Here is a 144,179-nt window from a genome sequence, read left to right as displayed (position 1 = left end):
CAAGGAAAAGTGATCCTTCAACGCAATATCCAATCAACCGCACCTATATTGTTCATAATAAGATTTAGAATGTAATTCAAACTGTTTATGCAAAACGCAAGTTAAAAATTTCTAACAATTGAAAAAATCGAGTGTTATACTAAGGAATTAATGTAATTTTAAGTTCTTAAAATGATTTTTGTATGATTGTTTCAATTGACTTGAAATTGTCTTTCTAGCACTGTCTAAGAAGTCAAAAGAAATAATTACTATTTTTTTATTTTTATAAAAGATTGTGTATTATGACTTTCACAAGAACTTGAATTGTATTGTAAGTCACAATTTTCTTTTATGATGTCTTTAGACAATATCTTTAGAACACTTACGAGATAAAATTCTTTTTTTTTTTTTTTTTTTTGTTCAGTAGCTTATGAGGATTGGATAGACCATGCTGACATACAATAACCTACGACAGGTCATACAATACTTTTATTCCCTTCTAAAATAGAGGAAGCTTAGGCTTTTTTTAAAGCTTATTTAGATAAAAAGATCAGGCTGCAAACCATAAAAAAAATCTCTTAAGTCTATCAACTTAAGTAAATATGAATGATATTATTTATTCCTAATATTATTAAGTTATATTTTGTACTTTGAATTAAATTATAATTGTTTTAACCTTTTCAATATTTAAATTTATTAGTATACATTAATTTATTAGTATGCTTTGGGTTTGAGTTTCTATTTTTATATAAAAGGTGCAATAAAGTGGTAATAAGGTAATTATTTACATTTGTAACGAGATTCAAGGTGGGTAGCTATATCTCTGTTACTTGTCTTGTACATGTGTTTTGAAACGAGAAAAACTCAAACTCATATCCATGCTCAATCAAAGTGGAAAAAATCCGTCAAATTAGGATTGATTCATGTGATAAATGTGGGTACGAGTTTTGCTGTCATGTACTTACTACACATTTAGCACAAAACTTTTAATAAAATCTCTAAACATAGGGTTAATTAAATAAATTATCCTTATAAATATTCAAAATTTTATTTTTAATCTCTACAAAATAAAATCATACTTTTTAATCCTTTTGACATTTTTTTTTTTTTTGGTTTTTATGGATAAAAAGTGTTGACGGAATTTTTTTACAACGACTAAAAATACTGATAAAACTTTTTACAAGATTAAAAAAAATGCGATTTTACTAAAAATGAAATTTCGAATATATAACTATTTTTTTTTCTTCAAAAAAAAAACTATTTTTTGTTTAATTAACCCAAGATAATATGGCAAATTCTATGGTACACCCAATAAATTTGGGTGTATCGGTACACTAAGTCCTAAAATTAATAATAAATGAGTTGTTTTTTTGAAGAAAAATAATTATTTTCTATCATTGACAACTAAGATAATTAAATTTTATATACCAAAAGCTTCGACGAAATAAAATTTAATTTTTAAGAATTTTTATTACTCAACAATGAATATTGATTATTTTTTATTATAAAATATAAATTTTGTAATATGATCCTTATAAATAATGAAATGATGGTTTTTCTTATGAAATGATGTTTTCTAAAATATAAATATTGACAAATACTTTTTTATTTTATTAAAGTGATCTTTAATTCATATATTTTGTGAAACAAGAGTACCAGTACACTCAAAATTGTGAGTGTATTATGGAATATGGAAGTTCCCGGATAATATAGCTTGTTGATTCCCACACCTTTCTCTTCCCACTCTTTTTTGCGCGTCTCTCTCGAACACGGAAGTGTTATGAGCTTCTCTGTAACTCCCGAGTGTTATTCTCTCTCTATCTCAACTCGTTCCTCTCTCTTCCCACTCTATGCCTGAAGAAGATAAATCAATTGAAGCAGATCTAGAACTAGGTTTTTCAGAAGAAACACGCGATCCAGCAATAATTTCTTCGTTGATTTTTTAGTGCGAGCAATAATTTGTTCATTATGCTGCAACGTTGTTCAATTGAAAGGTATTTTTCATTGATTCTGGAATAAATTGTTTTATCTATGTTTCTTTCATGTTTTGATTTCATCAATCTCAATTTGTTGTTGTATAGTTCATGCTATGTTTTTAATTGTTGCTGGATGTATGCTCTATGATTCATGTTTTGACTCTTCGTGCTTAACACTTAACTGCTAGTGATAGTTAACCTATGATATGAAGCATGCACTCGGACACACACAGACGCTGATACGACACGTCAGACACATAATTTGAGAAAATTAGACAATTCAATGTAATCACATGTGTCCTGTCATCGTTTGATTTGATACGCTATGTAGCACGGACACTTCTCATAGAAGGCGTGTATGCTTTTCGACATGTGTCCGACACTGACATTAATTACATTCAATTTTGCCATTTTCTTAATTACTACTAGCGTCGTTGTGTTGGTATTAGTGTTGTGTCCAGTGTCAGTGCTTTATAGCTGACATGACACACCTTCGATCATTAGTGTCGTTGTGTTGTGTAGCAAGTGTTAGAAGGATGCATAAACTCATTGCTTCAGGTTTTGGGTTAAAATGTGGTTTCCAACTCATCTGTATGGTTGCTCTGGGCCCAATATAGATAATCCCCCGAACTCCCTTTGTGACCCAACATTGTGCTAAAGAGGAGTTGACTCTATTATTGAATCATGTTATTATTTCAATTTATAATTGCTGCATATAGTTTCAAGAGCAAATGCTATTTGACAAGAGAAACTAGTCTCTAGTCTTTTGAATTTGATAACTTGTATGGAATCACACTTTTTGTGAATGCTAAATAAGAAGAAATTTCGTAATTTTGGTTATTCGAACACTTTGAAAAATGAGAGCCTTAATAGGAGGTTTGGTTGAGTGGTGTTTGGTGTGTTTCAAGTGGAATTCGATTTTGGAATGAAGTTTCTGATTCAGGGATTTTGATCCCTAATATGCCTTAGCATAGAAAAACATTGCCCTTGTTTTTATTTCTTAGTGGGGGAGAGTCTGTGAATGGCATGAAAGCTCCTGCAGTGCTTCTAAAAATGGTTTTGAATTTTGGTTTTATTTTCAAAGGCAATGATCATAGGCATTGTCTTCTATTAAGGTAGACAAGAATGTTATGGAAAACTTCAAAGGTGGATTGTACGTTTATCTCTATTTGTGGTTTCTTGTGTGGAACTTTAGAACACATCAGCTATATTTCAATTTCTTAACTATGATGATAAATTGGTTGATGGTTTATGAGGAAGGAGAGGTGAAAGAAGCTAAAAAGTTGTGACTTATGATGATGAATGGTTTTGTTATCTGATGGTTCTGTTGTATGCTTCATGTTTAGAATGGTTCTGTCATATACTTTGTGCTGTTACTGAGTTCAGAATTCACATGGTTCTACTATTTACAGAACTATATGTCCTCAAACTGCTTTCAGAATATATATATATATATATATATATATATATATATATATATATATATATATATTCAATTTGTCAATAGTATCTTATTCTTCCTCGTGCATTTTGTTTCTTTTTGAGCTGGCTGATGCTTGATTTTGCATATGTGCATTCAGTTTCTTATTATGTTTGATTTTGTATCTTCCATATTTTACTAATTCCTTAGCTGGTGATGCTTACCCTGACCACTCATTGTATTGCTTTCAGCCCTTTTTTCATTTTCTTGCCTTAGAAGGTTATACTTACTTGGCAAAAAGAAATGGGTGGTAGTGTAGATCCTTCAATACTTTCAAGAAAACGTAAAAGAAATGAAGAGGTGGCAGAGCTCGAGGAAACAATCTTCATTGTTTTTAGTGTTGTTACTGTGCTATTGGGTGCAATAGCTTGGTATCACAACAAATGTATTGATTTAGAGGAACCAAGCTCCGCAACAAAGAAAAAAGTACTATGTACTCGTGCTAAGAAGAGAGACGAAGAGAGGACAATCAATTCTATTATGAGAGATGTGGCTGAGTCATTGAAAGACCTTCTACAAGTTACTAAAAAGAGGATGGAAGGAAATTCTCAAGAAATGGTGCAAGAAGTGTTGAATGAAATGAAGATGATTATTGATATTGATGATACTATACGTTATAAAGCAATCAATTGGTTGATTGAAAATCCAAACAGATTGGCGATTCTCAAAGCTCTTCCGTTGATTAAGAAGAAGGATTTCCTCTTGGCTTCCATGTCTTGAGACCAAGGTAGTTTTAGTTGAATTTTTGTTCATAATTCTCTATCACTTTTGATTTCAACTTAGTAAGTCTTAGGTAATCCCAATGTTCTAACTTCTCACCCTCTTGGAGGAGCAGCGACTTGAAACATTGTATATTTTACTAATTTTCTAATACTGTTCAATTGATGGTGCTCTTTTTTTATTTGATTTGCATGTATGCATACTTTATTTTGAACATATTATGTCTTATCCCAAAATGTTGGTCTGGATCAAATTCTGCACTTGACAATTGAATGATGACAAGTTAAGTTTAACTATGCAACTTTATTTGAGGATACGATGTTTGTTGTGGGAATTATTACACTTGGTGTGTGTGTTTTCCGTAGATTACCTTTGTTGGAGATAAATTACGTAAACAACAACTACAACAAAGCCTTTTCTCACTAAGTGCAGTAGGCTACAAGTTTCAAACGACTTCATAGCTTCGAAGATTAGATAATCCTATTCGATGCATTACACTAAATGTGGGCACCTCGACGTTTACTAGTGCAACATTTATGATGCAATGGTTATATCTTTTGTGACGTTTTTTTAGGGGGGTCTATTTATTAAGACTATTGCGAGGAACAGTAGAAATTATTTTGATGGATGGTTATAGTACTATTTTTTTCTCCACAAAATCACACGGGAACGGGATATTTGCTTTGTTGTTGACAGCATGATGGTTCTTCAAACAATATAGATAAAAAGATTATTTATCTTTCCTAAATATATTATATATGACTTAAGATGTTTAAAAGGATGGTATACCAGATTCAAGTGATGAACATGTGTTAAGACCTTCAACTCACAAAGAAATTCTGACGATGCTTGCACATCCATCTTCTTAATTGCTGTTTTCTGCATACAATAAGTTGCATGAGAGGAAATCAATGAAAAACGTGAAGGAAAAAAAAAAAAAGGTTTTACTTTCTTTCCAAGTTATGACAAAGAATAAAAGTTATTTGAAAATATTTTATAGAACTTGTTCAAAACTAAAATCAAAGTACACTCTATTAAACAAATTCATGTAGTTTCGTACCTCGCCTCTAAGTTCTGCATAATAGACAGCTCCAAATCCACCTTGACCAATTTTATTATCCAAGCTGAAATTATTTGTCGCCTTTGCTAGTTCTTGATATGAAAACTCTGTTGACTTTGCCACCATAATGCCTGTAAATACAGTAGCATGCACACTGGATCCTGAAGTTTCATACTCTGCACTACCTGAGACAAAAGTCAGAAAATATAAGCTATTACTATTATCAGAGGAAATATGGTTAAACTTTTTCATATAAGTAGTAAGTTGTTTCTATAAGCTATCATGGGAAGATTATTGAAATAAATAAACAACTTCTATTATGAGATATGCTATTTTCTTAAACTCTCTCAAATATTGATTCATGTGTGTTTGTATTATAAGAACATAGAATATGAATGCAAAATCTACTATTACCATCTTGAGTTGAAAGTGCTTCAGCCAGTTTAGTTTTCTCTTCTTCCTTCTTTTTGAAGTATCTGACATATATATAGATAACTAATAATAGAAGTCCAAATATTCCTGCTATTATTATACCCACAGTTGCACCCTTAGCAAGACCTGTTCGTATAGAACAAACTTTAAATTCAGGCATTGACCTTTTTTACATTCTCATATTGTTTGTGAACAAAGAACAACCATCAAGCTAAAAACATAATCATCATAATATACCTACCTGATCTGCAAGAGGGAAAAAAGGAAAATGAAAGTTAGAAAACTAGAATCAAACATGAAGCAATACATGCTTCTATAAAGCATTCAAAATGAAAAGCGAGATAATCAAAATTACCCACCTAGGATACAAGGGAACATAATCTCCATTTTGATCTGCAAAATTAAAAATAAATACCAAATTCATTAAAAATTATAGCATATATACTTTGAAGAAGAATAAAAGAGTAACTTAGCAATTTACTACTTATACAAAGTACTTTGATCACAACATCAAAAGGTGGTGAAACAAAAGGAGAGAGTATACATACCTCTTCCTGGAATGAACACTATCCCACTTCCATTGCTGAAATTGACACCAGAATTGTAACTCTGTATCAACCCTTCATCAAGATTAGATTGGTTTGCAATCTTCTGAAGAGTATCATCAGTTCTGAGTGGATAGGTAATAAACAAGCCATAATCTTTTGAAATCTGGCTGTTCCCACAAGAACAATTGACAGTTACATTAACCTTAGCCTTAGCAGGTATATGATCTTGATCATAACTATTGAACTTTTTCAAAAGCTCAACTGTAGTCAAACTTGCATAATAAGAATTGGCAATCAAATCATAAGTATCTCCTTCTTTTGCTGAGTATTCAAATACATGTCCCAGAAAATCACCTCCAATACATTCACATGGGAATGGAATGTTGACTCTAGAAAAGGCAAAAAGATTGCCATTTTTGGATACTTTGCCTTTATTGTAGCTTATTATAACATCAGACAAACTAGACACTGACACAATCTTTGATTGCATAAAGCTTGTTATGTTTTGGTACGTAAATGGAAGCATGACATGGTAGGAAGCTAAGGCTACATCACACCCCTTCACACACTTGGACTCTACTTTGGAAAAAACACATTCCAGAAACATAAAGAACAATAGTAAACCATTTTTTAGTTTCATTGAGTCAATAAGAGACAGAAAATCAAAATGGCTTCTGAAGTAAAGCAAGAAGGAGAAAAAGAAATTAACTCAAATAACCTTAAACTTGATTTCTAGACTCTATATATATTTGATTCACGTATACTCGTGACTTTGATATTATCCTTGATTGTATTATACACGTTATTGCTAATGATAGCACAAAAGTTTATTTTTCTAGAAAAAATTGTATATTTATTTTGATGTTAGAAATTGCTTAATACACCTTGCAACGCCAATCCTGTCGGCAGCTGTGAAACCATTTCGCATTGTGCCACTCCATAACTACAACAAACACCATAATTTCCATTTTAAATTATAATCCAAGTCAATGCATATGTGCTTCGTTGACTTCCCTATCATAAAAATCAATATCTAATCTACTTTGACAATACCGGTTAAAATTTCTGTTTAATTTGATATTCATTTTGATTCTTATATACAAACATGCAGGGTGGATCTGAGATTGAATTTTTAGTGGGGCTAATTTTTTTTTTTTTTTTGGGACATCCAGGTTTGTTCAACTCCTCCAAGCCACTAGACGAACGTTTAATACGTTGTCTTATATTGAAATATAAGATATATATTAGAAAATATAGGCTGTGCTGGTGTGGCAACAGCCTCACACAGATCCGTCCCTGCTAACATGCATGATTAGAGAATGATAATTTTGTTTTTTCTTTTTCCTCTGGCACTGTCCAAAACTGATATTACATCTGGTCCGCCCTAAATCGACGGTAAATATTATTTGGTCTAAATTTTGACTAAATACATTTGACTTTATGTTATGTGAAAAAATAACATTTGACTTTTTGTTTATGTTTAAAGGGAGAGAATATAAATTAGCGATCAATTTATATCGATAAATTATTACGCAAATTTTACATTGTTCAGTAACATTTTTTTAGATATATATTTAGAGAAATGCTATAAAGAATATTGTTAGAACATTGATTAAGAGGATAAAAATAAAACTATTGCATTGAAAAATGATGAATTTACCTTTTTAAAAGTTAAAAATATTATTGATTCTAATACAAACCTACTATTTTGGTTTTCTTACCAAATGCCCTAAGAATATTCTTTAACGTAACTCATATATTTATCAAAGTTGACCGTTGAATTGAAAGTTTATATCAATTGATGCATTATTGGGGTGGGGTCAAGATTAATATAGTATATTAACAGTGTTTAAAATGTTATTTTGATGCAGTTCAATAATTTATCAAATTATTTTAAATTTAATTAAAAATAAAAGAGACAAATTCTATGATTTCTTTCCAAATTTTGAGGGATGAGGTAGAAACCTGTGTTGAAGCCACCATACTTTGAGTAGCACTATCTAAGTCTGTCTGAGAGCACTAAGGTAGAGAGAAAGAAGAAGAAGCATGTGAACAAAGTACCTATGCTCAAAAGGGTACCTTTAAAGCTGTCTTGGCAGATACATAATAGTTGGTTCAATTACAAAAGAATAACTGGAAATATCAATACTTTTGTTCAAATTTTCACAGAGAGTGTAGTCTTGTAGCAGTTGTTTGGCCAAAAATGCTCATTATATGACTAGGTTTTATGTACAATGATGGTCTTTGACACCTCTTTCCTTATGACATTTCCTTCTTGGGATAGATCCGATTTTTCTTTTCGTAGATTTTACATTTTGTGACTTTGTTGTATTGGTTCAAGTCTCTTGTCTTTTATATTTTACTCCATCCGTTCCTTTTTAACTGTCACTTTTAGAGAAAAATTTGTTCCTAATTAACTGTCACTTTTAAAGTTCAATGCAACATTAAATGATGTTTTACCAATATTACCCTTAGATATTTATTGCAGAGAGAAAAACATATGAATTGAAATATTAAATTAACAAGGTCATTATAGTAAAAGTAAGAACAATTGTATCAAAAGTAGTAACATTTATTAATTGTCTTGGTTTGTGTAAAATGTTAAAAAGTGACAATTAAAAAGAAAATGAGGTAGTAGTGTTTTGATAAAAAAAAGTATATAATTTTTAATTCAATAGTGAAATTTTAAAATTATGTATCGATTAGCGAGTAACATTGATAATGTTATATTGATATAATAAAACGGTGTTATCCGCTTTGAAAAAGCCTAGTATCATAATAATTCAATTCACGTCTCAAAATAGTGTGTTTGAAAACACATAACTCTTCAAGTTCTAACTTCAAGTTCAACCAATCGTGGACCGTAATTTTATAGATGTGAGTTTCAGCATGCACATTGCACAAGTTGTGTTACGTGGCTCTTTCTTCTCATTAAAAAAAGTTAATACATATTATAGGGCATACTATGATTGAAACTTGAACACATAAGTCTTTGAAAATGATTGATTTTACTTTTTTTAGTTATTGTTTTCTAACTTGTGTTATTGATTTTTTTTTTTACCTAATATCTTTTATGGAGGTTTTCTCACCCTTTCAAATTACACTCTTTTTAATCTACAAAACTTCAAATTAAGACATTGCTTAAAAATTGAGTCCAATTCTGTTCAAACCGGTTAAATTCAATTTCTTGTTGTTAACAATAGAAATGTTTTAACAATCTAGCTTTCATCTATTAATATGTGGATATATATATATATATATATATATATATATATATATATATATATCGGATTACAGGGGTATAGTAAAGTAGGAGGGTATGCATGAGGTTCTCAACAAAGAGTGTCTTTTGCAGTAACGTAGTTATTAATAAAATTTTCCGCTAAAAAAAATAAAAGACTTAAAGTCCTATAATAGTCTACGGTTAATGTTTGGCAGTGTTTCGAATAAGATTATTTTTTATCCACAAAATTTATAGAATACTAACAAAAAAATAAATTAAGTTGACAATAATCTTGCTTGTTACCAATCCAATTTATTAGTAGGAACAAAAATCCGATAAAAAGTCACCATGACAAATCAAGCGTCAGATACATGAAATATTCAAAAAAAGGCAATTAGAAATATAGATAAAATCTTCAAAGAAGAAATTACAAAGAACTATCTAGGCTGGCTTATAAATATGAATGTAGGTGTAGTGTGTTTACGGACGATGGCGAGGCCTTGGTGTCCATAAAGAATATAAATGATGTTACTTCATTACCAGCTCCAATTGTAGCCGCTCGAAGGCAATTAGATTAAGAAATATATATTATGTGTTATCGTCTAATTTTAATGTGGGGAGCCTAAGAACACCTCGATTGAAGGAAACATCTTTAAGGTTCTTTGTTTTGCTTTTCATGAAGCTGATTCCAGCTTCATGGAGCTCTATTGCAGATCAAATGATATGATCTTCGTCTCCTACCTCTAAACAAAACCAATTTCTTTTTGGTAATTTGGGAATGCGTGTTGGGTAGCTTGGTCCATGTTGAATTAGGCTTTTCCTATACACGTCCAATATATGCATGCATTTCCCCAAACTTTGAATTAAAGGTGTGCTAGGGTTTAACAACTTTATGATTTTCTCGTCTAACAACTCATGATGATCTTCCTGTAATGTTTTCGCATAAAGTTCAGCTTTGGAATAATCAATCAACATTATTTATCTATAATTTTGAGAGAAAAAAAAGGCATTATTTATCAATAGCTATAAACATCAATAAGCAGGAAATATTACCTCCTCAACGCCAGTTTTAACTTGAATCAATGTATAAAGTACCGTTAGTGGTATTTGATTCTCAAGCATAAGCATGTCACGCTTAATATATGGCATTAAATGTAGTTTCCCATGTTTGCCAAACACAAAATCATTCTCATCATAATCAAAAGAAATTTCAGAGAATCAATATTGATTCTAAAATCTCCAAAATAAAACAACCATCAAGAATCATCATTTGAAGGAACTTTGGTGTATCATTTATCCAAATTGGATCAAGTGGTTTATACGAGTCTCTTAACTCTTTGGCCACTTGATCCATACATTGAAATAAGAACTCAATGGGTTTTTGGCATCTCTTTAAGAAACGAACAAGGGCTCTATGCTTGTGCTCTTCCATATAAACTGTAAATTCTCCTCTCCATAATGTTAAGGACCAAATGAAATTGCTTGTGGTTTGTAGGCCTTCTTTTTCAGCTCCGTGAGTTGTGAGGGTACTTTGTAAATTGAAGGCTTCTCCCATTGTTCCTTCTCATCAGCTATTGTAGGACCATTGTTCTTGATCTCTTCATTGATTTGATCAAGCCGCTTCATTTCTAACTCCATGTATGCCTACCCTGTAGGGCCACTCTTCATGTCTAAACATATATACTACTCCCTCCGTCCCTGAATAAGTGACCTAGTTGACTCTGATACACGTATTTAATCGGAATCTTCTTTTCATCTTACTTTACCCCAAAACGAAAAATTAAATCGGAATAATCTTCTTTTACTAGAAAATTAAATAACTTAATGCAAAAAAAAAAAAGTATAGCACCTTATATACACATCATTCATTTAAGACGAGTATCTTTATATTGAGTTATTTAAGATGTGTCCGGACACATGTTATACTTTGTCCTATTCCAATGTTACCTTGGTCCAAAAATGAGCTACATAAATAATTGATTATTTCATGCTAATGCAAACTATTGATTTTTAATATCTCCAATCTAACTTTTTTTTTTTGTCAGGTAGCCTAGTGGCTATAAATTCATTTTAAAGTGAATAAGTGGGGTGTCCAGGGTTCGAACCCCGACCCCTGCATATAATAATACATTGTCCCTGCCAACTGAGCTATGCTCACGGGGACATCTCCAATCTAACATTTTATATGCTAAATATTTGTCTTTGTATATTATTAGAAAAATATGCTCAAAATATGTTATATGTGGATAGTACATTAAGATTAACTTTTATTTAAATAATATTTATACAACTAATTTTGAACAACTTTTAGAACAATTCTCTCTATCTCTCATGTTCACATTAAGTTCTCACTATATATATAATTTTTGTTTCCAAGGAAGAGAAAAAATATTGTCTAAAAAATTGTTATACAAATATCATCCCACTTTACTATATTATTCAACTCCTTTAGAGTTCCTTCCATACTTCCTTATGGTGCCCTCCTATTTATTTAATTTTTCTTTTTATGGGAAATACTAACATGTATACTTGTTAAGAAGTATAAAGAAGAAATTTGGTCTTGGAATGATATATTAAACATATATAAACTTTAAAAATTAACCGTTTCTACATCAAATTTATAAAGTATTTTTTTCATTTTCAAATTTTAACAAATGTTCTTATGACACTTTTAAAAAAAAAAAAAAAAGTTTTAATGACACTTGTTAGCAAGATTCTTTTTATATACTCTCTCCGTTTCTTTTTATGTGTCTTTTTTGAAGATTTTTTCTGTTTCTATTTAACTGTCACTTTCAAAATTCAATACAACATTAAATGTTGTTTCACCAATATTATCCTTAGTTATTTATTGCGGAGAGAGAAATATATGAAATGAGATATTAAATGAATAAGATCATTATAGTAAAAATACAACTTATTACATCAAAAGTAGTAATAATCATCGACTACCTTAGTTTATGTAAAATGTCAAAATATGACAATTAAAAAGGAAAAACAAACAAATGTTGGGATAAGCCTGGTGATACAGGCCATTTAATTAATCATGTACTCCTACATAGGGTTTGGAGAAATGTACACACTAAAGCAATGTGGAATCAAACATGCACGCTAGTAAGATGATTTTAAATCAAAATGCGGAAAGCAAAGGAACAACTTTAATTTTTTTTAAAAAAAAAATAAAATAGGAACAGCTTTAACTTAATGTAGTAAGTGATAATTGAAGTGGAGTTATCGATTAGCTAAGTAATGCTTAAAAGATAGTGCCCGATATATCTTTATCACGTGTTATTTGGTGCTGCAACTTTCTATTTCTATAGTCAAAGAGGGACAATAAAAGATGTTTAAACTTTTTCATATAAATTGTTTCTATAAGCTGTCACGGGAAGCTTATTGACATAAACAAACAAGAACATGTCACATTATCTGAATCTTATGATCGATTCATATTTAATTGTTTCAAATAATACATAACACCACGGCGATTAACAAACTTGCATTTTTGTTTTATTTGCCAATAAAAATATATATTTTGGATTGAGAACTAGAGAATCGTTTTTTCAAAACAAAATTTTAGAGCATCTCTAAGGAAGATGTTTTGCCTAATAAGATGTAGAGTTTATTAGCTACTCTTATTAGAGAAGAAATAAGAAGTATTGCTATTGATATGCAAGATCTCTCTCTCTCTCATAAATATGGTTTCATTGCATTGTTTATTCAATTTCTTTCATCATATTTCAAATAAAAAATTAATGGATAAATTCAATGTTAAAAATGGAATGATTTTTTAAGAGTTGTTTCGTTGAAGCGAATGAGTGCTTATCTATCTATCTATATATATACATGTATTCTAACCTACATTTTGCATATGTGTCACCTTACCAATGACTTCCTTTCTAACTAATCTCTTATACTTATGCCATGTGGATCTCTTTTGTTCTTGATTCTTTACTAGCCATTCCGTACAATCTATCTTTCATTTCCCATCATTTGCAAAAACACTCCATTTACTTCACTTCATGCAAGTTACACAATGAATGCATTATAATCCATTTTATTAATAATGGAGGGTTACATTTTAAAATTATTCATATTCTTAATCAATCCACTTACACACACAAGTTTACTATAAAACTCCTCATTTTTTTCTAAGCTTATATATATATATATATATATATATATATATATATATATATATATATATATATATATATATTATATATATATATATATATATATATATATGTTGCTTATGTTATCCTTTTCATTTCTTCTTCCATTTCATTTTTTGATAGTTTTGATTTTCTCTTCAAGCTTTGTGTGTGTGTGTGTGTTTCTATTTCTATAATTTTTCGTATTCTCTAATGGATATTTTTTCTTTGATTTCAAATACACAGGTTTTGAGAAAAGGGAGAGTTTTGTTGAAAGGACACTTCATATATGAAATGGTGATTGTATTTTTTTTATTGAAATTAAAGTATTTTTTCATTATTATAATTTTTATTTAACATTGTTATGAGATCAAGAGTTCACTAAAGATGTGGAAGAAAACATATAAAAAATGAATATTTTTTATTCATTTTTATTCCAAGCCAACATGTGGTTGTTGCTATAACTATTAGAGATTTTTCATTCTTAGCTAATTGTCATAAGATGGAGGAGGATTTGGATGGATCTTACAAGAAACTCAAAACTCTCAACACCAAAAATCAGAAAGGGTCGAAAAAGATAAAGTAAGAATTTTTATCCATAAGTGTTAGTTTAATTTGATCAAGTATCTGTGTCTTTGTAATAAGAGAAAATACTCTTATTATATTTTTAATTGAATAGTTTCCTATAAGATCAAGTATCTTATATAACTAATTGTAGAAGCACACATCTATTCAAGGCCTAGGTAACTAATTGTAGAAGCACACATCTATTCAAAATTCTAATGGTATGTTCTTGATCTTCGTGAAATTGGAGATTCAAAATCATGTTTTGATGATGTACATGGAAATTTAACCTTTGACCATGGAATTGGCTGACCTTCATACTTTCCATCAATTGAGTTTCCTATAATTAAGAGTAAATTTGAGTGCATCTTATAAAATTGTCTAACTATACTCACGTTCTTTTGGGGAAGTTTTATTATTAATTTATTTCAAGGATAAGTAAATGACTTTATTGCCATTTAGTTGTTTTCTTTTAATTAATGTTTAATAAATTTATTAGCAATATTTTTGGATTTAATTTAATCAAGTTTATATGGATTTTATATATTTGAAAGTATGAGGTTAATGTTGAATGTATAAGTTTTTATATCAATTATATATTTGTCTTCAATATTTATATTGTAAAGTAAGACGATATGATACCTCAAAGATATTCCCATAAATTATAAAAATTATGCATATGCGTCACCTCTAAAAAAATCATTCTCCCATATACTATAATAATTTCGCACCCTTTCTTATTCTGTCTAATCAATCTAATCTAATAATTATAAAAATGCAAGTAATTTTAAGTTACAAAACTTATCATCCTTTCTTAATATATTTGTAGTTATTATTTATCCTCCATTAAAAAAGGCCTAGAGAGTAGAAAATGTGAGAAAGAGTTAATAAAAAAAAAACAGAGAATGAGAAATGAATTAAAAGAAATGTTTGGAATGATTTTTTTGGAGTGCAGTGTTGGATTAGAGGAGGATGTGAGGTAATCATGTAGCGTATAATTGATGAGTTGTAAACAAATAATTTCGATGTCTATTTTAATATATTATAAGTTATGGGAAAAGAATATGTGAAGATTAGGAATCATATTAAATAAATTATTATTTTTTACTTGAACCATTTGAATACAATATAAATCAAGAAAAAAATTATAAGTTGTCATATTTTTCTCCAATCTAATTGTTAAACTTAAATTAAACACTATGAAACTTTACATATCTAAAAAAATATTGTGACATTTTATCGTAAACACATTGAGACAAGGAATCACTGTATTAGAGATCAAGTAAATAAAGGGAGACTGAAACTGCTACATTGCCCTACTGCTATATATGAAGCAGACATTCCAACAAAATTTGTGAAGCATGACAAGTTTGAGGAGCTGAGGAACAAGATGGGTGTCGCATCTTTGGAGTATATATCTATCTATCTATATTTTCTTCTCTTTGTAAATTAAATTTGACTAACTCTAATGCTAGGATTGTGCCTATGTGACACCTCTAAAAAAGGTTTAATTTCTATTCTCTAATTATTCTATCTAATAAACTAATCTAATATGTAATTTCTCACATTTTTTTTCTTCACAATAATGCTAACTCATGTTGAGGCAAAATACCTAATTAATTTTAAAGATAATAAACTTTAATGATTAAGGATTAAATGGACTTTGATTAATTCCTTGGTATTTAACATGTGCTCTTGAGTGTTTTCACTAAGACAGGAACAAAGTTTGAATCATACCAAGATGCATAAAATCAAAGGACATTGAATCCATGAACTAATTCTGAAGTTCAGAAAGTTAGTTCAGAATGTTGATCAGAGAGTTGATCAGAACGTTCTGATGAGAGTTCAGAAGCAACCCAGTTCAGAAGGTTGTTCAGAAGCTACCCAGATTCATCAAGAACGTGAAGAGCATGCAAGTACACTTGACATGAATAAAAGGTCCAGAAAAGTACATCTGCATGGATCTATCAACAAATAAAGGCATGGACAAGGATCTATGTCAAAAGGATCTTTAATGTTCATCCAAGACTATGAACATTAAAGTACTAGGAATATTCCAAAGAGAATATTGTCCTAGATGATGCATTCACTGCACTTCAGTTGTATCTTAATATTAGGTTTGATTACATTAAAAGTTAAGTCTTATAAATCAACCTAAAGTAAGAACAAATGGAACATTCTGAGATCAGAATGTTCACTTCTGCACATGCTTCCAGCCATGAACAGTGTAGTTGGTGGAAAGATGGAAAAACTAGCAAAAGGAGATCTTGCATCAGAGATAACGTGTACTCTGAGATGAATCAAGCAAATCTCCTTGAAGCATGGGCCTGAAGATTGCAGATCCACTATCCTCTCTCTCTTGCACCAAATCCAAGACAGATTTGATTCAACTTTATCTTACTTTTTCAAGCAACTTTTGATGCATATGGAGAAGTAACTTTTGAAGGATATAACTTGAACAAATCTCATGTCACGTATGGAATGGACCCAGACACTCATCTGACATTCATCCTTGATGAACCCAGATGAAGAACATCATGAATATCAAACATTCTGATGAAGAACACAACAACATTCTGATGTTCATCCTGGGAACTCAACAACATTATGATGTTCAGAATGTTCACCCAGATTTTCAAGTAAAAGCTTGTGGGGCCCAGGACACGTGGCATAACACCATTGGTCACCTTACAACGGCTATATGAGCCCAAAAACTCTATAAATAGAGATCAAAGGCTCAGCATTACTAGCACCATTGCAAAGCATACAAGAAAACAACAAAGATTGTTTGAAGCTCTTGCAAAACTGAAATTGATCAATCTCTAAGGCTTTCGTTTACTTAGTGCAAATCAATACTCTTTGTTATCTGAAAGATAAGTTCTTCCTTCTCCTTTGTTTGATTCACAAACATTCAACCTCCATACAAATTGTAACAAAGTCTCATCTAGCTTTAGGGGTACTAAAGTGTTAGTTTGAGCAAAGGTTGTAAAAGTCTAAGTGGTTAACTTATCAATAAGGTGCAAGCCTGCTGAGGCTTAGAGAATACAGAATTATAACTGTTCAGGTGAACAAAGTTTGTAAGGTGCATGATTTGAGAGTTTATCTCAAGCATCATAGTGGAAACTCTCACAAGATTGTGAGGAGTGGACTAACCCACATTGGGGGAACCACTATAAATTCTTCGTGTGTTTATTCTCTCTTCCCTGTACTCTTTACTTATTGCATACACAACACACACAAACACATTTACTTTATTAAACTGTTTTTGCACTCAGACATCAAAACGTTCTGAAGTCTGCCTTTAACTTAACCATTCCAAGTTTTAACTTGAGAATCAGTTTTTAAGTTACAGGTTTAATTTTTAAAGGGTCAAAATTCAAACCCCCCCCCCTCGTGACTATTTTATCTACTTCAACTCAATCATACAATGCATTAGAATACAATGGGTTATGATCTCACTCTAGACAAAAAATAACAAAGATGTTACGTTAATGAACAGAAACATCATTGTTTTTCTATAGCCATGTTTTAAGAATCTAATAGTAACGATTTATGCACCTAACAAATTATTCAAACAAATAATTTCTTATACCATAATCATTGGATGTATCTCTTAACATTCCTTCAATTATAACCTACAAAATGAAAAAATTTAAAGTGTATTTTTTTTTATAATTCCCACTCACCGTTTATAACCACAACTTACACCACATTCATTTTCACTCAATCTTGGGATGTTTCTACCATGCCTTCTATTGATATCAATTTCACAACAAATACTTTACACTTTTGTTGAAAATTGGTTGGTTATAATTTTAATTAGGGGCTATTGTCTTATCCTTCTGTGTATAAATTTCGGTGGTATTGTTTTGGTTTTGGATCATCATTATCACTTTCTTCAATCAACTCTTGGATGATACTCTTCAATTTTGTACCATTATATATTGAAAGAGCACATTATTTTCTTAACAAGATTGTTGCTGTGTTTTATTTTTAGAGAGAGCACTGTTATACCCTGATTTTGGACCTAAAAATACTCGTTCAAATTTCTTTTCTACTACTGATAATTGTCAATTTAATGTTGTTTTACTCTGAACCTTTACTTTGTTTCATCTGCACCTTTTACTGTCTCTGTCTCAAAGTATTTTTAATTGTGATTTTGTCTGTGATCTTCTTGCATAAAACCATCCAAAGTGTCCTTTCTTGTGTTACAAGTCATTTGAAAACTCTCTGAATCATTGCATTGCTTTTCTTGCATGTTGTTTCAAAAATCATACAAAAAGGGTATTTTGGTCATTTCCTGCAGTGGAACCCATTTTAGTCCCTGTGTTTGTCTCTGAGTCTTTTCAACTTGTTTTACAAATCACTGTTGAATCTTTGTTTAAAAACCATTTCAAAATTGCGTCTGAGTCTATCTGAGTCAGTTTAGTCCCTAGGGACATTTTGGTCTTTTCCCATCAAAATTTCGACAGAGAGGTATTTTAAAATACCTCATTTTTGTAATTGGTTCATTTTAGTCCTTTTGTTGATTTTATTTTAGGTTTCACTTTACTTTTTTTTTCCAACTTACCAATTTTAATTCTATTTTATTTTTAATTGCATTCTGGTCCCTCAAACAAGTTTCCAGAATTGCACTTTAGTCCAAAACTTTTTAAAATTGCATTTTAGTCCATTATTATTAATTGCAGTTTAGTCCTCAATTTTACTTTTTTTGCAGAAAGGTCCCTAGGTCACAACAAGTCCAAGGCTGAGCCATACAAGTCTAGGTGTCACCATTTCATTGGATCTCAAGTACAAGTGGCAGCTTATAAATAGTGCACAGTGTCAGAGAAATCCACACAGACCCATTCAATCAGTGCCAACTCACAAACACGTGAGAAGATTCTCTCTCTTGGCAGTTAGGATCAAAACAGAAAATCCACCAAGAACAATTCACAAACCCTAACTTTCCAGAACCAGAAATTGCATCAATTCTCAGAGATTCATGGATGAATCTTCATCATTGAATTGAAGTTTCTGCAATTCAAGGCGCGAATTCCTCACCGGAGGTGAGAAACTCCAGCACCGATCACAGAAGAAGAAAAGGAAAAAAGTTTCAAACCGGAGAAGAAGATGAAGAAAGTGAACCGGTGAAGACACCGATTTATTTTCGGTTCCCAAGCAAAATCAACAAAGACAGAGTCAAGAATCAAGTTTTTCCGAAGAATCTCGTGAAATCTCCGATTAAAAACTCAGGTAAAACTCAAACTTCATATTTCTTTCTCAAGAATAGCAACAAAGACGAAACAATGTAGATCTGTAGGAGTTTGAAACGGTTTCATTCAAAAACTTGAAACAAAACCTAAATAATTTTCAAAGCCGTATGAAAATTCTAGATCTACGTTGTTTCAAGCTTTGTTTGTGAAAATCAGTGTCAGATTCGTGTTTAGAGTTTAAAGGCGAGTAAGAAAATGTAAAATTTTTGAAGTTCTAGTGAGGTTAGAGGTTGACCGGAAACTGGAGATCTCACCGGAGAAGATGAAGATTCCGGCGGACCTATGAAGGTTTCGGCCAGATCTTCATCTTCCCCGGCCATTCATCCATGAATCCGACGGAGAATTAGAGAGAGATGAGAGAAGAGAGAAGTTAGAGAGAGAAAGAACATTAGCAAATGAAATAAACCGGTGCTCCCCTCGTTATATAGGCCAGTGAACCGGACCGGTTCAAGACCGGTCCAATTCCCTTCATTCCTGGCCGTTTGATCTAGGGTTTGATCCCTTGGATCAATCCTGTGGTTCCTGTGCATACGGATCTCTTAGGCTTGGGCTTGGGCTTTTTCCTTTTGGATTTGCTATGTTTTTGCTATTTTCTTGCTATTCACACCATGTTTTCTTGCTATGTGGACCTCCTGCTTGCTTTATTTTCTTTTATATAAAATTCCTAAAAATTTTCTATGTGTTTCTTGATACATTTTTGATATTTTTGGTGATATTTTTGCATGTTAAGAAATTGATAAAATGTGCGTGTTAGTTCTTGATTTTTTTTTGCTCTTTTTTAAGTTGATTCTTGGGAATTTTTGCCACATTTTTTGTTCATAATATTTTGATATATGATATGAATGATTGATATGCAATTTTGTGATGAATATGCCTCTGATCATGTGTTTGTTTTACTGTTTTAGATGTGATTTTTTTTTTTTTTTTAGTTTAGTTTCTTGTGTTTCAAGTAATGTGTTTCCTTTTTATATTTTGGTTATTGTCGTCATTTTGCCGTTTTATCTCATGTTCAATTGCTTACTTTTCTTCTTATCATTTTATGCCTTATACTACTAACCATTTTATTTCATTTTTCATCCATTTCTTGAGCATTTTACCATTTCATCTCCATCTCTCATAGTTTAACCACTTTACCTTTTCAATTTCTATGTCAAATGGACATGTAATAGTTCTAGGTAGTTTAATTTCCTTTTAATTTCTTGCAAGACCATAGCATGTAAACTAGGGCAAAGTGTAAAGGACAATGGACTCTCTATAATGATGTACACCGACACGCACACACGTTGTATGTTTACCGCTTAGATGTATGTTTAGGAAGCGTAATACTTAGAAAATATTCATTTTTCAAAGCCAATTAATTCCATCACTCAAGTCTTTCCTAATAAACCTTGGAGTCAAAACTCCATTGTATTTCCCTTTATTTTCTTAATCAAATCCAAATGAATCTTAATTTCTACTTAGACATTTTTCCGTTAATAATTGAACCAACAATTCACTATCTTTTCCTCTCATGCCTTTACGGCCTCTTTCTCTTCTTCAAAACCATTTGCAAAAACTAAAATCAATTGAAACACACCAAAAATACTTTTGGAAGAGAACTACATGGAATTTTGATCCCTTAAAATGGTATGTAGGCAAGAGGTCAAAACTTCTCCAAGTCCAATAAAATAAAATCTCAAACATTTCCTGTAACACCCCGTTTTTCCCAATATTCAAAAATTCTTAAAAACATAACATTTATCAGAGTAAACATCAAAACAACGGGATATCACATATAACGTAACCCATCAGTTAAATAATGATTTAACCAATATCTTAAACATTGCAGCGGAAAATCATAAACATAATTCATAAAACGTTTTGGCACGTAGGCCCCATCAAATAGTTCGTATCATAATCCATAGCATTATAAAAATAACATATTAGTCACGTAAGAGAATGAAGCATATTATAGCATATAACCCCATCCCGTTACGTATCAGAGCGACCTAGACGACACAGTGAAGGCAAGGCCAACTCACGAAGCAAACTGCACACTAAGCACGATCACCTGCAAGTTACCCATACGAAGGGCAATATTTTCAAGCAGAAGGGGTGAGATTTCATAATCAAATAACATTAATCAATGTAATTGCGAATCATAAATTAACATCATAATCATTCCTTAAATAACATTGCATAAATGCTAAACAGTTATAACATAATCATATATCCAATTATCATGAACAACATAACATATTCGATAATCACTTATCACATAATCACGTAATCAATCATTATCAACAAGGCATCTTAATCATGACAATGCGACAATGCTCTTAGACTCCTTATATGCATGTGGTACCAATCGTCATCATAAGTATTAATATACTTTAATCGTGCGGAGGACAAAGCTCCTATAAAACGTGCGGAGGACAAAGCTCCTAATATTCGTGGTGAGGACTAAGCTCAATGAGATGCTATGCATGGACACTTATGAACAAAACATCGTAATCAACATATCAACATGCATCCAATAATTTGGAGCTAACTTCATCATATACTTATGCACTTAGTTAAATAACGGAAGCAGCATAAACAGGTCACATAAACGAGATGATATTATTATATCAATAGCACATAAATTGCATCATTATCAAACTTTCATATCTTGCATGAATATATAATACATTAGTTCATGTCCAATTAATATCAACATAACTTAAACAACTATACAGACTGCATTAAACGTCATCATTAGGCCTCAATACCAATTAGGGGTTCGCTCTTGATCAACACGTGCGACACAGATCGCACAAACACTCAAGCAACTACATTCTGGTTGTACTCGCGAGGCGAGAGTTCTTACTCGCCATGGCGAGTACCACTCATCTCCCAAACTAGTGTTGTTCTAGGTTCAATCTGATCCTACATTCAATCCTAATCAATACTAGGTATGTTCAGGCACTCAAAGGCACTCAAGGTCCAACTAAAAAGGTCGAAACACAAAACATGACATGCACTCTGCCTAAGCTCGCGAGGCGAGGAGGGGTTGCTCGCAATGGCGAGCTGCATCACACAACTCGCGAGGCGAAGGGCATTGCTCGCCATGGCGAGTTGCACCAAACAACTCGCGAGGCGAAGGGAAAGGGCTCGCGTGGCGAGCGATGAAGATCATCACTCGCGAGGCGAGGATCATCCCTCGCCGTGGCGAGCGATGAACAGAAGCACGACAGACTAGGGTTTTTCTCAAAAATCCAACACACAACATGGTTCAAAGCCTAATTTTGATTCCATAATCCATCCTAAACATGTTCTAAGGTTAAAGGACGGTTTCTACATCAATCTAAACAAGTTTTACCGTTTGATCATCAATTTTTAGGGTTTTGACCTAATTTCCAAACTTTTCTAAATCAATCCTAACTTTGTCATTTAATCATCAGAATTACAACAATCAACGCTATTGAATTATTAGTCTCACCCTTACCTTGTTTGAAGAAAATCGCAGCACTCTTGGTCTCTTGCTCCTCTCTAAGCTTTTCTCCCTTTTTCCAAAAGTTTTCACGTAACAAAGTTTTTCTAAAAATATTAGGTCTTCCCTATTTATATCTCGTTCTAATAACTTATCTTATCTCACTTTCTCCCCCAAAACTATCTAAAATATCAAAACAGCCCTCAACTAAATATTTTATATTATTTTCAAATCTTTATTTTATTTAACAATAAAATAATTCTCATATCCTTATCAAATCTTCCAAAACTCATAACTTAACACGTCATCGATCAAATCATCATAAATCATCAAGACATACCAAAATCATGCATATATTATATAAATATAATATAATCGCCTAAACTCGATTAAATAAACGATTAAACGAAAGTGGGCGTTACAACTCTCCCTCACTTAAGAGATTTTCGTCCTCGAAAATTTACCTCAAGCAAACAACTCTGGATGAGACTCCAGCATCTTACTTTCAAGCTCCCACGTCAAGCTTTCACCAGTCGCTCCCGTCCAAACGACTCTCACAAGAGGTATCTCCTTGCCTCTCAACGTGTTCACTTTACGATCATCAATCCTCACCGGTAAAGTCTCTACCGTAAGGTTGTCTCTAACTTGCACATCGTCACTTTGGATTACATGAGATGGATCCGGAACTTACTTTCGAAGTTGAGACACATGGAAAACGTTGTGCAAATTCGAAAGATGCGGCGGTAAACCCACTCGGTAAGCCACCGTTCCAACTCTTTCCAATATCTGATACGGACCAATAAACTTCGGGGTCAACTTTTTTGACTTCAAGGCACGTCCTACACCAGTCATAGGAGTGACTCTCAAAAACACGTGGTCTCCTTCTTGGAACTCAAGATCTTTCCTACACTTATCATGATAACTCTTTTGTCGATTCTGCGACGCTTTCATTTTCTCTTGGATCATCTGAACTTTCTCAGTAGTCTGCTGAACAATCTCTGGTCCTAAGACCACTCTTTCACCTGACTCAAACCAGCACAACGGAGTTCTGCATCTCCGACCATATAAAGCCTCGAAAGGTGCCATTCCAATACTAGAATGATAACTATTATTGTATGTGAACTCGATCAACGGAAGATGACTATCCCAAGTTCCTCCTTGCTCAAGAACACAAATTCTCAACAAATCCTCTAGTGACTGAATTGTCCTCTCCGACTGACCATCTGTCTGCGGATGATACGCCGAACTCAACCTCAACTTCGAACCCAAAGCCTCTTGCAAACTTTTCCAAAATCTAGAAGTAAATCTTGGATCTCTATCTGACACAATGCTCGAAGGAACACCATGCAACTTCACAATCTCCTTGATATAAATCTCTGCCAACTGGGCAACAGGGAAACTAATATTAATCGGTAGAAAATGAGCCGACTTCGTCAATCTATCAACAATAACCCAAATTGCGTCGTTCCCTCTAGGAGTGTTTGGCAAACTCGTCACAAAATCCATGGATATACTATCCCATTTCCATTCTGGCACGTCTAAAGGTACCATCATTCCAGCAGGTTTCTGATGCTCAACTTTCTACTTCTGACAGACTAAACAGGAATACACAAACTGTGCCACATCTCGTTTCAAACTAGACCACCAGAAAATCTTCTTCAAATCATGATACATCTTCGTGGCTCCCGGATGAATACTCAAGCTACTTCTATGACTCTCTTCAAGAATCATCTTCCTAATCTCTTCAATGTCTGGGATACAAATTCTTCCTCGGAATCTCAACACAGCTTGATTGTCGATTTTAAAATCACTGTCTTCAGTCTGATCTTTAGCAACCAACAAGTCCACAAACTTTACATCAACTTTTTGTGCTTTCTTGATACTTTTCAGAAATTCACTATCAATCTTCAGCATACCCAGTTTCACACTCTAAGATGACCATTCACAAACCAAACTCATATCTCTAAACTGTTCAAGCAATTCGAATTCTCTGACCATCATAGCGGACATATGCAATGTCTTCCTACTCAAGGCATCTGCAACAACATTAGCTTTACCTGGGTGATAATTCAAACCAAAGTCGTAATCCTTCAACAATTCTAGCCATCTGCGCTGCCTCATATTCAGTTCCTTCTGATCGAACAAATACTTCAAACTCTTGTGATCACTGAACACCTCAAATCTCGAACCATACAAGTAATGTCTCCATATCTTCAATACAAAGACTACGGCCGCTAACTCGAGATCATGCGTAGGATAATTCTTCTCATGAATTCTCAACTGTCTTGAAGCATAAGCTACCACTTTACCTTTTTGCATAAGTACACCTCCTAAACCCAACTTGGACGCATCACAATACACCACAAAAGGTTCATCTGACTTCGGCAAAATCAACACTGAAGCAGTCGTCAATCGCTTCTTCAATTCACTGAAACTTTTCTCACAATGGACGTCCCACACAAAAGTTTTACCTTTACAAGTCAACTGCGTAAGCGGAAGAGCTAACTTAGAAAACCCTTCAATAAACCTTCTATAGTAACCAGCTAAACCCAAGAAACTTCTAATCTCTGTAACGGACTTAGGAGTCTCCCATTGCGATACCGCTTCAACTTTAGACGGATCCACTGCAATACCATCACCAGAAATAACATGGCCTAGAAAACTCACTTCTTTCAACCAGAATTCACACTTAGACAATTTAGCATAAAGTTTCTTCTCTTTCAACACTTGCAAAACAATCTTCAGATGCTCAGCATGTTCTTCTTCAGTCTTGGAGTAAATCAAAATATCGTCGATAAACACAACCACAAACCGATCCAAAAATGCATGGAAGATGCGATTCATATACTCCATAAACACTCCAGGTGCATTGGTAACACCAAAAGGCATAACTTTATATTCATAATGACCATAACGCGTTCTGAAAGCTGTCTTCTGCATATCTTCATCCTTTACTTTAATCTGGTGATAACCTGACCTCAAATCAATCTTGCTAAAAACACGTGCACCCACTAACTGATCCATCAAATCATCAATTCTCGGAAGTGGATACCTATTCTTGATAGTTACTTTATTCAACTGTCGATAATCAATACATAACCGCATACTACCATCTTTCTTCTTTACTAACAAAACCGGTGCTCCCCAAGGTGAAACACTTGGTCTAACAAACTTCTTCTCAAGCAAGTCCTCCAACTGTTTCTTCAACTCAGATAACTCAGAAGCAGACATACGATAAGGTGCCATCGAGACCGGCTTCGTTCCAGGGACAAGATCAATAGAAAACTCAACTTCTCTCTCTGGAGGCACATCAGGAATCTCATCTGGAAAAACTTCAGGAAAATCACACACCACCGGTAACCTATCAATCACTGCTTGATTCTCAAAAGATAAAGTAGCCATTAACGAAAACATCAAGATACCGTCGCGTTCCAGTTGCTTCAGCTGCTTAGTAGATAAAAACTCTACACCACTTTCCTCTTCGACGGAAGAGAAATGTACTGACTTGCTAAAACAATTAATAAGAACGTGGTTGTACTCTAACCAGTTCATACCCAGAATCACATCCATACCGCTCAAAGGTAGACAAACTAAATCCATTTCGAAATCACGACCAAACAAAGACAAAGGACATTTCAAACATACGAGAGAAGTAGTCACCGAACCCTTAGCTGGAGTTTCGACAACCATCTCTCCATTCATATCAGAAAAATCAAGACCCAAAGCAGAAACACAATCGAAAGCAATAAAACAATGTGTAGCACCAGTATCAATAATAGCAACTAAAGGAGTATTATTAATATAGCAAGTACCTCTGATCAAACGATCCTCGTTCTCTGTCTGAGTACCAGTCAAAGCAAAGACTCTACCAGTAGTCGGCGCCCTCTTAGGCTGAGTACACTGTGAACTAATGTGACCCTCTCCATTGCAGTTAAAACACACAATGTCCGTACGCTTGCATTCAGCTACAATGTGAACTTTCTTGCCACACCGGACACACTTCTTGATTTCTTCAGGGCAGACGTTGCTTTTGTGGCCTTTCCCACCACAATTGAAACACACAATCTCTGTAGCATCCTTCTTCTTAGGCCGCCTATCATCGACCATCCTCTGTTTCCCTTTATCAGCGGGAGCACTGTACGGCTTAGGACGACTCTGCTGTCCCTTGCCCTTCCTCTCATTCACTACCTTGTAGTGAGCCTTCGTATCCTCTTCATAGATTCTGCAGCTATTAACCAAATCCTGAAAAACTCTCAGTTGTTGGTATCCAATCGCCCTCTTGATGTCGGGCCTCAAACCGTTCTCGAACTTGATGCATCTCGAGAACTCAGCATTCTCAGCAGTGTAGTGCGGGTAGAACTTTGACAGCTCCACAAACTTGGCAGCATACTCTGTCACAGACATGTTTCCTTGCTTCAACTCAAGGAACTCGATCTCCTTCTTCCCGCGAACATCTTCCGGAAAGTATCTTCTCAGGAACTCTCTCCTGAAAACAGCCCAAGTCACAACAGCTCCCTCCTGCCCAAGGGTAGGCAGAAGAGCAACTCACCAGTCATCAGCTTCCTCGGCTAACTGATGAGTACCAAACCGCACCTTCTGATCCTCAGTGCACTGCATAACCCGGAAAATCCTCTCAATCTCCTTAAGCCACGTCTGGGCTCCATCAGGGTCATAACGTCCTTTGAAAGTCGGAGGGTTCTTCTTCATGAACGTCTCCAACATCCTAGCTTCAGCGTTCGCACCAGCATTTGCGTTAGGTTGTTGTCCCACAATTTGGGCAACAACTTGTAGAGCAGCAGCTAACGCAGCATCGTTTCTTCCAGCCATTCTGAGATTCTACAAAAGTAGCAACAACAACATAAGATAGTAATATAAATATTACTAAGACTCGACACGACTCTCTAATTGACCGGACGGACCGACCTGCTCTGATACCAATTGTAACACACCGTTTTTCCCAATATTCAAAAATTCTTAAAAACATAACATTTATCAGAGTAAACATCAAAACAACGGGATATCACATATAACGTAACCCATCAGTTAAATAATGATTTAACCAATATCTTAAACATTGCAGCGGAAAATCATAAACATAATTCATAAAACGTTTTGGCACGTAGGCCCCATCAAATAGTTCGTATCATAATCCATAGCATTATAAAAATAACATATTAGTCACGTAAGAGAATGAAGCATATTATAGCATATAACCCCATCCCGTTACGTATCAGAGCGACCTAGACGACACAGTGAAGGCAAGGCCAACTCACGAAGCAAACTACACACTAAGCACGATCACCTGCAAGTTACCCATACGAAGGGCAACATTTTCAAGCAGAAGGGGTGAGATTTCATAATCAAATAACATTAATCAATGTAATTGCGAATCATAAATTAACATCATAATCATTCCTTAAATAACATTGCATAAATGCTAAACAGTTATAACATAATCATATATCCAATTATCATGAACAACATAACATATTCGATAATCACTTATCACATAATCACGTAATCAATCATTATCAACAAGGCATCTTAATCATGACAATGCGACAATGCTCTTAGACTCCTTATATGCATGTGGTACCAATCGTCATCATAAGTATTAATATACTTTAATCGTGCGGAGGACAAAGCTCCTATAAAACGTGCGGAGGACAAAGCTCCTAATATTCGTGGTGAGGACTAAGCTCAATGAGATGCTATGCATGGACACTTATGAACAAAACATCGTAATCAACATATCAACATGCATCCAATAATTTGGAGCTAACTTCATCATATACTTATGCACTTAGTTAAATAACGGAAGCAGCATAAACAGGTCACATAAACGAGATGATATTATTATATCAATAGCACATAAATTGCATCATTATCAAACTTTCATATCTTGCATGAATATATAATACATTAGTTCATGTCCAATTAATATCAACATAACTTAAACAACTATACAGACTGCATTAAACGTCATCATTAGGCCTCAATACCAATTAGGGGTTCGCTCTTGATCAACACGTGCGACACAGATCGCACAAACACTCAAGCAACTACATTCTGGTTGTACTCGCGAGGCGAGAGTTCTTACTCGCCATGGCGAGTACCACTCATCTCCCAAACTAGTGTTGTTCTAGGTTCAATCTGATCCTACATTCAATCCTAATCAATACTAGGTATGTTCAGGCACTCAAAGGCACTCAAGGTCCAACTAAAAAGGTCAAAACACAAAACATGACATGCACTCTGCCTAAGCTCGCGAGGCGAGGAGGGGTTGCTCGCAATGGCGAGCTGCATCACACAACTCGCGAGGCGAAGGGCATTGCTCGCCATGGCGAGTTGCACCAAACAACTCACGAGGCGAAGGGAAAGGGCTCGCGTGGCGAGCGATGAAGATCATCACTCGCCGTGGCGAGCGATGAACAGAAGCACGGCAGACTAGGGTTTTTCTCAAAAATCCAACACACAACATGGTTCAAAGCCTAATTTTGATTCCATAATCCATCCTAAACATGTTCTAAGGTTAAAGGACGGTTTCTACATCAATCTAAACAAGTTTTACCGTTTGATCATCAATTTTTAGGGTTTTGACCTAATTTCCAAACTTTTCTAAATCAATCCTAACTTTGTCATTTAATCATCAGAATTACAACAATCAACGCTATTGAATTATTAGTCTCAGCCTTACCTTGTTTGAAGAAAATCGCCGCACTCTTGGTCTCTTGCTCCTTTCTATGCTTTTCTCCCTTTTTCCAAAAGTTTTCACGTACCAAAGTTTTTCTAAAAATATTAGGTCTTCCCTATTTATATCTCGTTCTAATAACTTATCTTATCTCACTTTCTCCCCCAAAACTATCTAAAATTTCAAAACAGCCCTCAACTAAATATTTTATATTATTTTCAAATCTTTATTTTATTTAACAATAAAATAATTCTCATATCCTTATCAAATCTTCCAAAACTCATAACTTAACACGTCATCGATCAAATCATCATAAATCATCAAGACATACCAAAATCATGCATATATTATATAAATATAATATAATCGCCTAAACTCGATTAAATAAACGATTAAACGAAAGTGGGCGTTACATTTCCTCCCTCTATTCTTAACCTAAATAAACTCTCTTTTTCATTAAATAAGCATAAAAGTAAAGCGTAGACATAAAGCTAGGAAAGCGGTTCCTATAGAATACTATAGTCGTTACGGGTGCCTAATACCTTCCCGTAACGAAAACGACCCCGGAACTTAGAATTTCTAAGGGTTTTTTCTCAATTTTACCCTTCCCAAGAAAAAATAGAGAATATCAAAGATTGAAAGGTTCAAGCCTAATTAATGACTTGATACCCCAAAATCGAGATAACAAGCACATTATTTTTTTTTTAACAAGATTGATGTTGTTTTTCTTTTAATTTTATTTTCAGGTTCTATGCATAACAATACGAGAGAACATTTTAGAGTTTTGTTATAACAAAGTCATATAAAGAAATTTAAGCAATTGGTTTGATTGGCAACAATATGGTACATTTAAAATATTAGAAACAATATTATATTTCAAGGTGGAATGGATAATGTGGAAAAATTGGTGGATCCAATTAAAAATATTGCTTGGGTATGATTATTCGACAAATTACAAACAATATTTTGATCAAACCCGTGCAACGCACGGGTTATGAAGCTAGTTAGACATTAAAATTAAGTGAATATGTGTGATGTATATGATCATTTAAGCTACTTAATAAAAACATCGATGAAAATGCGGGCTTTGTTGTATGTGAAGGGTCATTTAAGCTTCTTCTTAATAAGAACATCATTGAAGATCCGAGCTTTTGTTGATTGTCAGCATAAACATCAACATACTATAAAATCCATTTTTAATGAAAAATGTTGTTCCCACTTCGGCCTTTGTTATGAAACACCATTAAATTACACATTTATCCCCATCGGCAGTTAATTGTTGCCGAACCTATGCCTAAAAAAATGCGACTTCAAAAGTTTTTTTTTTGTTTGTACAATGCGACTTCGAAAGTTAATTGCCACCGTTCGAGTTTTTTTTTTTTTTTTAGCAATTTCAAAAGTGGAAACAACAATCATCGTTTTTAATTCTATGTGAATGCATATGTGCTTCGTTGACTCCCCTATCATAAAAATCTAATCTACTTTGACAATACCAATTTCTGTTTAATTTGAAGTTAATTTTAAATTTTATATAAAATGCATAATTAGAGACAAATGATAATTTTGTTTTTTTCTTACCATAAATTTTAATTGGTCCACATTTAGACTAAATACATTTAATTTTTCATTTATAATTAAAATAAAGATAATATGAAGAAAATATCAAATTACACTGATATAATATATGAAGCAAGATCACACCATTGTCATTATTCACAAAAAGAAGCAAAATCATATATAAAGTAAAAGAAATTAAGTCACAATTCTAAATTAAAAAAAGCTTGACATAAATAAAAGAAACATGAAATGAAGTCCTAATAGTAGTGTTTACCAATGTTTTGCATAAGATTATCTTCTGCGGAGGAAATCGATTTAAATCTATAATGAAAAAAATGACGGTAATCATGCATGGTTACTTGTTTGCCAAACCAATTTATTAGAGGGAATAACCATTATATAGAAAGACAAAGTCACAATGATAAATCAAGCGTCAAATACATGAAATATTCAAAATAAAAGCAAATTAGAAATATAGATCAAATTAGTAAAGAAGAATAGGGAGGCCCCCGAATGAATAAATGGCAAAACATGTGGACTGAATTGGGCTTTGAGTTTCGGCTTAGAGTCATTTGTTGCTAGCAGGACAAGGAGTTCCGGCTTAGAAAAATGTTGTTCACACTTCACTCAATGCTAGGAAACACGAGTAATTTATCAATATAATTTATTTTAACGGGCGGCAGATAACTGTTGATGGATATTTATGTCTTTTCTGATGTGTTTCAGCTTTGTTTGAAGTGTATAGAACAATTTTCTTCGGCTTAGTCCTTTTGATAAAATTGACCAACTGTGTATATAGTTTGAATAATAGTAAGAGCAAAAAGGAAGAAAGCAGCAACAAGAGACACCATAGCCCAAGGGTTCCTAAAATAAGTTTGAATGAGACTTGCACGCCAACTTTTCCACGGCTTCTTACAGTAAGAAATCATACTCTTTGTCACCTCTTCAAGTTCTCCTTCACGATCCATTGGGATTTCTTTTGCCAAGGAGTTGAACAATTTGGCAACAGCTTTGTCACTCTCAAGATAGTTGATTATGATCCCACTTCGGATGAGAATTGCAACGTCTACAGCACTGTCAATGATAGTGTCTATAAAGCATACAAAAGATATTACCTCTTTACGGGTTCCATCGACGTGGAGAAGCTCGAAGGCAATGAGGTTAAGGAACATGCATTCTGTGTGGTCGTCAACCACCAATTTTGGGAGCCTAAGAACACCTCGATTGAAGGAAACATCTTTGAGGCTCCTTGTTTTGCTTTTCTTGAAGCTGATTCCAGCCTCTTTCAGCTCCATTGCAGATCGATTAAGATGATCTTCATCTTCTTTACTTACTTTTAAACTTGTTTCGCTTGTCTTGAAGTTGATTCCAGTCTTTTTAACAACCATTGCAGATTGTGGAAGAGCATGTTCATGATCTTCAATTACTAATTCTATAATATCATCTTTATCTTCTTCACTTACTTCTAAACTTGTTTCGCTTGACTTGAAGTTGATTCTAGTCTCTTTGAGCTTCATTGCAGATTGATTAAGATGATCTTCATCTTCTTCACTTACTTCTAAACTAATTGTTTCGCTTGACTTGAAGTTGATTCCAGTATATTTGAGCTCCATTGCAGATCGATTAAGATGATCTTCATCTTCCTCACTTACTTCTAAACTAATTGTTTCACTTGTCTCGAAGTTGATTCCAGTATATTTGAGCTCCATTGCTGATCGATTAAGATGATCTTCTTCACTTGCTTCTAGACATGAATTAAGGGTGTCTGTGTAGCTTGGTTCTTGTATTACATTTTTTCTGTACACGTCCAATACATGCAAGCATTTCCCCACGTTTCGATTTGAAAATCCTCTTAACGTCGCTATGATTATCTTATTTAACAACTCATGATGATCTTTCTGTAATGTTTCATATAAATTTCAATTTTATAATCATAATCAATCAGCATCTATCTATATAAATAAACATCAATACTCCTTCTATGTATGTGTGTGTATATATGGGATTTGCTACAACACACCCACTAGTTTTTATGTGGGAGTGTTTTAGCAAGTTATAACTAAAAAAGTTAACAAATACACCTTAAGGTGTATGTTGCTATAACACACCTTCTAAAAAAACAAGTGGGTGTGTTCTAGCAAATCCTATAGGCATTTGCTAAAATACACTCACTTATTTTTTAGGAGTATTTTAGCAAGTGAATAACTAAAAAGTGGTTAATAGACTTCAAGATGTAGCTTTGGTAAAACACTCCCATATAAAAACTAGTGGGTGTGTTATAACAAACCAATATATATATATATATAAACAAAAGTTAGTCAAAGAATATTGATTTATATCAAATACATCAATTTTCTTTACTAAATTTTGTTTATATCTTGTTAGGGAAGGAGTAAATAGGTAATAGAATGGTATTACAATGGTGGGTTAATACCGTTTTTGGTTCTCGTAACATTAGCGAATTTTGGTTTTAGTTCTATAAAAACAAATTAGATTATGTCTCCGTAATTTCAGATTATGTTATTTTTGGTCTCTCATTTAATCACGTCAGCAGAATCTGCATACGTAGCTGATTGTGTAATTTTTTTCTTTTATTATTAACTTTATTTCCATGTGGCGTTTATTTTGATTTACATTTATTTAAACAATTGAAAACATATTTTAGAATTAAAATGAAATAACTTCAAATTAAAACTAAAATGAATTAAAATCAAAACTCAATCTTCATCTTTCTCATTTCCTTCAAGTCTCCCATTCCCCATCTCTACGTCACGCCCCCAATCTTCATCTTTCTCATTTCCTTCAACTCTTTAAAGCTTCTTCATCAAGTTTTTTACCGTAACAAGATCTTACTTCTATATAGATTTCTCCTATTATAAATTCATTATCCTATCAATACCTTTCTAAACAACATCATATTCTTTATCTTTATCAATCATTGTAGCCAACCCGTAACAGAAAGAAGAAGAAAAAAACCCAGATCGTTGAGAGGCGGACGCGAAAAAGGGGGGAGATGAAGAGCTAAAATCTGGGGTTTTAGGGACGAAAATTGTTTCGGATGTGAGATTTGAAGATGGAAGATGATGAAGCATTTGTTTTTTGTGTTGTTGTTGAATTTTATTCATGTTGTTGAATTTTTGTGTTTGGGCCGAAAGTTGTTGTTGTTGATTTTTGGGTTTGAAAATTGTTTTTTTAACATAAAAACTTCATAAAAACACAAGTAAAATAATTAAATACTCCTGGTAGTTAACTGTCGTTGAGGAACCCCGACGGCAGTTAACTACCGCTGCCTATTCTATGTTTACAATCATCCAGTGCTGCTACCTACCACCCCACTTTCATAAGTGTTATTCAATTCTTGGTGGTCAAAATGAAATTGAGCATCTCTTATGCTACGTCTCGTAATTCTATGGCTAGCTTTCTCGCAATTTCTATTATAAAATTTTATTATAAAGTTTAATCAATTCTTTTTCATTACCATCACCGTTAGTTCTCTCAAAAAAAAAAAATTACCATCACCGTTAGTAAAACATAGGCCTTTTATTGTTGTAGATCTAGATGATGAGAGATAGATTCATGCATGTTCTACTTTGGCATATCCACTTCTTAAATTGGATCCAAAATTTTTCTCGTAGCCAACGCATGGTGTGTGCAACAAAGATGCAGAGGTGTTAAAAAACATAGGCAAAACGTTGGATGTTGTTGGAGTTGAGGCGAGTTCATTTTTGTCACCATTGATAGAAGTAATGGAAGGTGAGAAGCAGAGAAGAAAAACAAGAGATAAATAACTGAAAATATCAATTGAAGAGAGACACGCAAGATAAAAGTAATGGGTGTGTATGCCTCAAACTTTGTAAAATTTTGATGAAATGAGCGGTAGTTAACTACCGTTTGGGCCAGCGGTAGTTAACTATTGTCGGGGTCATTTACTTGTGTCAATAGGAAGAAATCAATGTCAGAAAAGCAATTTTCTTTGGATTTTTGAGTTTATGGGTTGAGGGATGAAGACGGTTCTATGTGTAACAACCCGTTTTTAGCTAAAATTATTTTATTTATTTATGTGTGTCGATATGTGCTTATTTGTTTTTGTGTTTATTTGATTTGGGATTAGTGGATTTTTTAGCCTATAAGTGTATTATTTTAGTCAATTTTAGACAAAGGAGTATTTTGGTCATTTGGTGAGTAAGGGTAAATTAATATTTTTTTGGAAATATTATTTTTAGTATTTTCGTGAGAATAGTTATTTTTAGTAAGTTACTAGTAACTTGGGGTGATTATTTTGATATGGTAATTATTTGGTGTCTTAGCGGATTAATGAGATTGTGAGTAATTATTAATCAAACATGTTCCTAATCACTTGATATATGATTATATATGTTTGTATGTTGTTGGGGTTTGAATTGTTGTTGTTGTTGTTTGTGAAGTTTGAATGAAAATGAGAAAATATGAGTTTTTGGTGAAAAATGAATTTGATGATGATTTTGAGATGAAATAAAGTTATGATTCCATGTTTGTAAGTGTTTTGATTGCCTTTTGATATATATTAACTAATAAGTTTCGGGGACGAATTTGGATCAAAGGGGATCAAAATCGGAGTTTTGGGTGTAAAATTTGATGGGTTCCATAGAGGAAACCCAAAATCTGGGTGCACATATCTAAGCAACTCACTAGTCGAGCTGTAGCTTGCCATGGCGAGTTGCCCCGGACAGAACCCATGATTTTGGGCATCTAGGGCAGCTGGGGGTCGATCCAGAGTTTCCTAAATGCTTTTTTTATGTGCTTGATTGCTGTTTTCACTTAGAAACCTACTGGAACATCAAATGAATTGGATTAAATTTGATTTTGTGAATCGAATTGAAACTTAGCTGAAAAAATGTTCAAGAACATGAAATTTTCCGAAACTTGTTTTTCTCGAGGGAAATGGTAGGGTTAGGGTTTATTTTCTGTAACTATGATTTTAAAATGATTAAACATGGTGTATATGAGTTTAAACTTGGCCTTACTTTGAAAAATGGTTTTCTTGATTTATGTATTATCAATAACAGTGGTAACAATCTCAAATAAAAAACTCGGCCCTTTAAAACTTCAGCAAAGTCACTTCACTCCATATCAAAAACATTAACAATAGAAGATTAAAATGAGCAATTGATTCAATGGTTTATTAATTTTTGGATTTGGAATAGAAGGGGAACTTAAGGATTAATGAAAATTGGGTCTTTTTGCTTTAGATTGACAAAATGAACATGATGTTGAAATTAAACAACAAGGGTAGTTCAATCTATATCAAAATAACAGATTTTTCATCTTAAACAAAAACATAAGTTTTGGTCTGCAACAACAAATTAGAAAAATTAAAGAATTAAATGAGTAAGCTAAATAATAGATGGCTTAACATGAACAAAGAGAACACAACAATGGAGCTGCAAACTCCGGAGCCGTGGCTATGTATGATTGCACCGCAGCGGGGGAAAATGGGTCACGCAAAAAAATTTCATGTGGTGAAACTAAAGGGACCAATAGAAAGCTCTCGTTGAGGGGATGAAGAAAACGATCTTACTTTGTTTGATCAGTGAAAATGGGGCTCAAATTTGCACCAAAAATGGTGGTTCGGTTATAAGAAGGAAGAAGGAACGGAGCCGTGTGATGAGCACATAACGAACTATTCTTTCGCCTTTTACTAAAGAAGGAAAAAGGAAGAATGGCAAGCTTTATGAGTTTTGGACTTGTGTTCTTTGGACTTTGGAGAGATAACAAGTGATAAAAGAAAATGTTGTAATGTGTGTATTTGTATGATCCACCAAATCAATGGATACAAAAAATGAAGGAAAGATAACCGCGTGTTGTTTGTATTTGTTTCAATAAAAAAAATAAGCAATAAAAGAGTGAAAAAGTAAACAAATGGTTTGCACTCTCTGCCACTCCCATGTGCTCTTGTCTCTATTTAAATTTCAATTTTCCCGCTTATAAATTGCCAAGGATTGTTTCTTTTTGCCAGGGTTAAACCCCTGTTTTACGTGAACTGTGTCTCACTTTTTCTGAAGTCGTTTTCCCAGGGTCATCCCCTGGCTTTGCTCCTCGAAAATTTGTCAGGGGTTTCAAGGCCCTGTCAAAATCCTTGGCAAATGGACAAATTTCTTGTAGTGTGTCGAGTCTTACTTGAAGTCCATGCATTCATAGTCATGTTGAGTCTTATGACGAATGTAACTGGACGTGTACTTTTATATTGCGTTAGTGAAATACGTAAGTGGAGGTGTACTCTTACGTGGGTGTGGATTCAATGCTGTAAAATTATCTCCGGAATCCAATTGGTACCACGTGTATCTAAAAGAGTCTAGAACATTGCATGCACTTGATAATTGGTGAGTTGTGTCATACTTGACTATGTGAATTGGTGATTATGTGCATCGGCGAAACTTGACGAATATGTGAATTGTATGCATTGCTTGAATTATGCTTGTAAGCTTGATGATTATCGTTGATGTGGTAATTCATTGCATATGATTTAATTAAGTGTTATTGATCTTTTGAAAATGAATTTGTCATTTTACTTTCATTTGATTATACTTTATTTTTGGAATATTATCTAACCATCAATGGTCGTTTGCTGGAGCGTCTTCCTATTTGTATGAATGGGTAGACGGCTTGCACGATTAGTTGCTTTGCTTTTGCTTGTGAGTATGCTTGTGGACTAGCTTTGGACCTACCTCGTCTCTTTTTTGTGGAGTCTTAGTTTAGGGAGCTGATTAAGATGCCAGTCGTTTATCATTTATGTTTCATGATTTGATGAGATTATTACTCAGTATGTTGAGATTTGAGATTTATATTTAGTGATGTATTATGATACATGTGACATGGCTATTTTGGAGAATTTATGTATTGATGAGATATTATGATATTATTCTGATGTGATGTTTGAAAAATTATTTATGCGTGTTTTAGATTAATCGAATATGTTTCATCTAAATTCCTTGAATGAATGTATTATTTGCGAGATTTATCACTTTAAGGGTTTAGGATGTTACACTATATTTTGAAGATTTCCTAAGTTTTGGGTTGAAGAGAAAAAGGGATGGACATGGAGATGAGGAATTAGAAAAGTTGAGTGAAAATTGAGAAAGATGAAGATCTGATAGTGGTATGAATGGAGATGAAGGAGAAAAATGAAAAATTTATTTTATTTTAATCAATTTTAATTTTTAATAATCTTTTCTTTTATTTAAATCATTATTAATCATAAAAAGTCACATGGAAACCAATTAATTACATAAACAAAAAAAAATTACACTGTCAGTGCGTCACAGGGATAGAATTACTGACGTGGTTAAATGATGGAGCAAAAGGGAAGGAATATGAGCTTACAGGGATAGAATCTAATTTTTTTTTTTTACAAAAACAAAAATCAAATTTCGCTAATATTACAGAGACCAAAAACGATATTAACCCTACAATGGATGAATACTACTCTCTTTTAGTATAATTAATAAGGACCATGTTAATGAGAGTCCTAAGTATACTATTTAAGAAACTTAAGTATACTATTTAAGAACCTAACGAAGTATATATTCAAAGCATTGAAAATTTAAGTATTTGACTTTCTAAATAAATAATTTCTTACTCTCTCTGTCCCTTAAATATAAGGTTTTGTTTGGCTCGGAGGTTTTGATGGGGAGGGAATATTTTAAATTTGTTGTGTTTGGTTCATTTTTTAGAAGGGGGGAGAGGAAGGGGAGCAAAATCCCTCATAAGCTCATTTATTGCTCCTCCTCAAATTGGAGTTTTTTGGAAGAGAGGGGAGGGAAAGATAAATGAGTTAATGCAATTTTAATTACATTGACATAATTATCCTTATATTTATTTATAAATGACAAAATCTTCCTTGTTAAAAATTGAAGTGTTTTCAATATATTGCTTATTACCCTTTTTCTTAACGTGCCTATATCGTCATTTTTTTTTAAGTATAACCACATATTCTTCTCTTCTAATATTATTTTACGATAATTCTTTTTTTTTTGTACTTCTCTTTTTTTTATTTAATATTTTTTAATTGTATTGTATATTAAAACATTATCAACAAATTTTGTTCTGGATTTTTTATAAATATATTTTATAAATCAGTTCTAACAATAATTTTTCATTAATATTTTTACATTTTCCTAGATTATTTTATAAATATATTTTTGTAAATCAGTGCTCTATTTATTTATGAATACACAATATCTTGTCAGAAGTTTGTATGATTATTTATGGAGTTTTCGGTCACTGAGTTTTCATGTTTAATTTTTTATGAAGTGAATAATTTAAAAATCGTGATACTATTTTAATATTAGAGGGATAGAAAAGTAATGTAGTTTTAAAATCTCTCCCCTCCCCTTGTGAACCAAACCTATATTTGATTGAAATCCCTCCCCTCCCCTTCCCTCCCACCATTTGAACCAAACATATATTTAATTGAAATATCTCCCCTTCCTTTCCCTCCTCTCCATTAAAACCCCTCACATCCCCTCCCCTTTTTGAACTAATTGGTACTCTTACGTGGGTGTGGATTCAATACGGTAAAATTATCTCCGGAATCCAATTGGTACCACATGTATTTAGAAGAGCCTAGAACATTGCATGCACTTGATAATTGGTGAGTTGTGTCATACTTGACTATGTGAATTGGTGATTATGTGCATCGGCGAAACTTGACGAATATGTGAAAAGGTGAATTGTATGCATTGCCTGAATTATGCTTGTAAACTTGATGATTATCGTTGATGTGGTAATTCATTGTATATGATTTAATTAAGTGTTATTGATCTTTTGAAAATGAATTTCTCATTTTACTTTCATTTGATTATACTTTATTTTTGGAATATTATCTAACCATCAATGGTCGTTTGGTGGAGCGTCTGCCTATTTGTATGAATGGGTAGACGGCTTGCACGATTAGTTGCTTTGCTTTTGCTAAATATATGTTTGGGGAGGGGATGTGAGGGGTTTTAAAAAAGGGGAGGGGAATGTGAGGGGTTTTAATGGAGAGGAGGGAAAGGAATGGGAGATATTTCAATTAAATATATGTTTGGTTCAAATGGTGGGAGGGAAGGGGAGGGGAGAGATTTTAAAACTAAATTACTTTTCTATCCCTCTAATATTAAAATAGTATCACGATTTTTAAATTATTCACTTCATAAAAAATTAAACATGAAAACTCAGTGACAGAAAACTCCATAAAAAATTATGGAAAAAAATTATTTTGAAAAACGTTGTTTAGACTTTTTTTTATTCCATAGTTTTTATATTGAAAAGAAATCTGAACTTTTTTAATTTAAAATATATTTTCTGTTTTTTTTTTTTATTTTGAAAATTAAGTTCCAGATTTTTTTGAACTTTTTATTTTGAATTTTTTTTTAAAATTTTCAAAAATTAATTTTCAGATTTTTTTAATTATATTTTATTTTTTGGTTTTTTTTTTCATTGAATATGATGTGTTAAATGAATTATACATGCGGCCAATGAAAAATAAAAAGAAATATCCACATCAGCGCCACGTAAGAGATTCTGCTGAGTCATAGGAGTTAGGGGGCAATCCTGAAGAATCTTTATTTTACAAGGACGGAATCAAAAAAAAAAATTACAGGGGGCAAAACCAAAAGTACCCTATATTATAGGGGGTAAAGCTCTATTAACCCCTTTTTTTTATTTGAATTTTTCACCTCAAAATAAACATTTTATGAGAAGTTTTTTCTAATTACACCCAGTTTAATCCTGCTTGCACCCCAAAATGACAAAATTACCCTTCCATAAAATTTAATTTTCAAAAAGCATCTTCATTTTTTCTTGGTTACACCCTAAAATCCCTCTTCAGTTTAAGTAGGTCATGTAAACTTAGTTTCAGTAGGTCATGTAAACTGAGTTTAAGTGTACATACGTAAACTCAGTTTAAGTAGGTCATGTAAACCGAGTTTAAGTGTACATCTAAAAGTTCAACCTTGTTCAATGATTCGACGTAATCTCAGTTTAAGTATGTATATGTAAACTTAGTTTAAGTAGGTCATGTAAACTGAGTTTATGTATACATACTTAAACTCACTTTAAGGAGGTTATGTAAACTAAGTTTAAGTAGATTATGTAAACTAAGTTTACATGAACCTACTTAAACTGAATTTAAGTTAACCTCAACAATGTAAAACTGAAACTGTCGTACATTGCAGTTGAACAAGAAGAAGAAAATTGAAATCGGCGTTATTGAAAAAGAAGAAAAAATTCACTTATTTATATGCAATCGAGTATGAATGAAAGATGTTTTGATTCACTCTTTAATCTTCCATAGAAATTAATTAAACATCAGGATTGTTTGATCATTGGTGGGTGAAAGAGAGTGGAATTTTAGAGTGACAATGAATGAAATCAAGATTATAAGAAAATTTATATAAAATGACAATTTTAGTATTATCAAAAACTTTTTAAAAAAATTGGGTGTAACCAGAAATATATAGGGTGTGAATAGAAAAACTCTTTTTTCAGTAGCACAATAATTATAATTATTGATGCTTATATTTTAAAAGAAATATGTAATAATTATATTATCTTTCTTATACTTTTTAAATGACAAAATAGATTAAATATGAAAAAATGTTATCCAATAAATATCTAAAACATGTGTTGAAAATTTACATAATTATAAGTCAATATTAATATGTATATTTGAGTTCATAGAGTCTACTGGCTAGTAATGAAAATTGACTAGACCGAACTAAAAGTAGTCATAAATATTACCTCCTCATCACCGTCAATTTGAAGCTGGATCAATTTATGAAGAACCATCATAGGTATTTGATTCTCAAGCATAAGCATGTCACGCTTAATATATGACGCCAAATAAAATTTCCCTTTTTCACCAAAGACGGGATCATTCTCATCATAGTCAGTAGGAGTATTAGAATCAACGTTAACTCTCAAAAATTCCAAAATGAAACAACCATCGAGAATCATCATTTGAATGAATTTTGATGTGTCATTTATCCAAATTGAATCATGCGACTTATACGAGTCTCTCAACTCTTGAGCCACTTTATCCAATTTTTGGAATATCGATTTAAAGGACTCTCCACACCTCTTTAGGAAATGAAGAAGAGCTCGATGCTTGTGCTCTTCCATAGGCTTTAAATGCTCCTTCCCATAATGGTAAGGTCCAAATGAAATTGCTCGGGGCACGTAGGCTTTTTCGTTCAACTCCGTGAGTTGTGAGGGTACTTTGTAAATTGAATGTTTCTTCCATTGTTCTCTCTCATTGGCAATTGAAGGAACGTTGTTCTCGATCTCCTCATTGATTTCATCAAGCCAATTCATTTCTAACTGTATGTATACCTAAGATGTAAGCTCTATTTAACTTTCTTCAGGTTTTAACATATATACTAACTTTGTGGGCATGTAAACATTCAAGATGTTATTTTGTTTGTAGGTGGCTTTATTTATGACATGTTGATAGTACTTCCTCCATCCCAAAATATATCATTTAGTTGAGTGTTCCATACATGCTGATGCACATTTTTTATCATAAATATTTTTAAATATGTACTAGCTAAAATTATAAAAATTTAATATTTTAAAAATATTCATCGAGACATATCCAACGATATCCTATATAATAGATTTCTTTTAGATTACCCTATTTTGTTTAGAGGGTATTTACCCTCTCATGATATCAGCCAATCAAAATGTAATATACATTGACAACATTAAATGTCATAAATGAGTCAATTTTTTCAAAAAAAAAAAACAATCAATTATAATCATAAGGTAACTTTTAATTTTTATTTAATTATAGACATGATTACATTAGAGGTCATTTATCTTATTTATTTGTAACACTTTGGTCCTTTATCTTTATTTTTTTTTTCCGTTTAGGTCTTTTATCTCTTATAAAAGCACATATACATCCTTTTTCTCATATTTTTTTTTTTAAAAAAAAAACATAATTTTATTTTTTAAAATATATTTTTATTAAAAATGAAAAAAAAATCCAGAAATATGATGAAGATGTTCATCATCTTCATCTTCTTCCTTTGAATCTTCATCATCTTCATTGAATCAGAACAAATTCTACACAAATATCATGAATTAATGTTATATTCACCCCAAATCTTCTTTTAAACACAAAAATCAAAACCCCATAGAGAAGAGATTTAGTTTCATCGCAAAATAAAAAATAAAAAATTTGTCACACCGTATATTATTATTATTATTATTATTATTATTATTATTATTATTATTATTATTATTATTATTATTTTCTAACTCTATTCAAACCCGGCATAAAAATAACCCCAAAATTGAGAGCAATTTTGTTGTTTACAGATCAATCTTAACTTTCGTAAAGCCTAACTCTTCTGCTAGTGACTAAGCCTCCACCATCCTCCTTGCAACATTTGTGAAATTAGGATTTTGATTTTTGTGTTTAAAAGAAGATTTGAGATGAATATAACATTAATTCACGAGATTTGGAGATATATTTTATTAGAATTTTTTATTTATTTAAAGAATATGATGAAGATTCAAAGGAAGAAGATGAAGATGATGAACATCTACATGATATTTCTGGATTTTTTTTCATTTATAATAAAAAATGAGAAAAAAGATGTATATGTGCTTCTAAGAGAGATAAAGGAACTAAACGGGAAAAAATAAAGATAAAGGACCAAAGTGTTACAAATAAATAAGATAAAGGCTAAAATATGGTTTTGGTCCCTGCAAATATGTCTCGTTTTGATTTTAGTCCCTGCAAAAAAAATTTGTTGTTTTTGGTCCCTGCAAATATGTCTCATTTTGGTTTTGGTCCCTGACTCCACTTTTGTGATAATTTGCACACGTGGCACATGATGACTGAACCATTTATTAGAGAAATAGTCCCTGCAAAATCTTTTTATTTTGTAAAAGGTCCCTGCAAAATATTTTGGCAGGGACTATTTCCAAAAAAAATAATATTTTGCAGGGACCAAAAACAACAATTTTTTTTTACAGGGACTAAAACCAAAACGAGGCATATTTGCAGAGACCAAAACCATATTTTAGCCTAAGATAAATGATCCATAATGTAAACTTGCCTTAATTATATTTACGTGTTCAATCTTAATTAATTTACACTACAAGACTGACTTAGAACAATTAAAATTTCGCATCAAATTTCTTTCATCTGAATGTCCTTAAATTTATCAGTTATATTCATAAAATTTCTTCTTCCCATTTTGATTGTTCAATTTTGTCGTTCCCAACTGCCGCATTTTTTAATTTTCGTGAGAATCGTCGTCGTTCGTTTGATTCCAAATATCGTGAGAATTATCGTTATTTCCAATACCACGTAAGGTATGGTAACTTGATTTTTCTTTTTAATTTGATTTTTCTTGGTTGTGAGGTAGTTAATTATAACAATTGAGTAAGTCATCTGCTGTACTTTGAGGGCTGCTAGCAGGTATTGCCGCTGTGATGTTGTGGGTGTCTGCTAGCATTTTTTTTGGTTGCTGAAATGGTTATGTGATGATGCTTTTGTTCTTTTATTTGGACTTAAAGGCTTTGGCTGATAGTGGGGCGTGTTATCAGATTTTATTGGCTGCTTAAATAAAAAAAAGTCACGATACCTGACGCAGTTCTAGAAACAACGACAATTCTCACTATAATTGGAAACTGCGGCAGTTTGGAACGACAAAATTGAACAATCAAAATGGGAAGAAGAATAAAAAAGAAACAAGAATTGATCAATAGGAAAGAATAAAGCAGAAGAAATTTGAATGAAGGAAATGTTTTTGTTCTCAGGTTCGGGGTTCTGGAATGGAAGAAATTTTATGAATGTAAGTGATGAATTTAAGGACATCCAGATGAAAGAAATTTGATATAAAATTTTATTTGTTATAAGTCTTGTGGTGTAAATTAATTAAGATTGAACACCTTAATATAAAAAATAATCATTTGTTGTTTCAAAAAAAAATTAAATAAAAATTAAATGTATTAAAAGTTACCTTATGATTAAGATTAGCTCTCCTTCAAAAAAAAAGATTAAGATTAACCCTTTTTAGTTTTAGAAAAAATCTACTCATTTATTTGACATTTAATGTTCCTTATGTATATTACATTTTGATTGGTTGATATCATAATAGGGTAATTACCCTCTAAACAAGAGAGGGTAACGTAGGCCTCACCTATGTAATATCATATGTCTTTATATAATACTCCCTCGATTCCTTTTTAAGTGTCGTTTTAGAAAATTTCCACAAAAATAGCAAAGTGTATTTTTGCACATTTTCTTCCTACTATACCCTCAATTTAATCCACTAATATATCTATATTTTTTGCTCACACTTTATCATTCTAATAAATTTAATATGTTATATTTTTCTCATAACAAACATATGTTCTTTTTTTTTAAGATCATAACAAACATTTGTTACTTACTATCTTTTTCCCCAACAAATTCTTTTTTTTTTTGCACACTCTCTTTAATTAATTTAGTCAATATAAAAATTATTCCAACTTCACATTAATCAAAAGTTAAGAAAACAATTTAACTTTTCTCCAACTCTTTTAATCAAAATTAAGGCTTCAACTATGAGTTCAACCAATGCTAGATCCACACTGGATGAAGATAACTTAGTAGAGCAGACAGAAAATAGCAACAATGGTACCGGTACAAATATTCATCTTATTAACTTAGTAGAGAAGACAAAAAAGAGCAACTATGGTACTGGTACAAATATTCATCATATTTACAGAGTTTTAACTCTTCATAAAATCATGATTACATGTAAAAAAAAATTGTTTAAATCTGAAGATAACAGGAAACAAATTTTGTTTTTAAAAAAAAATGTTTAAAAAAACAAATTTTAGTTTTCCAAATATATATCATTAATTAGTTTTATTTAATTAATTAAAAAAGATAAGAGTAACCAAACAAAGAAAAAGATACCAGTAATTGACAAAGGGTATAATTGATCAATCGTATCCTTAAAATATCAAAACGACAGTTAAATAGGAACAAAAAATTCACTCTAAAACAACACTTAAAAAGGAATGGAGAGAGTAATAGAAACATATGATAAAAAAAATTATGTAAATAGTACACACATTCAAATAATATCACTTATATTTGATTCGAAACATTTTGGGAGAAGAACATATTATTTTTTGTTTGGTGGTTGGCACTATTTATGTTGGTTGTCTATAATGTGTCAATGCTTTGAAGGTAATAGTCATCTTGATTCATTTGTAATAAGTTGCTACAGTAGTTTTTAAATGTATTGAAATTTAAAAATAGTTTTTGATTGTATGTTTCGTTAGTCAAAATAATATTTGATGTTAAATAATTCTATTTCTTCAACATTTATAATAGTTTTTTGTTACAAGAACCGGTATGATAAAAAGTAAATACTTATAAAGATTAATATGATAATAAATAAGTATATTGAATGTCTATTTTGATTAACGGAGTACACAGTTAAGAATTACTTTAAAATTTTGATACATTTGGAGACTATTATGACTACTCATTTCATACATGAAAATGACTATATATTATCCCATTTTAGAAGAAGTACGGATTATATTTTGCTTGGCAGTTGGCACAATTTATGTTGGTTCGTACATTGTACTAATAATTTAATTTTCTTTTGGACTTTTGTGCCATGGCTACGCGAAGACTTGTGAATTGTCCCCTTTATATAATAATAAAAAGACCACCATGCTTCCCTCGTGTTGTGTACTTGTGTTCGAGTGAATCAGAAATTAAAAAAAAAAAAAAAACCACGAATTAAAAATTGGGACAATGTAAAATTTTGCTAAGCATGTTTAATAATAAATACTAGTACAAGTAACAATCAAAAGTTTTTCAAACTTTTTGTTTTAGCATCTAAAAATTGTCCTTCTTTTTTATTCCATAAAATTTTTGTATCATCTCTTTGGTCCATGCTTTTAAGTATATTTATATATCATTTAAAATTTTGAATGAATATTTGCAAGAATATATTTTTTTTTTAACAAATCAAAATGGAATATATTGCTCAAAGGAAAAGTGATTCACCCCGTACAAGGTGTGCTAAAAGTGACGAATCACTCAAAGTCTGTTACAAAAACTAGATGAGTGACACAGAAACATGTCACACCAATTAAAAAGAAAAAAGAAAAAATGTTAACACCTAGCCAACACCTATACAAAGTAGTGGGTGCCTCCACCAATCATGAAGAGCAAACGCCAATGGAACACCGCTTGACGAAAGCCATAAAAAAGAGTTCAACTTCACCTTTTCAACAATATTGTACGGATCAATAACCACATTTTTTAAGATACAATTATTTCTCTCTTTCCATATTGCCCATACACAAGCAAGCCAAATAACCTTAAGATAAGAATAAGAAATTCGTGGCAAATCCGCCAGATGAATAAACTGATAGTAGTGATCCGCTAACGATTCTGGAAGAACATAAGAAAACCCAATCCAATGACATAATAAATACCAAACTTTCACAAACAATTCACATCCTAAAAGAAGATGTTCCGACGTCTCAATGGAACCACACCCGCCAACACACAAAGTATCGTTTACTTGGAGCACATGTCGACGCGCCAAACTCGACCTTGTCGGAATTCGATCTTTCAATAGATGCCACACAAATAGAGAGACTTTTGAAGGGACCACTTTGTGCCACACGTCGGTGTTTGAAACAGCACCCACCTGATACGTTAAAGATGTTAAAAATCGGTAAGTCCCACTCACCGAGTAACCATGAATAGGATTAAGCACCCAACGCCAACGGTCCTGTAAATTATCCTGCAAAATAACGTTATTCAATAAATTCACGCACTCCCTCACACTATCCTCCTCCCAAGCCAACAACCGGCGTCTCCATCTCCACCCACCTCCGCCTTCTTCCCATCCCATTCTCGCCATATCACTCACTGAACAATCTTTATGCACCGACAACTCATAAAGGCGACTGAACCGTATATGTAAAGAAACTCCATCCTTCCAATTATCAGTCCAAAAGAAAGTATTACACATGTTACCTACCACCCGCCTACAATTATCATTTGCAAGAATATTTCTAATATTATAAGAATCTCTAACAAATAAGCCAAAAACATAAAAATTCGTATTTAATTAATCTCTTGTTAAAGAATTAAAATTTTGTAAGAAAGAATTTTATAATGTACTACTAAACACGACGGAGGAAAAAGAATTTAAAATTTTGAATGATACACACGAGTTGCCTTAAAAGTAGGAACTAAAAGCGCTGATACAAAACTTTAGGAGATCCAAAGTCGGAGAATTTCTTAGGGAAATTAAAACGAAAAGTTGAAATATTTATATGGACTAAAAACACATTTAATCCAAAATATATCCACAACTATTATGATTGACGTAGTAAAAAAAATGGATACAATAAGTGACAATGTGAAAGAAGAATAAGAAATTACATGTCTCTCAAATTACAATGAGTAACAGTGCATGCGGTTTTTAATTAGTCAAAAAAAAAAATGTAGGATATAGGGTTGGGAATCTGGACATCCTACAAAAAAATCGACCTTGTAAAAATGGGGTGAAGATCCTCTCCATTTGGCAAAATAAATGGAGTTTTGCAAGTTGGAGAGAGATAGACACAAAAAATAGATGGTGGGTCATACCACTAAGTGGGTCCCACCATCATTAATTATATTTTAGTTTTTTCAAGATTTTATGTGTCTTTATCTCTCCAAATTGAAGAAATGGAAAAACACGTAAATGGAGAGGATCCTAACCCGTAAAAATGGGTGATCGGCTGTTTAAAATAATTTGGTTAATTTTTGTTTGCAAATATCCATATATTTAGAGATAATTTTGAATTTGGATATCGTTTTCTACATGTAACCATATATTAGCGCCTTGTTATAGTTGTTTCCTTCCTTGGCTATCTGCTTAGCAACGAGAGATTAGTATATCTTTGGTAAAATTACTCTTTTGATCCTTTAATTATATCTCTATTGCTCAAATATGTTTCTTCCTTCATTATTAAGCCTCAAATATCTAATCGGTGGTACATCAAAGACTTTATTAATATTTTTTAATTTAACTGTTTTTTTGTTACAACTGTTTGATCTTATTGTAAAAATAAAGTCATTTTAATTGTTTCTTCTATTTCTTCATCTTCTTCCCTCTCTTGTTCTTCATCTTCATCATCATCTTCATCAAAGAAACGTAGAAAATCACTAAAAAAAAAAACCCTCCTCTTCTGTTGTCTTCTATCTCATGCAACAAAACCTATGAACCTTCACTCTTTTCAATAGAGATATGTGAATAATGCATATTAAAATTGTGAAATGTATTTTGAAACGGATGAAGTATAAATGAATTTATATAATATAAATTTAGGATCCATTTCATAGACTTTTATGGAAATGAATTACTATTCTTTTGGTGTTGCCACATGTCCATTTCTTTTTTACAAATGCTCTCACCATATTGATCCTCACAAAATGCTCTCAGCACAATCATCCTCACATATTTGTATTTAATGTTCATGTATAAAAGGAAGTTTTACAATATCAAATTCTATTACTTGAATTTATATTAGAAATCAAACATTTCGAATTCAAAAAGTACAAATTTGAATCAAATATTTTTTTTTAATAATCAAATAGTTTAAATTAAAATTCTTTCAAAAAAGATAGTTTGAATTAAAATATTTGAATTTAAAGATTAAAATAAAACAATTGATTGAATTATTCAAATTTATTTTTTTATTAATAATAACTCATAATAGTGTTTATTCAAAAAAAAAAAAAAAAGCAATGCTACCATCAGTCACTTTGACACTCTCGGTTGGGCGCTCACTTGCTGATACGGCCACGTCACCCTGTTTTTAAAGGCATTTACTTGTTAACCGAGACCTTAAGTTTACTTTTTTATTTTTATTTTTTATTTTTTTTATGTGCAAAAAATCAAAGGCTTTTTGTTAAGCTATTCGCCTGCAACCCAGAAGCTAGGATTTGAACCAACATCACATTCACAGCAACCTTCAATCTCCCAAATTTTCCAACCTTACATCTTCACTTGAGAACCAACCTTCAACTTTTGGCACCTTAATCACACATCAACAAAAATACAAACCTTTCCCCAAATTTCCCACAAAGGGCCAAGGCAAGTTATTCCAATAAACTATCAATCCCAAAAATTCATATGCTCGTGTCAATAATATGCATCCAGTAAATTCAAAGCAAAGTAAAAAACTGTCAACACTCCAAATAGCAAAAAAGAAGAAAAAATAGAAACTCAAGTATTCCCTTTCCTTTAATTTTTTGTAATGGCTGTATTCTCTTTCCTTGTCTTACCCAGAATTGCAAAACACACCCACGACCTTATGAACAGTCACAAAACAACCTTACAAATATTTTTTTGACAAGATCAACCTTACAAATATGTAACAACACAATCGACTTCCTCTAATTCTTCAATCTATAGCAACAATAGAGAGCTTGCAATAAGAGAAGTTGATATGAAATTCAATGGGTTCAGTTCAGCACACAAAGAATATTTGTTATTTGAAAATAAAAAACCGCATGAGAATGTTATGGATCTTCTTTGGTTCCTCCTTCTGCTGCACTATTGAAGATTGAAGATGTTGTATTAAGGTGTTTTTGGATCTGGGAACAGCACAATTTTGTCGAGAAAAATAATAATAAAAAAATAAATAAAGGCTGATAAATTAGACTTGTTTAACCGGTTGCCGGTTTAAGAAATTAAAAATGAAATGACGTGTCCTGTATAAAAGGGAGAGTGACAGTACGCAAGTGAATGAGCGACTGCCCCTAGCATTGCTAAAAAAAAAAACACCAAAAAATGTTAGACATTTCTTACTTTTTATTTTTGTAATAATATATTAATGAGATTAGACAAATTATTAATTTTTTTTAACAAAATAGTGTTTCAATTAAATTTCTTATTAAGTGTGTTGTTCTATTTCAAAAAAAAAAATTGAATTTTTTTTTTTTTTTGGAATTAATTGAGATTGAATGATATATTGGCAAAACGGATCCCGAAAGCGTGTTCTTTACCATCCGAACCAAAAAAAAAAAGCAACCTTAGACCTATTGATTTTTTTCCGGCTACAGACCTATATATAATTCAATCAAAACAAAAAAAAATTATTATATTTTGCTTAATAGCTAGGACATGAGCTTGAATTTGATTGATCGAGTTAAATGTGGTTGTTTTACATAATTGTCCTCAAAAAATTTATTATAAATTATTTCTTTTAACGTTTTTTGTTTTTGAGTATATTATTTCTTTTAAGGTTAAAAAAATTGAAATATATATATATATATATATATATATATATTTGAGGGTTTCTCTCAAATATATATATGGAGGAAAACTTTTTCAAAGTCTACTCTTGACATGGTGCACTATGAACTAAACTCAACATTGTCATGCATTTGAATTTTTTATTTCTTGAAATGTTATAATCTTATTTTTTTATTATTTTTCATAATAATATAATATGGTACATATTTTAGACCGTAACCGAAATTATGTAATTTATGTCATGACGTATGCATTAAATATTGGAGGTGCACGTTAAGAAATATTTTATTAATGATGATGAACCAATGTTTAATGGCCAGATAAAACTGATTACATCCTTTTTGGGATCAATGTAATCAGGAAATTATGAGCCAATATTTGGTCAACCTATAAGAATAATGAGCCAAAATTAATTTATTAAATGATTATTTTAATTGCCAAATAAAAATGATACTCAAATGATCTTATGTTTTTTATTGTATTTTCAAGAATATTGAAAACAATTATGGTTATTTTACCAAATTATCCTATGAAATATGTCTATAAATTATACATATGGGTTAACAAAATTTCACATCACAACTCCAATTATTATTCTTAGTATTTCGATTAGCTTGTCTATTGTTTCTTCTTTGTAGCCCTTTACAATTATTATTAATATTTCGATTAGTTTTTCTATTGTTTCTTCTTTGTAGTTCTTTACAACCAAATTGAACCAAAATACGATTTTGTTTTCAATATATCCTCAAATTGAAATATTTCGCACCGGTTTCCGATCCAATAAAGGTGGACGACTAATCCGGCTCGTGCGTAGAGGCATGCGCATTGGCCAAGCGTTGTTCCCCTGAGAATCGAACCCGATATTCCCCGGGTACGTCCTTAGAAGGAACTCCTTGCCACTGGAGCCCAAGCAACTTGGTTAATTCAAAGAATATTTTAAATCACTCAATAATGAATATGTATGTCTCATTTTTCTTATTTCTATTTAATCTTGACCCTCATCCCGTTCTTCAATTCATGTTTCTACTATTCTTGGTAAACAATAGATCATTGAACCATCATGAAAAAAAATAAAATCAAACCAACCAAGTTCTCAGAATCAAGACAATCAATCAAAGTATGGAATAAAGAATTTGAGACAAATAACTTATTTGATATTATGTGGTTGCTAATTTAAAATTTAATGGAAAAAAATAATGGTCAACCTTAAATTTTAAATGAAAGTTAAAAATAAGGTAACTAATTAGTTGTGAAAATTTCTACTATACTTATAAATGATTATTATAGTTTTTTATTTACAGGAATTTTAATTTTTATTGTTTTTATTGTAGATTTTTTTAATATAGAAATCATTAAAAAATATTGATTTCTATAATCGTAATGTGCATTAAATCAGAATTAAAAAAAGATATTTTATCAAAAGATAAATAATGACAATTGGATATTTAATGTTTAAGTTTTAATAAGAAAAATAATACATAATAAAAGAGAGTACAACGGGTAGTCTAACTCATATTATACCATGCAAACCATCTCCTTCTCCTGAAAAATAAAATAAAAATATACCTCTTTTTTTGTCTTAAAAAATAATTTTTTTTAAGTAAAAGTGGGATGGACACTTTCAACATATCATTGTTTTTTAATGAAATGAAGAGAGTTTCATTGATGAGGGAAATAAGATCAATCAATAGTAAATGACCACTAACATAGGAAATATAACCATTTAATTCCTTCGTCGTTTGTAAGAAAAATCATTCAATAAAAAAAAATTAAATTTAAGCAAACATAAGTTTATGATCGTCATGGGTATAAAAAAAATTAAATATGGATGATGATACCTATTTAAAAAAAAAAATTAAGCAAACATACTTTAGCATCCACGCCTATAGGTGTTCACGGGATGGGTCGGTCTTCATTGTAATATATTACCCGATGCAATCAAGTTTCATTAGGTTGGATCAATGAATAATTACACGTAACTTTTTAAAGGGGTTAATTACATGGAAAACATTGTCGGCTGTTGTTAGATCAAAAGGGTTAATTGTATTAAATGCTGCATCCAGCGGTATAACGGCTCTTCTATTACCAGTGGAAGAACCGCGCACTCGACGCTGACAGTCCCTATTGAGATTAATGAGGCATCATTGCTTACGATGGAAAAGGATAGTCCTAGGACAGACCTGGTGCGTGCTGTAAAGTTGATAATTTGGGATGAGGCTCCAATGATGCATTGATGGTGTTTTGAGGAAGTTGACTGATCAATGCGCGATATCATGTCTAGGAATGATCCTTTAAACGAGTTTAGACCTTTCGGTGGAATGACAATAGTTTTATGTGGTGATTTCAGGAAGATATTGCCTGTTGTCTGAAAAGGAACGAGGCAGGATATTGTTGATGTCTCGATCAATTCATCAAAGATATGAGCTTATTGTAATGTGTTGAGGCTTACTGTTAATATGAGATTAGGTGCATCTTCGGTACGTGCAGAGCAAGAAGAAATTGCTAATTTTGGCAAGTGGATACTCTCAATTGGAGACGGCAACGACGCTTCGGATGAGAATGGTGAAACGAAGGTATAAATTTCCGAAGATTTGCTTATATTGGACACAACAACCGTTGATGTCTTTGTGTATCCCAATTTGAATGATAACCTTAATGACCCGTTATTTTTTCAAGAAAGGGGAATACTTGCGCCAACACTTGATTCAGTTGAGCATATTAATGAATATATGATGTCACTGATTCCAGGTGAAGAGAAATAGTATTTAAGCTCTGATTCTGTTTGTCGATCGGGTGAAAATTTTGATGTCCAAAGCGAATGGTTCACAAAGGAATTTCTTAATGGTATTAAGAGCTCTGGAATTCCAAATCACCGGTTGAAACTAAGGGTGGGATGTCCAGTTATGCTGATGAGAAACATTGATCAGGCCAATGGACTATGTAGTGGTACGAGGCTGGAAATTACACATCTAGGGAAGAGCACGATAGTTGCTACCATAACTACAGGAAAAAGGGCAGGTACCAGGGTATTCATTCTCAGGATGGATCTTATTCCGAGTGATGCAGAACTACCCTTCAAATTCAAGCGCAGGCAATTTCCATCGACGCTTTGTTTTGCAATGACAATAAATAAAAGTCAGGGTCAATCTTTATCTCGAGTGGGGGTTTATCTTCCTAAGCCTGCGTTCACGCATGGACAACTTTATGTCGCTGTCTCTCGAGTAACTTCAAGAAAAGGTCTGAAGCTGCTCATCATGGATGAAGATAATAATGTTTGTAAGGAGACCACAAATTTTGTGTATCGTGAAGTTTTTCAAAAAGTATGATCATTGGTTATGTTTTAGAATTGTTGTTGCTATAATTTAGAAAATTAAAGTTGTTTATTGTTTGGAAGTCGTTTTATTTTTAATTTCTTTGTAAGGCGTACTGGTCATTATAGACATGCAATTTCTATATAAGCAGATCCTCCTGCCATTGACTATTAATTCATGTACTTTTCACGTTTAACAATTCGCGGAACCTTTTTTTTTACATCGTTGTTACCCTAAAATACAATATTTACATTAGACCATTTGTTTTGTAAAAATTAAAAACAAATAACAATCGGCGTTTCTGTAACCCAAACTATATTTATATACACATGTAAAAAATTAAACGTTTGCATTTACGGACTACGTGTATTCATACGACACTGACTATTTTATAAAAAAAATACATATTTTTTAGTTTTTATGATTAATAAAATACATTTTGTCAACAAATATTATTATACAGTACGTCGGCATATTTTTGCAAAAATATTACATATGCTAAGTTTAACAATGAGTGCATCTTATACTACAAATAATTAGTACAAGTATAATAATCCAAATACTTTTATCATTATATGCAATGTTTAGATATATACAAAATATATACAAATTTTTTTTTCGGTGCCAACACGGGTCACTATAATAGTTTAGAGATAATTTTGAATTTGGATATCGTTTTCTACATGTAACCATATATTAGCCTTGTTATAGTTGTTTCCTTCCTTGGTTATCTGCTTAGCAACGAGAGATTAGTATATCTTTGGTAAAATTACTCTTTTGATCCTTTAATTATATCTCTATTGCTCAAATATGTTTCTTCCTTCATTATTAAGCCTCAAATATCTAATCGGTGGTACATCAAAGACTTTATTAATATTTTTTAATTTAACTGTTTTTTTGTTACAACTGTTTGATCTTATTGTAAAAATAAAGTCATTTTAACTGTTTCTTCTATTTCTTCATCTTCTTCCCTCTCTTGTTCTTCATCTTCATCAAAGAAACGTAGAAAATCACTAAAAAAAAAAAACCTCCTCTTCTGTTGTCTTCTATCTCATGCAACAAAACCTATGAACCTTCACTCTTTTCATCATCTTCATCAAATTAAAACTCATAAACCTTCAATTGAAGAAGATCAAGTCTGTGACTAATGAGGTAAAAAAGTTAAAACTGTTTTGTTTCAGGTCAACTTTAATATTAGCTGCTCATTAGTTTTATTAATTGTTATGGATGACTTAATGGTTCGGAAGAAGAAACCTTGTTTGAATAAATTAGTTAGGCTTAAGCAAGAATATAAGACGACTAAGACATCCTATAAATCATCCTTTTTTTTTTCCTACACATTTTGTCATAAATGATATTATTTTTTTGATGAAGGTTTGATTTGATGAAGTCAATGGCTGAGCAAGACAAAAAAGTTTGTTGTCGGCGTCAAAATAAACTAAAATATATAAATCATATTGCATACAACATATTTAAGTTGTAATAAACCAAAAGTCGATCATTCAAAATGTAAACTACGTAATACATAAAGTCGATCATTAAATATTTAAAGTGACACTTTATGCTTTCCAAGTGACTTGAAATGATCAATAATTGAGTCGAAACTAATACATGCACAAATTTCCTTTTCAATATAAACTGACATGCTATCACTAGAAACCCAGGTCCCATCTTATTTATCAACTTTGACTTAATAATTTTGATTGCTGAAAAAGATCTTTCGGTTGTAGTTGTAGAAACTGAAAGAGTCATAATGTAACGTCCAATTTTAAAGTTTTAATTATTGAACGTTACAAAAAATATGAAAAATAATTTTGGAGAAATATACGAAAAATTAATTATGAATTGTTTGATAAACAAACTTCGTCAAATTCTGAAATAATTATTATACATCCAAAAAGTTCATAACCGATTAAAATACTCAAAGATGGGCATTTAGTAACTACTACCAAAATCGGAGTACTATGTAGGCATTTTGTCCACTAATTCTCAAACTATCAATCTATTATAATGAAGTGGCACTTCTAAAATGTCGAGCTCCTCACCGTTCGATGTCATTAGCCGTCTTCGTCTTAGTCTCTAAATCTGAAAACAACACTCTAATGAGATACGAAATCCCAGTGAATAATAGACACAGGTTTAAAAAGGAGTATTGTTCTCAGCCGACGCAGTAACCGGAAAAATCTACCATGATATCAGCTTTCTTTCTAAAATATTCTTTAAAACATACATAGTAAATACAATTAAATCAATCAAAATATCATTATAATAACATTGTTATATGGAGCATTAGCTCATCTAATATGGGGTACAAAAATCATCCATATATGGAGCACATAGCTCATCTGGGTAAGTAACTATGGAGTGGCTTAGTGGTATTAGCTTGGGATCTAGGAGTGTGCTCCTCCTCAAGGTTTCAGGTTCGATTCTCTCTGGTGTCAATTTGAGGGGGTTAGTTTAGCTTCTTAAAAAAAAAACTATGGAGTACAAGACTCATCCATATGGAGCACATAGCTCATCTCATGTGGAGTACAAGACTCATCTGTATGAACTATGGAGTACAAGACTCATCCATATGGAGCACAAAGCTCATCTCATGTGGAGTACAAGACTCATCTATATGGAGCACATAGCTCATCTCATGTGGAGTACAAGACTCATATGTATAGAGCACATAGCTCATCTGGGTAAGTAACTGTGGAGTACAAGACTCATCCATATGGAGCACAAAGCTCATCTCATGTGGAGTACAAGACTCATCTATATGGAGCACATAACTCGTCTCATGTGGAGTACAAGACTCATCTGTATAGAGCACATAGCTCATCTGGGTAAGTAACTGTGGAGCACAAGACTCATCCATGTGAAGCACAAAGCTCACCTCATGTGAAGTACAAGACTCATCTATATGGAGCACATAGCTCATCTAGGTAAGTAATTGTGGAGTACAAGACTCATCCATATGGAGCATATAGCCCATCTCAAACACATTTAATAACAGAGAGAATAATTGTCATTATAACTTCTAGAATTCTCTTTAAAAATAAGATATATTATGACATTCATCACTATCATATACTGTGTATTTTGAAACTTATAAATTTAATAATGATGTAGCTTCATCATGAATCATATGGTGATCATTTAGTAAATAATCTCAAAACCGAAACTGCTCTTGTTGATTGATAATCATATAAACAATAATTTATAGAATATTAAACAAAGGTGCATATACATATTTATAAAAGCAGTATCTCAATTAACACATATATATAATCAAATTTATAACTCATCTTAATGGCTTTGGCATCTCTATATAACATACTAGCAATCAATCACAAAACATGTTCATATATGTCATATATATATATATATATATATAGATCCAGTAAAGATATAAGTGCACAGAAAAATGTCAATAAGCTTCTCATGGGTTTCTCAAACAGTTCTCAGTTAAAAGGTGAAACTATAGATAATAGTATAGCTTCCTTCTGCCTAATCCAATTATAGTCTGGACTGTCATAATATTTCTAAAATCTTTGAAGTCCTCGGGAAGGACTTAAACGCCCTTCGTAAGGGCCGAAAGGCCTTCTAGAAGGGTTTAGGGTTTAGGCGCGCCCTCCTAAAGGAAGCCGCCCTCTTGAACCTTCAGAAGCTTCTAGAAACCGCCTAAAACACTAAAATATCCCTGTTGCTTGGAAGCCAAGCAATAGTAACCCAAGCCCAAAGCAGACTATAAATACCACTCTAGAGATCATTCTCAGATATCCAATAATCAGTCATAAACCCTAATATACGATTCTTAACCCCTAGAATCACCTATTGTACTTTTTGCAAGTACATAGTCTATGGATCAAAGCATCCCCCTCTAGTCTAACGTACTTCATATATGTATTTATCAGAAAATCCCAAACTCGATCAGCAGGTAGAAACAAATACATCAGTAACTCATAAACTAAATAATTGAAATTCATAAAAATCCCCAATTTGATAGGGTTAGGTTTTCATCAATTAAAGCATTCAAATAAATTGTAATTCTTTTCAAAAATCAGTATACCATGGAAGGGTTAAAGGGTGTGATTACTCACCTGTTAAAATCTAGAATGAATTGAAACTAACGGCTGATTTTCTCGTCACTGACCAAAGCATATTTTTCTTTTGTTTCTCTTCTTTTTCTTCTACGTGTTTTAATAGCTAAGTAACATGTTTTGATTTTATTTATAAGAGTGCTTTATACAAATCCCAATATATCCAATTTACATAATAGTGGGTAACTCACTTCCTTTGATATTAATTTTAAACATATTTACAAAACTACCCTTTAGTTAGTACTAATGGTTTTTCTATATTACTCTCTCTTGTTTAAGGGGTATTTATCCCTTCAAAATATCAACCAATCAAAATGTAATATACAAATATAACATTAAATGTCAAATAAATGAGTCAATTTTTCTATAAAAAAAATCAATTTTAATAAGGTAACTTTTAATTTTTATTTAATTATATTTAGGTATACAATCTTAATTAATTTACACTATAGGGCTTGTAACAATTAAAATTTGACATCAAACTCAACTCATCATGGCTGTGTTTGGTAATACGAATAAGCTAGCTTATAAGTTTGTTTTGATATAATAAAGGCTTAATTGCACTTTTGCCCCCCTATATTTATCATGGTAGCAATTTTGGCCCCCTATTAAAAAAAACCACTTTCCAGCCCCTAATTTTACCCCCTTTTGCAACTTATAGGCCTCCTCTGATTTTGACCAGGTCAAAGGCTATTATTGAATTAAATTTAAATGGAAAAGAATGATATCAATAATTAATAGCATTAGGATTAAATCAGTGGTCAAAATTAAAAAACTCAATATAAGTGTTATTGTGTTCCTTCTTAATAAACCCCGTCTCTTCTTCTCTTCTCTTCACCCCCACAAGTGCAGATTGCAGGTTTCCAATTCAAATCCACCACCTAGTGGCGGAGCCAGGAAATTTAGGGAGCTCGGGCGAAAAATTTATTCCAAATTATATCGACAGTCATAAATCAATTTTTTTTAAATTTTAATAATTAAAAAAATCGAAATAAAAGAGGTTTATCATTTTGTCAATAAAAATACAATTTAAAATAGGATTATTAATTAAAATTGACCATGTAATATACGTGAAGTCTGAATATACGCGAAGTCCAAAAAAGCAACTGGAATTGACCTGTAATTAAATAACATGTATTTTGATCATGTAATTCAAAATTTTTATTATTTATAACCCTGTAATATACGCGAAGTCCAAAAAAGCAACCGAGAGATTGAATTTTTTCATAATTTGTTAGAGGCGAGTTAAGAACGTTAAAATACGGCTTTACACAAAAAATTTATAAATTTTCGACAAACGACAAATTAATTATGAATTTTTAAAGTGTCAAAAGCTCAAAAAACAAAACAATGGAAATCTCGACCTATAAATCGAATTTTGAGCTCATTATTTACAGATACATCTATAAAAATACATAAAAAGGATATGTAAACTTTCATAGCATTTCGAAATCGTTTAAATTTATTATGATTTTTCAACCAAAACGTGCAAAATTGAAATTTTGTTCCGCGTAAGCGTATACTCACAAGTCAAATTTAGTTCCCTAATTTTGTAGGCATGACTAGAACATGATAAGAACCTTCCGAGTGAAATTTTGTAGTCTTTAAACGAGATACAAATTAATTATAAATTATTTAAGAAATTCATAATTAATTTATCTCTGATCGAAGAAATTTAATTTTTTATGTAAAGCTATATTTTAACGTGCTAATCATGTATGAAAAAATTCAACATGTAGGTCACATTTTTAGACTACGCGTATATTACAGGGTGGTCAAAAATAAGAAGAAATTCAAGTTACAATGCTAGAATATATGTTTTATATTTTTAAGGGTCGTTTTTCAGACATAAGGTATATTACAGGGTTAATTTGAACAATTAACCCGTTAAAATAAGAGAGATGAACCCGTCAATAATGTGCTAAATAAAATTCCGAGACCTATTTGCGTGTGAGAATTTTCAGATTGCCCAAATTTTTCTTTTTGTAAGTGTGTTAATTGACTTTTGGGTTGGGTCTAATGTGCAAAAATTATCGATCGAGCCTGGGCGACCGCCTGGGGTCGCCGAGCGGTGAAACCGCCCATGCCACCACCATTGGCTGCAATTTTTCTGAAAGCACGATGACAACCACAACTTGAAACCAGAATAATAATTTGAACTACACACCGTCTTGGGATCCAGAGATACACATAAAAACGTGTGGTATGAAGCTCCTCTCCTATCTCCATATCCGTCTTCTTTTGGCGACATAACAAACTCCGGCGAGGCTCCGGCGTTGCTTCGATGTGGGATTTTCACCATTTTTTCGCGTTTTCCCTTGGATTCTCTGGTGATTGTTTCCTTTTGGGTTCTTGATTTGTTCTGGTACTCTTGGCGGTGGTTTGTTCCTTCACCATAGTTATTCCATGGACCATGGCCATTTCTTTGCACAAGCCTTATCGAACAACATTCATCACAGGTCCGTCCTTGCCTTTTCTCTCATTCTAATTTCATTCTATCCAACAAACACAATTGCAAAGCTAACACCTATTATTGTTGAACAGAAAATTAAAGGGAATGCTCTCTTATTTAATTCAACTGCAATAGTAGCTTATATAAAGCCTTACAAAGAAAGAAAATAAATTAAGTTACTCCACTAACTCAGTCCACTAACAGAAACGTGGAATGTGGAGAAAACTCACTAAGTCCCACTAATAAGTCCTAAGAAGTAGGGATTATTAACTTACAGATATAAACAAATATTAGTAACTATGACAGCAAAGCAAAGTCAATTTTAACAATTATTTCATTTTCAATGGAACAAATGTGGCTAACGTGTTTTAATTTATCTTGGAAATGCTTGTTTTATAGACTTGTTTCTTTTTACTTGTTATTATCTCTTAATCTTGTTGTTGTTGCCTCTGAATATCCAACTCCTTCTACTTGCGGTGCTCTCATGGAACAAAGAATGAAGGAGGATGAAGAATGAAGAATGAAGGAGGGTGTGAGAGAGTTGCTGGTGTTGTTCTTATGGGGACCGAAAGAGAAAAAGAATGGATGGGGGAAAATTAGCTAAGAGAGGGAGCATGTGAATACTTTTAATCTTGACCACTAAATTTTAATCATAAGGCTATTAATTATTCTAATTTCTTTTTTTATTTTTTATTTTATTTTAAATTACAAGTGGCCTTTGACCGGGTCAAAATTAGAGGGGGCCTATAAATTGCAAAAGGGGGTGAAGTTAGGGGGTTGGAAAGTGATATTTTTTAATAAGGGGCCAAAATTGCTACAGAGCCAAACATAGAAGGTCAAAAATGCATTTTAGCCTATAATAAAATGTGTTTGGTAAAAAACTTTTTTCATTAGCTTATAGCATTTTTTGAGAAGTTATTTCAAGTAGCTTTTGAGTTTATAGCTCGTAGTTTTTTATATTTTCTTTCAATTTTAACCCTATTAATTTAATTTAATTATTTTTTAATAAAACACGTTCATGGCTTAAAAAATAACGGCCAAGTTCATAGCTTATTGTTTAATAAAACAACTGCCACGTTTTCTCTTTTGAAAAAAACTGCAATGCTTTATTTTATTTTTTAATGAACGGTTTATATATATTTCTTAAAAGAAATGTTTTTTTTGACAGAAATGCTTTATATTTAACTATAACTAGCCTACGGTATGTTGTAAAATTTTATATATTCTTGCTTACATTTTTTTCCACTTTCCTCTTATTTTTTTTTAGATTCATAAAAGTAGAGATCAATGAGCTTTTTCCCTCTTCTGTACAAAAGAAAAGCAGATATCAAAATTGTCAGTGAAATTTTATTAGAGACTAAAATCAAAAGTTTTTATATTTATAGGGATGCAAAACATAGTTAACCATAAATTAAAATATTAAAAAATAAATACATTAGAAAAATATCTCTCTCTCTCTATATATATATATATATATATATATATATATATATATATATACACACACATGTCCTTATATGTCATTTTATACTTATCAGCCACTTCAACATCTAATTTTACCAAAAACTTCAATTTTAATAAACCATCTTTTCAGCTATAAGCTATCATCTATAAGCTAGTTTTCCAGATTTCAGCTATCTTATAGCTTATTTTTACCAAACACATCCCACATACGTTCATAAATTTTGTTCAATTTCAAAACCTAGAACACACATAACTGATAACAGTCAGTTATATCACATTTTTAGAATCTTTTTAATTAAATTTTAGTCTACTTTTATTCATTTAGTATTTAATTTAGAGTCATTTTAAATAAATTTTCATTTATTTATTTATTGAGTCAATTAATATATTACTACCTATTATTTCTATGTATCAATGACTACATGATATAACAAAGGTGTAGCCTACATTTAAGTGCTAATAGTAATGGAAAAATTACAAATAGCATGGTTTAATTAGCACATATGGCCACACGTGCAACTTGTTTTGGTATCAGAAAAAAACAAATGGGCTTTGACCCAATTGGGTATTGATTGACCCGAGAGGAACAAAAAGATGGAAGTGAGGGAATAACAAAGAGAGCCGCACAGGAACTAGGCAGGGAGCAACACGGTTTTGTGCAGCAAGCACATTATCACATTTTTTTGAGATTTTTTTGATTTCTTAGAGAAAGAGAGCATTTTTAGAGAGACACAAAACAAGGTGTTAGGTGTAGATTCAACCCAAGATTTATTGAGACATCATGAGTCAAGGATGGAATCTTCATCTTTTCTTCATCCTTTGCAAAGCTATCATAGATATATGTAGCTACATCTACCCTTGTGGGTTTTGAGGTATTCAAACAAGCCATTATGTAAACTCTTGATCATTTAATATATGGTTCTAGCTATTTATTCAATATTGTTGTTATTCTTGCATTTAATGTTTTATTGAAATTCAAAATGATATGGACACATACTTTTGAATCTAGAAATAGAATAACAATCTATCTTAAGTTATCACTCTAGACATGAATGTTAATATTTGATAATCACTTTTAATCTAGAACTTAATGCTTTTGGGTAATTTAATCGTTTGGGAAATCGTCGATTAAGCTATCCAATCGACTTTGTGATCGTTTAAATGTTTGGGAAATCGATGTTTAAACGATCCCTTAGAAATAACGATATCATTTGGACACGAATGATATTGTTGAGTGATTGTGATAATATAGTTTAAAAAGCTAGAATCTGTTATTTGATCGTGAGATTGTAGTTGTTACGCTTGGTTGAGTGTCTCTGACCTCAAGCGAAATGACCCTATCTCTTCTCTATTTATTTTATGTCAAATAGTTAATATAGTTTACACAAACACACATTTTAAATCCATACACTTAGAACAATATTGATTGTTGAATGACTTTAATATCACGCTAGTCCTTGTGGAGACGATATACACAAAAATACTTACTTTTGATTGATAGAAAAATACTACATCAATAACGTGCAACTTATTCTTCATTCTTCTTCCCATCTTGATTGTTAAATTCTCTTGTTCCAGAATTGCCGTCGTTTTCAATTATCGTGAGAATCGTTGTTGTCCTTTTGATTCTAGACATTGTTAGAATCGGTGTTGTTTCAATAATCACATCAGGTATCGTGACTTGATTTTTCTTCTTGATTTAATTTTTCATTTTCGTTTCTTTCTCACTACTATCGTGACTTGATTGCAACCGTTTCACACTTGTAATGCGAAAGTGGTGGCTTTCAACTTTGGCATGAATTCCAATGATGCTTCCATTTTTATTTGGGTTTTGAGTTTGATTGAGTTGTTTGAGATTATATAAAATAGTATTTTATCACACATATTTTGCGTTTGATTAAGATAAATGGATCTTCGATGCGTTGATTATTAATTTTATTTTTGGTACAATATCGATTATTAAATTTACTTTTGGAATTTGTTTTATTCAAATCATTATATTGTGTTGTTATTTTGTTTTTGTTTCTGGTGTATTTTGTGTTGCCGAAATGAACATTTGTTGAGATTGTAACACGGTGTGAGATCGGTTAAAGCTATGGAAGAGAAGACAAAGTGAAATAAATAAATAATAATGCTAATACAAACATGAATTTCATAAGGTGAGCGTTAATTCGTGGATATAGCTTTTGTAAAGAATGTCGATCTCACGATGTCTGGAATCAAATGGACGACAACGATTCTCACGATAATTGGAAACAACGACAATTCTGGAACGAGAGAATTGAACAATCAAAATGGGAAGAAAAATGAAGAGGAAATTGCACGTTATGCGTGTTCTAGGTTTTGGAATGGAACAAAATTTATGAACGTATATGATGGGTTGAATTTGATGTGAAATTTTAATTGTTACAAGCCCTATAGTGTAAATTAATTAAAATTGTTTACCTAAATATAATTAAATAAAAATTGTAGGATTAAATATGTTTTTGGTCCCTATAAATATACCAACCTTTCGTTTTAGTCCCTCTAAAATTTTCCTTCAACTTTTAGTCCCTATAAAATTTTTAGTCACAACTTTTAGTCCTTATTTTTAAGTTATTTTTTTTTTTGTATTTTTTAATGAAATTGTGCAGAAATGTGTAGAATATTGTAAAATAAATTCGCAAAAAAAGTTAGAAGTTTTTAACAAAACACAAATTTAATATGAATTTTTAACCGTAATAAATGTACAAATTCATATTAAATTCATGTTTTGTTAAAAAATTCTAATTTTTTAGGGAGAGATTCTTATAATATTATGAATTTTTTTGAAAATTTTTATTCAAAAATACTAATTCTACATATGAGTTTATTTAAAAGAGGGACCAAAAGTAGTGATTAAAAATTTTATAAGGACTAAAAGTTGAAGGAAAATTTTAGAGAGATTAAAATGAAAAGTTGGTATATTTGTAGAGACCAAAAACAAATTTAACTCAAAATTAAAAGTTATCTTATTAAAATTGATTTTTTTTTATAGAAAAATTGACTCAGTTATTTGACATTTAATGTTACATTTGTAAATTGCATTTTGATTGGTTGATATATTGAAAGGGTAAATACCCCTAATAGAAGATGACATTTTGATAAAAAAATAAGTGGATGTAGCTTATTAACTTGCACCTTAATGTTTTGGGTGGGTGTTAGCAACCCTATATATATATATATATATATATATATATATATATATATATATATATATATATATAGGGATTTGCTAGAACACACCCACTAATTTTTATGTGGGAGTGTTTTAGCAAGTTATAACTAAAAAGTTAATAAATACACCTTAAGGTGTATGTTGCTATAACACACCTTCTAGAAAAAGCAAGTGGGTGTGTTCTAGCAAATCCTATAGGCATTTGCTAGAATACACCCATTTATTTTTTAAAAGGAGTATATACATGTATGCATGCATGTAATTGATGATGTGCATTATTGCAATCTTTATACATGTATGTTAGGTCCAAATGTCATGCATTAAAATTTTATAACTCATAATGTATTTATGTTCATGTCCAGCAGGGGTATTGAGCTGGATATTCACCATCATTTACATAGTCAAGGACAAGCTTAGTACAATGAACAGTTGGGGCAGGTATATACATTATTATGAAGTTAAGTTTCGAAACTATAATTTGCTTTACAGTGAGGGAACTTGAAAATATGGCAACTGACCATAACACGCTGCAGTCAGAGTTGTTGTTATGGTTGCCATGTAGTTTATTACTTGATAGTCTATCTGTCATACATACAATCAGGGTTTTAAATAACTGTCGTGGTTTCTGTTGTTTTTGGATTTCCAAACTGTTATATTTGGATTTCCAAATTCTATTATCTACCGAAGTTGTTACTAGGTTGAGTCACGACCAGGTCGCTCTCTTTAAGACATTTCGTGGCACTACCTAAAATTGTGCAAGGCAGACTATCAACCACGCCGCCTCCAGGATAAAACAAGCCCAGCTGCAACTGTGCGGTTAATACTGTACTATAGAAAACCGTTCGAGAATTACACCCTCAAATATGGTACTAAGACCACTCTTTAATACTGAAACCACTTTAATATTACCACTCTGTTATGGTGCTGAGACCACTCAAATATGGTGTTAACACCATTCTAACTTTAAGTTCTCCAAACTATCAATATGGTACTACGACCACTCAAATATGGTGATACCACCATTTCTTCTCAAATAAAAAATATTGAAATACTTTTTATATATACTGTTAAGATCATTCTTAATTCCGACGGGACATTGTTCTTCCAAATAGGGACTATGATCTTAAAAGTACTCTTTATTCTGAAGGGACATATATTATCGAAGGGACTATGTTTTTAAGATCATTCTTAATTCTGAAGGGACATTAAACCGAAAAAGGGACTATGGTCTTAAGAACACTCTTAAATCCGAAGGGACAGAAAAAGGAGATGAAGAGAAGAAAGACTCGTCAACACAAGTCAAGAAAGAGAGAAGAGAGAAAGAGTTCCCGACAACTCAATGAAACTCTTTGGTGTTTTTTGAACTGAGTGGAGTCCTCTATTTATATAGAGATTCTGTAACTGTTTTAGCAAAAATTGCGACAACAATTACTCTAATGGATAAGATTAAAATGGAGTTTTATCCATTAATCAGTTCAACAACACTTGTGGATAGGATCAAAAGAAACAAATCCACAAAAGTGGAGGTAACAAACTATTGGATTTGAATGAATGAAATATAATAATAATTAAATTATTATTCTTATCACAACCACCATAAACTAAATTTATGGAAAGTGATATTCTCAAATAAAAATAATAATTACTATTATTTTTATCATTATCAAGTATTTAAAATTAAATACCACAATTTAAACACTACTAATGTGTGTGTTCTATTTTATGCGGGACCCCCACACTCTATTTTTTCAATTCACACAACATTAGATCAAAGTATAATTACTTGGTGTTTAATCTTTCAATTTTTCATCCAACATCACATCAATGTTCCAACAGTTTTGATCGCGGTCACGTTAAGGTTGTTGCGATTTCGAGTGTTACGGATGTTGCGTTACAGATTGTGGTTGTCGCGGTGTGAATTAATCACAACAATGCACAAATATTATTAAATCATTTATTCTATCATATAGTGTATAATAACTTAATTTGAACTATTATTTTATATATTTTAAGATTGTTAAAATAAATATAATAATTACGACACTTTAGGACATGAAATAGGCAATGAAAGAAATATGGGAGAGTATTGGCTCATCACAGTCTCTCAGTATCTATTTTCATCTCACCCTGAAAACAGGTAAAAATGGTATCAGTGACCACCTATACCTTTTTGTCGGGTATATGCCTTATCAAGTCTGTATGGCTCATTGTTGTTTGCTTTTATTCTTTCTTTCCTTTTTTGGTTTTATTAGGGTATTGAAAATGACATTCATTTTGGTTGGTGTTGTTGCAGGCTTGTAGCTGTTCTTGAGATTGCAAAGGTCGACTCACCGAAGTTACTTGAATAACTTTGGTGGAAATCTTGTTTGTTTGGTACTATAGACTATACATTATCTAGAAGGAAAATGCTACAGTACACGACAAATTCTGTCGTCAAATTTGCACAAATCAACGTATAATTGTAGTTTGGTATTTTATCTTAATTTTAATTTGAGTCAAGGTGGCTAAATATGTCTCTGAAGTGCAAAGACACGTTTCCATGTTGTGTATTTTCCAAATCATGCATGTCTTTGTCTCATCTTACCATTGACATGTGGAAAGGTGGATATCCTTAGATGTGTATGATATCTCTTTGGTAACAATTTTTTTTTTTTTTACTATATGTTATAGATAAGAACACAAAAGCACCAATAAGCTAGTAATAAGTTTAATAATAAAGTAAATTGCTTGTAGTGTAGCAAGTCGTGCAACTTCGTGCGTTGAAGCCCTCGTACCATTTAGCATCACTCTTAGAGACGGAATCTACAGAGATGGAATTCGTGTCCATATTGCTTAGCGACTACAAAATCAACGACAAATCAAGAGTCGTCTCTAATCGATTTAGTAACGGAAAATTCATCTTTTAAAGATGGATTTCGACCGTCTCCAATTTCCATTTTTCTAGTTGTGCAATCTCTTTATCTTCTTTGGATTTCAAAACTGAATAAGCCATATTTTCGTAAATAATTAATTACAAAATCACTGAAAAAAATATTTACCCCATTATATAAAAAGATTCATTCATTCATTCATTCATACACATGTACCTGAAATATCCAAAATCACTTCATGGAGCAAAGTAAAGAGGTAAGTTCTTGTTCTTGTTCTATACGTTTGTGTTTTCCCCTGAATCCATGCAATGTATTTTGTTTCTATAAAAACTATAACAAAGAGAAAGGAAGTTCATGATATTACTTCAAGATTAAATAGTAAATATATATATTTTTTGACAATATATATATATATATATATATACACACACACACACACACACACACACACACACACACACACACACACACACATCAAATGATAAGTATCTCCTTCTTTTGTTGAAAAGGACCCCAAATGTTTACATAAAGTAATTCAAAACTAGAAGTGGCCTATTTATACTAGGGGAATATGGAAGCTTTTTTATGTCTAGCAAAATCACATGTATCACACAAGATTGTGATCGTGAGAATGCAAAAAAGGAAAATCTTGAGATACATTCTTTCAATTTCATCCCGACATCAAAAAACATTCTCAATGAAAACAATTGACTGTGAAATTTAAGGACTCGCGAAATTTGCAATCCATGAGTGAATCAAAATATTGCATCGTTCCCAAGCTTGACGATTTGGAATTTGGATCAAGACGCACAAGAACTATAATGCTTCCATCAACGAACTTAAACTTGTTCTTAGAACCTAAAGCACAACGCATTGCTTGAGCCCAAGCAAGGTTGTTGCTTCCATCCAAGAGAGGTGTAACCGTAACAGAATTAGGTCCATCACTAGAATAAACATAGTACTATGAGGTAGTACTCTGTGAAGGGTCTGTCAAAGTAGTGCTGTTGTTGGCACTCGTAGAAGTAGTATTGCGTGCCATGGAAATTCAAAGAAAGCTTCAAGGTAGATGACGAAGATCGTTGAAAAAAGCAAGAAACACAAATTACGTGCAATTGCAGAAAAAGAAGGAAATTGTAGAGTGAATCAAGGAGATTCCACCAAAAGTTGCAGTAAAACGCAAGAGAAAACAAAAGTGTGAGCCAATTCACGAAAGACTCACGATACCATGGAAATTAAAACACCGGTACAGATAGCTAATAGATAGATAGCTCATATAATAATGGGTACAAATCCATAGCACTGGATTGGAGATGCTTAAAATTAAGCAATTCTAAATTAAGTTACAAATAAAAAAGCTTGACATAAATAAAAGAAACTTGAAATGAATTCCTTATAGTCCACGTTTAGTGTCTAACAATTTTTTGTTCCCACCATATCTATATGGGACTTATAATTTGATGTGATCCAGGCATGTGAATTTTAACCATAAAAAGAGTGTGTCGAAAAGGGTATACTGTGTTGCTAGCAATCCTTTTGATAAAATTGACCAACTGTGTATATAGTTTGAATAATAGTAAGAGCAAAAAGGAAGAAAGCAGCAACAAGAGACACCATAGCCCAAGGGTTCCTAAAATAAGTTTGAATGAGACTTGCACGCCAACTTTTCCAAGGTTTTTCACAATAGTACTTCATATTCGTCATCACCATATCAAGTTCACCATTGCGATCCATGGAGATTTCTTTGGCCAATGAGTTGAACAATTTGGCCACAAGTTTATCGTTCCCAAGAGCGTTGATTAGGATCCCACTTCTACTAAGAAATGGAACGTCCTGAGCAGTGTCGATGATGGTGTCCATAAAACATATAAAAGATGTTACCTCGTTACCAGCTCCAACATGGAGACGTTCGAATGCAATGAGATTAAGGAAAATGTATTTTGTGCTGTCATCTAATTTCACGGCAGGGAGCCTAAGAACACCTCGATTGAAGGAAACGTCTTTGAGGCTCCTTGAATCGCTTTTCTTGAAGCGTACTCCAGCCTCTTGGAGCTCTCTTGCAGATCGAATAATATAATCTTCGTCTGGTTCCTCACAATTTAACAAATTTCTCATTGGTGGTCTGAGCGAGGGTGTTGTGTGGCTTGCGTTTTCTTGTATCATACTTTTCCTGTACAAGTCCAATAGATGCGTACATTTCCCCAACCTTATGATTTTTGTCTTGAACAAGGATGTATTCTTAATGATTCGGGATGGCCATGGGTCAAGAAATTTTATGATTTTCTCCTTTAACGACTCACGATGATCTTCCTGTATGTTGCATATCAAATTGCAGCATTAGAATAATATCAACCAACACTTCTATATAGCCATAAACATCATTGAATAGGAAAAATAATGGTATTTGTTATTTATTGAAATTTGAATGGTCCTTCATGAGTATAAAAATTCAAAGGAAAATTTGTGTGTCAAAGGGGTATGCTTCAAGTGGTTGAATAAACTGTTGAAACGAGGGTAGACGGGTAACTAAAGGGAGGCTTGAAAATCTCACCTACGAAAAATGAAGACCATCTTTTGATACGATGAAATCATCAAAATGTACTTTACTCACGCCCTCAATAATAAGAAAAAGCATAGGTCATGTGTCTAAAAAACATAGGTATAGTGTGTCTAAAAGCTTATGATGTAAAGTTAATAATTAAATGCACTGATAAGTGGTATTGTATAGCTCAATTAATAATGATAGGAGAATGCTAATCATTGCCCTTGAGGCATTGGATAAAGGATAAAAATAAAAATATAATATTGGAAAATGGTGAAAAGTGATAAATTTAACTTTTTAAAAATTAAAATGTTGTTGAAATCAATGCAATTTTTCAAACAAGTTCAACAATTTTGTTGTTATAAAAAATATGTTGTTATTTTTTTTAAAAAAAAAAACAGCAACAAATAAATTTATGGCAAAAACAAGCTTGATATTTAAAAATAATAATATTAGCAGCAACTAAACTTGTGGTAAAAACAAGTTTATGAGACAAATTTGAGTTATGATGGATTATTGTGTCTGCCCACTCTTAATATTGTCTAACCCATTCAACAAATAAAAATAAAAATAACAAGTTTCCAAGTTAGCAAGTCGGCCCGTCCCGTCCCTGCCTCGTTCCTTTTTTTCAACGAGCTGAAGAGACGGGCCAACTATAGGGATGAGTTCGAAATTTCAGCTCAGCCCATCCATAATAGTGGGCTAAACGGCCGACTCAACGGGTTAAACTCGTTTTGCCACCCCTAAATATTATGTTGTAATTTGATTCTTGTAACCGATTTCTTTTAATGGGATAAAACTTGATTATTTTTGTTGTTGTATTAATATTTACCGTTAAAAACGTATTCTTAAAGATAAGTTCATTTTTTTCTCTAAAAAATAAGATAAATTCTTTTTTAAGCCACTAGATTTATTTATTATTTTATTTCAAATTTAACTTTAATTAATACTATTTGTAAAAAATGAAAACTCTAATTGACACTACTTGTCTTAAAATATGAAAAGTAAAATTAAATTCACATACACAAGTAGTACAATCTAATATTTATATTTAAACACAAAATGGACACAACAATTATATTTTCATTTTTTTTTATGAAATATCAATTTTTCTTAATATACGTCAAATTCAAAATGAAACCTTCAAATATGGGACGAACAAAGTACTTAATTTGTAAAATATTGCTATAATTATTTAATTTACTAAAAAACATTAATTAATATTACCTCCTCAACGTTGGTTTCAAACTTGGTTAATATATGAAGAACCGTCATAGGTATCTGATTTTCAAGTATAAGCATGTCACGTTTGATATATGGCGTAAGATGAAGTTTTCCATGTTCACCAAACACATGATCATTCTTATCATAGTCAACCAGAATTTCAGATTCATAATTCACTTTCAAAATCTCCAAAATAAAACAACCATCAAGAATCATCATTTCAATGAATTTTGGTGTGTTGTTTGTCCAAATTGGATCAAGTGACTTATATGAGTCTTTCAACTCTTTAGCCACTTGATTCAAGCGTTGGAATAACAACTCAACGGGCTTTCCACACCTCTTTAAAAAATGAAGGAGGGCTCGATGCTTGTGCTTTTCCATAAGCTTTAAATTTTCCTCCCCATAATGGTAAGGACCAAAGGAAATTGCTTGGGGTTTAAAGGCATTTTTGTTCAACTCCGTGACTTGTGAGGGTACTTTGTAAATTGAAGGCTTCTCCCATTGTTCCTTCTCATAAGCTATTGTAGGACCATTGTTCTTGATCTCCTCATTGATTTGATCAAGCCACTTCATTTCTAACTCCATGTATGCCTAAGATATAAGTTCTATGAATCTATCTAACTATATCTTCATGTCTTAACATGCATATATACTAGCTATGCTAACATATAATATTCTGAATCTCATCTTTAGTACGTATATTGAAAGCAAAACTAAAATATTCACCCCATTACCTGTAAAACTATTAATGTCTAATTGGAATCTTCTCTTTATCTTACTTTACCAAAACAAAGTAAAATTGGAATAATCTTCTTTTAACAGTAAATTAAATAACTTAATGCAAAGAAATATATCTTACATTTTATATTTCCTTCCAAGTTCCTTCCATACTTCTTTACAATACCTTATCATTTGTATGAAGAAAAGAATATCTGATTAAGCCTGTCACTAGCCATTTAATTAATCATGTATATATGGGATTGAAGAAGTATATACATTGATTATTGATTGATTGCAAGTCTAAACCAATGTGATTAATGTGAAGCATCATACATGCACGCTAAGATGATTTTAAAATTCACCTCAAAAAAGAAGATGATTTTAAATTTAAATTCGGAAAGCAAAACAACAGCTTTATCTTTTTTTGTTTTTTTACAGAATCTATAATATTTTTGTTTTATTTTAAACAACAACATCAACTTTATCTTATACTAATGCTTAAGGGACTTGCAAAGAAGTTTAAAGAGAAAATTTTATCATAATAGATTTTGATAGTTTCAAAAGTCAAGAGACCCGACATAGTTAATTTTGGATTTCGAATGTAATGTTTTGAGGGAATTCAAATACTTTGAGCTGAATTGATCTATTTGTTTGGATAATATTTTGAAGAATTTTCAAAATGATGGAAATTTATGAAGTATTTTGTTCAAGTTAAATTTAAAGAATTTCAAAATTCTTCATTTTCATAATTTTTCAAATAATGGTCCTCAAAATTTTCAATTTGGCCCCAATAATTTATAAAATATTGCAAATTGACCCCTCAAATTTTCTGAAAATTATAATTTGACCCCTCAATATTTTTGAAATTTGCAAATTGGCCCCTAATTTCATTTTTCAAATTTGGCCAAAAAAATAAAATTTATAAAAGTTGCCCAAAAATGATGACAATAATTTTTTTTTTTTATTACTCCATCCAAACAATAATATTTAGAAATGAAAACAATTTAATTGAATAATTTGAATTAACTAGAATTCTAAATTCTTCAAAATTTCTCAATTACCCCATCCAAACACAAAGAATGTGTTTGGATGTGGAATGTTTTCAGGGAATTGAAATACTTTGAGGTGAATTCCATTGTTTGGATAATAATTTGAAGAATTTTTAAAATGATGGAAATTTATGAAGTATTTGTTGAAGTTAAATTTAAAGAATTTCAAATTTCTTCATTGTTATAATTTTTCACATTTTGCATTTTGGTCCTCAAATTTTCCAAAATTATCCTCAAATGATCCCTGAAGATCTCTAATTTTTAATGTTGTCAAATCATTTGAGTCTTCAATTTCGACGATGACATGATCAATGGAAGGTGACAGAGTTCTCATTATCTTCTCAAGAATCATCTGATCAGTGATTTTCTCACCATAACTTTTCAATGAGTACACCAGTGTTTGAACTCTTGCCACATACAAAACAATGTTCAAGATGGATAATTGAGGTAAGAAAAGTAAAAACTCTCCAACTGCAATATTTCATATACAAGTAAAGTACAAACCATTTGTTGTATGCTTTCTACATGTTTTAACAAACACAATTCAATTTGTCACACAAAATCTTCATCTAGTTGACAACAGATTTATGAGAGATTGATTTTCATATGAAGAGTCATCATCACAATCTTCAGTTGGTGATGAAAGTGTCATAAGAGCAACAACTATAGATCTCATGCTTGGGCGTAGTAGCGGATTGTCTCTCGTACATGCTCTCCCAAGTTGAGCCATCTGCAATTCAAATATTCACATATCTTAAGTTATGTTCAATGACAAAATCTAGTGCTAAAACAAATGAGTTTAGTAACTTTACAAACTATACACTTTTGCATACATTTAATTATATTTTAATAACATGAACTTTGCTTATGTACTACAATGATTTGAAAGGCTATACCACATAAATATGCATTTTTTTTTTGTTGGTATATAATGCAAATTGAGAAGAAAAAGAAATAACATTCAATTTTTTGCTAAGAAAAAATGCTTCCCACCTTGAGAACAGAATCAATGGGATAGTTTTCTTTAAGCCTAGGATCCACCAATTTTCGAAGACCTTCTAAAGGATCCATTCGATGAAGTGCTTCTTCAAACTGCAATACAAAATAATCAAGGATAACTTTTGTTCTGGTTTAAGTGAATGCATTCAGTTTACTGAATTTAAAATGTACATAATTACTAACTTAAAAATATTTTACTAAAAATATACATGAAATGAGTGTTTTCTTAATAAATATGGTATCTAGACCTACCAATTGTACAAGACCCTTTGATTCTGCAACAGATTCACCTGTCTTCAGGACAGCATTCTTTGCAGTAATAAGTTCATAAAGAACAACGCCAAAAGCATATACATCTATTTTTGGAGAAACATCGCCATATTGAGCATATCTGCAACAGAGAAAAAAAACAGCTAATAAACAAACATGTTTTCTACAATTAAGAAAGTTGAAGATAGTTTATAATCCATGGACATACTAAAAGGGTTATACAAATATCATTTGTTATAAAAAAAATTGTACAATCATCTGGTCATATCCCATTTTATAATATAACAAAGTGACATATGTATTGTGAAATGTGAATGAATCACTGAATTTTTGTTGTACTTTTTGTACTAATATTAAACTCAAAATTTAATACAAACGAATCATACTCTGGTGGCATGTATCCAAATGTTCCCACAAGACGAGTGTGAAGTGTCGAGTTTCCAACTTCAATAAGTTTGGTCAAGCCAAAATCAGCAACCTGAATTCAAAACCATTCATAGAGTTAATTAATGTAAAAGAAGAAGTGATAAATTAAAATTTATAATATAGATCATTAAGATTGGTCAAATTGCAACCTTTCCACGCAAATTTTTGTCTATCAATATATTTGCTGATTTTACGTCGCGATGGATATAAACAGGCACAGTGTGTTCATGAATGTATTCTAGGCCTCTGGCTGAATCTAGAGCAATCTGCACTCTACTAGACCATGGTAATGGTTCTGTACCTGAAATCATCTAACCATCATTAATGACTGTTTGACAATATTGTAAAATCACATAAAAATATTAGCACATTTTTGTTAATCTTACCTATACCATGTAAATATTGACCCAAGTTTCCATTGTCAATATGTTCATATACGAGGAAAAGTGACCCTTCAACGCAATATCCAATCAACCGCACCTACATTGTTCATAAAATTTAGGCAAATTCAGAGTAATATCTAGAACAAATACAAAACTGATTATACAAAAAGTATACAAACATGTACAAAATCAAGAAGTACATACAAATAATGTTCTGCAGTGTGTTTCAAATTATTCGCTAACTGTGTAGGACAGATAATTGTAAACAGCTACTACAGATTATGTTTTGCTTGATAGTTATAGAGTTCTTATGTTCTCAAAACTAACACTGGTTATTTGCTTTGTAGTTAAACGATGATTCTTCAAACCATATATAAAAATAAATGATTATATCTCCTAAATATATTATATATGGCTTAAGATTTTTAAAAGGATGGTATACCAGATTCAAGTGATGAACATGTGTTAAGACCTTCAACTCACAGAGAAATTCGGACGATGCTTGTACATCCATCTTCTTAATTGCTGTTTTCTGCATACAATAAGTTGCATGAGAGGAAATCAATGAAAACGTGAAGGAAAAAAAAATGGCTTTACTTTCTTTCCAAGTTATGACAAAAAATAAAAGTTTTTTGAAAATATTTTATAGAACTTGTTCAAAACTAAAATCAAAGTACACTCTATTAAACAAATTCATGTAGTTTCGTACCTCGCCTCTAAGTTCTGCATAATAGACAGCTCCAAATCCACCTTGACCAATTTTATTATCCAAGCTGAAATTATTTGTCGCCTTGGCTAATTCTTGATACGTAAACTCTGTCGACTTTGCCACCATAATGCCTGTAAGGCCGGCAGCACTACCAGTAGCATGCCCACTGGATCCTGAAGTTTCATATTCTGCACTACCTGAGGCTTCACCAATAACATAAACAAAAATCAGCAAGTATAAACTATTTAATGAAATAAATACAGTTTAATGAAACAAACATGTTATAAGCTATTTTCGCAAGCTCTCTCAAATACTGAAATAAATACTTATATCATAAGATAGGTTAAAAGAAATATTTTTAATAAGAACTTAGAATATGAATGTTTAAAAATATTACCATCTTGAGTTGAAAATGCCCTAGAAGTTTGTGGAAGTTTAGTTTTCTCTTCTTCCTTCTTTTGGAAGTATTTGGCATATATATAGATAACAAATAATAGAAGTCCAAATATTCCTGCCATAGCTATACCAACAGCTGAACCCTTAGCAATACCTGCTTATATTGAACCAAATTTAAGCTCACAGGAAGCATTGACCTTTTGTCCATTCTCATATTTTTGTGAACAAGCTAACAAATAATCATCTTAATAGCAAAAGACAAACCTGTTCTGCAAGAATGGAAAAATAAAAAGAAAATGAAAGTTAGAAAAATATAACCAAATTATATGAAGCAATATTTACTTCTTCTATAAATCATTCAAAAATGAAAATTGAGATAATCAATGTTACTTACCTAGAATACAAAGGAAAAAAATGTCCATTTTGATCTGCAAAGTAAACAATAACTACATAAAACTTCAAAATTTATACCATGTATATACTTTGAAAAATAATAGAGTAACTTAGCATTTAAATATACTCTAACTGAAATTAAAGGGTTCGACTCAAGTGGTCAATGAGGTCTGGTGAAGGTCAAGTTGATTGGAAGTACCAAGTTCAAAGCCTGGTTGTTACAATCACTGGCTAGACTTTATGAATTATCAGAGTCCATTTCCACGAGAACAAGATGGTCATAATTTTTTTTATCTAACTCGCATACTTATACAAGTACTTTTGATAAGAATCACCAAATCACATTAAACATTTATAATGGAATTTACCAGTAATCTACAAACTGCGGAATTTCAGACTTATCAAAGTTACAACGGATGTGACAGAAGTTCAAACCATCTGTGCCAACCACAGTTGGCAGAAAATGAGAAAATACATACCTCTTCCTGGAATGAACACTATCCCACTTCCTATGCTGAAATTGGCATCTTGATTGAAATTTTGTATCAACCCTTCATCAAGACCAGCTTTGGTCGCAATTTTCGCAAGAGTATCATCAGACCTGAGTGGATAGGTAACAAACAAGCCATAATCTTTTGAAATCTGGCTATTCCCACATGAACAAATTACAGTGACATTAATCTTAGCCTTAACAGGTATATGATTTGGATCATAGCTGTTGAACTTTTTCAATAACTCAACAGTTGTCAAACTTGCGTAATAAGTATTTGCAATTAAATCATAATCGTCTCCTTCTTTTGTTGTATATTCAAACACATGTCCTAGAAATTCACCTCCAATACATTCACATGGGAACGGAACGTTGATTCTAGTATAGGAAATAAGACCAGATTTATCGAATACTACGTCTCTATTGTAGCTCATTATAACATCAAAGGAATTGGTAAGAACAATCTTTGATTGCATAAAGTTTGATATATTTCTGAGTTGAATTGATGGTATAATATAGTAGGAAGCTAAAGCTACATCACACCCTTTTACACATTTGGATTCAACTTTGAAAAAAACACAATCCAGAAACAGAATGAACAATAGTAATCCATTTTTGAGATTCATTGAATCAAGAAGAGAGAGAGAAAGAGAAAACAAAAAAAATGGCTGATGAAGGAAAGCAAGAAGCAAAGAAAGAAAGAATCTCAAATCAGCAAAAAATGGATTAATTCATACGAAAAATAATGTCACACTTATTGAATATTTTTTTATGGAAAATGACTCTAATTCAACTATCAATTTTCTATACACATGCTTTTGCTGTTATGATCAGAACAGACATGCATGATTGGATACGTTTGACTATTTCAAAGAGAATGTGGAGGGAACAAAGTAACTGTTGGCTAGAATAAGAGTTGACATGTTAGTAATTCATTAACTTAAAATGTCAATGAATGTTCTTATGATAATACAAAGTACATATAAATATCTTTGCAGAGACTAATCAAGACTAAAGAGTAGTATAAGGATACTTTATATCCAAGTTTTCACTGAGTTTATGTAAAAGTTGTTTGATTTTATTTTTTAAGAAGCTAAATTAGCTCACTTAAATTGATACCGGGGAGAATCGAATCTGAGACCTTTACGAAGATGTTGACATCAAATCTTATATGATCTCACCAATACAATATTGTGATAGTTGATAACATGACAAATATTCTTATATCGGCACAAGGATTAATCTTATAGTAGATACAAAGATCCTAACTAAGATGAGTTTGGGAACAAAATTAGTATGATCTATATAGTACACACATTAGAACTAATTAATATGAACAAACTTAATTATAATTACCAAAACTAAAACATGGACCAAAAAGCAACTTTCAGAGACTAAAAAAAATTGGAGTAAATTTTGTGTGCAATTAAACGATGCTTAATAAAGTTTGGAAAACTACAAAAAATAATATAGTTTTACATTTTCAAATAATTCTAATTTAGATATTTTTATTAAAATAATTATATTTGTCTCATATTGTCATTTCTGGTTATAATAGTTTTTTAAGAAAATCATTGAGTATACTAGGATTTTGTGATTATATAAATTTCTTTGAGTAAAATACTCTTATTGTTAAAATGATTATTAGAGTAGTTAGGTAATTTTTTTGGGTAAATCATCCACTTCGGGGTTATGTTCAAGTTAAGATTTAAATTCAAGTTCTTTCAAATAATTTGAATTTAATTGAAGCTTATTAACCATTTTAGTCAACCATTTGATTATAGCTAGACAGATTGAAGTTCAATATAAAGATATTAGTGAGAAAAATGTAAACTCAAATATTTCAAATGTGACCACTTGGACAACAAAATCTGATGTTGCATGCCAATCACTTATTATTTTTTTTTTTTGGGAAATCACATTGTTTATTTTTTTATACAACAACTTGGATATGAATTATTTTAAGTGTATTATAAACAATACCATTTTTGGCATCAAACGGAAGAAAGAATGCAAGTGCATGTTTGGTATTACAGTGGGTATGTCAAAATCACTGTGATACACCGTGATTCTACAAAAATTATAAAATGTAATTTTTTTAAAAATTACAGTGGGTCGTCGTGATTCTGACACATCGAGCGTGATGTCAAACATAGATTAAGTTGATTGAAAATGTTCTATTGTTTAATCCTTTGCATCAGTAATGGCAACCCTGTCGGTAGCTGTGCAACCACTTCACAGTCTGTCCTCTCATAATTCCAACAAACACCATAGTTTCAATTTTAAATTATGAACCACGCCTAAGCAGCTGTGATTCGTTGACTTCAATATCATATAAACCAAAATGGAATCTACATGACAATACCAGTTGCATAAAGCATAATTTGAGACAAGTGATAACTTTCTTTGTAGATATTGATTCTTCTATAAGATCGTTATTACAAAAGATATATATATATCAATTGATGGACATATGTGTCCTGCCCTATAATTATTTACAAACTTTGATGAAAATTAAAGGAAATTATTTATCTAACAACTACAATGTCTCGTTTTAGAAAATGACTTTAACTAAGCTCAATAAATTAACCATAAAATATCTTTGTTAATTTTAGACACATTATTTTCAGGAACATATAAATCATGTGTATATTTAAAATAATTAAAGTACCTGCATTTATTTATTTTTTTACCCGAATAATTTTTGTTTGGGGATGTAATAATACTTAAATATGTACAACCTACAATCTTGACCCTTGTGTTACCTTGAGTTGCGCAAGAATATATATATTCGAAATGTAGTTTTCATGATATTAAATTACCTTTTCTACCAACACACACTTCTCAATATATTGTGTTTGTTGAAATTCATATCGGTCTTATCCAATATATCTATACGTGGCTCATAATTTAGTGAAACAGATTTGGATTTAATCAATAAAAAGGAACATGTTGTACATCAACAAAAATAATAGAAAAAACGTTGAAAAATGTGTGTTTTTAAGATTCATTTTAGATAAAAAAGAAACTAAAGCGTGTAAAAAAGATACATAGATTCTTTTTATCCAATCTCATGTACTTGGCTTTGTGTTTTTTTTCTTTCTGTTCTTCTCTTATATTAAGCTATACAACAACAAGTGCATAGTAGAATAGTATTAAGTTTCACATTGGAACTTCTTCATTTCAATTTGAATCATGCTCCACATCAAGACTCAACTCTGCGCTATCTGTCCTACTTTCATCATCAATAGTAGAAATTAGTTTCATAAGAGAAACCACAACATCTCTCATTTTTGGACGTTGTTTCGGATCTCGGTTTATGCAAGCCTTGGCAAGCTTTGCCATCTGCCAGTGGAAAAAAGGTCAAGCCAGTCAGATACAGAAATCAGAAACAATAAAAATGGCTATGATTTATAAATAAATACCTTGCTAATGGAATCAATTGAATAGTTATCTCCTAGCCTTGGATCCACCAGCTTTCTTAGACCTTCTATAGGATCTCCCTTTTGATCCATAACTTCATCAAACTGCCATACGTAACAGTTTTTAAGAAAAAACACGCATTATATATGAACATATATTTAGGTACTCAATGGTTATGTATAACTATATAAATAAGGTTATCAATGTAGGATAAAAAATGGTGGGATATTAACTATCAATTACCAAAGCTACAAGGCTCTTGTACTCATCAGTAGATTCATTGGTCTTAATCTCATGGCTCTCGAACTCGTTTTTATCGATCATGATCACGGCTGCTTTAGCAGAAATTAGCTCATAAAGAACAACTCCAAAAGCATACACATCCATCTTGCGAGAAATACGCCCGTATGCATTTCTGCACAAAAGTTAATGGTAGAATTAAACTAAGGAAGTGAACTACTTTTTACTTTTCCCTTTGATGTTACTAGTAATACAAAAAGTGTTACGAAAATATAAATATGAAATAGTTTTTAAATGTTACTGATAATACTATAAAATGTTACTGAAACTTTTTAGTAACACGGACTATACCTAACAATTGCTCAAATGTTACTAAATTTAATTAGTAACTTTTTTCTTTAGATCTCAATTATCTTGTAGTGTCGTTAGTTACAAATAATTGATTAGTAGTAAGAATAAGGTGGATTTATCATGGTAATATTCTTTAAACGCAAACGGGGAAAGATGCTATATCCTTCGAAAGAAACTAAGGAACGGATCTTTGATTTCAAAACTGCAAATTAGATATGATAGCAATCAACCACATAAAAAGAAAGGGCAGAATTCATCATACTCGGGCGGCATGTAACCAAATGTGCCTGCCATGTGATTAGTGTTATCTGTTGAATTTGCGATATTAGTCAGCTTGGTTAATCCAAAATCTGCAATCTGTGATAACAAGAATAATATATGATCTACTACAATTATCTCAATAAGGAAAATAATAAATATTAAGAAGCTTTAACAAAAGAGGCATAGTATTATACCTTCCCATTGAAGTTTTTATTTAATAAAATATTATCTGATTTTATGTCACGATGGATATATACAGGCACCGAATGATCATGAATATACTCAAGGCCTCTTGCTACATCCAGAGCAATTTTCATCCTTCTAGACAAGGTCATCAGTTCTTTCTCTGCAAAAAGTACTCAAATTAATGAAACATCATTGAAAATTGATACTTTTAATGTGTTAATAATATCACCTGAATTATGTAGATGTTGGCTTAAGTTTCCATTTTCCATGTATTCATACACAAGAAATAGAAATCCCTCAACACAATATCCAATCAAGTGTACCTATATGGACATAACAACAGATAGATATAGGTTACAAAATTACTATTACATTAGAGAATATAGTATAAACAACAAAGTTACTGAAGAAAGTTAATAAAGAAACAATCATTTTTATAAAGAAAAAGCTAAAAGAAAAATGTTATATGTTTGAAAATTTACCAGGTTTAAGTGACGAACACTTGTTAAGACTTTCAGTTCAGAAAGAAATTCTCTTGTTGCTTGCGTCTTCATCTTCTTGATTGCAACTTTCTGTGTAATTAAAGATCGCTTACTTAATGAAATAACATATAAGTTGAAATAGGCACGTGGAATGGATTGTTACAAACAAGAAAAAGCTCTTCACTATACTATGCTTGTTAGAATAAGTTTATAACAAATTCGATGAAATCTGGTGCATAGCACCTTTCCTGTATATGGTATGATTTTATATATACCATTGAAAATGAGAGAAATTACAGTGGAATCAATAGTCATTTTAGAACCGCCTTTGAGGGAATATGAACTCCGTCCCTTGAGGCACGCCCGACTCATACCACTAATTGCAAAGTAAAACTAACAAAGTTATGATAACAAACCTTGCCTCCCAGCACTCCATAGTAGACCTCACCAAAACCACCTTGACCAATTTTTTTAGCCAAACTGAAGTTCTCTGTAGCATTGGCTAGTACTTTGTATGAGAACTTTGGTGATTTGTCCACCAATATATATTTGGATCTAGTATCACTATAGCTATCTTTATCACCTATGGGAGGTAAAAAATAAGTTGAACTCATGAATAATGGAACAGTTCATTCACTATATTTAAGAGGTAAGGGTCATGCAAGGAATTTGAGTACGAAAGTTGTACATATACCATCTTTAGTTGAAGGTGACATAGAATCTTCTGGTGGCAATTTAGACTCTTCTCCATTCTTCTTGCGAAAGTATCTAACATATATACAAATTGCTAATAGCAGAACCATGCATACTCCTCGAATACATATTCCAGCAGCAACTAAACTTCTAGCTAAGTGACCTGATTTTATATATATAGAAATTAAAGTTCAGAGAGGCACTTAGCTTTCTTTGAATTTTCATATGACTGTGAACATGCAAAAATAAATATTCATCAATATAGCCAATTCTCTGGTAAGTTTGAAGGTGAAACCTGCTTTTCTGCAAGAAGGGAAACGAAATGGAAAAAAATGAATTTTCATTGCTGTGAGTAATAAGTATGAAAGGTAAGGCTAACACAATGAAACTTACCTAGAGGGCAAGGGAACATAAACTCCATTTTCATCTGCAAAATTAAAGGAATAAAAAATAAAACAAAAGAACAAATAGTCATACATAAAATGCAAACATATCAATCAATAAACAAAAAAACATCACTTAATGCATTTTTCAATAACATAGAGGAACAAACAATTAAAAAGTTAGATGTAATATTATCATTTATTGATTACTCATCCATGATAAACTAGAATGTCAGGTTCACTAATAAAACATGTTCATCAACTTCATTCTACCTATAGCATAAATTGGATAATATGGTCAAGCAATTAATATATTTTTGAAAATTTTCAATTTTGCCTTCTATTTAAATTTTACATGTTTACACTGTATATACATTAACAAATATAGTGTAGTTTTTTTCTATAAAAAGATACTGTAGTTTTTTTCATATCAGTAAAATAAAAAATGTAACCTGAATTTAAACCCAATCATAGTTCAATTTATTCCATGTATATACTTTGAAAAATAATAGAGTAACTTAGCATTTAAATATACTCTAACTGAAATTAAATGGTTCGACTCGAGTGGTCAATGAGGTCCGGTGAAGGTCAAGTTGATTGGAAGTACTAAGTTCAAAACCTGGTTGTTACAATCATTGGCTAGACTTTATGAATTATCAGAGTCCATTTCCACGAGAACAAGATGGTCATAATTTTTTTTTATCTAACTCGCATACTTATACAAGTACTTTTGATAAGAATCACCAAATCGCATTAAACATTTATAATGGAATTTACCAATAATCTACAAACTGCGGAATTTCAGACTTATCAAAGTTACAACGGATGTGACAGAAGTTCAAACCATCTGTGCCAACCACAGTTGGCAGAAAATGAGAAAATACATACCTCTTCCTGGAATGAACACTATCCCACTTCCTTTGCTGAAATTGGCATCTTGATTGAAATTTTGTAACAACCCTTCATCAAGATCAGCTTTGGTCGCAATTTTCGCAAGAGTATCATCAGACCTGAGTGGATAGGTAACAAACAAGCCAAAATCTTTTGAAATCTGGCTATTCCCACACGAACAAATTACAGTGACATTAATCTTAGCCTTAACAGGTATATGATTTGGATCATAGCTGTTGAACTTTTTCAATAACTCAACAGTTGTCAAACTTGCATAATAAGTATTTGCAATTAAATCATAATCGTCTCCTTCTTTTGTTGTATATTCAAACACATGTCCTAGAAATTCACCTCCAATACATTCACATGGGAACGGAACGTTGATTCTAGTATAGGAAATAAGACCAGATTTATCGAATACTACGACTCTATTGTAGCTCATTATAACATCAAAGGAATTGGTAAGAACAATCTTTGATTGTATAAAGTTTGATACATTTATGAGTTGAATTGATGGCATAATATAGTAGGAAGCTAAAGCTACATCACACCCTTTTACACATTTGGTTTCAACTTTGAAAAAAACACAATCCAGAAACAGAATGAACAATAGTAATCCATTTTTGAGATTCATTGAATCAAGAAGAGAGAGAGAAAGAGAAAACAAAAATAATGGCTGATGAAGGAAAGCAAGAAGCAAAGAAAGAAAGAATCTCAAATCAGCAAAAAATGGATTAATTCATATGAAAAATAATGTCACACTTATTGAATATTTTTTTATGGAAAATGACTCTAATTCAACTATCAATTTTCTATACACATGCTTTTGCTGTTATGATCAGAACAGACATGCATGATTGGATACGTTTGACTATTTCAAAGAGAATGTGGAGGGAACAAAGTAACTGTTGGCTAGAATAAGAGTTGACATGTTAGTAATTCATTAACTTAAAATGTCAATGAATGTTCTTATGATAATACAAAGTACATATAAATATCTTTGCAGAGACTAATCAAGACTAAAGAGTAGTATAAGGATACTTTATATCCAAGTTTTCACTTTGAGTCTATGTAAAAGTTGTTTGATTTTATTTTTTAAGAAGCTAAATTAGCTCATGTAAATTGATACTGGGGAGAATCGAACCTGAGACCTTGAAGAAGATGTTGACATCAAATCTTATATGATCTCACCAATACAATATTGTGATAGTTGATAACATGACGAATATTCTTATATCGACACAAGGATTAATCTTATAGTAGATACAAAGATCCTAACTAAGATGAGTTTGGGAACAAAATTAGTATGATCTATATAGTACACACATTAGAACTAATTAATATGAACAAACTTAATTACCAAAACTAAAACATGGACAAAAAAGCAACTTTCAGAGACAAAAACATATATGAAAAATTAGTTTGGGAACTAATTAATACCATCACTGATTCCATATATATGAAAAACATTTGAATTATTAAGAATAAAGCATGATATTGGGTTAGGTAACTCAATTATTCAAACTTTGATGAAAAGGAAATTATTTATATCTAACAACTACAATGTCTCGTTTTAAAAAATGACTTTAACTAATTAAGCTCAATAAATTAACCATAAAATATCTTTGTTAATTTTAGACACATCATTTTTAGGAACATATAAATCATGTGTATATTTAAAATAATTAAAGTACCTGCATTTATTTATTTTTTTTACCCGAATAATTTTTGTTTGTGGATGTAATAATACTTAAATATGTACAACCTACAATCTTGACCCTTGTTTTACCTTGAGTTGCCGAAGAATATATTCGAAATGTAGTTTTTAATAAATATGTACATTGAATATAATGAAAAGGTAATTTCACAGTATAAAGTAACGTTGGTAGAAAACTAACCACTTTTATCATTTTTCAGGTAATTTGTATTATGCTGTTATTATAACAACCTGTTTTTTCTTTACAGAATTATAACAATATGAATATTTATTTGTTGGGTTCATCTGCGTATCCCATTGCTCAATAAGTTATTAACCCGTCTTGGAGGAAAGTAATTGTGTCGAGAAAGTTTAGCGATTAATCAACCCTCTTCGTCCATTGTTGTTCACTAGACACTTTAAAAATAAGTTGAGCTCATGAATAATGGAACAGTTCATTCACTATATTTAAGAGGTAAGGGTCATGCAAGGAATTTGAGTACGAAAGTTGTACATATACCATCTTTAGTTGAAGGTGACATTGAATCTTCTGGTGGCAATTTAGACTCTTCTTCTCCATTCTTCTTGCGAAAGTATCTAACATATATACAAATTGCTAATAGCAGAACCATGCATACTCCTCGAATACATATTCCAGCAGCAACTAAACTTCTAGCTAAGTGACCTGATTATATATATATAGAAATTAAAGTTCAGAGAGGCACTTAGCTTTCTTTGAATTCTCATATGACTATGAACATGCAAAAATAAATAGTCATCAATATAGCCAATTCTCTGGTAAGTTTGAAGGTGAAACCTGCTTTTCTGCAAGAAGGGAAACGAAATGGAAAAAAATGAATTTTCATTGCTGTGAGTAATAAGTATGAAAGGTAAGGCTAACACAATGAAACTTACCTAGAGGGCAAGGGAACATAAACTCCATTTTCATCTGCAAAATTAAAGGAATAAAAAATAAAACAAAAGAATAAATAGTCATACATAAAATACAAACAGATCCATCAATAAACAAAAAAACATCACTTAATGCATTTTTCAATAACATAGAGGAACAAACAATTAAAAAGTTAGATGTAATATTATCATTTATTGATTACTCATCCATTATAAACTAGAGTCTCAGGTTCACTAATAAAACATGGTCATCAACTTCATTCTACCTGTAGCATAAATTGGAAAATATGGTCAAGCAATTAATATATTTTTGACAAATTTCAATTTTGCCTTCTATTTAAATTTTACATGTTTACACTGTATATACATTAACAAATATAGTGTAGTTTTTTCCATATCAGTAAAATAAAAAATGTAACCTTTCCCTGGAATATAAACAAGACCCCTTCCTTGGCTGAAATTGACACCAGGGTTGTACCTCTGCAGCAACTCACCCTTAACCTTGGTATACTTAGCAATGGATTCCAAAGTGTCGTCAGGTCTAAGAGGATATGTAATGAACAAACCATAATCTTTTGAAACCTCTCCGTTCCCACAGGAACAATTAACAGTGACATTAATCATGACAGAATCAGGAACATAGGTTCGAGGATAAACATTGACTCTCTCGATCCATTCCTCGGTGACCAAATTGCCAAAAGTCGTCGTAGCAATCGAAGCATAGGAGTCTCCATGGCGAAGCTTGTAGAGAAATGTGTGACCAAGAAACTCATCATTGATGCAATCACAAGGGAATGGAACATTCAATCTTGTATAGACTTGGACACTATCAACGCTTAGTATTGTGTAAATGTTGTAGATGGAAATATCTTCAGCTTTTGAAACAACATTGGATTGCATGACCTTTGAAATATTTGCCAAGGTTGTACCTGGCCTTATATAATAGGAAGCTAAAGCTAAGTCACAAGTTTTGTTACATTTTGATTCTGAAGTGATGGATTGCGAGACAAGTAACAAGAATAAAAGTGATAATCTGAATTTGATGATTGGTTTCATTGTGTAACACACAGAATAAGAATTTGGATGTGTTGAATAAATATGCAAAAGGGTGTTAGGACGAATAATATACATTAACTACTTTGAATTAATATAAAAATGGAAATATGAATTTGAGAAAGTCGTATAAATTCCCACTTCAATTTTAAATTCTGAGCCACGCCTAAGCAGCTGTGATTCTTTGACTTCAATATCATATAAACCAAAATGGAATCTACTTGACTATACCAGTTACATATAACATCATTTGAGACAAGTGATAACTTTGTTTGTAGATATTCCTGCCCTATTGTTTATTGAAAATGAATTAAAATTTACTTTAATTAAGCTCAAAAAATTACCAAAAATTGTCTTATCTATAAACAATTTAGGCACATCATTTAGGGTGTGTTTGGTTTGGAAGAGAATTTGCGAAGAGAGAAACAGGTAAGAAAGAGTGTGTGAAAAGAGAAATTGAGTTGATGTGCCCTTTTTTTATACAACATCTTGTATAAAAATTGGGTAAGAATGTGTACAATACAACAAAATGGTGGGACCCCTTCCCGAACCATGCGTATGCCAGAGGTTTAGTGCACTGGATTGCCCTTTTTTTAATTGAAAAAAATAAAATAGTATTGCATTGAAATAAATATTTAAATTTGGTTTTTTTTAAATAGATCAATTATTGTGAGACAGATGAGATGATTTTTATTCGGGGTTGTGAGCACTCTTTTTTAAGATGTCAAACTGGATTATGATCACTTAAATATTTCTCTTGAAAGTACAAACCTCTTATATAGAGTCTTGACTCTTGTGCTACCTTGAGTTTCACAAGAATATATTTCAATTCCAATTTTAGATGCATATGTACATTGAATATCATGAAAAGGTAATTCCACAGTATAAAGTAACGTTGGTAGAAAACTAATCACTTTTATCATTTTTCAGGTAATTTTTTTTTTTTTTTACAGAAGGTAGTTTGTGTTATACTGTTATTATAACAATCTGTTTTTTTTTCTTCTTCCTGGTATTACAACAATTTGGTTAATTATTTGTTGTGTTCATCTGGAATTATAAATTTCTCAATTAGTTTATTAACCCATCTTGGAGGAAAGTGATGGTGTTGAGAAAGTTGAAACAATTTATAGGCTTTTCTCTTTTAAACAGTAAAATGAAGTTGTCAAATTAATGATTTGTCAACTATATTATTCTTTGATAAAAAAAAAATAAATAAATAAATCTTTGATAAAATATAAAAAAAAAAAAAAAACTATTATTCTAACCAAATGAGGTCCAAAGGGTTGTAAGTTGCATCAGCAGCTAAAAAAATGATGGTTCAAAGGCTAGGCTCACCGGCTTAGTAGACTAGAAGTACAGCAGCTTGTAATCCCTCCACTGTCAGGAGGGAGAGGTCTTCGCTGCTCTGTGAGCAGAGCCTCACGCAGTGCCCTCTAGTCTAGGAGCCATGAGACGAAGGCGTATGCCAAAGTCCCATGGCACAACTCTCAACTTGGAGCGGACAAGCCAGCATATTGCAGAAACCAGCTCAGCCAAGACAAGCCATAGCCATGTCCCATTATTTTAGTGCTCTCACTTGGGTCCCAAGTTGGCACTACCCAACTCAGCAAACTGACCATCTTGTCAGACAGTTATATGCACTTGATTGTGTTATATTCTATTCGATGTAGGACATAATAAATGCTAAGACAAGTGAAGTAATTGATCCAAAATGGTGTAGTTCTGCTCCTAGCTAACATTGGTATAGATCAGTCATGTTATTTGGTTCCACACTTTGTAATTAAAAACAAATCATGTTTCCAAACATCAATAAACAACTATCCACATTTTCTGTTTTTTTCTTTCTATCATTCTCTTATATTAAGCTGTACAACAGCAAGTGCATAGTAGAATAGTATTAAGTTTCACATTGGAACTTCTTCATTTCAATTTGAATCATGCTCCACAGCAAGACTCAACTCTGCGCTACCTGTCCTACTTTCATCATCAATAGTATAATTCAGTTTCATAAGAGAAACCACAAGGTCTCTCATTTTTGGACGTTGTTTCGGATCTCGGTTTATGCAAGCCTTGGCAAGCTTTGCCATCTGCCAGTGGAAAAAAGATAAAACCGTCAAAACCAAAATCCGAAACTAAAAAATGGCTATGATTTATAAATAAATACCTTGCTAATGGAATCAATTGAATAGTTATATCCTAGCCTTGGATCCACCAGCTTTCTTAGACCTTCTATAGGATCTCCCGTTTGATCCATAACTTCATCAAACTGCCATACATATCAATTTAAAAAGAACACAATGTATGAACATATATTAAGGTACTAATTAGTTTTTTTGAGGGGTCATCAATAGAGAATAAAAAATGGTGGGAGATTAACAATCAATTACCAAAGCTACAAGGCTCTTGTACTCATCAATAGATTCATTGGTCTTAATCTCAAGGCTCTTCAACTCGAACTCGGTTTTATCGATCTTGATCACTGCTGCTTTAGCAGAAATTAGTTCATAAAGAACAACTCCAAAAGCGTACACATCTATCTTGCGAGAAATACGTCCGTATGCATTTCTACACAAAGGTGAATGGTAAAATTTAACTAAGGAAGTGGACTATAGCCTCTAAGATATCTATCAACCAAAAGAGAAGCATAATTCATCATACTCAGGTGGCATGTAACCAAATGTGCCTGCCACATGATCAGTGTTATCTGCTGAACTTGCAGCATCAGTAAGCTTGGTTAATCCAAAATCTGCAACCTGTAATAGGAATAAAATATGATCTCACTCTCACACAGTTATCACAAAAAAAAAAAAAAAAAAAAAAAAGGATTAGTACTATGCCTTGCCAGTGAAGTTTTCATTTAACAGAATATTATCTGATTTTATGTCACGATGGATATATACAGGAATGGAATGATCATGAATATACTCAAGGCCTCTCGCAACATCCAGGGCAATTTTCATCCTTGTAGACAACGTTATCGGTTCTTTCTCTGCAAATGGTATTCAAATCAATGAAACATCATCAAGAACAAATATTCAAAATGTGTTTATAATAATATCACCTGAATTATGTAGATGTTGGTTTAAGTTTCCATTTTCCATGTATTCATACACAAGGAATAGAAATCCCTCAACACAATATCCAATCAAGTGTACCTATATGAACATAACAATAGATAGATATAGGTTACAAAATTACTGATACATTAAAGAATATAATATAAACAGCAAAGTTACTGAAGAAAGTTAATAAAGCAACAATTACTTTTATAATAAAAAAGGTAAAACAAAACATGCTTTACCAGGTTCCGGTGATGAACACTTGTTAACACTTTCAGTTCAGAAAGAAATTCTCTTGTTGCTTGCATCTTCATCTTCTTGATTGCAATTTTCTGTGTAATTAAAGACAGCTTACTTAACAAACGAACATAAAATTTGAAATAGGCACATGGAATTTATTGTTAGCAACAAGAAAAAATTATTCCAAATACTATGCTTGTTAGAATGAGTTTAAAACAAATTTAATGAATTCTGGTACATAGCACCTTTCCTGTATATGGTATGATTTTATACATACAATTGAAAGTGAGAGAAATTACGAGGAATCAATAGTAATTTTAGAACCACCTCTGAGGGAATCAATAGTAATTTCAGACTCTTATGACTGATTTCAAAGTAAAACTAACAATGCTACGATTACAAACCTGGCCTCTCAACTCTCCATAGTAGACCTCACCAAAACCACCTTGACCAATTTTTTTAGCCAAACTGAAGTTATCTGTAGCATTGGCGAGTTCTTCGTACGAAAACTCTGGTGATTTGTCTAACCAAATATATCTGGATCCAGTATCACCATTGGTATCTTTATCAACTGCGAGAGTTATAAATAAATAAGCAGAAGACCAGTTTCAAGTTGAACTTCATTCACTGTATTTTGGACGAGTATGAAAATTGTACATATACTATACCATCTTTAGTTGAAGGTGTCATAGAATCATCTGGTGACAATTTAGACTTTTCTTCTCCATTCTTCATTCGAAAGTATCTAACATATATACAAAGTAATAATAACAGAACCATGCATAATCCTCCAATAGATATTCCAGCTGTACCTAAACTTCTTGCTAAATGACCTGCTTATATATATAGAAATTAAATCTTAGAGGCACTTAGCTTTCTTTGAATTCTCATATGATTAATGTGAACAACATGCAAAAATAAATAGTCATCAATATAGCCAACTCTCTGATAAGTTTGAAGGTGAAACCTTTTCTGCAAGAGGGAAAAGGAAATAGAAATAATGATGTAACCAAACATAAATCAATTTCATTGTTGTGAATACTAAGTATGAAGAGTAACACAATAAAACTTACCTAGGGGGTAAGGGAACATAAAATCCATTTTCATCTGCAAAATTTAAAGAAAAAAATAATAATAAAAGAACCGATAGTGATCATACATAAAATACAAACATATCATTCAATCAATATATAAACAAACATCATTTAATGCATTTTTCATTAACATAGAGGAACAAACAATTAAAAAGTTCAATATAATAGTATCATTTATTGATTACTTATCCATGAAAACCAACTATACCATATCAAACGTTTTTTAACATTCTAAACGGATTATTAAAACAGAACAATTTTTTTATAACAAAAACAGAGCAAAATTTAGAAAGAAATAAAATTCAAAAGTTACTTAAATGGTGTTTGTATAAATGATTATTGGGCTTGATGTGTGTATATTAGAACAATGACAGAAAAATTCAGAACAAGCACAAAATTTCCACTACCAGAAAACCAAAGCATGACAGAAAAATAAAATCCAACCTTTCCCTGGAATAAAAACAAGACCACTTCCTTGGCTGAAATTGACACCAGGGTTGTACCTCTGCAGCAACTCAGCCTCAATCATGGTATCCTTAGAAATAGACTCCAAAGTGTCCTTAGAACTAAGAGGGTATGTGATGAACAAACCATAATCCTTAGAAACCTCTCTGCTCCCACAGGAACAGTTAACAGTAACATTAACCATCGCAGAAACAGGAAGATCGGTTCCAGGATAACTGTTGACTCTCTCCATCCACTCCTCGGTAGTCAAATTTGTATAAGTCCTCTCAGCAATGGAAGGATAGATATCTCCAAGGCGAAGCTTGTAGAGAAATGTGTGACCAAGAAACTCATCATTGATGCAATCACAAGGGAAGGGAACATTCACTCTTGTATCGGATTGGATAGCATCTATGTTTGTAATTGCTGTGTTGTAGCTGAGAATATCTTCTTCTTTTGAAACAACATTGGATTGCATGACCTTTGAAATATTTGCCAAGGTTGTACCTGGCCTTATATAATAGGAAGCTAAAGCTAAGTCACAAGTTTTGCTACATTTTGATTCTGAAGTGATGGATTGCAAGACAAGTAACAAGAATAAAAGTGATAATCTGAATTTTAATGGTTGTTCCATTGTGTAGAGAGTAGAACAATATGAACACAGATAAGAATTTGGGTGTCTTGAATATGTAAACTGGTGTTAGCAATTATGCATGCTATATGGAAAATGGAAATAGGATTTTGAGAAAGACATCTAAATCTTCCAGTTGTGAGATATGAACATTCCAATTATAACTCTTATTAATATTAATATTAAAATTCATACAAACCAATCAACTATTATTTTTTTGTTTAAGTCAAATGTAAGGACCTGTGAGTGTACCATGATAATATATTGAGATTTATGGTACTCAGATGTGGTGGTCTAGTCCTTTGTTATGTCTAGGCATTGGTTAATTCCTGTTTTTTGTTCTTTGTTTTGGACTTTGTAACATTTTGTATCTTGTAGCAGAATTCTAGGCACATCTTGTGCTTGGAATATGCTATGTTGTGTTAATATAATTCCATTTTGATGTGTTAAAAAAAAAAAATATATTGAGATTTTGAACAAAATAAATAAATAACCCGTAGGAGGATTTGACAGAGTCTTAGTTATTGTTGTCATTGAAATATAATATATGTTGAGTTTTTTAAAAGATTTTTGGATTTCATAATGTTTGAAAAAAATTATTATATGCATGGAAAGCAGATTTCCTGCTGTAACTGCAGGGTCTGTAACCACAGGGTGCTGTAAAGTATATGAGCTTTCTGATAAGAATTATACGATCATGATCAATTTAATAGTTGTCAATTTTAATCTTTCGATCTTAAAGGAACGGCTGATATTGAAAACGGCGTGTAACTGCGTGCATCTGCTATAGCACCAAATCCAGGGCCTAGATACATATGTCATGTTGGAACCATTCCTAATATAGTAGGTAGCTAGAGCTAAGTCACGACTACTACTACACTTTGATTCTGCACTAGATACATATGTTTTAATTTAAACATATCAGATATCATGATCAATTACTATAAATATGTGTGATATGTTTTAATTTAAGTAGATAAATCCAAATATGTAAGTACGAAAAGTTTATTGTTTAATTCCTATGGATGCAGGTTGTGTGAGGACATATTCGTCACCTTGGAAAGGGTTTACAATTGACTTTGACTTTAGAGTAAAATAAAGAGGGGAATATGTGGTAATTGAAAAATATAATATTTATAAAAATATGATATTCTCTGAAATTTATCAAGTATACAAGGTCACAAAAAGATATTTGTATTCGCAATAGAACAAGTTGGTGTTGAATAGGTATGAAAAATATGTTAAGCTGCAAATACTCGTGTTCGAACATATACAAGTGGTTTTCTTCTCTCTCTTTCATAATTTTTTTTGTTTTTTTTACATCTGTGACACTGTGGTTGACCAATGTCACCAATATCACCAAATACTATGTCACCTAAGTTCTCCCCGTTCACACACATAGTTGCTGCTATCCATTCATGTTATATTTATGCATTACAGCAGTTAAGCAAAAATTACAGCAGTTCAGCAAATTCAAATGTAATGTTTTCAATTGGCTATATACATAGTTCAGCTGCTCAGCAAAAATATATAAATGTATATCGTGCCGTTAAGAATTGTGTATATAAATGTAATTGCATTCTTGAGATATACCAAGATGAAATAATACAAATGATTGTTTTTTTTTTTTACAAAAATAAACGAAATTCATTCATTCAAATTGATAGAGTACATTGATACAATGAAAATTCGCTAAAACAAAAAGGATGAATCTGTGAACAAACTCACAACATCCATGTTAATAGCATAAAACGGCAAAGTACTAAAGCCTACACATATGACTGGTTCTAAGTCTCCGCAATACACATGTCTCCGGATCTGCAACATTGACGACTCCAAAGTCATTGATTTGAGTACACAACCAAAGAACACAACATTCTTTCTTATGAAGTTTACTTGATTTTACCATTTGCTAAGAACACATTCCATCTCTTAGATTCCTAACTTAGGAAGTCAGATACATGGTTAATCGAGTTTGTATTTAACGAACCATTATATACACATAGGATCAAAGCAAAGCTATCACTACTAGTAATAATGCAACTCACAAAATAAGACACTTAGAAATGACTTCCTCTCTCAAGATGATTTCAAAACATCAGTAATCCACTTCTCTTATAATAAGTTGTACAACAACCAATGCATAGTAGTATAGTATATATTGTGTTGCTACAAATTGGAATTTCATTTCAATTTGACTCATGCACTACCTGTACTATTTTTATTATCAATAGAAGAATTGAGTTCCATAAGAGAAACCACAACATCTCTCATTGTTGGACGTTGTTTCGGATCTCGATTTATGCAAGCCTTGGCAAGCTTTGCCATCTGCCAGTGGAAAAAAGGTAAAGTCTGTCAGATACTGAAATCAGAAACACAAAAATGACTATGATTCATAAATAAATAAATACCTTGCTAATGGAATCAATTGAATAGTTATATCCTAGCCTTGGATCCACCAGCTTTCTTAGATCGTCTATACAATCTCCCGTTTGATTCATAACTTCATCAAACTGTCATACATATTAGTGTAAAAAAAACAGAATATATGAGCATAAATTTAGGTACTAATTAGTTTTTTTGAGGGGTCATCAATAGAGAATAAAAAATGGTGGGAGATTAACAATCAATTACCAAAGCTACAAGGCTCTTGTACTCATCAATAGATTCATTGGTCTTAATCTCAAGGCTCTTGAACTCGAACTCGGTTTTATCGATCTTGATCACTGCTGCTTTAGCAGAAATTAGTTCATAAAGAACAACTCCAAAAGCGTACACATCTATCTTGCGAGAAATACGTCCGTATGCATTTCTACACAAAGGTGAATGGTAGAATTTAACTAAAGAAGTGTACTAGAGCCTAAAATATCTATCAACCAAAAGAGAAGCATAATTCATCATACTCAGGTGGCATGTAACCAAATGTGCCTGCCACATGAACAGTGTTATCTGCTGAATTTGCAGCATCAGTAAGCTTGGTTAATCCAAAATCTGCAACCTGTAATAGGAATAAAATATGATCTCACTCTCACACAGTTATCACAAAAAAGAGAGGATTAGTACTATACCTTGCCAGTGAAGTTTTCATTTAACAAAATATTATCTGATTTTATGTCGCGATGGATATATACGGGAACGGAATGATCATGAATATACTCTAGACCCCTCGCAACATCCAGGGCAATTTTCATCCTTGTAGACAACGTCATCGGTTCTTTCTCTGCAAACAGTATTCAAATCAATTAAACATCATCATGAACAAATATTCAAATGTGTTTATAATAATATCACCTGAATTATGTAGATGTTGGCTTAAGTTTCCATTTTCCATGTATTCATACACAAGGAATAGAAATCCCTCGACACAATATCCAATCAAGTGTACCTATATATATGGACATAACCACATATAGATATAGGTTACAAAATTACTGTTACATTAAAGAATATAGTATAAACACCAAAGTTACTGAAGAAAGTTAATAATGCAACAATTACTTTTTTGGTTAATAGTGTTTTACCCCCTGTAATATAGGTCAGTTCCGATTTTACCCCCTGTAAAATATTTTTTTGGATTTCGTCCTTGTAATTTGAAGATTTTTGGTTTTGGACCTTCATAAATTTTGATAAGCTCAAATTACAGGGGGTGAAATTTTCCATGAAGGTCCAAAACCAAAAAATCTTCAAATTTCAAGGATGAAATTAAAAAAAAAAATTACAGGGGGAAAATCAGAAATAACTTATATTACAGGGTGGTAAAGCACTATTAACCCTTACTTTTATAAAGAAAATGGTATAACAAAACATGTTTTAAATATGATTGAAAATTTACCAGGTTCCAGTGATGAACACTTGTTAAAACTTTCAGTTCAGAGAGAAATTCTCTTGTTGCTTGCATCTTCATCTTCTTGATTGCAATTTTCTGTGTAATTAAAGACACCTTACTTAACAAAAAAACATAAAATTTGAAACAGGCACATGGAATGGATTGATACCAACAAGAAAAAATTATTCTCTATACTATCATACTATGCTTGTTAGAATGAGTTTAAAACAAATTTAATGAATTCTGGTTCATAGCACCTTTCCTGCATTTGGAATGATTTTAAATATACCATTCAAAAAGAAAGAAATTACAGTGGAATGAGTCTCTGAGGGAATATAAACTCCGCCCCTTGAGGCACGCCAGACACTTAACACTAGTTGCAAAGCAAAACTAACAATGCTATGATTACAAACCTGGCCTCTCAGCTCTCCATAGTAGACCTCACCAAAACCACCTTGACCAATTTTTTTAGCCAAACTGAAGTTATCTGTTGCATTGGCTAGTTCTTCGTACGAAAACTCTGGTGATTTATCCACCCAAATATATTTGGATCCATTATCATCATTGGTATCTTTATCAACTGTGAGAGTTATAAAATAAATAAGCAGAATTCGAGTTTCAAGTTAAACTCATGAATAGTAAAGCACTTCATTCACCGTATTAGGGAGGAGTACGAAAATTTGACATATACTATACCATCTTTAGTTGAAGGTGTCATAGAATCTTCTGGTGGAAATTTAGACTCTTCTTCTCCATTCTTCTTTCGAAAGTATCTAACATATATACAAAGTAATAATAACAGAACCATGCATGATCCTCCAATAGATATTCCAGCTATAACTAAAATTCTGTCTAAATCACCTGCTTATATATATATAGAAATTAAAGGTCAGAGAGGCACTTAGCTTTCTTTGAATTCTCATATGATTAACGTGAACATGCAAAAATAAATAGTCATCAATATAGCCAACTCTCTGATAAGTTTGAAGGTGAAACCTTTTCTGCAAGAGGGAAAAGGAAATAGAAATCATGATGGAATCAAACATAAATGATGAAATTCCTTTTTTATGAGCACTAAGTATGAAGGGAAACACAATAAAACTTACTTAGGGGGCAAGGGTACGTAAAGTCCATTTCCATCTGCAAAACATAAAGAAAAAATTAAAATAAAATATAAAAAAAACTAATTGTCATACATAAAATGTCAAACATATCAATAATCAAACATCACTTAATGCATTTTTCATTAAAACAGAGGAACAAACAAATAAAAAGTTTGATATAATATTATCATTTATTGATTACTCAACGAATATTTTTGGCGGAACTCGATTTTGAATCCTCTCATAAGAAGAGAAGGTTAAGGCCAAATTGTGTTTACTAAAATCTTAATATTTATTTGATCAACTAAATAATACCCTTTTGTACAAATGGAAAACCAAATTCATAACAAGCACAAACTTTCCAACTATCAGAAGACCAAAAAAGGACAGAAAAATGAATGATCTAACCTTTCCCTCGAATATAAACAAGACCACTTCCTTGGCTGAAATTCACGTTGTACCTCTTCAGCAACTCAATTTCAATCATCGTATCCTTAGCAATGGACTCCAAAGTGGCTCAGGGACAAAAGGGAAGGTAGAGAAAATAGAGAAACTCTCTAATATTCTCAAAGAAAAGATTATATTATTTGAATGCTTCAATGCTTGATGATGCAAAACACTATGTGGTGAGCCTTATTTATACTACTCTAGGAAGGCTCTTCATTACCAACTAGAAATATCTAGAAACAAAGAAAAGTTTAGAGACATGGATACTCTAGTATATAAGCCTAGAAGGATCTAGAAAAGTTAAGACTTGATAGATTTTTTAGCAAGTGTACTAAATACTGTCGAAGTAGTAAAAATATCGTTCCCACGAGGACTGTGTTAATCTCAATAATAACGTAAATATTTAGGATGTGTAAATTTCTTTTAGTTGCCCTAGGCAGTAGTTTTGGTTTGCATAAAATTAAATAAACAGAATATAAAGATAGAGTTGGAAAGAATAAGAGAGAGATGAAATTAGGTCTTTCGAATCATCTAAGTTCCCTAATTGGTATATTGCACCTATTCTTATGAATGATTTTCTAGTTCCACGATAGTTAACAAAATAGTCATAATCAATCCCTTGAGTTAGGACCCTCTTCTCAAACTACAGCCCCTAATTCCTTAGGTGGTCTAATAATCTTTGAAGGACATTATTTTCTTTCCTTGTGCCACATGTTCCTAAAATCGTGTCACGAAATAGCCATCATGACACGTTTTAACCAATGTCGAATGAACCTCATCCTGTGCTCCAAATCGTGACATGTTTTCAACAATTGTGATACGATTTTGCTTTCTTCAAAATCTTCTATTTTTCTTGCTTTTCTTGCTGCTTAAGCTTGCTTGTGAACTCAAAAATATCATAAAAAGACTCTAAAAATGTGGAATGACAGACTGTTATCAATACAACTCCTTGATAATCTCAAATCTGATAACTTTCGTTTGGAGAGTAGTAAGTAGACTATGACGTCGGCTGAGGGCATCTGCTACAACATTCTGGACTCCTGCCTTGTGCTTGAGTAGAAAAGGGTAAGATTGCAGAAACTCACTCCAAGCAGCGTGTCTACGACTGATCTTTTGTTTGAGAGTTCAAGTGCTTGAGGACTTCATGATCAGAGTAAAGAACAAACTCCTTATTCAACAAGTAGTGGCTCCAATGCTGAAGGGCACGAACAACTGCATAAAACTCCTTATCGTATGTAGAGTACCTGAGCTTCCCATTGCTGAGTTTCTCACTAAAAAAGGCTATAGGATGTCCCTCTTGGATGAGAACAGCTCCAATTCCAGTGTTCGAAGCATCACAACTAACTTCGAATACTTGGTCAAAGTTAGGAAGGGCTAGCACGGGTGCCTCGGTCAAACGCTTCTTAAGTTCCTTAAAGCTCTTATCAGCTTCTTCGGACCACCTAAATTTATCTCCTTTGATGCATTCTATAAGTGGGGTGGCAACCGAGCTAAAGTTTTTAATGAACCTTCTGTAGAAAGAAGCTAAGCCGTGAAAACTCCTTATATCATGGACAGACTTTGGAGTTGGCCAGCTGTTGATAGCTTCAATCTTGCTTGGGTCAACTTTTATTCCTCCAGCAGTGATGATGTACCCAAGAAAATTTACTTCATTGGTCAAGAATGAGCATTTCTTGAGGTTAGCATAAAGTTTTTGCTCACGAAGAGTTTGGAGCACTTGTCGGATATGCCATAAATGCTCTTCTTTGCTTTTGCTATAGATCAAAATATCATCGAAGTACACAACTACAAATTTACCAATAAAGGGCCGAAGTACCTGATTCATTAGCCGCATAAATGTACTCGGAGCATTTGATAACCCAAAAGGCATAATTGTCCACTCATAAAGGCCGTCTCTTGTCTTGAAAGCAGTCTTCCATTCATCTCCTGGACGAATTCTGATTTGATGGTAACCGATTCGGAGATCAACCTTAGAGAAGATATTGGCACCATGTAATTGATCCAACATATCATCTAGCCTGGGGATTGGAAATCGATACTTAATGGTGATCTTGTTGACAGCTCTACTGTCCATGCACATTCTCCAACTACCATCCTTCTTTGGTACTAGGAGTGCGGGAACTGCACAAGGACTGACACTCTCTCGGATCAACCCTTTCTTGAGCAACTCTTCAACTTGGCGTTGGACTTCGACATGCTCTGTTGGATTCATCCTGTAAGACGGTCTGTTAGGAATGGAAACTCCGGGGATGAAGTCAATTGCATGTTGTATGTCTTGCATCGGAGGAAGTCCTGATGGAATTTCTGATGGTACAACATCTGAGAATTCAACGAGAAGATGCTCAACCTCCTTTGGAATGGTGTATTCTTTATTGGACTCGACCAATAGGACAAATCTCATGTCTAGGACATCCTTTGTTGTCACCTTGAATGGTTCTTTTGAGACTAGAGATACTATTGGCTTGGAATCCTTTTTCCCTACATCAAATGCATTGGGTGGTAGGGGCACCAACTTGATCTTAGCACCATTTTTCACAAAGGTGTAAGTGTTGGCATGACCGTCGTATATGGCATGACGACCATATTGCCAAGGTCTCCCAAGAAGCAGGTGACAAGCATCCATGGGGATGACATCACACCATACATTGTCTTTGTACTTTTGCCCAATGGTAAACGATACAAGGCATCGCTTAGAGACTCTAACCTCGTTACCTTTGTTGAGCCATTGCAACTTGTATGGATGTGGGTGCTCCTTTGTCGGCAACTTCAATTTTTCCACCATATAGTTGGATACAACATTCTCACAGCTTCCACTATCAATGATGACATCACAAACTTTGCCTTGCGAGGTGCAGCGAGTGTGGAAGATATTGTGTCTTAGCCATGGTTCTTCTTTGACTGTTGTGGTGTGTAAGCTTCTTCTAACTACCAGTGATTCACCGCAATCAGCAAGAACAGGCTCTTCGTCATATATTGGCTCGCCCATCTCTTCTTGTTCTAGTGCTTCATGAATATCTTCTTCTTCAGAAGCTTCATGTATCTCCCCTTTGATGATGGTGATGGTTTTGCGATTTGGACAATGTTATCATGGTTTTTGGGTGCCAAGCCATTAATTGGACTTGAACCTTTTGACCGTTGATATCTCTCTTTTTTCTTGGGAAGGGTAAAAGGAGAAAAACCCTTAAAAAGTTCTAGATTCGGGGGTCGTTTTCGCTACGGGAAGGTGTTAGGCACCCGGAGCGATTATGGTATTCCATAAGAACCGCTCTCCTAAGTTGATTTCTACGCTTTAGTTTTATTGCTTATTTTTGTAAAAAGGAAGGTATGATTAGTGAAGAATGGGGGTGAGAAGAAGTAGAATTTGATTTTTTTGTTTCGGCTTGGATGAGTTTTGACTCATTGCCTACGTACCCTTTTAAGGGATCAAAACCGTTCGTAGTTCATTCTCAAAAATAGTTTTTGTGTTTGTTGGTTGATTTTAGGTTTGAAAAGAGATTTTGAAGAATAGAGATGAGAGGCCTCAAGGGCATAAGGTTTGGAAAGTGTGAGGTGGATTTAGTCATTTTGCAAAAATAAAGTCTAAGAAGGGTTAAGATTCATTGAAAGTTTTACTTAAGAAAATAAAAGGGGAAATAAGGAGTTTTGACTCCATTTTATTTTCAAAAAAAAGATTTTCAAGTGAAGTTATTTGCATGTTCTTTTTGGAAAAAAGTTGGATTTTTATCTAAGTGTTCAAACCTAAACGCTTATCTAACCATACAATCCTATGCATACATCTAAGGTGAGTGTGTGCGTGTCGGTGCGTCATAGTGTCCATAGTCCATATTACAAAAATTTGCCTAAATACATTCTATGGCCCCTTTGCCAAGCTACAAACCAATGATAACAAATTACATTACCAAATGAATTAAAACTTGCAAAAAAAATAAATGCTAAGCTAAAGAAAGTGGAGAGAGTGGTGGAATGCTATGAAATGTATGGCACATGAGATGAAATGGTTAGTAATCATAAAGCACACAATAGTAGGAAGTAATTAAAAGGAAATGCATAAAGATGGCAAAGAAAAAGTAATAAAGTGGTAATAAACCTAAAAGACATTTGATATGATACCTAAAGATGCTAGTGGCCCATAATCATCACATCATGGCAATTTAGAAAGAAATTTTGTTTCAAGCCATGACATGCAATTAATGGAGGCATATGCATGCAAAATATCACACCAAGTTCATAGAGAAATTTGCCACTTTATTCCTTAAAACTAAACTTGTTGCTTGCAAAACAAGAAATTCATAAAATCATATTCAAAAACAGCAAACAAAAACACATTTCCAGAGGCATATTCATCACCATATTAGGCATCCTTTATCCATGTCATAATATCAAAATGTCAAGAACAAAACATAGCAAAATGCATACCAAAAGTGTAAAAACACATGGAATTAGTTCATGCCACTTTAACATCTTTTTTTATGCAAGAAACACCATAGAAATGCCAAAAATATACCAAGAAACAACCAGGATTTTTAGGATTTTTTTTATAAAAAAGTGAGCAAGAAACAAGTGCAAGTAGCAAAGAAATACGGTGCAAATAGCAAGAAAAACAAAAAAACGTGAAAGAAAACTAAGCCCAAACCCAAAGCCCACACTCAAAACTCAGATTGCACAGGAGCCACACGATTGATCTAGGATTCTGAAACCCTAGATCAAACGGCCAGGAACAAGGGGGACTGGACCGAAAATAAACCGGTCCGGTTCACTGGCTATATAAACACAAAGGCTCCGGTTTTTTTCATTTTCTTCCTCTCCTTCTCTCTCTTCTCTCATCCTAGTGAGAGAAGCTCCCACTTCTCTCTTCCCTCTCTCGCCGGAAACCTCAAGGAGGAAGATGAGTCTTCATCTTCTCCGGTGAAGCTTGTTCTTCCGGCGCGGTGGCCGGCCACCCAAGGGTGGCGGCGCCGCCGCCGGAGATGAACAAACTTCTCCGTTTTCAAAAATTTTCACATTTTTAGATATCCTTTTTGGTCGCAAACACGAATCCGGTACTGGTTTTCTCACACGAGGTCTAAATCTCTGTAGATCTACACTTTGGTTCGCGGTTTTGAAAAGATTTTTCTTGATTCTTTTTAGTGTTTTATTGAATGAAAGTTGCAAATCTGTGTTTGATTCGTGTTTGTTACCGTTTCTGAGAAAGAAAGATGAGTTTCACGTGTTTACCTGTGATTTTTGACTGGAGATTTTGAACAAGATCTTCGGAAAACTTGATTGTTGGTGCGGTTTGTTGATTCTCTGGCTTGGATCCGAAAATAAATCGGTTCTTCTCTTTTTCTCTTTGCTGGTTCGAATCGGTTCTTTCCCTCTTCTTCCTTCAAACCCCTGTGATCAGCACTCGTAGCTTTTCGCCATAGGTGAAGAGCTCGTGCTTCGAATTGCAGAGTCTGCAATTCAGTGATGATGATTCAATTGAATCACTGAGAATTGCAGTAACAAATTAGTTCAATTTTGTCTGGATTTTGCGTTCTGGAAGTGGTTTAGGGTTTTTTGCGCCATTGATGAAGGCTTCAAGCTTTTTCAGTTTTGATTTGGTTTTTTATCTGTAACTGCCAAGAGAGAGAAATTTCTCTGTGTTTGTTGATGTGGCCTTCAATCTCTGGATTATGTGGCACTGTGCACTGTATTTATAAGCTGACAGATGTGTATTTGGCCCAATAAAGAACTGCCACGTGTCCTGGCTTGCTCACTTGGGCGCTGCTTGCTATTTTCATTTAAGGACCAATCTGCAAATTGTGAAATGACAAGGACTGGACTGCAATTGTAAAACAGACTCAAAAATAAAAGAGAATTGGACAATTTGGACTTAAATGCAATTTTAAAAAGTTGAAGGATTAAAATGCAAAGTAAAAATAAAAAATGAATTAAAATATGTAATTTGACTAAACGTAAAGCGAAATAAAAAAAAAATCGACAAAACGGACTAAAACGAACCAATGGCCTAAATGAGGTACTTCAAAGTAACCTCTCTATGCCAAAATTTCGTGTGAAATGACCAAAATGCCCCTGGGGCTAAAAATGACCTAAACCAACTCAAATTGACTCTGACACTGACTCAGATGCAAGTTTGAAATGAATTTAAACAGGGTTTACTGATGAAATGTTAAAAATGAATTTGAAAAGACTCAGAGACAGTCACAAGGATGAAAATGGGTCCCACTGCAGGAAATGACCAAAATACCCTTCTGTATGACTTTTTGCAAATTTTGAAATAAGTTGTAGAAAAAGCAATGTAATGATTCAGAGACACTTTTGAATGACTTACAAGACAAGTAAAGACATTTCGAAAGGTTTTATGCAAGAAAAACATAGGTAAAATTGTGATTGAAAATACTGCGAGGCAGAGACAATTTGAACTGTGCAGTTGAAATTTGATAATTGACAAAGTTTGAAATGAAATTGGGCCCAGTATTTTTAGGTCCAAAAACAGGGTATAACAGACAATCAGAAGCAATATGTCCAAACCCTTGACATTTAAAGCATTTAGGTGTCTTAGAAATCTTCTCTTTGGTGGTCTTTTGTGGCGGTTTACTTGAGGAGCTAGGTTCTTGGGTTGGTGGTTTATTGCGATGGGAATAATTTCTGGTAGAGGAAAAAGGTTGGTATGATGATTGTTTAGGTAGTTGTTTCTCAACCCGGATGGCTAAACGAATAACCTCATCCAAGCTCCAATATTCTTGAAGTTGGACTGGGTGTGCAATGTCAGTGTTTAGCCCTCCAAGGTATCGAGCAATTGTTTGCTCTTCCTTTTCTTGGATATCACATTTCATCATCAACTTCTCAAATTCTCTAGTATATTCTTCTACCGACAGAGATTTTTGACGAAGATTTTGTAATTGAATAAAATTGTCTTGATAATAATGAGGAGGTAAAAACTTACGGGTTAATTCTCGACGCATCTTCTCCCATGTCTTGATCTTGCTTTTCCCTTCACGCTCTCGTCTCCTTTTAACATTTTCCCACCAAATTGAAGCGTGTTTTTTCAGCTTGACAGCAACGATCTTTACCTTTTGCTCCTCTGGAATCTCCTTGTACTCAAATACACGTTCAACAGTTTGTAGCCAATCCACAAACTCATCAGGTTGTAGCTTCCCTTCAAAATCTGGAATGTCTACTTTGATATCATTCATCGGAGTTTTACGTCGATGTAAGCGACTGCTTCTAGAAGATGAAGAGTCACTACTAAAACCATCATCATCAACTCTTCTTCGTTGTGCTTCCAATATGGCATGTTGGGCATTGACGGTCTCTTGTAGTTCCTGAATTTGTCGCCTCATTTCTTCCATCTCCATCTCTTGCAAACCTCTTGCATTCTGTCTTCGAGGTGGCATTTTGACGATATTAGTTCAACAAACTATTTGGTGATGATTGTAGTGATGAGTGGTGGTTTTGTGGGTGGTGAAGATTGTTAACCAAGGGTTTTCTTCACTTCCCAAACAAAATGGTGGTGTTAGTTTCGCGAACAAAATGGCCGCAAAGTGAAGTTTTACAAAGGCAACTCCTTGCGCACTTGAAAACTCACTTTCCGTTGATTTTTTCGCACAAACTCAACTCCGAGGTATCGTAACCAGCTCTGATGCCAAATCTGGCTCAGGGACAAAAGGGAAGGTAGAGAAAATAGAGAAACTCTCTAATATTCTCGAAGAAAAGATTATATTATTCTCAAAGAAAAGATTATATTATTTGAATGCTTCAATGCTTGATGATGCAAAACACTAGGTGGTGAGCCTTATTTATACTACTCTAGGAAGGCTCTCCATTACCAACTAGAAATATCTAGAAACAAAGAAAAGTCTAGAGACATGGATACTCTAGTACATAAGCCTAGAAGGATCTAGAAAAGTTAAGACTTCCCTAGTGCTTATTTAGTAGTGTCTAGTAGCTTCCTTATTATTCCCTAGTATTCTACAGACTTCTATATTATTCTTTAGTCTTCTAGAGACTTCCACATTATTCCCTAGTATTCTAGAGTCTTCCATATTATTCTTCATCATTCTAGAGACTTCCATATTATTCTTCATCACAAAGTGTCCGCATGTCTAAGTGGATATGTGATGAACAAACCATAATCCTTGGAAACCTCTCTGTTCCCACAGGAACAGTTAATAGTAACATTAACCTTCGCAGAAAAAGGAATATCGGTCACAGAATAAGAGTTGACTCTCCCCATCCACTCCAAAGTGGTCAAATTACTAAAAGTGAACTCAGCAACGGAAGCATAGGTATCTCCTGGTTGTAGCTCGTACTGAAATGTGTGACCAAGAAACAGTCCACTAAGGCATTCACAAGGGAATGGAACATTAACCCTTTTGGAGATTTTGACCAGAATCTCTGTCTTTGTTGTAGATGATAATATCTTGAGGTTTTGAAAGAACTTCGGATTTCATAAGGTTTGAAATATTATTATAACCAATGTCGGAACTATCCCATAAATAGTAGGAAGCTAGAGCTAAGCCACAACCATTGTTACACATTGATTCTGCAGTATTTATGAACAATATACACAACAAAAAAACTGATAATCCTGATGATTTTGGTTCCATATATAGATAAAGGATCGCATGCAAATATGAAAACGACCAAGCTTTTGGTGCGACTATATATTTATTCAGAAAATTTAGTGAGTATATTTGTGTCCCAAATCTACTCATGAAATTTAAACATATTGATCCATTTTTTTGGTGTATTACTAGTCTTACTGGTTTTCACACAAGAGATTATTTTTAGAACTTGAAGCCGTGGTCTTTCGGTCATGGAAGATGAGGGCAATGGAGTCAGCTGACCCCACTTGTAACATTTTTTTAATAAATACTTAAATATTTATGCAACGTGACTCCGGTATGAAAATATGTTGTAATTATTTACATTGATAAAAATAACACTTGAATATTTTATGATATGACACTGACCCACTTATTAAAATTTATGGATCGGTCCTTCCAGTCATGTGATATGATAGCTTTACCGTTGTGGCCTGCGGCAAGGTTCCTCTTTAAAATCCATATACTTTATCAATTATTAATATACATGCCACATTTGAGTGATATGTTCTAATTTATGTAGATAAATCCAAATATGTAAGTACAAAGTTTATTTTTTAATTCCAATAGAGGCCGGTTGAGGATATATTCGTCAGCTTACCGTTGACTTTGACTCTAGACTAGAGTGAAATAAAGAAGGAAAAAGGTGGTAATTGAAAAATAATTATATGAAGGTGATATTCTCTGTAGTTTATATTATGTTAGAGTCACAAAATGATAACAGGGCCTTTTGAAAAAATAGCGGAAATTAAGAAAATTGAAAATGATAATAAATTTATTTGTAATTACTATTATTTTTACAATTTTATCCTTTAAAAAAGCAGGTTAGTGTATGTTTTCAACATAATATTTAATGCTGATTGAAGAAAAATATATAAAATAAACAGGGGTATGTTTGTAAAGAATCAATTAATGTACATGAAAATATCAAAAAGTTCTTATAAAAAGTAGAGCTGTCAAAACGGGCCGGCCCGTATAGGCCGGCCCGAAAGCCCGAATAAAACGTAGGGCTTGGGCCTAAAAATTGCAACCCGATTTTTTTTAGGGCTTTTTAGCTCGGCCCGTAAAAGCCCGTAGCCCGACCGGGCTTACCCGTACGGGCCACGGGTAGCCCGGCAGCCCGCGTAAAAAAATTCAGCTCGCTTATGTGTGGTGTGTTTTACCCAATTTTTGCTCTCTTGTTTAACCTTTTTCATGTATTTCACGAAAATGTTTAACCTTATTATCTTAGTTTAACCTTGTTTAACAGGTTCACTTAGTTTCATTAGCTCGCTTACTGTAGCATATTTCATTGAATTTTTTAGCACTTTTTCCCTTATTTCAAACTTGGGAAGTATTATTAATTTCAGAATATGCTACAGTAAATCATTTTAGTGCTCATAATATCTATACTCAGTACTTGTTGAGTTTTCAAATAGTCACTTATTTGTTTTGTATAATTTAGAGCAAATTGTTTTCCTAATCAAACTATACCAAACTTATTGCACATCAACAACTTGTTTACTACTAAATATGGGAAAGAATTTGACACTGCAATATCTGAACTTCGTCCCAATTCAGGCGTTAACCGCACTGTGAGTTATCTTTAGTTATGGTTTCTCGTTGAAAAACACCAAACAATTTGCACTGGAGTATCAACAATTGAACTATTGCTTACTGTCATTAGTATGTATTTTTAGACTAATCTACTTCAAACTTCATAGATTGCGCAAGGACAAAAAAATATATATATGTGGGCTGGCCCGTTAGCCCGGGAGCCCGTATAGGGCCAGGCTCGGGCTCTATTATTTCAGCCCGTATTTAAACCGGGCTTTTTAGCCCGGCCCTAAAAAGCCCGAAGCCCGTCCGGGCCAGCCCGAAACGGGTCGGGTAGCCCGCTTTGACAGCTCTAATAAAAAGAGACAAAAAATATTCTCAAAAGGGTTTTATATTTAAGGAGGGAGGTAGTAGTAAGGTTAATCCTATTCAATATAGGAATTATATTAGCGGCGTACAAAATCTTGTTCCCCTGGCCTTGAAGTCAGATTTATTAGAATTTAAATTATATTTGTTCTTCTCTTTCATTGTGTATTCATTTTAGGGTTAATATGTCTTTACCCTCTGTAATATAGGTCATTTTCGGTTTTCACTCCTGTAAAAAATTTATTTTGATTTACCCCCTGTAAAATATTTTTGTTTTGATTTACCCCCCAATAGGCCAAACAAAATCCAATTTTTTTTTTTCAAAAAATTTTCATTTTTGTTTGGCCTATTAGGGGGGTAAATCAAAACAAAAATATTTTACAGGGGGTAAAGACCTATTAACCCATCATTTTATTATCCATGTTTAAGGATTAAATTAGAGTAGAGTCCTATTCTAGACTGGCCATAACGTTAGAAAATTGATCTTAAAACTTAAAAGGATTGCTCTCCAACACAATTTTGCTCAAATAGAGGTTGGTTAAAATGATGTTGGTCTTCAGTATTAGTATATCTTTGTAGGTAATGTAGCAGTATATCCATTCCCGAATTTGTTTTTCAACAGAACAATTAAATGTTGGTGACTGCATCATATAGTTTGTACTACTATTTTCCAGACATTAAATTTAAAAAAGCTGGATTTTCATAAAAAGATGAAATATTCCAATCTTCAGTTGTAGAAGTTAGTGTCATAAGAGCAACCACAATCGATCTCATACTTGGACGTAGTTGTGGATCCCTCATTGTACATGCTTTTGCTAGTTGTGCCATCTGCAAAGTCGAAAAAATGACCAAACCTTTATTAATGTTGAAACCATTATCATCAAAATAAAATAAAATTTCTTATACACAACTGGTACCTTGCAAACTGAATCAATTGAGTAGTTATCTCCAAGTCTAGGATCCACCAGATTTTTTATACCTTCTGTTGGATCTTGGTCATAGCCAAACACTTCATCAAACTGTCAAATAAATTAACAAAAAACTTAACAAGCAAGAAAGGAAAACGTTTCATTATGCTTGCTTATTTATGTAAGTAAAATTCCTATTGATATGAATAGTGATTTGGAACTTTTGTACAGTCTTAACAAACATCATTTATCTTTATGTAAAATTATTAGGATGCCAGTTGAAAATCACCACAGCCACAAGCCCTGTTACTTGAGGACCATCATTGATTACAGCTGCTTTAGCAGAAATAAGTTCATACAGAACAACACCAAAGGCGTAGACATCTACTTTCGGAGAAGAAGAGACACTGCCACATGCGTATCTGTAAATAAGGAAATGGAACCATCAATCTTACAATTACGAAAAATGAACTCATTTTATCTCAAATTATATATTTTACGGCAAAGTACAATCCATTGAAGAGAAAAAGATCATACTCCGGTGGCATGTAACCGAATGTACCCTCTGCAACTATAGTTGATGAAGTTGAATTTCCAACATCAGCAAGCTTGGATAATCCAAAATCTGCAACCTGCGGTGCAAAATGAATAATAAAGAGTTCACACCATAATCCCAATAAGAAAAACAGTGAAAAAAAAAGAATCTGTAATACGGCTTCTACCTTTGCACAAAAGCTTTTGTCTAATAAAATGTTCTCCGACTTTATATCGCGATGGATATATACAGGTACTGTATGTTCATGAATATATTCAAGACCTCTGGCTGAATCCAGCGCAATTTGCATCCTTGTAGACCATGACAAAGGTTCTCTTTCTGGTAACATTTTTTACTTGATCAGAAACTTTACAATCACATATTCACATCGGTGCGGCATAGATATTTTCATTGAGTTTATCTCACCTGAATCGTGAAGATTTTGACTCAAGTTTCCATTGTCAATGTATTCATAGACAAGGAAGAGAAAACCTTCAACACAATATCCAATCAAACCTACCTACATGGTCACAAATAGGTTGATAAAAATAAAAAAAGTAAAAGATAATGGTATAAAACAGTTTAATATAATCCAAGAATAGAGCAAACATTGAACAGTCTCACATGATTAGAACTTTTTCTTTTCAATTCTAATTTCTAAAACAATGATATTTAGTAATAGACACATAAACTAATTACCAAGTTCAAATGATGAACAAGAGTTAAGACTTTCAATTCAGCGCAAAATTCTTTTGATGCCTTCATCTTCATCTTCTTAATGGCGGCTTTCTGTGTAATAGGAAAGGACTTATTTAGTACCAAAACAGAAACATTCTAAAACGCTATATAGTAGGATTAATTGGAATTCGTTGGAAAAATCATGATTCAATATGAGGTTCATGTCCAAAATAGATCGACACACAATAAGAATTTGCACCAATTGAGTTTAATTTTGTATCAAATCAAGTTATGACCTGCAAGTATCATAAAGTACTGATAAGTAAGAATATACATGTAATTGAGACCATGCATAGAATAACAGACCTGTCCTCTCAGCTCTGCATAGAAGACTTCTCCAAAACCACCTTCACCAATTTTATTAGCCATGCTGAAATTATTTGTGGCAATCGATAGTTCTTTGTATGAAAATTCTTCTGATTTTTCCACCATAATGCTTGCGATGTTGGTACCAATTTGAGCTGACTTCATCTTGGAATCATCCAAAATCAAATTTTTCTCCCATGTCTTCTTATTCTTCTTCTTTAGATAATATTTAATATACACAAAAAATAACAATAGTAAAAGCGCTGCTAGTACTCCAACAGATATTCCAGTAATAGCCACAGTTCCTAGACCTGCTCATGTAGAAACTATAATACATGAGATGAAATAACATTGGCATTATAACTTTGACGATATCTTTACCTTGGCTTAGATATAGACATTGATATCAAACTTCAGCAAAGACAATAATCAAATTACCAACTTTTTGCAGGAGTAAGAGATCAAACCTACTGTGCTGCAAAAGAAAATGAAAATTTATTATAATGTTTTTTCAGATAATGTCAAAAAAATTAAAACTTGATGTAAATTAACATGGAGAATAAGTATAGAATTTATACCTCGGGTGAAGGGGCAAATAGCTTCCATTTTGATCTGTAAAGTGAAAGGACGAAAATTGAGGCAAACCCGACTCTAAAGTAATCAAATAAATAAACGCACAAGAACACAAAGATTGATTACAGAGTTCGGTCGATTGCTGTGAAGAATCATGGGATGATAGGGCCATAGATCATACTCACAGGAGAGAAAGAGAGCATAGGAATACACATTGAGATAAAAGCTCATTAAGGAATCATATATTATAGATTGATAAAAGATATTGAATTTTGTACACAATAATGTTAGTGTTATTAATAGAACCCAGCTGCACAACTAATTGAGTAACTAACTCCTAACTAATTCCAAATTGACTAACAATAACAAAACTCTAACTATCCTAGCATGTGCTACACCTTGGACTGCAGTCGCAGAGTGACTGTTGTCTATTGTAGTTTTCTATTATGCAATGGTTACGATTACATAGTACAAAACTTTGTTTAATTATTGTAGTCAAGATTACAGGTCTACCTTAATCTGTCGCCCCCCGCACCCTCTATCCCCTCCTAGTTGTATCACAACTAACAAATGGACCAAGCCCAAAGGGCAGGGGCTCTTGCTTTACTCACTCCGTCCGCTTTGCTACTATTAGAGATAGTAGTTTTTGGTACTTAGTGGTGGTGCCTATATATAGATGTAATCACCTCATAAAAAGGTCAATTTTCTCATTTGCAATATTACTCATTACCATCAATACAAAAGTTTTCTAACTTTCTCTCAACTTCATCTATGGAATATAACACATTCAGTCCTAGATATACTTATTGACAAAATCTAAAATCAGAATAAGCAACAATGTGTACTAATGTGCTATTTCATAAACCCACTTTACAGAAAGTACAAAATCCCCATATAGAGTTGAAATCAATTAAACCATGACAGAAAAATTAAAAAACTAACCTTTCCCTGGAATAAAAACAAGACCACTTCCTTTGCTGAAATTAACACCAGGGTTGTACCTCTGCAGCAACTCAGCCTCAATCTCTGCACCCTTAGCAATAGACTCCAAAGTGTCCTCACTTCTAAGTGGATATGTGATGAACAATCCATAATCCATAGAAACCTCTTTATTCCCACAAGAACAATTAACAGTAACTTTAATCATTGCAAAATCAGGAATATTAGTTGGTCTATAAACATTGAAGTTTTGCATCCAAACATCAGTAGTCAAATTTGAAAAACTCTCTTCTGCAACTGATGTATATGTTTCTCCTGGCTGAAGCTCATAGAGAAATGTATAAGCAAGAAACTCTCCATTGATGCAATTACAAGGGAAGGGAACATTCGCCCTTTTGTTTTTGTCGTTGTTGATGATGATATCTTGAGGTTTTGAAAGAACATTGGATTTCATAATGTTTGAAATATATGTAAGGTTGGAAACATGGTTTAAGGTGTATGACGCTAGAGCTAGACTACAACCTTCGTTACACTTTGATTCTGTTGAAGCTATTAACAAGATAAGAACTATGAAACTGAAACTGATTTTCATTGAGTTGAATATAACAAATGGTTTTTGAAGAGAAGAAGAGAAAATTGAAGTTTTTGTGTTAGTGTTAATGAATAAATTAGTGTAAGAAAGAAGATAAGACAATATTTTAAGCATGTGTGTAAGAGGTTGCTAATTTCCGCGTAGTGTTAGTGTTGTCGTCATGACATGAACAGACATTCATGTTGGCAACTTGACATGTTGGTGTGAAAAGGGACCCACACATCCACTTTGCCTTTGAGTTGACTTTGATACAACTACTGGTCCATCCTATACTTTGATGGCCCACATTTTAGTCTATGTTTGGAAATTTAGATGGAAGGGAAGAAATAACTTTCAGAAGTGAGTGGTAAATGTTGAAATCTTTTATCTTATGAAATATCTGGCAATTAAAGAATACATTGTATACAGTGAACAATGCCTTTAGGATTTGTGTCCAAATAGTATTTCTTTTTGTGTGTATATACGATGATAATAATAGTCATTAAAAATTCATATATGTAAGTGGAGGAGTCGGGATTTAAATCTCTATCACAACATTTGATCTATTAATTTTTTAAATCGTGTACAAAGACACGGAGTGGTATACGTTATATTTTCCAAATTTAATGAATTTTTTAAAATAAATACGTTAACAATGTTTGCATGAGATGATTTGAGTTTCTTACAACTTAAATAGAGGTCTGAGATTCGTACTCAACTTTGAGAATTCAATAATTTTAAAATTCTTAAAGGAGTGTTTTGTTTCTCATTCTAATCCTACATAAACTCGGGAAAATAGTATACGGAGTTGTGCGCAAATAATACTTAATTTACACTAAAATTTTCATAATAAATATACATGTGTTTCTAGGAAAAAAGTTCAAAAAGAAAAGGAATCCTGGATTCTCAAATTCTTGAACTTATCCTAACTAAATTTTGAGATTAATTTTATAAAAAGGAATATTTCCTTAAAAAAAAAAAACAGAGGTGCAAATAACAATACCCAAAAACTTACTAAAGAAAAGCCATTTGGTTATTTTTAATATAAGGGTATAATCCCCATAACATTTGTATCCTAAATTCACATTCCTATCTTCCAGACATTAGATTTACAAGATTTGGATTTTTGAATATAGAAGTAATATCCCAATCCTCAGTAGTTGAAGTTAGTGTGGTAAGAGCAACTACAACAGAACTCATATTTGGACGTTGCTGCGGATCACTATTTGTACATACTTTCGCAAGTTGTGCCATCTGCAAGTAAAAAAATTGGTCAATATTGCTTCAATCACTATGATTCTAAATTTTCAAGAATGATATCATTAAATATAATATAATTAATTGAATTTTGAGATTTTTGTTGTTTATATTTGAAACTAAATAAATGGAATAATATTCTACCTTGAATACATGATCAATTGGATAGTTATCTCCAAGCCTAGGATCCACCAGTTTTTTAAGACCTTCTATAGGATGTGGCTGATCAAAAACTTCTTCAAACTGTCACACATGTCACCAATAAAATTAAACATAAGAAATTAACAATATATACATAGTTTTAAATATATTTTCTAATGTAAAAATCACTAGGCTGCATTTTGAAAATATTATTAATAGTAGGGAGTGAAGAATCACCAAAACTACAAGGCCCTTTAAATCAGCACCAGAATCTTCACCCATTATTACAGCTGCTTTAGCAGAAATTAGTTCATAAAGAACTACTCCAAAAGCATATACATCTATTTTTGAAGAAACACTACCATATGCATATCTACAAGATAAGAAAATGGTGTCATTAAATTTTTGTTCTGGCCTCAAATAAGGTTCTTTCACATAAAAAGACAAGCATAATTTTCATCATACTCTGGTGGCATGTAGCCAAATGTGCCAGCCATATTAACAGTGGGAACTGATGAAATTCCAGCATCAATCAGCTTGGTTAATCCGAAGTCTGCAACCTGAAAACAAAATAATATAAGGTCTCTCAGAATTATCCGAAAAGAAAGGTAACAAGCTGAAGAAAGTTATTGAAACAGATTGTACCTTTGCACAGAAGTTTTTGTCTAATAGAATATTTTCTGACTTTATGTCGCGATGAATATATGTAGGGACGGTATGTTCGTGAATGTATTCAAGACCTCTGGCTGAATCCAGAGCAATTTTAACCCTGATAGACCATGACAAAGGTTCTCCATCTGGAAACATTTTGACTTGATCGTTATATTATATAATCATCGTTCATTATAATCATATTAATGCATCAATACTGAACATAGATATTTAACAAGTTCTTATATTACCTGAACTGCGTAGATGTTGGCCTAAGTTTCCATTATCAATGTATTCATAGACAAGGAAAAGGGATCCCTCAACACAGTATCCGATCAAGCGTACCTATAAATGGTGATCCATAGATAAACATATATAAGTGCTTATGCATAAGCTATTTATTCAACTACAGATAAAATAAAATCAAACTGATTTCATTTAAGTTATAAATTGTTTTCATTAGCTATGCTAGATAGCTTATGGATTAAGTTTCAAATATTACCAGGTTCACGTGATGAACACGCGTCAACACCTTCAACTCAGCAAGAAATTCTTTTGTTGCTTTCATGTCCATCTTTTTTATTGCAGCTTTCTGTGTAATTAGAGTTAACTTCTTTATGTGAAAGCTATAAAAGGGAATCATTGCAGATATATCCTTAAAGCATAATTATATCTAACATTAATTTGTGGTGCTTGAAGTATCTATTTAGTGGGAAAAAAAACATCAAAAGCTCAAAATAAGTGAAGGTGGAAGATTTGAATTATTATCAAAAGTTAAACCTAACAATGCTATGATTACAAACCTCGCCATTCAGCTCTGCGTAATAGACTTCACCGAAACCACCTTGACCGATTTTGTTAGCCATGTTGAAGTTATTTGTGGCATTGGCTAGTTCTTCATATGAAAACTCTCCTGATTTTTCCACCCTAATTCCAATCATATTAGCAGGACTCGCAGAATCTGAAGTTCCATATGTAGCATTACCGGAGACTTCATCTGAAAGAAAGATGATAAATAAGCGTTCCTATAGTCTATCGTCCATCATGATCAACTATATTTTAATTTTCTATCTATCTATTTACCATTCTTAACTTGACCGAAGATCGCGCTGGATTCTTCCGAAAGAAATTCTTGCTTCCTTATCTTCTTCTTTCGGTAATACGTAACATAAATGCAAAATGATAATAGAATTAGTCCTGCTACTGCTCCAACAGATATTCCAGTTATAACTCCACCTGATAGACCTGATTATGTACAAAAATATATGTAATATGAGATGGAAGTAGATTAGAGTTCTACTTTAAGGATATTTTTACCTTGCATCTGATATGAATGCCAAACTCGAGTATAACAATAATCAACAATTCAACTTTTTGTGTAGTTTGAAGGTTGAAACTAACCTCCAGTGCTGAAAATGAAAATGAAAACAAGGCCATCAAGATTAGCATGTTATTAAGAGTATGAAAAATTATTTAACTTCATGTGCAAAGCAAAAAGGGAATTACCTAGTGTGAAAAGGCACATAGTTACGATTTTGGTCTGGAAATTGAATAGAAAATCAAATGTGAGGATAATGTTTCAAAGCTTATAGATCTCCATAATGAAGTTGAAGATACAGGCACACAACTATAAGCAGCATAATGCTAAAAAGTTACACACACCTTCAATGCATTTCTTATCATGTAAACACTTTGAATGCAGTACTAATCAGATTATTAGAAATCATTAGCATTTCTCCATACTAAGATTTATAGCCAAAACAAGCAATTAGGAAGCTTAAGTTTAAGAGAAATAAACAAAAATCAAGATTTCTCATTTATCTGGGATAGTCTACTTTTTATTCCTATTCAAGGTTATCATTGATTTTCTAGAGAATCACGATCAAATGTGACCTCAATGATGGCCATATTTCAGTCGGAAAGACATAAAAAAACTGTGATGTAATGGCTCAAATTGTGATTCTGGACATTTCAAAACTTAGGTTAGGTGCTTTTCGTGTTCTTCACTTAAAATGTTCGTAACTGCCAATGATTTCCTCCAATCTATAACTTTCTCTAAGTTTGTTATAACCACAGAAATTGTATGCTAAGTGAAGAATACTACGAAAAGCACCTATAAAAATACACTTAAGTTTTGTCCTTTTCAAAAACCATGATTCTTTTTTTTTTTTTTGGTACAAAAAAAACCATGATTCTATATAAATTCACAAAAATCAAAAGTAAAATAGCAAATACCTATTACCCTTTAACCAATTTAATACATACTATAAGAAAATCAATCTCACAGTATGTACAAAAACATCATGAATTGATATCAAAAGACCAAAACATATATAGAAGCAAAAATAAGAAAGTACCTTTCCCAGGAATATAAACCAAACCACTCCCTTGACTAAAATTCACACCAGGGTTATACTTTTGCAGCAACTCAGCATCAATTTCAGTCTTATTAGAAATCAATTCCAAAGAATCCTCAGGTCTAAGAGGATATGTAATAAACAAACCATAATCCTTGGAAACATCACTGTTCCCACATGAACAATTAACAGTAACATTAAGAGTTCCAGTATCAGGAATATCATTTGATGGATAGCTATTGAAATTTTGCAACCATTCAGAAGTAGTCAAATTGGAATAATTGTTACTAGCAACAGATAAATAAGTATCTTTTGTAGCAACTTGGTATTGAAATATATGGCCAAGAAACTCATCATGGATGCAATCACAAGGGAATGGAACATTCACTCTTGTAAAAGATTGGACAAAATCTTTGTTTGTTATTGTGTCTGTGTTGTAACTAACAATATCTTCTGGTTTTGTAACAAGGTTTGATTGCATGATGTTTGAAACATATGTGAGATTTGTATCATCTTGTAGATAATAGGAAGCTAACGCTATATTACAAGTTTTGCTACATTTTGATTCTGCTATGAAGGATTTAGAGGCTAGTAACATGAATAAAAATGATAATCTGAATTTGATTGGTTTCATTGTGTACAGTATAATAGGAACATAGGATAAGAATTTGGGTGTGTGATGAATCATAGTGTGCTAGGAATAATACATGTTATGGAAAATGGAAATATGGTTGAGTTGAAAAAAATTATTTTCATATTAAAGACTTTGGAAAAATATATAATTTTCAGAGAAGAGGTTGATGGTAAAACTAATTTTTTATAAAGTTGAGAATAAAATCTCATGTGTTAGATTTATTTTTTTTGTTTTATTTTCACTTCTGTCACTTTCTCTGCACTTGACTATCATAAAAGATTCTTAGGAATATTATATACAATCTAACTAAATATATATTTTAAAATAACTTGGAATAATATTCCCATAAACTAATGTTTCTTATGAATTGTTTGTATAAAATCAAATAAACTCCGATTAATTTAGATGGAAAAAAAGCATTAATTAATCTGGTAGTTAAGGTGGTTAAGGGGAGAATTTTTCAAATGGATTTATTTATAGAGAATACTATTTTTTTAAGTGCATTATTGTTGTTTGACAAAGCCAATTTTCAAATTTATAATTTTATAAGATCAAAATAGACATGTATGATAACAAATTTTTCATATGCATCGGCAAATAATGACAACAATTCAGAATCAATGACTTTGTACGTAACTCTCTTTTATATTAATCCCTTTCACATTCCTTTAACATGCCTCTAACCACAAGAAAAGACAATTCTGGCATTTGGCATTCCTCTAGCAAGTGCAAAACTTGATGATGTTTCTTATCATTGGGATATGGTGCTCTTTTTCTCCCTTTTTTCAAATGGATTTATGTCACTAGCAGCTAGCGCCAGTAACAAGATTGATTTTTCATGATAAATAAATAAATAATTTATGGTTTACAAAACTCTAGAGGTTTGTGCTTAATTGAGTCCATTATTGGTCACTCTTTACTTATCAAAGGTCAAAAGTCAAACCCAAGTATGAGATTGACAATTCGCTAACAATGTTTGAATTTGATATGAGATGTAATGAATTTTTTTTTTTAGAAGTTGAATGGATGTTGCATGGAAGAAGATGAATTCCAGTTCGAACAAGAGATTTTGGGAAATAAGATAACCACATCAAAGATCAAAATATAAGACCAAAATGATTTTTTTTAAATGAAAATATTAACTTGTGTCCTTAGAGCATCCACAATGGAGATTCTCATCTTTGAGGTTTTAAATGGGTCTCACATTGACACATCACTTTTTAATAATTTTTTAATAATAGTACCTAATAGGTACTCAACCACTCCAATAGAGACCCTCTAACAAAAGGTCTGATCGGGATCCACCAATATTATTTATTTTATACACTATCTATTTTAATACACTTTTTAATTATTATTATAATAAAAAGGTAACGTGGACCCATTTAAGAATGACGTCTTAATTTAGACCTTGCATCATTTAAGACCCTCAATTTTTTTTTCCACAATAGGGTACCTATTAGGTATCATGTCTTAAATGTTTAAGACTCTTCCATTGTGGGCATAAGGTAAATATCTTAAAATATAATTAAATAATAAATATGGTATTTAAAAATAAGTTTTTAAGATTTTAAAGTTATGAATGCACAATTTCTAAAGTTATTCTATATTTAATTTCTTATCTTGTGCCTTAAGGCATAAGCTAAAAAGACCCTTTTTTAAAAGATAGATGATGAAAGTGAATCTCCAGTAAAGGATAAATGATCAATAATAAAGATGATGTAAGTTGATCTAATAATGTTAAATTGAGATATTTGAATGTAATCTCTCAAAATTTTAGGTTTGATCATATCTCCCGATATCAATTTTGATGAATTGGATTGTAACTTTAAATAGAACCCAGCAAATAAATGATGTGATTTGACCGACCTGTTGAATACGTTGGAAGCAACTCCCTCGATGTTTCCTGTTGGGACTAAAACAATACTCCCCACACGACAAGTTCTCCAATGATATGATTAATACGCTCCCCTCTCTCTTTTGTGAAATGTTGACAAAATACTTTTCCTACTTTATGCTTCTTTTTCTCTCATAGACTAGCATGAATTTCTTCATGATGACTCAGATCAGACCTCCCTAAAAACAATTATAGTCAAAATTAATTTTCATTCCTATTTTTACAATAAAATTTTGAGTTAAATATATGTTTCATCCGTATAAAATGAAGACCTTATAAGTTTAGTTATTACTTCTTTCAAAAAAAAAAATATCATCCCTTAGTCTGTTCTTCAAATCCATTTGGAATGATTACTCAAAAAACAAGTCTATTTCTAAGGTAGACTGGCACCACATGTACATTATATTTTTAATCCAAAATTATAAATATATCTAGTTTGACCCCTCTTTATATAGTATTATTGTCTTCACACAGTCTATTTATTAAACTACAAAAAATTATAAAACTAAGAAGGATCCTAATGAGTGTTCTAAGAGCATTAGTTAATAAATCAAAAGAAGTGGTTTTTTTAAAAAGAAGTTGTTATAATTATTATATTGATACAAATAACGCTTATTTTTAAGATCAAAATTTCTTTTATGAAATCTTTAACCAATTATCTCATAGCATATCGTTGGTTATATTTTTTATACTCTGCTAGAAATGGACAAATATTTTTTTAAAAATCAACATTTTAGGACAATTATAAATATAACTTGTATAATTTTCGCACGCTTACGCGTTTATAAAGTTTTATATAAATTTTTATGATATAACTTGACCTCACTTATTAAAATTTATGGATCCGTCACTGAAGGTAGACATGCAAGTTGTGTAAAAAAAATAATAACTGATACAAATTAAAACCTTAAATGATTTTCCTGAAAGTACAACACAATTGATGGTCGCATGGATGTTGTCTCTTTGAGTCCCTCATGGGTTGTAGTGGGCCACCTCCCTTATATTGTCATGTCAACTAAAAAAATCCATTAATTAATAGTTGTACTTTAAAAAAAATCTTAATTTATAGCAGTGGTAAAATATGTTATTCGTTTTTTCAAAGTACCCTCCTGAACTTCTAATCAAACTCTGCTACTTCAACTTTATGCTTAATGTGTATTACAACTTAAATTTTAGGCTTAAATGTGTTTTTGGTCCCTTAACTATTTATTTGGTATCGCTTTGGTCCCTTAACTAAAAAAAAGATTATTTGAGTACTTTATATTTATCTCTGTTACCTGTTTTGGTCCCTTCCGTTAAAAAAATTCAAAAAACCGTTAGGGTTTATATTATTCATCTTCTTCCTTCTCCTTCCATCATCTTCTTCATGATATTCATCATTAAAAACACACCAACCCAGAAGAAGAAAAAAATCACTTTAATTTACCAAACAACAATTTTTTTTAAATCCAAATCCAACCTCTTCAAACCTTTCCATGTCCAAAAATTCATTCTCTTGCAACCGTACAACCAAATCCTAACCTTCACCAAACAATCCATTCTCGAACCAACAACAACAACACTTGATTATAATTTTTTTTTATCCTTTAAACCCATAAAGGGAGACTGCACGAGAGGGAGAGTGGGAGATCGAAAAGAAACGGAAGAATGGAAGAGAAAGGGGAGAGAGAAGGCGGCGGCCGGCGTGAGAGAGAGTTTGGTGAAGAATTGCAGGGAAGAGAGAGAAGTCAGAAAATTGAAGATCATTTGGGTTTGAGATTCAACGATGATTATTCATAGAAGGAAGCTTTGAGTTTGAGATTCAACACATAAGAGGAAAGATTGAAGGATTTGTTGATTTGATGAAGAGGATTTGGGCTTTGATGATGATGAAAAAGTTTTTTTTTTTCTGGGCTGGTGTGTTGTTGATGATGAAGATCATGATGAAGATGATGGAAAGAGAAGGAAGAAGATGAATAATATAAGCCCTAACAGTTTTTTGAATTTTTTTTAACAGAAGAGACCAAAACAGGTAATAGAGATAAAGATAAAGTACTCAAACAATCTTTTTTTTAGTTAAGGGACCAAAGCGATACCAAATAAACAGTTAAGGGACCAAAAGCACATTTAAGCCTAAATTTTATGTTTATATATTATAGTTGTTTTAATGACCCACCTAAACTATTTTTTTCTTGTTCGTCGGTGGACGTTTGTATGTGGGGGGTATGTGTTCAAATCCACAATTCAACACTCCTTTAATTTGAGGTATGTGAGTCTAGCTAGTACACTCACTACTACACTTATGTGTTTTTGTAACATTCACCTTGCAACACTTACTTTTTGTTTTTGTTTTGGTAGATAGACGAAATGGCAAAGCCATTATAAACTCACACACATAAGTGGAGGTACCGGGGTTCGAATCCCGATCATGGCATCCAGCCTAACAATTTTGGCATTTTGCCAGTTGAGCTAGGACTAATATAGAGATTTTTTTAACATTTTTTAATAAGTGTTACATTGGTAACACTCTTTTTCAGTACTGTTAATATTACTAACTTAGTAGTGTTTATATCCGAACACATTTCTATTCCACTAAAACAAAAAAAAACATTTCAACTCTCTCTCTCTCATGTGTTCGAACTAACCTTCAACTCTGATCATATCGAAGATGAAGCAAACGTTTGAACATGGCCGAGTCTGAGCACAAGTGAATTTTCAAACCATCAATTCCGTATTCGATTTCATCTTCGATTTTGTATTTGCATTTCATCTTTGATTTCGTATTTGATTTCATCTATGATTTTTTATTCGATTTTATCTTCAATTCCATATTTGAATTCATCTTTTCATATTCAATTTCATCTTCCATTTCATATTTGATTTGAGCTTCGATTATGTATTTGTTTTCATTTTTGGTTTCACATCTCCATTAGCTATCTTTGCTGAAGGTATTCTCATTGTTCTAATGCCTTGTATTTTTTTTTTCTTTCACTTTTGTTTTTCACGTTGTAAAAATGGTTGAGATGAAGTGTGAGTTTTGTGTTGCGTTGGTTCTTGTTTTCATTTTGCTTTTGTTTTGATTCATGGTAGAATGCTTGTTTTGTGTTCGATAAAATGCTTCAACTAAACTTTATGACACAATGCTTGTTTTGTGTTTGATAAAATGCTTCAATCAACCTTTATGGTACAATGCTTGATTTTTGTTTGATAAAATGTTTGAACTAAATTTTATTTACTTCTCGAATATCTGTAATGTGATTCTCCAGCATCTATGCTCTTTAAATGTGTTTCAATTCTGCAAAACGAACTTAATTTTTTGTTCAGAATGTGTAACACATTATTTCTATTACAGCAATAAAACTCGCGAATAAATCATATATTCAAGAAATAGACGCTACGTCATCATACAAAATTCAAAACAACATGCATGTCTAAAAATCTTAACATTCGCAGCAAATATATAAACCATATACTTCAAAACATACATGCCATGATATCAAAAGTACATCAACATAAATGTTCTCCAAGTCCCAACAATGGGTAAACCTCCAACATGAATAAATAATCCAAACAGATAATCTAAACCAACATAAACAGACGCCTAGATCAGAGCCTATCCTAGACCCTACTAAACCGATACCGGAGATAGCTCCCGATATCCAACCAAGCATCAATCAACTCACCGGAACAACTAATCCTGCACAACGTCTACCCATCCATACAGACAGGTAGGCGGTCAAAACCACTGGGGGTAAGTATTACATCAATCATAATCCACATAACAGTTAGACATGAATAAAACAATTCAAGTTCCAAATAATTGACATGAATAATTAATCTCAATAATAATTCACAATGATAAATCCAGATATCACAACCAATCACTCACAGCCACAAGTATGTCAATTATTCCACATTTAGGACTCATGAAACAAAATGATATGTCCCTAAACATGACACATAAATGCAAGTGGTACCGAATCACCTCAAGGTCGTCACCTTCGATGCAACAAAAACATCGTATGTAATATTTCACACCCGTCTTACATAATCACCGAAGTAAAAGAGCTCAACCCTTTTACAGCTACAAGACTCAACATGATTATGATGCATGGACATACATGCAAAGACTCGACAATGCAAGACCATCTCATAATATTAACAACAATATAAAGGACAACCTCCAAATATATTGATCATTTCCACAACATTTGCATCATCAAGAATTTACGTCTACACAACATTCAAGTCATAAATCAAATAAGAGTCATCATCACATTATCACCATAATCATTAATAATCATCAACCCCTTTTCACATGCAGATATAATTAGAAACCTTAAACATTCTTTATTCGTATAATTATTACACATGCAGATAATTCTTGTATCAATACCGTACTTATTGACATGATAACACAATTGAGTTGAAATTAATCAATTACAACTCTTGGTTTTTGTGTCCTCCTCAAGAAAAAAAATGAATTAATTACATTCTTAACATAGAGACCAAACAGCAAGACCAAAAACACAAGCACCAACAAATTAACCAGCTTCTTCTGCTTCTTAACTTCATCAACCAAACCACATAATGCATTCACATATTCTTGTCTCTGTCTTGAAACCATTTCCATAGTCAATGACTTTTTTCGTATACTTTTGATGCAACTTTGTTATTCACATCATCAATATCTTCTTTTAATTCCTCAGCTTTACCTTTTCCCTTCCTTTGAGACACTTCTTCAATTTCTTTGTTTGGTTCTTGATGTACTACTTGTTTTTTCTGATCAGAAACTTGAGGAGCAGTGTTTGGTTTCTGAGGAATTGTTGCTGGTTGCTGAGGCTTTTGAGGTTCTTGTTGTGTTATTGGTTTGGTTGGTGTTGGAACTATATTTTGTTGGTTGATGAGTTTTGGAAGCTTAATATATAAGATTCCAGCTTCAAATTTGGCACCAATGTTATTTGTATCAGAATGAGGTGGTATTGAAAATTCTTTGTGAAGTCGACGCCATTTTTTCTCATTCATTTGTCTTTCACCACTAACCCTTAGCACTCGGGTTGAGGTTACTTGAACCCTCAATTGATCCTTCTTAAATCCTACATGTGTTACCGATCATAGTTGTGTTATTTGAATATCAAATTCGATACATTGTATACTTATAGTTTTACCAAAAGAAAATTTATTGAAGCAATAATTATTGCATAGCTAAGTAATAAATTTTAATCTAACTTTATAAACTATATATTATATGAAAAAGGCACGAGGAAGAAAGAAATAAACTAACCTGGGAAGCATAAGAATTAGTGTGTCACTTGTATCCTCATGATCCCAATCAGAGGATGGTTCAAATTCATCATAGATACGATCAGCTTCACGTGTCTTTTGATCAAAAGACATTTTCTGCTTAATTGGTTTCTCTTTAGCTTTTATGTTTCTAGCAAAGGTAGCTTAATTTGTCTAAGCTCTTGTTGGTGAATGAAATGAAATATGGGGTTATGTTACGTATATATACACATTGATGGGTTGTATTTTCTTCCAATTTAGTTCTTCCTTTTCGTGTAAGGATTGATTTATGTCAAGGAAAATCTCAAATTGGGTTTCCCTGTAACAAAATATGTCTCTAAAGAATACCTTACTTATTTGCTAGGCATTGTTGAGTAACGTTCTTTCCCCACATGCATGTAATATTGATTAAGTTTGTGCAAAGTTGAGGATTTAATTTCCAACTGTTCTTTGGTGAGGGTTTTGTATTATTCTTCTCAATATTATCTTTAAACAATAACATATTCTCCCCGTTAACAAAGTTTGCAAGTCAAACTTTGAATATAGTATAGTATAGTATACTTGAATTTCTAAAGTCATTTCTATTTTACATCTTGGTGGGAATATATATAACCCTTCAAGGATGCTTAAGTCATTTTTTTTAAAGGAGGATGCTTAAGTCATTTTTGAGCAGTAAAAAATTATTACAGCATTTGATGAAAGAAAAAAAAAATCAACTGAGTTAATAAGGTGATATGATTAAATATCATGCCTCATTAAATTATAAACTAAAACATGATAGAACTATTATATACAACTATAATTATCTTATCTTGACTACCAAACAAGTTCTAATGGTAAGAGGTTTGAGCTGTCCAACTTTGACATCTATTTGAAGGTAAGTCCTGTTTCTAGGAGTTTACTTCCATAACAGTATGTATGGCATAAGTGGATACCATTTCAGGGAAAAATAACAAAAGACCAATCAATTTCAATATATTACTCTTATACATTAAGTTGCATACACAGTTAAAAGGCACAGTAACATTACAAGCTCAACTTCTGAATTCGATTTTGAGACAACAGGCTATAACTTTACCTCTTTCGTGCTTTCCTTCTTCTAGACTCCGTCTTTTGAAATTTCTTTCTAGAAACAAATTTACTCTTTGGTTTCAGTTTTAACTCAGGTGAGAATTTGTAATTTGGATCTCTCATTCGCGCTTGAATGTCCTTAAAAAACTGAATATTTAGCTGTTTAGGACCACCTTGTCTAAGTTCTTCATACTCAGGTCCCGAAACAACGTTTTCAAATGCTCCAATTAGAATATCTAGATCACTCATAACTTCCCATGCATTTGTATACCTCCCATCTGGACCTTTCTTTAATTTCTTCAAAGCATTCTCAACTGCAATCTTCCTTGCTTGCTTTCCTGGCGACAGCTCCTCAGGTTCTTGTTCGGCTTTCAAAAGTTCAGAGATGGTTCTGTATTTTGGCATTTCATCAAACTCGAAAATCTTATCTATGTACTTATCGCTTTTTTCATTTGGGTAAGCTTCTGTAGGAACATCGTCATCAGTGTCCATTTCATCCCCGGTCCACAATGTCTTTTCCTCATCACTGCCGGACCAAACACTTCTTAACTCATCACTGTCATCAGCATCAACTAGGTCAGCATGTTCCTTCGCTTGCTGCCTTGCTTTCCTAATATCTTTATGAAGTCGACTCTTTGAATCCTTTTCTTCATCACTTTCATCCTCACTTCCTGTCCATAGAGTGTTATCTTCATCCATTTCCTTTGCCCAGGTTTTCTTGAAGTCTTCATCCCCTGGTCTTCTACTCCCAAAGAGACCATATGGCTTCTGTGTACCACGAGCATACGTTCTCCATGCTGCAATTCAAATACATTAGCTAGAGGACCTTGTGTGCTAGATACAACATCAATTGTATGTATGAAGATTACAAAAGAAGCTTGTTGTCTTAACATTAACTTTTGGGTTTAATAAAATCAATTGCCATAAGATCAATACGTTAAAAAATTACGATCTTGAACTGTGTCGGTAAATCACATCACATCATTCGATGGAGAAATGGAAAGGAATGCTCCTATTTATTTTATTTGCAATGTTCGCAGAAAACATGAATTTGGTTCATGATTCTCAACAAAATCCTCACTAATGAAAATCATGTTAAATTACAACGGAAACCAGTAAAGGATATACATTGCTAAATCCTCATAACACAAGAAATATGAGGATGCATTTGAATGAGTTATGAAACAAATGCATAAAACAGGCTTTTTATTATATGTTAGACCAGGAATTCAGACTTCAGTAATGAATATAACAATTTATTAAGTACACTACCACAACCAGTTCAAGTCAAGTTAAAAAAAATTCAAACTGAAAAAAAGGTAACCTTGAAAATTCAGCAGAGAAGCACTATTACAACAATTTTGCAGTTCAACTCGACCTGAATCATAAAATATTTTTGACCTGAAAGAGAAACAAAAATGAGGCAGTTCATTGTCATGGAAAATGATCTAAAAGTCTAAAACCAACATTTCAACAAGACAAAAATGTCCAAACAGGCATCCATGACAGAATTGATAATAATCTTAACCTTTGTGAGAGTGGTAGCCAATGTGGTTTTGGAACCCTCATCAGAGACGAAAAAAGGCTATTGTAAGAGAATGATCTCCATCCCATAGAAGAACAAGATGATCTGACGCTAACCAATTTTTCTTAACCGTCAATCTTAAGCTACCCCTGAAGAGTAATCAATACAAACAAATTAAAAATAAATCCCAGGAAATCCATGGTACAATGTTTCATTATCAAATTAAAATAGTAAGTGCCATCAATCTGAGGTATGTTTGGATCAAAGGAGGAATATGAAATATTATATTTTAACATTGCATTCCTTGACAACTTTGAGCCAGTCACTTTTTTGTCAACTTAGTATAACCAAACTACTTTTCTTGTGACATTTGATGTATAACTTGAATTATTTTGAGTTTTGTATATGACGTATCAACTTATATTTTTGTTGTCACATGTTTTAACTAAAACTGTCATACTTCTATTAATCATCTATCTTACCATTCATAATAAGATTCGATTCACAAATAGATATTCTGATTCAAGATTTGAATATCAATTTCATAACTATGCAAAGATAAGTGTATCGAATCTATCAATGATCATGATAATCTCATCACTTGATATGAGGTAGAATTAGAGAATACTGATGCTTTTGTATGTTACGATTTGGGAATGATAATCCCTGTAACTTCTCAAGTCTCAACTAATCAAGAGAGAGATTCTCATTTAAGATCCTCCCCCTAGAGCAACTAATAAGGGGAAAAAATGGCCAGAAAATTAGAACACGAACTAAGGATTAAAGGAGTTGAAGAAGTTAAACGACCGGAATCCAAACCATCTATTATACTAGTATCTGTGTGGTAAATTATAAAACACTAGCTTATAGTCGGTGTTTTAAAAACCGGACTTGGTAAGTGCCATGTGGAACCAGTTTGTATCAGATGACTCGTTCGGAAAAAAAAATAACATCTAGGAAGCTCTGCTATAACCCAATTTCAAAAGCTCTACTGAAACAAACACCGGGCAACATAACCTAATTTCACAAACAAAATAATAAAAAGGTTTAAACGCACTGCACTTTTGGCCCCCTAACTTTGCACTAGTTGTGATTTTGGCCCCTATTAAAAAAAAAAAAGCCACATTTCAACCCCCTAAGTTTCATCCCTTTTGCAATTTCAATTTTGTTCATTCAAAATCAACCATTGAAGCTGTTTTGTTTATTTTCATCTATCTAAAGCTAACAGATAAGAAATGTTATAAAATGACAACACCTTATGGGATATGAAAAATGAGAGTTGAGTAAAAATGGAGAAAACGAGAGATGAGAACAAATTACCTTGTATGATGACGATGAACTAAACAGAGGAAGGAGATGGCGGCTGCGGCGAGGAGGTGGGCTGAACGACCGCGCGGTGAGGAGGTTTAGGACTTATTAGTGAAGGAAAATGAAGTTTGTTAGTGACAGGGACAGGAACACTAATGAAGTCCTTTACAAAAAAAAAAAAAAAAAAACATAAACAATCAATTTAATCCCAAAATTAAGCCCCTAAACCTAAAGTATGAATATCAACTAAAATGTCTCTTAACATAACGACTACCAATTCCATTTTAAAATAATTGTTCTTTTAAAATATCAATGAAATATTTATTATTTTTAAATTATTATATATTTATTTATTGAATTTCATCAAACTTAATCAGTCTATTAACTACAATGAATAAAGATATTTTAGTAAATGATATTAATTTTACCATTGAAATCAACTCAATTAATCATTTTTTTAAAAATCTTGCACAAAACTTAAAGATCTATTATTTTGTCCTCGTGAGCTACCCTCGGAGCATTCCGGATTATATAATCCGGAATAATGTTTTCTTTTGTTAACGGGTGAAAAAATGAGTAACAGATTTTTCTAGATTTTGTAATCTTGAAACTTCAAAAAATAGGGCACGTTACATGATATTTTCAGATTACATAATCCGGAAACCCTCTAAACACCCTTTTTTCAAGGCAAAACAGTCTGGATTATATAATCTGAACTGTATCAACACAAATTCTAAATATGTTTGTAACATGGATAGTCATTTTATGGACAATATTAATCTTCCTAACTCTCATCTTTTTGTTTTGGGTCATTGTTACTTGTTCTTAGTCAAAAATCGGGTTTTCAGACTACTTGATCGGATTGCTCCGAAACATCCCCATAAAATCAGAAAAAATTCAAGGACCATGACTCCCGTAGAAGGGACATCTTACGGGACTCCGCCCCTCAAAATCCAAAATTCCATCATTTAGACCCATTTGATTTTTCATATTCTCAGAAAAATTCGAAAAAAATTTGCATTGGTTTTATTTGATTTTTATAATTTTTTTGTGTTATTTTTATATTTTTATGATTTTATTTGACAAGTTTTTAGCATTCTTTACTTAGTTTTTTTTTTTTTTTTAAAGCAAAACTCAAAACTACTGAAATGTGAGAGAGTTTGATGGCTGATTATACATAAGAATTGTCCGGATTATAAAATCCGAAATAGTAAACATGAATCCGGATTTGAAAATCCGGAATGCACAATGGCATTTTTGAAAATTTTACAGGGCGCGGGAGAAGGTCATAGGGTGGAAAAAGTAATAGTCATAGTTGTATGGATGTTGTCTCTATGGAGTCCCTCATGGGTTATAGTAGGCCACGGTCCACAATTTAAAAAATTAAAATCTATAGATTTATTGTGTAAAATTTCAAACAATTTTATGGAAGTTTTAATTTTCAGCAGTTTCAAACACCATACAGTGGTGTGTAAAATTTTGTCACGCTTTTATTTGACATTTTTTTACCATTTTTTACTTTATTTTTTGTTGTTTTTAAAAGCAAAACCCGCAACTGCTGAAATGAGAGAGATTATGATTCTTGCTTATGTATAAGCATATTTCGGATTACATAATCCGAAATCACATGGGTATTTTTGTAGAAAAATAAAATAAAAATAGGGTGTCTGGGAAGGGAATAGGGTGGGAAAAGTAATAGCCCAAATATTATTGGACTTGTCTAAGCCTAGTAACCCAATCGCTGATTTGTTAACTAATTAGCTTCACTTACTAAACGTACCCCCAAGTAATAATTCATACTTATTTCTCTCATTTAACTGTCATTTCGTGTGTGACTATGTAGGTTCTTGTCATGTTTACTATAATATTTTTTTTTGTCAAGTAGCCTAGTGGCAAGAGCTCACAATTTAATTGTGGAGAAGTGGAGTGTCGGGTTTCGAACCCCGACTCCTGCATATAATATGCGATATCCCTACCAACTAAATTAAGCTCTCGGGGATTGTTGACTATAATATTAAATCATATATTAATACTACCTAAAAAAAATAAAATCTTATATTTAATATTATATACATCAAACGAATATATCACTGTTATCCAAGTAACAAGAATGTCAACTGATGTGACAAAATATTTTCATGATAAATATTTTGTACATTATTACCTTTTTATCATCCTTGTCCAATTCAATATATATATATATATATATATATATATATATATATATATTCAACACAAGACATATTATATCATCCTTATCCGATTTAATATTATGTCACCCTTGTCCGATTTAATATTGAATTATTAGCACCATCATGTTATATTAGCCAATATAAATACGTATTAGCCATCAATATAGTTGCCTCGAGTTTTTTTTTTTGAAGGAAGTTGCCTCGAGTTATTCCTGTTTCAGCGTGAAAATCTTTTTAATTGGTGATCGGTTTAGTGTCTAACCTTTTTAATTAGGTATCATAATCTATCTTCACCCATAAAAAAAAAAAGTAACATGATCAAGCTTAATCAGATAGTGTTAAATTTCTACAACATTTAACCAGTCTTTTTTTTTTTTTTAAATCAAAAGTGCACATACTAGGATTATACTCCTAGTATGCTGCTATAGAGGCCGATTGCGAGATTAATGCACATATATGTACTATTGAGAAAACTAATAATTAATGTCACCAACATTATGTACTGTCTTTCGTTCTTATTGGTTGCGTATATGGCTAGCTACCATCTAATGTACTACAAAATTAATGTAAAGATCGTGGTCGGCAATTTATAGCCTAAGCAACAACTAGCAACTTACAATATGAATGAATAAGCCATTATATTCTGAGTGGGTTGACTTAAAGATCATAAAAACAACTAATGAATTGAAACTTCGTTCAAATGTTCAATAAACCAATCGAGTGAGAAGAAAAACTACCCCAAAAAAGTAAAAGATATGCGTTTTAGGTCTAATGGACATGAAGACACACCCAATCTTGTTTTGCCACACAAGCAATATAAATCCACTCATGCCCAGCAAATCTTGGTCCATTGTTGACCCTCCTCCGACACTCTATCTTAATAACATTCTCATACATTAACGTACACGTTTATTTACGACACGGATAATAGTCATTTTAGTCCTTAAATGTGTAACGAGTAGTAATAATATTTTTTTAATATATCAAAATTTTAAAACATCATTGACTGTGCACTTCGTTGGTCAAAATAATCTCTAGCGTTAAAATGTTTCGTTAATATTGTCATATTGGTTCATTAATATACTTACTAATTGTCATATCAGTTTTGTAAGTACTCACGTACTATCATATCAATCCCTATATGAAAAGGTTTTAGTGAACATTGATGGATTATTTTAGCGTCATAGACTATTTTGACTAACAGATTGCACAATTAAAGACTTTTTAAAATTTTAATATATTAAGAGACTATTATGACTACTTGCTACGCATCCAGGCACCAAAATAACTATTGGTCAAATATGTGAATAGATAAAAAAATGTCATGCTTTTGAATTACGTTCAACCTTATGAAACGTTCATTGCAAAATAACTTCAACATGAAAAATCTATATGTGTGAACAATTTTTGGTAAATACATAGGACAATCTAGATGGCGGCTCCTCGGAACATTTGTAAAATGTTTATAAATTAGTACCACTTTATATTAAATGATATCATCTCCTTTTAAAAAACTCTCCAAATTTTTGGTACCAACTTATAGAACAATAACTAAATTTTGATTTCAAGGTACCCTGCAATTTTTTTTTGGATGTACTCTAATGGAAACAAAAACTCAATGATGAAACCTTGTTGGATATGCTCTTCTGTGAAGGTTGAAATATATACGCCAAACACGTCCTTTCCTTTTTAAGAAAGAAATTAGTATCGATACTTGACAAACCTTGCATGTGGGAATAAAATACTATAACTTTAAACTTATAAATTGAAAATCTTACCCCCACCAATAAAAAGTAAATCGAAAATCTTCAATAATTGTCTTCAAAGATTGATTAACATTTTGTTCCATATATGCATAATTGCAAAATTTACTTTATTTTGACGGTGACGCTCAATAGGAGACATAAATTTAATTATATTTTCTAATAGTCAACGGTCCATTTGATTGCTATTGTTAAGTTTTTAATGTATATTGAAATCGTCTCCATGTGACAACTACTGTATGTAAGTAATACTTTCAAACTACATAACAACAACAATAAAAATCATTTAAGGTCCTTACACAAGAATAGTTGTTAATTTATTGGGAAAAATGGTTATCATTTTATCATAGTTACTTTAAAATATCTATAATTAATAGTTAATTTTGATTTTTTTTTAATAAAGTATACATTATTATATACTCTATAGAATGGTAAAGTGAAAGAGATATAAATACCTCCCTCAGAAAAAAAGAGAGATATAAATACCATAAAGTCGGTTACAAATGCTTACATGAAGACATGTTTGAAAGTTAATATGCATTTTGTTGGCGTACCATGGAATTTCAGTGTCAACAACATTCATAATTTCTTATTTTGTTGGATTAGAAAGTTATAGCCTTGCCGTACAAGCTACAAAAGTGTCTCTATTGACCTCAAAATTCTTTGTTGTTGAGCTTGCATGTCCTCTTCTATTAGAGATAAATATTTTTTTTCTAACAAATTTATTAATAGATGTGTACGTAATCACACGATAGAGCCAAAGTATAAGTAGTACTAGTACCGCTACCGCTACCTAGTAAACAACAGAAAATACTTAGGTGACTTTTAAGTTTGATGATTTTGATGACTTTAGTGTATTTTAGATGAGACAGAGTGATATATAAAAGCGAATTATTGATTAAGAGAGAGATAGAGACAACATCACTAAACATAAAGTCATCTCAGTAACCGGTAAACAACAGTAAAAGGAGTGAGTATTCTAAATACTCATATTCTCAAGAGGCACTCTCTAGGATTCACCCTAGTGCCACTTGATTTGGCTAGAAACCGTTGCCAAGATACATATTGTTGGATATGCTCCTTACAAAGAGTGATATGTCAAATCAATATCAACCTCTTTTGCTCCTTACCTTTCCTTGAATACAAGCACCAAATTTGAAACCAAGGTAAAGAGATTTCCGAGTAACACCAACACCACTAAGGTACGTTGTAATTTATATAAATTAAATTCTTAAAAAAAAAATTATATTGTGAGTTCAAGTCATAATTTATCACATTGGAGAGAATTAATCCTTTATAGGACCCAATTACACTTGGTCGGTCTTTCTATGCTATAAAAAATCAATCTAAGCCTAATAAAAGATAGGAATATTTCTTCCTAAAAGAAAAAGAGAAGGGGATATTGTCTTTTTGTTCGTTAGTTGTTAGATGATCCAAAATATAACTTTCCGCCAAGGAATTTTCTATCTCTACTCTTAACATCAATCCCTTTCCCTCTAAGCAATTTTCCACCACTTGATTTTTCCTTTAAGAATTATTGATTATTGACTAGTCTTAAATCAAAATTTGAACCTTAATTAACACACCTAACAGCTTCAATTCAACTACCACATAACCCTTTTGAGGAACGTTTACCGTTTTGAGCTCAAAAGTACTTCAAATTATAATAATGTGTGCTCATCTTCGCATTATAAATGGTTTAATCTTTAATTTTCTTCATTAATCAAAAGTTAAAAATGAAATAAAAAAGTTTTCACAAAGATGCTTAAGGATGAAGCCTGTTAGCCTTTCCAATTAATTCTCACCCGTGCAAGAAAATATATCATCCACTAGATTTGTCATTGACTATTTGTGCCCTCCTTTGTTTTACAAATTTCTTAGTATGTGGGTCTTAATATATTATTTTAATTAGATATGTGATATTCTCAATGATTTAACACATGACTATTCACATAACGATACCATAATATATTAGATCTTGGATCTTGAGAAAAAGAGCTTTCCAATTTCCATCGATGTTATGATGATAGCTCAATAAGCAGTCCTAAGATAAATATTTAAAATGGTAAGCAAAAATTCAAAGTTTGACATTTCTTTTCATTTCACCACATCATAATATTACTTTTTTAAAATATACTTACATCACAGTTGGACGTATACCAAAAATTAGTTTACTAAATTCTAAAAATATTACGTTGATGTTATATTAATATTTGAAAGTCTTGATTAAACTATATACCTAAGGTCCTAAAGGGGACAGAATACAAAGCTTTCATTGAATAGAGGAACCAAAATCCGTGAAAATTGACCAATTTATAAAATCCACGTCTTAGCATAGACCCATTAAATTCGGATCTACTTAACCTAACTCATGGGGATGTGTATGATTATTAGCCTTAATACAGCCATGAACTGTCCCTTTCTATATGTTTATTTTGTTAATTAATTGTATTTGGTTTATTATATAGTACTAGTAGTACTATTAAATACCACATGCCCCTCATTCTATACTGTTTCTATAAGGCCAAATTGAGTGTGTCGGCTATGTTTGACTTTTCATGACCAAAAAGCCCCTAACAACTTTCATTGTTTTGACTCAACATATTGAATCAATAGGGGCATATTAGTCCTCCCATAATGTTTAAAGTCTTTGCTAAATCATGTATTAACAATTCGATTCCATTCACTTTGCTTTCAGATATGGATTAGATGCATTGTGAGTGATTGCATGCGGTTACACATATCTGGACCTTCTAATCAAGAGATTTTAAAATCTAAAAAGTTAAGAATGAAATTTGAACGGTTAAATCTTAATCGGATGGTCGAGATATGTATGACCGCATGCAATCACAAATATAAGTAATTAATTTGTTATAAAAGAATATTCGATAGATCATGATCGAACTTTTAACATTCTTTTTTACACTTTTTCCTCGTCTTAATTGTAAGTCTACGTTGATCAATATCATAATGTTTCTTTTGCATCGAAAGATGTTAATCGATTATGTTAGTTTTTAGATTTCAACCATATATTTTTAGGTTATTACATCTTTGACGTTTCTCAGCCCATCAACCAGCTATTTGGTTGTAACTATATATGAAACTCCTAAGAGTCTTTGTTGATGTTTACTTTCTTTGTCACTATCTACCATTAAATATTGCCACCCCACCACCCTTGATCCCATGCTAGTCCCTACTCACACCATTGATATACAGCTATCATTGACCATTTGATCAAAATCAAACGCCAATGAGTACATGACCTACCACTCTAAATTCACACAAAGACTTGACAAGTGTTTCATAAATAACACCACATTTAGTATTCACATGTTGATACCTAACCATGTCCATATAAATACACAACATAACACAAGACTACTTTGCACAAAATTATTCATTTTCATTTCCATCCATTTGTTTTTATCTTATAACTTTTCAATATGAAACACTTCCATTTCTTTCTCCTCCTTTCTCTTCTATTCCTCACACCAAGAGTTTATGCTATAAGGATTAAATTCTCAAGCCCTTCTTCTACTTCAAGTCATCATGCTTTTCATATTCCATTTTTCAATTCTCCAAGCAGAAGCAAAGGTAAAGAATTCAAGTCTCAGAAACGCAAAGTGCCTACAGGATCCAACCCTTTACACAACAAGAGATAGTTTGATTTCTCATCAGGTTTTTGGTGGAAGAATCCATTGTTCAGTAGTATAGTCACATATATGTTTATTTATTTGTCATATATTAAAAAAGCATAACTATTTATTATATGATATATGGTAGCATAATTTAGGTTGCATTTCTTTGTGATATTAATTAGAAATAGTTATTAGTTAGTTAGATTTGTAGAGAGACTAGAGAGAGAGAGTCTTGTACAGAAGGTAAATAGGATTTTGAATTTTTTGATATATGAAAGAATTATGAATTTAATTTCTCTACCTTAACAATTGTTTCCTGTTTCATTGCAACTTAGAATCACAAAACTTAAGATTGCAATTTTATGCTTCATGCTATCAATTTTCTTCTTTCCATGGCTCAATTCTTTTAAAGGGTTGCCATAATTGACCATTTTGTGCATGTCAAATCAATTTGAAGGTTTTATCTATTTCTTGGTGTTGACTTTAGAATATGAATTTTTACTATTTAATCTTTGGTGGCTAAAGTTACATACAAGTAAATATTTTCCATTCTGTTATTCTTCCTTAGTGTTTAAAATGTTTTGATGTTATCCGATATGATTTTGTTTTTAGAATTGATTTTACCATAATTTGTAACCTCATATTCGATTCACTTTAACCTTAATCAATTTTACATAATCAATTCATTTAAAATCGATTTTTCTTATCGCGGAATCAAACACATTAATTTCTACAAAATTAGTACTAATTCAACCAAATTAGTACTAATTAGCTTTTGTTTTTGAGAGGAGGAAGGGGGGACCTAATTTTGAGTTCAAAAACATTATGAAAATGAAATAACATAAATAGAGACATGAATCATCTAACAGTTCACTCATTATACCCCCTCTCCTATCATAGGCCCCAAACCATGAATGCACAGTGTTAAATACCCATTACTTCACACAACAACCATGCAAATAATTTAGATAATATATAACTCCACCGTATCTTGTGCACAGAAAAGAATATTTGTTGGCAGATGATACACTTATAGGATCCACATGCTTTCATCTTACCTACATAATTAAGGTTGTACCATTTATTTGCCTCTTTTATTTTTACCTTCAAGTTAGTAAAAATTGTTGTTCTCCAAAATGGCAAGGCAAGTTAGTTACAATGAAAAAGGTACAAAATTAAACTTTCTCACTTTCATGCAACCCAATGTAATTACATGAAATAACTACTCTCCACCATCGATTTAAGATCAGTCAACTCATATTCCATTTTTATCAAGTATATGTTTGGAATGTATATAATTGATCAAGTATATGTTTGGAATGTATATAATCGATTTAAGATCAGTCAACTCATATTCCATTTTGGTTACACTTTAGGTGAAACCAAAACTAATTTGAAATGTATATAATTGATTTTCTCATGTTTGATTTATCTCAATTAGAATTAATTTTGTATTCATAATTGTTTTTAAATTGAAGTTAGAATTTGAAGTAAGGTTTTTATTTTTTATTTTTTTATTATCTAGAATTGATTTTATTCAAATTTATTGTTCAATTTACATATATATAAATGTATATAAACATAAATCACTTCAGGTCACTTTTACCTAGAATCAGAGAATCTACTTTTTATCACTAAAAACCAAAAAACACCAAATTATGTTCAAATAATTTTCATACTTGATTTAATTTGGGACCGTTTGGATGTACTAAGTTTCCCTAATAAAGAGGTAACAAATTGTTTGGTATTGGTTAATGGTTAATGAAATTGGAATGTAGGGTTTGTTGTGGTCCACACAGTGTGAGGAATAAGTGCCACAATACTAATTTTGGTTACAGGGTACCCACCAAGGCACCACCACCTCCAACTATAGCCTTTTTGATGTGCGCGTGTTGATTTTTTTTAATACTATGGTTGAGGGACATAATTGTGTAGTTGAAAAATAAATAAAAAGTGATGTACCATAAACTATTGGGTAATGGATATAATTAATTCATAAACACAACACAAATATTGAAATTACTCAAGAAAAAATTGCAGATCTAGAACTTTTGAGGAGGAGGATGTAAGAAATCATCCTCATTTTATATTTGGAAGCCTATCATTCAACAATCTTGTGATAATTAATAGACTTTGTTTTATGATTTGTAGATGTGATTATTAAGAGCACATGTTAGGTACTGAGGAATTGTGAATAATCAATACTTAAGGAAATGAAAATATGCTAAATTGCTAGAAAATATATTCAATTGGCAATGGTATTGATGAGTAATCTATGATGGCCACATGACTAACAAAAAGAGCTATTATAATTTTAACAATCTAGTAATAATTATAAGAAAAAACAAAAACTAAGGGCCCATTTAAACATTTCCTATTTTCATTTTTGTTCATTTTATGATAAAAGATTATAGGCTATCCTATAAGTCTTATTTCAGCTAATAAAATATCGAAATTGTTAGGTTGGATGACGTGATTGAGATTTAAACCTTAACTCCGCTACTTTTATGTATGTGAGTTTCAATGATTATTTGTTAGAGTCTATCTATAAAAAAAAATTAGATACTAGTTAGGGGTAACAAATTTGTAGAAATAATGAAAAAGTTTTTTTTATTATAGATTTTTATGGTTTCCATGAGACGCAAACAATTGTTCATTCAAGTATCTCTTATCACTTTGTTATCGAATAAGATAAACAAAAATTTCATAAACATAGAAAATGTTTTCATTTTCAGTAAATAAACAAACTCTAAAGTTGTTAAATAGATTAAATGGAAGGAGAGAGCTATGTATGTATTGTTCTTTTGTTAAAGATTAAGTAGGAAAGACATAATTGAATTTTCAAGTGCGTCTTGATTTTAAAGTGCATCTTAATTTTATCTTTATAAATTTAAAATATCAAACTTTTGAGAAGCAGTCATATGGCTAGTCTACATCTAACTATTAACATGGTGAAATAAAACAAAGAGTGAAGATCCATTTTAACTTTTTTTTTTTTTTTTACTTTGACTATGCTATCTATTTTATTATTGTTTATTCAGTGTATTATTGTTGCAAGTCGCAACACTCTTCCTTTAACATTTTGTGCTTTTGTAAGTACCATACCGGCATTATCTATCTAATGATTGACCAACAAATGCAAGACATTGAAAATTATAATAACTTTTATTATATAGATGATGTTTGTCAAATATAATATGCGATTTAGATCAAATTTTGCTGTTAAATTGAGTTTGAACGACTATGTTGAATAGATACCCAATACTACTACGAGGGATGTATAGTTCACTGAGTAAAGGAAGTAAACAATAAATATTCATGATTCGAATCCTGACAATAATAGTATATATATGTTTGATAGAAATTTCATTTTGAAACTTATTTTAAATCCATATATAAATTGAAAGTAACCTTTGATGATCCATTGTTTCACCTCATCAACTACAAAGGGATTCTTTCTCTCCAAGTATTGGAGATTAGTCAAACTATGGAAATAAGCATAATTCTTGTATCCCAAGTAATTGGATAATATTTTTTAGTGATCTTTTGTCTATGCATATATGGTCAAGATCAATAATTAATATTAAAACTAAATGGAAAACGGAGATGAATATAATTCTTGTTTCCCAAGCAATTTCATAATATACCTTTTTAGTGCTCTTTTTCCTTTTCATATATCCGGATTAATAATTAAACTAATGTAAATTTTGAGCTTGAAATTGACTATGGAGATTAGAATCACAACAAGTATCGCAACAACAATTACACGCATACTGTTAAGAATGATATAGACACTATGAGCAAAGTACTAGAGCAATGAAATTGAGGGGGATACAATTGATGAAATTGGAGACTTTTATGTCACCTCTAATTATGACACCAATTCTAAAATAGAATGTGATTAAGAATTCACATGGATTAGATCTGAACTTAACATTTTGGAGGTTTTTAGTTCTTTGTCCCCATGATTTTGTATTCATTTTATTAATAATATTCTTTGCACTAATTTTTATTTTTTAAACTAAAGCCGTAATGCTTATAAAAAGAAACTGAACTTCTGGTAAAAAAATAAACTAAAGGCGTATTTCTTTTTTCAAGTAATCTGAGTGATTAAAAATGAGAAATGATATTTGATCAATCATTTGTAATAACTTTTTGTGACAACTTTCTTTCTCATACTCACATTGTGTTTTTAATTTCTCTCTCTATTGTTCTAGTCTTTATGTAAATACCTATATCTATATTTCTTTGTATATTTTGATTGTCCCATAAATTATCTTAAAATATGGTTGTTCAAATAACATTCTTCATTAAAAATTTGCCTCTTAAGACGAATAGGTGGAGAATTCGAGCTACAAACCTCAACCCATATATATATATATATATATATGTGGGTTTGGCTAGAAGTCACCTTTTATGAAGGTGTCTTTTAACAAGTTATTCTACGAGCATTTGCTAAAAGACACCAACTAATTTTTATGAAGGTGTCTTTTAGAAAAATTATAACTAAAAAGTGAAAATCACACCTTAAGGTATGGATTGCTAAAAGACACCTTCATGGGTGTGTGTGTGTGTGTATATATATATATATGGGTTATATATATATATAATACAATATCTGTACTAATTGACTTAAGCATACGAGGATAAATTTTAATATTTTTCTCATCTTTGCTGATGATTTTTGTTTTTTTAAAGAACTTATCAGCTTTTTATCTTGAGTTTAATATAGTATGTATACGGCTGTTAACAAAGTTGTTTTAATCAAGCCATGAACACTACTAACGAGAATGAGGAGCTAGTTTGATGACAATATTAGAAAGGTAGTAGGGGACGGTGGTAGTACTTTTTTGGACGGACAATTGGGTGGGTGGTGCCTTGCTAAGTGTCAGGTTTAGTCGTTTATTTGACTTGGCTGAAAACCAAATTTGTTATGCGGTTGATGTGAGTTAGTTAGGCTAGGGTGAGGGGGAGAGACGTAGACGTGGAGGAGGAGCTTGTTTGTGTGGATGGAGGATCTGGTTATGAAATGTTGTTATTTTATTATTTTGCAGGAAAATGTTTATGATTGTTGGAAATGGTTACTTGATCTGATTAAAGGTTATTCTGTCAGTGGAGTCTATCAGTTCTTCACAGTGCAAAAGAGGAGTCTGCTGGTTGAGTTTCACTTGATAATATTTTTCATAAACAAGTTCCTTTAAAGGTTTCATTATTTGTTTGACCGCCTATTCCACAACTATTTACCAACAAAAGACCGCCCATTCCATAACTATTTTTACCAACAAAAGATCATCTTATACGAGGAGGGTATTATACAAGTAGAAGCTAATGTTTGTGTTAGTGGGTGCGGCTAAGAGGAGACAGATGCTCATCTCTTTTTATGTTGTAATTACTTTGGAGGATTGTGGCATCTTATTTGAAATTGGTTAAGCATTTCTTTGGTTGATACATTTCGAGTAAAATATCATTTTGTGCAGTTTGGTCAGACATGTAGTTTTCCTAATTCAGTTCATTCTTTCTTGAAGTTGATCTAATTTTCTTATATATGGACAATTTAGAAGAAAATGTATAATATGATTTTTAATAATAAAGAAGCGATTTTGCATCAATTGCTAGATAAATTCAAGCTACCGTCATTC

General features: G+C 32.1%; 10 protein-coding genes, 2 long non-coding RNA genes and 2 pseudogenes across 14 annotated transcripts in view; 2 read left to right on the top strand and 12 right to left on the bottom strand.

Annotated features, from left to right (window-relative positions):
* Window positions 1-7,131, bottom strand: part of LOC11432869 (lysM domain receptor-like kinase 3) — an 8,610-nt gene extending 1,479 nt beyond the window's left edge. The window contains exons 1-7 of the mRNA XM_024784397.1: window positions 6,196-7,131; window positions 6,007-6,040; window positions 5,889-5,893; window positions 5,630-5,773; window positions 5,216-5,400; window positions 4,945-5,034; window positions 1-43 (exon numbers count right to left, since the gene is read on the bottom strand). The exon at window positions 1-43 is cut by the window's left edge and continues 51 nt beyond it. Of these exons, the coding sequence (XP_024640165.1) occupies window positions 1-43; window positions 4,945-5,034; window positions 5,216-5,400; window positions 5,630-5,773; window positions 5,889-5,893; window positions 6,007-6,040; window positions 6,196-6,835 (1,141 nt within the window). The 5' untranslated portion in view covers window positions 6,836-7,131. The remainder of the gene's footprint in view (window positions 44-4,944; window positions 5,035-5,215; window positions 5,401-5,629; window positions 5,774-5,888; window positions 5,894-6,006; window positions 6,041-6,195) is intronic.
* On the top strand, window positions 1,677-4,448 carry LOC11424520 (uncharacterized). Its single transcript, XM_003616925.4, has 2 exons — window positions 1,677-1,973; window positions 3,627-4,448. The coding sequence occupies exon 2, from the start codon at window positions 3,679-3,681 to the stop codon at window positions 4,153-4,155; it is 477 nt and encodes a 158-aa protein (XP_003616973.1). The 5' UTR covers window positions 1,677-1,973; window positions 3,627-3,678; the 3' UTR covers window positions 4,156-4,448.
* Window positions 7,132-31,550: 24,419 nt separating the features above from the next.
* LOC11430608 (putative UPF0481 protein At3g02645) lies at window positions 31,551-42,795 on the bottom strand. Its single transcript, XM_003616920.3, has 2 exons — window positions 41,843-42,795; window positions 31,551-32,982 (listed from the first exon to the last, which is right to left on the bottom strand). The coding sequence occupies exons 1-2, from the start codon at window positions 42,413-42,415 to the stop codon at window positions 31,846-31,848; spliced, it is 1,710 nt and encodes a 569-aa protein (XP_003616968.2). The 5' UTR covers window positions 42,416-42,795; the 3' UTR covers window positions 31,551-31,845.
* Window positions 42,796-56,549: 13,754 nt separating this feature from the next.
* Window positions 56,550-58,920, bottom strand: LOC120580729 (uncharacterized). Its single transcript, XR_005646462.1, has 2 exons — window positions 58,790-58,920; window positions 56,550-56,786 (listed from the first exon to the last, which is right to left on the bottom strand). It is a non-coding gene; the product is annotated as an uncharacterized lncRNA (long non-coding RNA).
* Window positions 58,921-63,008: 4,088 nt separating this feature from the next.
* On the top strand, window positions 63,009-68,539 carry LOC112421708 (uncharacterized). The gene is made up of 4 exons (XR_003011918.2): window positions 63,009-63,577; window positions 64,284-64,376; window positions 66,267-66,339; window positions 68,195-68,539. It is a non-coding gene; the product is annotated as an uncharacterized lncRNA (long non-coding RNA).
* A 1,482-nt stretch (window positions 68,540-70,021) lies between these two features.
* On the bottom strand, window positions 70,022-73,146 carry LOC112421819 (UPF0481 protein At3g47200). Its single transcript, XM_024783690.2, has 2 exons — window positions 72,538-73,146; window positions 70,022-71,078 (listed from the first exon to the last, which is right to left on the bottom strand). The coding sequence occupies exons 1-2, from the start codon at window positions 73,117-73,119 to the stop codon at window positions 70,293-70,295; spliced, it is 1,368 nt and encodes a 455-aa protein (XP_024639458.1). The 5' UTR covers window positions 73,120-73,146; the 3' UTR covers window positions 70,022-70,292.
* Window positions 73,147-74,611: 1,465 nt separating this feature from the next.
* On the bottom strand, window positions 74,612-79,413 carry LOC11432868 (lysM domain receptor-like kinase 3; annotated as a pseudogene).
* A 1,930-nt stretch (window positions 79,414-81,343) lies between these two features.
* Window positions 81,344-88,982, bottom strand: LOC11425717 (lysM domain receptor-like kinase 3). Of its 2 annotated transcripts, none has more exons than XM_024784662.2 (12): window positions 88,307-88,982; window positions 87,891-87,924; window positions 87,793-87,800; window positions 87,496-87,660; window positions 83,729-83,895; window positions 83,313-83,402; window positions 83,060-83,153; window positions 82,839-82,990; window positions 82,646-82,740; window positions 82,036-82,207; window positions 81,795-81,896; window positions 81,344-81,714 (listed from the first exon to the last, which is right to left on the bottom strand). In XM_024784662.2, the coding sequence occupies exons 1-12, from the start codon at window positions 88,941-88,943 to the stop codon at window positions 81,553-81,555; spliced, it is 1,878 nt and encodes a 625-aa protein (XP_024640430.1). In that variant the 5' UTR covers window positions 88,944-88,982; the 3' UTR covers window positions 81,344-81,552. The 2 variants fall into 2 exon arrangements, with proteins under 2 accessions (XP_024640430.1, XP_024640431.1); XM_024784663.2 differs by lacking the exons at window positions 87,496-87,660; window positions 87,793-87,800; window positions 87,891-87,924; window positions 88,307-88,982 and adding exons at window positions 84,007-84,168; window positions 84,301-84,308; window positions 84,399-84,432; window positions 85,277-86,685.
* Window positions 88,983-90,717: 1,735 nt separating this feature from the next.
* Window positions 90,718-94,678, bottom strand: LOC11429652 (lysM domain receptor-like kinase 3). The gene is made up of 12 exons (XM_024783629.2): window positions 93,778-94,678; window positions 93,313-93,346; window positions 93,207-93,211; window positions 92,908-93,072; window positions 92,644-92,810; window positions 92,242-92,331; window positions 92,002-92,095; window positions 91,778-91,929; window positions 91,599-91,693; window positions 91,328-91,505; window positions 91,105-91,206; window positions 90,718-91,027 (listed from the first exon to the last, which is right to left on the bottom strand). Exons 1-12 carry the CDS (start codon window positions 94,409-94,411, stop codon window positions 90,866-90,868), a joined length of 1,878 nt encoding a protein of 625 aa, XP_024639397.1. The 5' UTR covers window positions 94,412-94,678; the 3' UTR covers window positions 90,718-90,865.
* A 1,392-nt stretch (window positions 94,679-96,070) lies between these two features.
* Window positions 96,071-108,391, bottom strand: LOC11429651 (lysM domain receptor-like kinase 3; annotated as a pseudogene).
* A 2,417-nt stretch (window positions 108,392-110,808) lies between these two features.
* LOC11429650 (lysM domain receptor-like kinase 3) lies at window positions 110,809-115,006 on the bottom strand. Of its 2 annotated transcripts, none has more exons than XM_024785112.2 (11): window positions 114,277-115,006; window positions 113,340-113,373; window positions 113,200-113,231; window positions 112,762-113,072; window positions 112,417-112,506; window positions 112,144-112,237; window positions 111,905-112,056; window positions 111,720-111,814; window positions 111,472-111,604; window positions 111,192-111,293; window positions 110,809-111,102 (listed from the first exon to the last, which is right to left on the bottom strand). In XM_024785112.2, exons 1-11 carry the CDS (start codon window positions 114,977-114,979, stop codon window positions 110,938-110,940), a joined length of 1,911 nt encoding a protein of 636 aa, XP_024640880.1. In that variant the 5' UTR covers window positions 114,980-115,006; the 3' UTR covers window positions 110,809-110,937. The 2 variants fall into 2 exon arrangements, with proteins under 2 accessions (XP_024640880.1, XP_003616950.2); XM_003616902.4 differs by having other exon boundaries at window positions 113,229-113,236; window positions 114,277-115,005.
* An 826-nt stretch (window positions 115,007-115,832) lies between these two features.
* On the bottom strand, window positions 115,833-120,002 carry LOC11432279 (lysM domain receptor-like kinase 3). The gene is made up of 12 exons (XM_003616900.4): window positions 119,251-120,002; window positions 118,400-118,433; window positions 118,295-118,302; window positions 117,977-118,138; window positions 117,697-117,890; window positions 117,396-117,485; window positions 117,145-117,238; window positions 116,888-117,039; window positions 116,708-116,802; window positions 116,480-116,615; window positions 116,246-116,344; window positions 115,833-116,098 (listed from the first exon to the last, which is right to left on the bottom strand). Exons 1-12 carry the CDS (start codon window positions 119,936-119,938, stop codon window positions 115,934-115,936), a joined length of 1,917 nt encoding a protein of 638 aa, XP_003616948.2. The 5' UTR covers window positions 119,939-120,002; the 3' UTR covers window positions 115,833-115,933.
* A 6,026-nt stretch (window positions 120,003-126,028) lies between these two features.
* Window positions 126,029-127,451, bottom strand: LOC11420872 (inactive protein RESTRICTED TEV MOVEMENT 2). Its single transcript, XM_024785114.2, has 2 exons — window positions 127,048-127,451; window positions 126,029-126,858 (listed from the first exon to the last, which is right to left on the bottom strand). Exons 1-2 carry the CDS (start codon window positions 127,155-127,157, stop codon window positions 126,396-126,398), a joined length of 573 nt encoding a protein of 190 aa, XP_024640882.1. The 5' UTR covers window positions 127,158-127,451; the 3' UTR covers window positions 126,029-126,395.
* Window positions 127,452-127,887: 436 nt separating this feature from the next.
* LOC11434226 (uncharacterized) lies at window positions 127,888-131,117 on the bottom strand. Its single transcript, XM_003616898.4, has 4 exons — window positions 130,960-131,117; window positions 129,643-129,788; window positions 129,439-129,515; window positions 127,888-128,911 (listed from the first exon to the last, which is right to left on the bottom strand). The coding sequence occupies exons 2-4, from the start codon at window positions 129,726-129,728 to the stop codon at window positions 128,118-128,120; spliced, it is 957 nt and encodes a 318-aa protein (XP_003616946.1). The 5' UTR covers window positions 129,729-129,788; window positions 130,960-131,117; the 3' UTR covers window positions 127,888-128,117.
* Window positions 131,118-144,179: the final 13,062 nt, after the last annotated feature.

Source organism: Medicago truncatula, chromosome 5 (genome assembly GCF_003473485.1).
Source record: "Medicago truncatula cultivar Jemalong A17 chromosome 5, MtrunA17r5.0-ANR, whole genome shotgun sequence".
Classification (NCBI taxonomy): Eukaryota; Viridiplantae; Streptophyta; class Magnoliopsida; order Fabales; family Fabaceae; genus Medicago; species Medicago truncatula.
This window is presented reverse-complemented; position numbering and strand designations above follow the sequence as displayed.

Coding starts and splice junctions, on each gene's coding strand:
- LOC11429652 (XM_024783629.2), bottom strand. CDS start 94,411: ATGGAACAACCATTAAAATTCAGATTATCACTTTTATTCTTGTTACTT. Junction 93,347..93,777: donor TGTTTTTATTCCAGGGAAAG/GTTGGATTTTAT, acceptor TAAATTTTGCAG/ATGAAAATGGATTTTATGTT. Junction 92,332..92,643: donor ATGGAGAGTTGAGAGGCCAG/GTTTGTAATCGT, acceptor TTAATTACACAG/AAAATTGCAATCAAGAAGAT.
- LOC11430608 (XM_003616920.3), bottom strand. CDS start 42,415: ATGAATTGGCTTGATGAAATCAATGAGGAGATCGAGAACAACGTTCCT. Junction 32,983..41,842: donor AAATTGACGGTGATGAGGAG/GTAATATTTATG, acceptor GAAACATTACAG/AAAGATCATCATGAGTTGTT.
- LOC11424520 (XM_003616925.4), top strand. CDS start 3,679: ATGGGTGGTAGTGTAGATCCTTCAATACTTTCAAGAAAACGTAAAAGA.
- LOC112421819 (XM_024783690.2), bottom strand. CDS start 73,119: ATGGAGTTAGAAATGAAGTGGCTTGATCAAATCAATGAGGAGATCAAG. Junction 71,079..72,537: donor TTGAAACCAACGTTGAGGAG/GTAATATTAATT, acceptor TGCAACATACAG/GAAGATCATCGTGAGTCGTT.
- LOC11420872 (XM_024785114.2), bottom strand. CDS start 127,157: ATGTCTTTTGATCAAAAGACACGTGAAGCTGATCGTATCTATGATGAA. Junction 126,859..127,047: donor ACACTAATTCTTATGCTTCC/CAGGTTAGTTTA, acceptor GGTAACACATGT/AGGATTTAAGAAGGATCAAT.
- LOC11434226 (XM_003616898.4), bottom strand. CDS start 129,728: ATGGGATGGAGATCATTCTCTTACAATAGCCTTTTTTCGTCTCTGATG. Junction 129,516..129,642: donor TGGCTACCACTCTCACAAAG/GTTAAGATTATT, acceptor TTTCTCTTTCAG/GTCAAAAATATTTTATGATT. Junction 128,912..129,438: donor TTCTCTGCTGAATTTTCAAG/GTTACCTTTTTT, acceptor TTTGAATTGCAG/CATGGAGAACGTATGCTCGT.
- LOC11432279 (XM_003616900.4), bottom strand. CDS start 119,938: ATGATTCATCACACACCCAAATTCTTATCCTATGTTCCTATTATACTG. Junction 117,239..117,395: donor GTGTTCATCACGTGAACCTG/GTAATATTTGAA, acceptor CACCATTTATAG/GTACGCTTGATCGGATACTG. Junction 116,345..116,479: donor TAAAGGGCCTTGTAGTTTTG/GTGATTCTTCAC, acceptor CATGTGTGACAG/TTTGAAGAAGTTTTTGATCA.
- LOC11425717 (XM_024784662.2), bottom strand. CDS start 88,943: ATGAAACCAATCATCAAATTCAGATTATCACTTTTATTCTTGTTACTT. Junction 83,154..83,312: donor GTGTTCGTCACTTAAACCTG/GTAAATTTTCAA, acceptor ATGTCCATATAG/GTACACTTGATTGGATATTG. Junction 82,741..82,838: donor ATAAAAACTTCAATGGGAAG/GTATAATACTAT, acceptor TTGTTATCACAG/ATTGCAGATTTTGGATTAAC.
- LOC11429650 (XM_024785112.2), bottom strand. CDS start 114,979: ATGCTTAAAATATTGTCTTATCTTCTTTCTTACACTAATTTATTCATT. Junction 111,815..111,904: donor ACAAAAGCTTTTGTGCAAAG/GTAGAAGCCGTA, acceptor TTTGCACCGCAG/GTTGCAGATTTTGGATTATC. Junction 111,103..111,191: donor CAATTGATTCAGTTTGCAAG/GTACCAGTTGTG, acceptor TCGACTTTGCAG/ATGGCACAACTAGCAAAAGC.